The sequence below is a fragment of the Notamacropus eugenii genome, chromosome 2, assembly GCF_028372415.1.
Source record: "Notamacropus eugenii isolate mMacEug1 chromosome 2, mMacEug1.pri_v2, whole genome shotgun sequence".
NCBI lineage: Eukaryota > Metazoa > Chordata > Mammalia > Diprotodontia > Macropodidae > Notamacropus > Notamacropus eugenii.
This window is the reverse complement of record NC_092873.1, coordinates 5007920-5152098: the sequence shown is the minus strand read 5'-3', so window position 1 is coordinate 5152098 and position 144179 is coordinate 5007920. Positions and strand designations below refer to the sequence as shown.

General features: G+C 39.8%; 3 protein-coding genes, 1 long non-coding RNA gene and 2 pseudogenes across 6 annotated transcripts in view; 2 read left to right on the top strand and 4 right to left on the bottom strand.

Annotated features, from left to right (window-relative positions):
* The window catches only part of DTX4 (deltex E3 ubiquitin ligase 4), a 30827-nt gene extending 11558 nt beyond the window's left edge, over positions 1–19269 (bottom strand). For both annotated transcript variants that reach the window (XM_072638703.1, XM_072638704.1), the window contains exons 1-2: positions 19053–19269; positions 4064–4790 (exon numbers count right to left, since the gene is read on the bottom strand). In XM_072638703.1, the coding sequence (XP_072494804.1) occupies positions 4064–4790; positions 19053–19269 (944 nt within the window). The remainder of the gene's footprint in view (positions 1–4063; positions 4791–19052) is intronic.
* Positions 19270–20258: 989 nt separating this feature from the next.
* On the top strand, positions 20259–34543 carry LOC140523368 (uncharacterized). The gene is made up of 4 exons (XR_011973371.1): positions 20259–20676; positions 30831–31003; positions 31095–31206; positions 34355–34543. It is a non-coding gene; the product is annotated as an uncharacterized lncRNA (long non-coding RNA).
* A 13299-nt stretch (positions 34544–47842) lies between these two features.
* FAM111A (FAM111 trypsin like peptidase A) lies at positions 47843–54238 on the bottom strand. Its single transcript, XM_072638702.1, is given in 4 exon segments — positions 47843–48646; positions 48649–50575; positions 52481–52629; positions 53887–54238. Coding segments are annotated over 3 exon segments (2088 nt in total). The 5' UTR covers positions 52556–52629; positions 53887–54238; the 3' UTR covers positions 47843–48560.
* Positions 54239–69137: 14899 nt separating this feature from the next.
* Positions 69138–72092, bottom strand: LOC140522073 (glycine N-acyltransferase-like protein 1; annotated as a pseudogene).
* Positions 72093–72397: 305 nt separating this feature from the next.
* On the top strand, positions 72398–135453 carry LOC140522072 (glycine N-acyltransferase-like protein 2 pseudogene; annotated as a pseudogene).
* Positions 106435–123503, bottom strand: LOC140524282 (glycine N-acyltransferase-like protein 2). Of its 2 annotated transcripts, XM_072638701.1 has the most exons (7): positions 123397–123480; positions 122716–122764; positions 118254–118372; positions 116756–116863; positions 111671–111797; positions 108915–109095; positions 106435–107422 (listed from the first exon to the last, which is right to left on the bottom strand). In XM_072638701.1, the coding sequence occupies exons 3-7, from the start codon at positions 118329–118331 to the stop codon at positions 106996–106998; spliced, it is 921 nt and encodes a 306-aa protein (XP_072494802.1). In that variant the 5' UTR covers positions 118332–118372; positions 122716–122764; positions 123397–123480; the 3' UTR covers positions 106435–106995. The 2 variants fall into 2 exon arrangements, with proteins under 2 accessions (XP_072494802.1, XP_072494801.1); XM_072638700.1 differs by lacking the exon at positions 122716–122764 and having other exon boundaries at positions 123397–123503.
* Positions 135454–144179: the final 8726 nt, after the last annotated feature.

The following is a 144179-nucleotide window of genomic DNA, read 5'->3' as shown; positions in this document are numbered from 1 at the left end:
GACGCAGTGATGTCATTTTGGTCCTCTTCAAGGACCATCACCAATCACCTCCTCGTGTCTCAGCTTCCTCATCCTTAAAATAAGGGGGTTGACTTTAACAGCAACTAGGGTACCTTCCAGTTCTAAATTTAGGATCCCAAGGCAGAGAGAAAATGGATGTAGACACGGGGGTGTAATAAAAACAGGCAAAGTTTGCTCTAGAGTCAGGAGATCATGAAGGAAAAGAGAAACCAAGAGCAAGAATCATCCCCTAGTCACAGTTGGTTAGGGCAACTGATCTCAAAAGGGAGCCAGAGAAGACCCATGCAAGGTCTGACAGAGGTGATATCTGGCCCATGGGATTATGGGAAAGGGGAGAGGTACAGCATGGGACTCAGGAGACCCAGCTTGGGGTGAGATCAGAGCAAGGAGAAGGGCTCCCATATGCACAAAGGTAGGGAAGGAGTGGGGATTGACACTCTCCATAGCCTGGGTGACCCTGACTGGGCATTTCTTCTCTGGGCCCCAGTTTACCCATCTGCAAAATGCCAAGATTGGTTAGATCATTTTTACAATCCCTTTTAACTCTAAATCCTATTTAAAAAATCCACTGGCTCACTTCTGTTACTATATTACTCTGAGAATTTTCTCTTCACTTAGAATCAGAGATTTTAGACTCTTAAAAAACTGTTTTCCCAACAAGGGGGCAGGGATTTTGAAGACAATACCTGTTCATCCCCTCCCCCATGCTTCTTAAGTGTGTTCCACGATAATGTTCTCAGCGCTCACCATCAGGGGAAGATAGCACTGTACCTGTGTTCTCCCAAGCCCCTCCAAAAGAAAGCCCCCAACTCAGCTGATAGGTTGCAGTGATTTGGGTGACAAAAGCTACCTTTGTTCCCACAAACTGGACTGGCAGGTTTCCCTACTTGATTCAGGCAAACAGGAAACACCAGGAAAATACAGACATATAGCAGGCCCACAAGAGGAGGAGAGCCAGAAAACATGTATGTGCACTCACTTACATATGCCAGATGTGTCTTATGGATACATGTACAACCAAGGCTGGAGGTGGCTTCATGGGAAAAAGAGGACTAGACCAGTAGTGGGGGTTGGGAGGGAAGCAGGGGCTAACTTCTCCAGCATCTAACAGTGATCTTGGAAAAGTAATTTCCCCTTGCTGGGTAGGTCTTCATTTCCCCATACAAAAAATGAGGAGATTAGACTATGTAATTTCTAAATTCTCTCCCAGCTCTGACATTTTCTGTTCTAAGTCACTTGACCTGAGATCCTGTCCATTTCAAGCATTTGAGCACTTAATAAATGTCTGCTGGCTGCTGACTGTTAAAATCCCTTTAAGTGCTGTTATTCGATGTTCTGAGTTCCATGCCCACTCTGACATTCTTTGTCCTGTGCTTTAAGTTCTGTTCACTGCTAATGTCCCATGTTCCATGTTCTAAGATGCCCTCCAGCTCAGGAACTCTATGGCAGTACACTGATAAACACTCAGCATTCCCTAGAACCTAAGGACTCAACAACCCTCCCCTCAAGAATGGAACAGAAGGCCCCCCAAAGCTGTCTACACCTGTTGTTCATCTAAGACTAAAGAACTAGGAAAACCTAGAGACAAAGGCTGATATGAGAAAGTCAAGCCCTGGTGGAAGCCAGGGCGGTAATTATAACTGTCAGTTCTCCTCAGGACAAAGGTCCTATGCTGGGGTGTGGTTACCCCACCCTGAGTCAGTTTCTGTATACTGTATACAGGACCTATATCTCTCTTATCAAGCCCTCACCTTATATAAAACCAAAATGTGAAATCCTGAGCTCCCTAAGAGATCCAATCTGTGCCAAAGTCCACACTGGCCACACCTTCTACTGGGCCCAAGCTGTTCACATTAAGCCCATTCCTTTGAGCAGAGGCAGAAGCAGGCAGGGTGTTGCTATGAAGGCGCCATAATCCATCACAGCCGCCAGGCAACCTCACTTAGGCCAGCCTGCCCCTTCATGTCAGCCAATCAGAATACTCCTTAGCTGTTTGGCTTTCTCTAAATTAGGGGAGGGTGTCTCATATACCCAAAGTTGTTGATCTATATGACTGAGAAAATGAAAAGACTGGGATGGGGCGGGGGTGGGGAGATATCTCTGTAGAAACCATAGTGAGAAGCAGGGGTTTTCACGGAGATAAACACACCAGCCCAGGAATCCTAGAGCTGGACAATGGTCTGTCACTACGGTAACTGAGGCCTAGCTGGAGATAGAGAAATCACTAATCTAGAGAAGACACACAGAGGGACAGTTCCCGCCCTCCTGCATACATACCACTCCCCGCTTCTACTCTTTAGAAACCCCCTTGCTTGTCTCACTGAATAATTCACAGGGTCTTTTGTGCCCCCCAACCCCCCCCAAACCTTCTACATCCCATTCCTCCTGCCCATCCCCTCTTTTTTCCGTGGGAAAGTTGCTTGAAGAGGTCATGGGCAGAGGGGAGGGAGAAAAGGGGTGAGCTCTGACAGAAGGCCGATGGTAAGGCCAGACAAAAGGGGATAACACGCTAATTAAGTGGCCAAGAAAGGGTTGAGGGAAGATGAGTTTGGGGGTGGGGGGCAGATTGGAGGAAGAATGTAAAAGGAAAGGGTTAGGAGATATGGAAGGGTAGAGAGAGGCCTCTCTTGTCAAGGCAACAGTATAAAGGGAAAAAGAAATTACTTTCTATAGTCCTTTTGATTCACCACTGCCCACCCTGCCCACCCCTACTCCCTGCCTCCAATTCTTCTAAAGAAGAGGAGAGGGAGAGAATGAACAACTAATTCACCCATTAGGATTCAATGAGATTCAGGACTCCCCTCCCCCAGTTGATATCATTGGGGTTTGCTGGCATTTTCAAGGAGCGCTGGGAATAACCACTGACATCTGTGACTTGATGCCACCTTTAATGGCTGGTGATGAGCATGTAAGAGATAGGGCAGAAGGAATGACTCTGGCCTTCTGTCTCCCTAGGTATTTACCTCCCCAAGGAGCTTGGCCAGCTCAGAGGCTGTCCATCTTTACGAAGAAGGTTAAGGTCCCCTCCAGCTCTTATAGTTTAAGATTCCAAGATTCCACTTTAGGTAGTGCAATGTTCCCTGGAGCAGAAATCTAGCTGAGGGCAATTTCATCCTCAGGTTTCTCCTAGAGGGCAGGGACGATTTCATTTTTAGCTTTGGTTCCCCAGGGTTTGGAATACAGTAGGAAGGGAGGAAATTGAGTCTAGTATTGATAATAGGTACTCAGGGACCCAAAGTCACCCTAATCATTTGGGTTTACCAAAGACCAGAGACAGATCTGGGGGTTCCCAAAAGGAAAGAGGTTGGAGAGATCACAGACCTGAAGCTGAAGGGATACAATGGAGAGATGAGTCAAAGAATCAGGAGCAAGGAGTCAAAAGCAGATTATCCACCCCCACCAGAAAACACTCTTGGCTAAGACTACCTTATCTATACATTTAAATTTATGGTCACCAAATCAAGAAGAAATAACTTTCTAGGATTCAGAGCTTCAAGGAAGGGTGACCATCACCTACTCCAATCCCTTAAAGATGAAGAAAATGAGGCCCAAGGAAGTGAATTTCCTAGAGTCATGCCGATGTAAGTGTTCAACAAGGCAGGATTTGAACTCAGGTCCTCCTGATTCTAAGTGTAGTACCCTATTCACTATTCTGTGCTCCTTCACCAAGAGAGTTTGACTTGCCCAAAGTGCTACTGTGAATTACAATGGGGGCCCAGGTCCTTTGACAAATCCAAAGTTCCTCCCACCAAACTACTTGAGAGATATAGAACAGGACCTCAACTCAATTCCCCTTCAAGTTAATTTCTACACCAGTGAAAACTCCTAGGAAGAAAAGTCTGGACTCGGGAGGGATCCATCTCCCTCTGAGTGTGTGCTGTGTCAGTTGCTGACTAGACCACCATTATCTCAACCTGCCATTGTCCCACCCCAGCATTCTACAGGATGAGGAAAGATGGGGTGGAGAGCTCTAAAGTCCTTCAGGGACTCCCTTAAGCTTTCATCTGGGTTCCCTCAGCATGAAAGAAATAGAGACACCTACCCAGAAGCAATCAGTACTCTGGACTGGGCGATGGCGAGACGCTGCAAATTGGTGCGGTTCAGGGTAGCCAGCGCTACCCGCCCATTCTTGCTGGTGGCCCCTGGGGGGCTAGCTGGGGAGGCTGAGGAGGTCAGGGCCGGTGTGCTAGTTGCCTGCCTCCGGTTCACCTGTGAGGTCATTGTTTTCCCTGGACCCCGAATGGTGCCCATTCCATCCAGAGGCTTGGGCCCAGCACCTGGAGGTGGGGGCAACTTGGTCCCACTAGGGGCAGGCATATTTTTCCGAGCAGGCATGGGTGGTAGCAGCCCCATGCCACCATTGGCCCCAGCTGCTGCCTTGACGCTCATCACCAAGAGGCACTGTGGGCAGGAACATGGAGGGCCTGGGGGGGAGCTGGCCATACCCGGGCTGACTGGCCAGGACTGAGACTTAGGTAATGTGCCTGTGACCATGGGATAGATGAGGTCAAGACGGTGTCGGATATGACGTTTACGCTGAGTCTGCCTGTTGATCTGACTCATTGTGCCAAAGTCAATGACGTAGCAGAAGCCAATGGAGGTGAGGTCGATCCAGGGATGCTGTTTCTCGTAGGCGTGCTGGATGGTGATGCCCACCTCCATGTCATAAGGGGTCCAAGAGCCATTGTCATTCTCCCACTCCCAGACCACACCTTTCCCAGGTGCTGAGGCTGGGTCATAGTAGCTTCGACGGACAGGACGGAGAGTCCCTGCCAGAGAGTAGAGAGAGGAGTGTTAGACACCCATTCTGGAAACATCCTCTTCTTCCAGCATGGGGACCCTAAGCCATTTTGCCACTAGGTGACTTTGGGTAATTCCTTTCATTGCTCAGGCCCTCAGTTTCACTGTCATCACCATCAGTAACATGTATATAGCACCTACTATGTGCCAGGCACTGTGTTTTACAAAAATTATACCCCTTGATCCATTTTGCAGTTGAAGAAACCAGGGCAGATGGAGGTTAAATGACTTGCCCAAGGTCACACAGTAAGTGTCTGAGGCTGGATGTGAACTTAGGTTTTCCTGACTCCAGGTCTAGTGCTCCAACTACTGTGCTACCTAGCTGCCTCTCAAAAATAATAATAGCTAAAGTTAATGTCGGGTTTCATATACACTTATATACACTTTATATACATAACCTTATGTGATCCTCGCAACCTATGAAGCAGGCACTGTGATTAACCCCATTTTACGGAAAAGGAAACTGAGACACAGAAAAATTAAGTGACTTGCTGAGGGTCACATGGTTTAGTAAGGGATGGAGGCAGGTTTTGAACTCAGGTCTAGTGCCTTCCCTCCAAGGAGCTCTAAGCACACTGTAGATGCTATCTCTGAAACATTTAGCCTTGCTAGAACAGAAGGAGGAAAGGAGAAGACAGAGATTACTATAGGGTATTCTTCATGAGGAGAAATTAAGGGATGGGGAGGGAAAGAGAGCGATTGCCCTCAGGTTTTATTGTCCATCAGTGACAAGACCCCATTGTTACAGTTAAAGAATTTTGTCTTCTATCTCTGTGTTGGATGGGCAGTTAAAGAACTACGATCTCCATTTTACAGATGTGGCTCAGGGAGGTGATATACTTAAACCCCCTTCTGTTCTATGATTATGATCCCAGGATCTTACACTGAGCTACCCAAAGCCGCATAGCTAGCAATGCTGCCTCTCAGTCAGTATTCTTCACAGAGCCCAGGGAGCCCGGTCTTTCCAGGTTCCTACTCTGTTCTTGCTCTACTTCCATGACTTCCAACCTAGTCAAGTCCTTTCCCCAATCAGGGACCATTCCGCAAGGGAGCACCAAAAACAAAGCACAGAGGAAGGGGTCTGGGAAGAGGGAGGGCCTCAAGAATGCAGGAATCTTAGCATCTGTCAGCTTTATCACCACCCATCAATCTGATGGTAAAGACTCCCTCCCCAGGCCTCAAGCCCTCCCCAACCTTCTCTCAGAGGGGAGACACCATGACCACTATGACTCGGGACAGCCTCCATTCAAGAAGGAAAGAAAAGGAACAATGACTATTCAGGCCCCTGCCAGGGTCATACCCCCACCCCCCAGGCCCCACATCTCAGAGCCTCTTAATGACCCCAAACGACAACATTCAGAGCCACTGGGAGACACAGAACAATTCCTCATTGAGTAGTAAGACCTTTGGAGGAGGGAAGAAGAAAGAATGGAGGAGGAAGGGTGGGGGGAGGGAAACAATTATCCCTCACAATTTCCTTTCTAAAGAGTCCAGATGAAGACCCTGGCTGCTACTCAGAATCATGTTATGCATGGGGCCTTTCCCCCTATTTAGTATTTATTAAGGTCTAAAGAGAATTGGGTGACCATAAGGAGAGGGCTAGGATGGGGGAGGGAGTGCAGCTTCCCATCCCAGGAGGGCCCCAACTTTAATATGTAATGGCTGTTAAATGGTAAGACAATGGTAAGACAACAGAGGAATGGTAAGACACTTGACCTACACTGGATCCTAAGAGAAAAAGATCTAAGGTTGAAAGGGACCTCAGAGGCCATCTGATTCAACTCCCTCATTTTACAGATGAGGAAACTAAGGCCCAGGGTGGGGGGTGGGGTGTTGAAAAATAAGTATCTTGGGTAGAATTTGAACCCTGACCCTCTAATGTCAGGGTCTGTGTTCTTTCCATTGTACCAAGCAAGCTCTCTGAACCTCCATTTCCTCATCTGAGAAATGGGAATCATAGCTATCTGCCTACCTACCTTATAGTAAAGGAAATGTGTTGTAAACCTGACAGGTTGCAACATATGCAGGATCTTCCAAAAGTTTCTATATAGGTTTAAGATGTTAAAAGTTTAAGCTACAGTTAGCAATCATAACTGTGAAAAAAAATTAAAGAAACTTTCTCTGATAAAAGCCTCATTTCTCAAATGTTGAGAGAACTGAGTCAAATTTAGAAAAATAATAGCCATTCCTCAATTGATACATGGCAAAAGATATAAACAGTTATTGACAAATATTGGAGGGGATGTGGGAAAATTGAGACATTAATGTTTTGGTGGAGTTGTGAACCGATTCAAAGATTATGCAGACCAATTTGGAATTATGCCCAAAGGCTTATAAAACCATGCATACCCTTTGAGCTAGCAATACCACTACTAGGTCTGTATTCCAAAAGAGATGAAAAACAAAAAAGAAAAGGACTTAATACGTATAAAGATACTTATAAAAGTTCTTTTCTGGTGGCAAAGAATTGAAAATTGAGGGGATGCCCATCAAATGGGGAATGGTTGAACAAGCTGGGGTACGTGATTGTGATAGAATACTATTGTGCTACAAAAAATGATGAACAAGATGATCTCAGAAAAATCTGGAAAGAATTATATGAAGTAGTGCAAAGTGAAATGAACAGAACCAGAACACTCTACACTGTAATAGCAATATTATGAGACGATCAACTGTGAATGACTTATTCACTGTGATCCAAATACTGCGATCCAATACTGTGATCCAAAACAGTTCTGAGGAACTTATAATTAAAAATGCTATCCATCCCCAGAGAAAGAACTGATGGAGTCTGAATGCAGATGGAAGCATATTTTTTTGCTGTTTTTATTTTTCTTGGGTTTTTTTTAGTCTATGTTTTCTTTTACAACATGACTAATATGGAAATGTTTTGCATGACTACATATGTATATATTATCCCTCACAATTTCCAGAAGAAGTCGCTGGTTGCTACTCAGTCCCATGATATGTATGTATAGGGCCTTTCCTCCTATTTATCATTTATTAGGGCCTAACGAGAATTGGTGACCATAAGGAAAGAGGATGGGGGAGGGAGTACAGCTCCCCATCCCAGAGAGGATTGGGGTGCTCTATTCTCTCTACAAGCAAGCTTCAGTGATATTATCCATCCTATCTCCCACTGATGCCCTGGACTCTGAAAGAGGAAGTATAAAGAGGGCCAGATGTGGACTCAGAGGGCCCCAATTGCTTGCCTTCTCAATGAGGGATGTGGGGAGGGAGAGAATCCAGAACCAAAAATGTTGAAAATTAATGTTAAAAATTGTTTTTACATGTAATTGGGGAAAAATGCTAAATAAATAATTTTTAAAAAGTATAAAAAGTTAAATTACCAAAGCTTAAACCTGCACTGACTTTCAGGACATTTTCTGGATAGAAATTTGAATTAAAGGATGTGATAACCTATCATCCTAAGGCTCCATTCAAAGGCATTGTGACGACCTAGACAGAAATTCCCTCTCCTGGCCACTGTTCCCCAATATTTCTTGAGTTCTCCCATTCCAAGTGGGCTCTGTTAAAATGTCAGCTCTTTGAGGGCAAAGACTTTTATTTATTTGCTTACTTTTGTACTGTTGGGTTTTGTTTTTTTTCTTTCTTTTGTTACATTTTAAGTTCTGAAATGTCTCTCTCCCTCTCTCCCTCTCCATCCTGCCTTAGAGAAGGCCACCATTTGACATGATATATAAAGATATGTAAAACCATAATATACATGCTTCTATTTATCAGTTCTTTCTCTGAAAGTGGATAGCATCTTCCTTCATGGGTCCTTTATAATTGATCTGAGTATTTATAGTACTCAGAATCGCTTGGTTGTTCACAATTATTCTTTGAACAATATTACTGTTGTTGTATACAATGTTCTCTTGGTTCTGCTTGTTTCACTTTTCGTTATTTCACACAAGTCTTTTCATGTTTTTCTAAGATCAATAAGCTCATCATTTCTTACAGCACAGTAGTATTACATCATGATCATGTATCACAACTTTTTGAACTGTTCTCTAATTGATGGACATTTCCTCAATTCCCAGTTCTCTGCCACTACAAAGAAAGCTGCTATAAATATTTTTAAAACATATAGGTTCTTTTCCTTCTTTCCTGATTACCTTGGGAAACAGACCTAATAGTGATATTGCTGGATGAAAGGCAGTTTAATAGTTCTTTGGGCATAATTCTGGATTACTCTCCAAAATGGTTGAAACAGTTCACAGTTCCACCAACCATGTGTTAATGTCCCAGTTTTTCCATATCCCCTCCAATATTTGTCATTCTCCTTCTATCATTTTAGTCAATCTGATAGGTGTAAAATGATATCTCAAAGCTGTTTTAATTTGTAATTCTTTAATCAATAATGATTTAGGACATTTTTTCATATGACTATTTATATAATTTTGATTTCTTCATCAAAAAGCTGCTCTTCATATCCTTTGACCATTTTTCCATTGGGGAATGACTTATATTCTCACAAAATTGACAAACTTCTCTAAATACTTGAGACATGAGACCTTTATCCAAGAAACTGTCTAAAATCCACCCCCCTTCCCAATTTTCTGCTTTCCTTCTAATCTTGGCTACATTGGTTTTATTGGTACAAATTTTAATTTAATGTAATTAAAATTACTCATTTTACACTCATAATGCTCTCTGTCTCTTGCTTATTTATAAGTTCTTCTCCTATCCATAAGTCTTATAGGCAATGTGTTCCATGTTCTTCTAGTTTTCTTATCCCTCCATTTATATCTAGATATATATCCATTTTGGCTTTATCTTGGTAAATGATGTAAGATATCGGTCTATACCCAATTTCTGCCAGGCTGCTTTCCAGTTTTCTCCCAATTTTTTTTTTTTAACAAATAGTATATTCTTATTCAAAAAGCTTAAATCTTTACTTTTGTCAAACACAAATTTACTATAGTCACTTACTACTGTATTTTATATATTTACTTTGTTCCACTGATTTACCTTTCTGTTTCTTAAACAATACCAGATAGTTTTGATAATTACTGCTTTCTAATATAGTTTAAGATCTGCTATTGTTAAACTTCCCTTATTTTTTTCATTAATTCCTCTTATATTCTTGACCTTTTTTTCTTTCAAATGAATTTTATTATTATGTTTTCTAGCTCGATAAAATAGTTTTTTGGTAATTTAATTGGGATGGCATTGAATAAGTAGATAGAGACTTTTAAAATTTTGTCTCTGTCTCCCTAGCACAGAATCTGGCAAATAGCAGGCACTTAATAAACAATTGTCAATTTACTCTTCTGTAAAATGAGTGAAGTTAGACTTTGTTGGTGGTCAATCATGTTCGACTCTTTCTGACCCCATTTGGGATTTTCTTGGCAAGGATACTGGAGTGGTTGAGCCATTTCCTTCTCATTTTACAGATGAGGATGCTGAGGCAAACAGGGTTAAATGACTTGCCTAGGGCCACACAGCTAAAAAGTATCTGAGGCCGTATTTCAACTCAGGTCCTCTTGACTCCAGACCCAGGGCTCTATCCACTGTATCACCTTGCTGCCCCATGGTTAGATTAGATGACCCTAAAACATCTGAGTGACTATAAATCACTCTGAGGGCAGGGCCCACTTTATACCCCTTTGAACCTTCCTTGGTCATAAGCCCAAGGTCATTGGGCTTTCTTTCAAGAAAAAAATTTCTGGAGGGTTAAGTGGTCTTGTTGCCTGACCCAAATCCTCGACAGCAGGAACTGCTTCTGAACCAGAGAGGCTGGCAAATGATGCCTGTGGAGAGGGTTATATCTCATTCTCTGGATACTTATTGGAGAATTAGTGGTTTAGAAAGTATTCTTCTAAAATACAGCAACTCCAGAACCTGGTACTTGCCCCATAAGCCTCCAGGAACCCTTCTGATCATCTGTTTTCACTATGAAGGAAGGGGTCAGGCCTGCTCTGTCACCCCTCTTGGTGTTTGACCCAAATATCCACTCAAGGTCAAGTGCCTGGGTAGGTGCCTGCCTGGTAGGTGCCTAATAAATGTTGTTTGAATTGAATTGAATCAGAAGGCCTGGGTTCAAAACCTGCCTAAGCTGCTGATTATTTGATGATCATGAGGCAACTGGTAGTACAGGGAACAGAGCACTGGGCCTGAAGTCAGGAAGCCTTGACTTCAAATTCATTCTCAGATATTAAGTAGCTGTGGTCCTAGGAAAGTCACTTAACCTCTGTCTCAGTTTTTCTCAAATGTAGTACAGGGAATATCAGTGCCTACCTCACAGGGTTGTTGTCAGGCTCAAATGAGATACTATTTGTAAAAAATGTTTAGCATAGTCTGATATATAGTAGGTATTACATAAATGCTCATCTTCTCTACCCATAAACAACTCACTTCTCTGTGCTCAGTTTCTGTACCTGCAAAATGAAAGAATTAAATTAGATGACCTCTGAGGTCCATTATCACTTTAATTCCTATTTTTCTATACATATGAAGCTCTATGGGTCTCAGTTACCTCATCTATCAAATGGAGATATCTGTATCGCCTAACTTACATGGTTGTTGTGAAATTCAGATGAGATAAAGGGTGCACATAAATACTGTCCTCTTTTGGTTTCAGGTTATAGTGCAGGAAATTTCTGTCCAGCTTGAACCTGGGTTCCAAAAGGCTTTCAGCTTCATTTTTTTCTGTGACCCACAGGCTCTTCAGACACTTCATCTCTCTCTGGGCATCCCTGGTCCCACCCATCCCTGCCACCAGCACACACAGCAAGATACTTCATGGCATGGAGTTTTCTGAGGCAAAGAATATATTTGCTTCTAATATACCATGTACCCAGATAGGCTCCTGCCTTCACTTGATTTCCCTTATGGCCACATGAAGACGCAGGAGCCGGAACCAGATTGGCTTTCTGGGAGAAAAAGTGAACACAGATAAGTCACCCAATCATAGCTTAGAAGAGATTTTTGGACATCATTCTCCTTTCCAACCATTTCATCCTATAAAGGAGGTATCTGAAGCCTAAGGAAGAGAAATACTGTAGGTTTCTAGAGCTGGGGGGGCAGAGGGGGGCGGATTTAGAGACTATCTAATTCAACACTCATTTTAAGAGCAAAAATGGTCTCCAACGAAGAAGAAATGAATGAATTTCCCAAAGTCACACAGTGAGAGATCCCACATTTGAACCCAGGCCTTCTGATCTCAGGGACTAGGTTCTTTCTAACATACCATATTGTTTCACACAGGTCACACAGACATCAAGTGGTAGAGCTGGAATTTGAACCAAGGACTTCTAGGGGCTCTTTTATTCTTACACTGTGACCATAGTTCTGCTGGTAAGAGCAAGCTAGTACTAATAGTAAGGAGGCTAGTCGGTGAGGTAGTGGATAGAGCACCAGAGTGGGAATCAGTAAGATGTGAGTTTAAAATTCAGCTGTAGATACTTACTAGTTATGTTGCCCTGGGCAAGTCACATAACCTCTGCTTGCCTCTGTTATGTCATCCATAAAATGACAATAATATTATTACCTAATTCCTATGCTTGTTGTTGTGAAGATCAAATGAGACAAAATTTGCAAAGTGTTTAGCAAATTTTAAATTCCTATGCACATTTTAGCTATTATCATTATATTTCCCTGAAATTATATCCAATTTACTGTACATATATAACTTATGTGTACATAATTGCTTTCTCTCTTATTAGACTATGAGCCCCTCAAGAGCAGGGACTATTTTTGCCTTTCTTTGGAGCCCCAGTGTGTCTGGCATACAGTAGGTGCTTAATAAATGGTCAATTGATTTGACATTTATGTAACACCTTTAAATTTTGCAGATGATTTGAGGTACAGTGACTCATTTCACCCATACAGACATGACTGAAAAACAAAAAAGAATTATCATCCCCATTACTGAGAGTAAGTGTAATCATACCCACTTTACAGAGAGATCAAGAAGCATTTATCAAATCTGGGTTAAAATCCGTACTCCACTCTTTACTTCCTCATTGACTTTAGGCAAATCAACTCTGTAGGCCTGTTTTCTCATCTGTAAAATGAGGGGGATGGACCAAATGACCTCTGAGGTCCTTTATAGCATTATGTGACCTGTGATTCCATTGAGGAAACTCCTGCTACCAATGTAGATGGACACATCTATAGCCTGTGTGATGGAGCAGAACAGAGATGAGAAACATGTAAACCAAGTGGGCTCAACCAGATTAAAATGTAATTGGGGAATACTTAGCAAACTAACACAACAAAACACAGATAATGTTCATTTATGGTTTTCTAAGTCAATAAGAGCCCTTGGAGTTTGACATCACTGGGCTTAGACTTCAGAAGCTTAGGTACTTCCCAAGAGTCACACAGTCAATAGCAAATGTCAGAAGTGGGATCTGAACCCTGCTTCTGAGACCAGCTTTCCTTCTGTGTTAGGTTATACTACCTTTCATACACAAATGTGTATGTAAAATAGTTTACTTCTTTTGGACTGGCCTATTATTTCACTGGGGCAGGGAATTCTCAATGACAGCACTCCCTCCACCAGTGCTGATCTCTTCCTCTTAGGCACCTGACAGTCTTAGAGAAATCACCCAGATTAGGGGACTAGACCAGGGTCACACAGCCAGTATGTGTCAGAAGTGGGATTCACGTGCGGCTCTCCAAGATTCCAAAGTTATTTCCCTATGCACTACATCATGCTAGTTTTTCACACAAAACAAATATAAACTAATTTGGATAAGGAACAAAACCAAGTAGGGATAATTAGGAAAGGACTTGTGTGTGAGGTAGGTGGTACAAGGTAAGCTTTGAAGGAAAGTAGGGATGAAGAAATCAAAGCTCAAAGGTGAAGTCTTCTTTATAAGGACAGCTAGTGTCAGAGGCAGGACATGTACCTGAATCTTCTTGATTCCAACTCAGGCCTCTGTCTACTCTATCTCCTGCCCCATGCTGTCTCTTAAAAATCAATTTATAATAAGGTGGATAAAGACAATCCTAACTAAAAAGTACAAGAAAATACCTGTTCCCAATCTCTCTCTCCCTGCCTCTCCCCCCCGCCCCCTCCCCCAACCATTAGTTTCCTCTAATATTACATTTCCTATTCCGGAAAAAAATTTAGGTCTGGAGCAAAGTCAGGCTTCCTCCTTCGCTTCCACTGACTTGAGCATTTCTTCTGTTCTTATTCTATTGAGTTCCATCATCCCTGTTCTTTCTTTTTTTATTGAGAGCAGTGGGAAGGGGAAGGAATTCAATTTAAATCAACAAAAAGGAAGTATTTGCTACTTGAAAAGTTGCACACCGTGATTCAGCCACTCATAAAGTCAGTGGTATAAGAATTATCATTCAGGAAGCTAGGTGGGTAGAGTGACTCATCTTCCTGAGTTCATATCTGGCTTCACACACTACCTGTGTGACCCTAGGCAAGTCACTTAATCCTGCTGCCTCAGTTTCCTTATCTGGAAAATGAGTTGGAGAAGGAAATGGCAAACTATTCCAGTATCTTTGTCAAGAAAACCTCGAATGGGATCATGAAGAGTCAGACATGACTGAACAACAAAAAAGAATTATCATCCCCATTTTATAGATGAGTAAACTGAGGCTGGTAGTGTTAGAACCAAGACTCAGATCCTAGTGTATTCCAACTTCAGGTCTGCCACTCCTTCCACCAAACCCCAACTGCCTTTCTGCCTGAAGAGCAGAAAACATTGATCCAGAGAAAGTAAATCTAGGGTTACCAGGGCTGGTGGCAAAAAGAGAATCCTGTCTCACTTCTTTGCCCACCCCTGCCTCCCTTCACTCCAAGTCTTTCTGATTCTCTGGCCCAACATGCCAGGAGGGAATGGGTTTAGAATCTGAAATGATCTTGGAGACTGAGGTTGAGCTGAGGAGTCCAGAGGGGCCAGGGCACCCTCAGCCAGGCTCTCCCCAGTGACTGGTAGCAATGAGGTCCCAAATAGAGGGACCAGAAGGCACAAGAAGTAGGGAGAGGCAACTTCTAAGCTCTCAAACACAGGAAAGCCTCTGGAGAGGCACTAAAGCAATCAAACGAGGAAGAAAGATGGGGAAAGGATGGTTAGGGAAGGAAGGGAAGGGAGGCAGAGTCAACTGTGGTCAAGTTGCTCCCAGTTCTCTATTGTTTGGGCAGTTTTGCTTCAAGCTTGAAAGTCTAGCTGGTGGATGGGGAGGTAATGTCCTTATAAAGCTGCCAGAGTATATGGCCCAGGACCTAGTGTATCTATCATTCAGATTCATGGCTTTGTCAAGCCCTGGCACAGAAGAAAAAGCAGGTAGATTTAGTGTCAGAAAGACCTGGTTTAGAATCCTGCCTCTGGAAAGTATTATCTGTGTGACCTCGGCCACCTTACTTACTATTTTTGGGCCTCAGTTCACTTATCTGTAAAATGAGGGGATTTGACTAGATAAACTCTAAAGGGTCCATTCAAGTCTAAATCCTATGATCCTATATGACTCTAATACAAGGTGTTCTAGCCTGACGCACTGTTGTAAATCCTGCTCCTGGGGAGGTTGAAGCTGGTGGATGGATCTCCTGAGCTTGGGAGTTCAGTGCTGCAGTGCCTTCTAAATCATTTAGTTGGACCCCCTTAATTTTCAGATCAGAAAATCAAGGCCCAGGGAAGCTATATGCCTGGAAGCATAATGTCACAGAGACAATAAATATTCAGACCCACATCCTCAAACTCCAAATTGACTGCTGAACCACTCCTAGACTCAATTTCTTCGTCTGTCAAGTGATATTTAAAAAACAAAACACTTTCTCTAATATATCTCATCCCATAGGGTTATTGTGAGAATCATATGAGATAATGGATGTTGAAAGCACTTTGAAAATGACTAAAATAGGGTGTTACTTTTAGTTACATTGGCAATTTTTCTTCCTTTCTCTTCCATCACACCCTTGGATGGGAGCATTACCCCAAACTTACTGCAATGTGGGATATGAATCTCAGGCAGGTGATATTTAAACCTTCAAATGAAAATTGGATTTGGATTCTTCTTATAGAGTCCCAAGGAGCATGTGCTGCTCTCAGTTTGGTCTTCCTTGTTGCTTCTTCTATACAGTGTGCATATATATGAAAATATATACACATAGATATATGTATATACATGTGCCTATATATGTATGCAAGGCATATACATTGATATAATGCAATATACACACATGTATATATGTGCACATACACATATGTATATGCATCCATATCCACAACACATATGTGTATATATGCATGTATATTCCTTTTTTTTTTTGTGCTTACACATATCAACTGCTCCCCATGACTGGCATATGCTCCATCTTCACCCCTGGCTCTCAAAATCCCCATCTTCCTTCTAGGTTCAACTCAAGTGTGATCTATCCCATGTCCCCAGTCAGGAGTTCCCTCTAACAATGTAGGCTGGCCTGTCCTGATCTACCTAGTTGTCAACTATGGGTGGTCCCTCAGCTTTGTCCCTTGTCTTCTCCCTCTATACAGCCTCACTTGGGAATCTCATAGGTTTCTACAGATTCAATTATCACCTCTATGCTGATGATCCTCAGATCAGCTTATCCAGTCCTAACTAATCTCTAGGTTGATCTCCAATCTTGAATCTCCAATTGCCTGTCCTGTAAATACTTAAACTCAGCTTGTCCACAAATAAAATTATACTTCCCTCCCAAACCCTCCCCTCAGGCCCAAGCAAAGCGCATTCACACAGGTATAGGGACTCAGACCCTCTGATTTCATTGGCAGGGGGAATTCAAGATGGGCAAGCTCTCTCTATCAAAGCAGGTCAACACTTGCTCTGGAACTCAGTCTGAGAAAGTTGCCTAGGTTATTGAGAAGAGGGCCAGGCTCTGGAACCCAGGTTTTCCAAGCACCAAGAGCAACTCCCTTATCTGCATGACCTCTCCTTGCACAAAGTAGGCACTTAATACTGCTTGAATTGAATTGGATCACATGTCAAAAGATGCAAGGTAATGGAATGGAATGTCAGATCTCTAAGGGGTCTTAAAAGACAGCTGGTTCAACCTTATTATCCAACGGAGAAAATGGAGGTTTAGGAAGGAGAAATCAATTGTCTTAAACAACACATTAATCCTCTGACAGAGCCAGAGTTAAGGTTAGAAAGTGGGCTCTTTTGAACCTGTTGCCTGCCCATCATGCTTTGCTCCCTGGTGGAGGGAGGGGAGAATGTTGCTTAGTTCTGGATCGAAGGCCCGATCCAATGACCTGAGAATTTCTCAATCTCCTTCCTCCTTTGTCTTCTTCCACTGTCCCTTGAGGGAGCTAGGGTTCCTCCAAAGAAGACAAAATGAAGCACCTATTGAAAAGTGCTACACCCTAATTCACCAGAATTCTGCAGAGTAAAATTCCAGGAGTTATGGCTGGGAGTAGTGAGCCTCATCGCTCAGTGGAGCTACATGGGCTGAAGAGGCGGGTGTTATTTTGATATAAAAATCCTACACCTCCAAGTTTATTTTGAGCTGAACTGGAATTCCCTGTTAAATGTCTCCCCATCTGCCTCTCCTAGGCCTGACACCTCCCCCCCCAGATTCCTTCCAGTTTCTGCTTCTCTAAACACACACACACACACACACACACACACACACGCACAGAGAGAGAAAGAGAGAGAGAGAGAGAGAGAGAGAGAGAGAGAGAGAGAGAGAGAGAGAGAGAGAGAGGCACACACACCCCAACCCAGACATACACAATCTTTTGCCTCCCTGCCCCCCACAGCAAACTCTGTCCAAATTGCTAGGGCTGTGGGCCCTTCTTAATCCCTCTGGCTCAGTCCTTCCACATTCCTTCTCCTTATCCACTCCCCACCACTAGTTTCCCTCCCTGTCCCAAGAGCCTCCTTCTCCCACATCCCAGACACACAGACACAGATGCACAGACACACACACACAGTCTATCCCCTAAGGGAAAGGGGTCAGGATGCTAGTAATTTTGGAATCTACCCCAGAAACCTAAAATCCTTCCAGTGTGTGTCCTGTCTGCAGGGTGCTTGCCAACTAGAAAAACAAAATGAGGAAGAAAATTCCCTTCCCATGACAATCCTAATTAGCACACAGAATTTGGGGTCTTTCCAATGAGTACAAGCATGCCGTGAGCAGACAGCTGTTCCTTGGCCTTCTGGGACCCTCCTAATCATTCTCTCCACAGCACCAGCCCTCCCTTCCTCTCTCCAGCAGCTGGGCTCCCCAGTCTCCTAAATTGCACTGGGCTGCAACCTCAGGCAGAATTCTCCCACAGAAGGGGCTAAGGGAGGATTACCCCCTTAGTCCTCTAATTAATCAGCTAAATCTTGTGAATGATGCAGAGCCCCAAAGAGCCAGACTTGGGCAGAGCTCCTCAGTCCTGTCGGTCCCCATGTCCAGCAACGCAGCTTCCTCCTGACCTATAGGATAGCTCCGGGTTCTGCTCAGTCTGGGATTCTGCCACGGATTTGCCACAGAGTCTCCAAGTTGACAGACCCTCAAGTCCCACCTCCCACCCCTTCCCCAGGCTGAAGGTTTCCTCTCTACTTTCCCTCATCCAAGTGAATTTGTCATCTGAAGGATGTTCATTCCCTGAAAACAAACCCATTTTCTCTACTAAAAGAGGGAGAGTCAGACCTGAGAGATCAAGGGTCGTATTCCTGGGGGAGTGGAGAAGGGGCGATACCCAGGATCTTTCTCTGAAAGAATGTGCCCCCTGCTGCTGCTGCCAATTCCCAGTTGGCAGGGTGAATAAGCTTCACTAGCCTGGCATCCCTCCTCGGCCTTCCTCTTTCTCCTTTCTCCCCTGCGCCCTCCCCCCTCGCCCAGCCTCTTCCCCCACCTGCTCTGGGCTGCGCTTTGGCACTCTCCGGTGCTGACCCCCGGACCCTGGGCGCGGATTCCCGAGGCTTCTCGGGCATTCCGTCGTGCCTCCTCCAGCTAGGCCCCCTTCTCCCCGAGATGTCCCGGGGGAAGAACCTGAAGCTCCGAGGAATTCCATCTTCCCCTAAGTTTGTCCCAGACCCGGGAGCCGCTAGCAGAGAGGGCTGGTGGAGCCCGGGGTGGGGGGTGGGGGCAGGCTATGGGGCCGGGGCTGTCACGGCGCACGGAAGTGGTGTGCCAGCTGGGGGGCAGTCGGAGGGGGCAAGAGAGGGGAGGGACAGCACCAGCTAGGGGGGACAGGAGGGGCACCGCCAGCGGGGGGGCAGGAGGGGAGGGGCAGCACCAGTGGGGGGGCAGGAGCGGAGCTGAGAGCTGACAAGGGAAGGAGGGGGCTCACCCGTGTCCTGCCGGAACTGGTGCATGGACTGTAGGTCGATGATGTAGGGCGACAGCCGGCTGTCCACCTGGCCCAGCACCACGCTGCCGCTGCCGGCCCGGGGTCCCCCGGCCCGGATCACCGCTTCGATGTGGTGGCTCACGGCCGGGCTGTAGGGTCGCCAGCGGCCGTGCTCGTTCAGCCATTCCCAGACCACCACGGCCGAGGCTAGCAGCATGGCTGGCGATCTAGGGCCCTTGGCCGCCGCCGCCGCCGCCGCCTCCGCGCAGCCCCCCGGGAGCGCCTGGGCTGGGCCGCCCGCCTCAGCTCCTCGCCATGGGCCCCGGGCGCGTCCCGCATCCACCCGGGGCGCCGCAGCCAGCCGCCGAGCCCCGCCGCCCCGAGGGGGCCAGAGGCTTCATGCAGAGAACAGGAGCTCGGCGCCGCGGGCCCTGCCTGGCCCAGTCACCCGGGGCGCCGCTGCTGCAGGGCCGGCCGGCCGAGGCCGGATCGGGCGGGGGAGCTCCGGCCGCTGTCCGGCCCGCGGATCTGAGCGGGCTCGTGCGGGCACTGCGGCCGCCGCGCCGGGGCCCGGGCACCAGTTGCGCCTCCTCTGCGGATGCCCGGCCGCCGGGGATCTCGCAGAGCCGGCCTGCTCCCAAGTGCATGCTCCGGCGGCCGGGGCGGGGTGGGGGCTGGCCACCCCTCCCCCGTGGGTCCCCTCCTTCTGCCCGCCCTCCCCGCTCGGGTCCTCGCCCTCCCCCTCGCCCCCTCCCCTAGCCGCCTCCCTCTCCCTCCCCCTCCCTGTCGTTTCTCTCCCCCGGCCCCCTCCCTTTCCCCTCCCTTCCCCCAGCCGCAGTCGCGGTTCCGCCCCCTCCCCAGGGCCTGCGCTAGAATCCCCCTCCTTGGGCTCGGGTCCAAAGCCAGGGACACATACTGGGCGCCCCCACCCCACCCCGAGATGGCCGCCCTCTCCCCAACTTGGCATCCCCCCAGGAAAGCACCCACCCCCCGTAATACACCCTTTGCTTTCTTTCATTTCCTTGCTTTAAAAAAATATTTTTTTCATTTAAAAAAATACATTGACATAAACAAATGCACTGACAGTGTCAGCTGCACGGGCTGTGGGGAGTGCAGGGGCTCGGGCTCGCGAGCGCGCTCACAGACACAGGCACAAGCGCGCACGCCCCCTCCATCCTTCTCTTATTACCTCATGCCCGGCCCGAGACTGGTAGCCTGTCTGTCAAGATCGTCGAGGCCACGCCTCCCGCCCCCCAGCCCCCTCTTTCCCCCGGCTCCCACAACTCGCGTGGTTCCCTGGAGCCCAACCGCCACCTGCTGGCCCCTAAGGGAGCTAGCCAGAGAGGGCCGCACCTGGTGCCCCCTCGGCGCGAGTTTCCACACCTGGCCTGTGCTCCTACTGAGTTCTAGCATGCCAGGGATGGAAGGTACCCCTAATCACAGGAATAGCTTCTTCTTTATCCCTCCGGATATTACTGCCCCTTCTTCAAATTAACTTGTATGCGGATGATAGGTCTGGCCTCTGACAATACTGGCTGTGTGACTGGACGAGCCACGCACCCCTCTGTGCTCTCTTAGATTTTCAGCTGTTCGGAAGGTGCTAACCTGCGCTGATGTCCATCAGGTATTTATTAAACGCCTACTATGTGCCAGACCCTGTGGATACAGGTATAATGAAATGAAATTAGAAGCAATGAGCCTAATTCTTTCTAATGGAATCCATAAAACTAGCTATTGCACAAAAGGAAGTGTATAGACACTAAGCTACTTGGGATAGGGCAAGAGGCAGCAATTCTGAAGGGGGTCAGGCCAGAGTTGACAATAGAAGGGCTACAAGGGTCTGAAAAGCAGAGTCCCTGAGATGGGAGGGGTACAGGGGCCTTCCCTCTTTCAATAACAGCACCCTTCCAGTCACCAGCAGTACATGCTCTCTGAGTCCAGGGAGCATTCAAGCTCCTTTAGGCAGACTCTGGTAAGATCTCTGAAAGAGGAGTAACTTCTGGATATCCATGTGCTCTACTCCACTCCCCCACTTAGTCTTTGACAGTTGTTTGGATCACCCAGGGAGTTAGCTCCTGATCACATACCTAGTGTGTATCAAAGGCAAGATTTAAACCCAGGCCTTCCTGATTCCAATTCTATTTACCAGGCTACATTGTCTTTAAATGTGCAGACTGTAGCATAAATATTGGTCGAATTTAATTCAGTTGTATCTAGTTTCCTCATTTAATGCATGGGGAAACAGAGGCCAGAGAAGAGAAATAATTTCAACACAGCTGGTAAGTAGCACGGTGTAAAGCCAATCGTAGCAGCACACATGAGGACTGCTGCTGTGAATAATTTTAAGGGTCCTATTACATAGTATAATGAACTCTATTTATTCAGCAATAAACTATAAGCACACCACCCACAACTAGGTTACTGTAAGAACGTTCTTCTTAATAAATACATAGTGTCCAAGTAAAGTCCTCTCTCATCTTGACTCCAGGCTGATTGCCAAACCCCAGAGCTCCTCCTCCATGGGTTGACCACTCCCAGCTCTTGCCTGAGTTCACACACAGGCAGCTCTCTGCTCCTGCTCCTTGTCTCAGTTCACAGGGACTCTTCCACTCCAAACTCTTCTTGCTTCTGCCTGAAGCAGTCTCCAGGGACTCCCACCTGCAGCTTCTGTCTCTAGGAAAACAAAGCTTAACAGGACTATAATAATATTTATATACATTACCAGTGCCAACGAGACAGGGCTTCTGTCTGAGAAATTAACACAGATCAACAGACAGGGCTTCTGTCTGAGAAGTCAACACAGACCAACAGATAGGACTTCTGCTGAGAAATCAACACAGACCAACAGGAGTGCTGACATCACAGACATTCTTACACTTTTTTCTCAGCTTTGCTTCTCTCTCTACTCTCTCCTCTCCCTCCAAGCAATGCAATATACATACTGTTTCCAATCAAAGACTCTTGATTCAGTCAAAAGCACTTGGTTGGATGAAACTCAATCCAGAAAAAGAGCAAAAAATTCTACTTTGCTTGCTGTTACAAATAGCTGGGTCTTAAATCTAGGTCTTCTGATTCCAAAGTCACCATAAAACAAGGCAACAAGCATTTATTAAGCACTACTATGTTCCAGGCAGTATACTAAGCACCATGGACACAAATACAAGCATATACTGCTCTTTCTTTGTTGTTGAGTCATTTCAGTTGAGTTCAATTCTCCATGACCCCATGTGGGGTTTTCTTGGTAGAAATAATGGAGTGAGTTTGCTATTTCTTTCTCCAGCTCATTTTATAGATGAGAAAACTGAGCAAGCTGGGTTAAGTGACTTGTCCAGGGTCATACAACTACTAAATGTCTGAGGCTAGATTTGAACCCTGGAAATTGAGACCCTAGGCCAGTGCTCTGTCTATGTAGCGGACGGCCTGCATCCCTACACGGCTTGGTGATGTGGTGAAGAAAAGAAACACGGGAGGTGGGAAAAGATAGACCAATTCCATTTATTGATCTGAGGGTTAGGGTATACGTAGACAGAAACTGCAAGTCTAGGTGACATTCTGCTCCTCTCCTGTCCCAGTGATTTGGCCAGTCTTATTGTCTTTAAAGACTGTTAGCCTAGAGGGCATCTATTTTACATATCCCTTGTTTTCTGTAATTCTCTTGTTTGTCTCACAGAGACAGCAACATCTGGGGGGCATGGAGAGCCATTCCAGATGATAATGAACACGGTCTCAAAGAACAGTTTCCTAGAAGGTCTATCCTGATCTTGTCAACTGCACTGCACCCTGGCCCTCAATATATCTATCCACTGTACCATCTAGCTTCCTGTCCTTTCTTTAGGATATAAAATAAAGTGTAGGTTTGGTAGGCCAATGGTTCATAAGAATTCAGCTTAGAAGGGACCCCAGAGATGATCTACTGTAAACCTATCATTTTTCAGATAGGGAAACTGAAGTTCAGTCAGGGGGAATGTCTTGTCCATGATGTCTGGGCACCCTGGAGAACGAAATCTAACTTCTTGTTGTTCACTGGTATGGGTTACCAGTCAGTAGCCAATGGTCACGTAAATCAGAGACTTTGCCCAACAGATTTATTATATAGTAATGGTTAAAACTACAATAAAATGAGACCAACACTTTGATCATCTAAATGCCATACTCAAGAACCTCCCATGTCTCACTACTGCATCCAGGATAAGATATAAGTTTTTCAACCTGACACTTGAAGTCCCTCACTGCCTTTACAGGCTAATTTCACATCACTTTCGAGGTCTGGCCAGACTGGTTCATTTGGTGATCCCTGAACACTGCATGTCTTCTCCAAATTCCCAAACTTTGGTAAACTCTCTAGCTCACAAAGGAAACTTAGGGCTCATCTGCTCTAATCCCCTACTTTACGACTGAGGAGACAAGCCAAAATTGGGCCACATTCAATCAACAAGTTTGTCAAGCACTTAACTCTGGTCATATGAGTACAATGCATGACAGAAGCCACACTAGAAATGCAAATTCAGTAGAATGAGAATTTGAGCCCAGGTTCTCAGATTCCAAAGCCAGTACCCTTGCTATCCTCTGACAATGAGTAGTTAAATCATTGATTTCAAGATAGAAGGGACCTTAAGACTCATCTGGTCCATCTTCCCCATTTGGCAGACAAGTAAAGCCAACTGTCATACAAGTAGTAACATGATTTGAACTCAGCTTTGTGACTTCTCTTTCAACGCTAAGCACTATAACTCCCTGGGCTCACTGGCTTAAATAAGGACTATATAGGACAGCAGGAAGGCAGTAGAAAGAACTTTGGTTTGGGGTCAAGGAAACAAATGAATTCTGGGAATGGATTACGGTTTTGGCAACTAAGCACCTGTAGGATCTAGATAAAACCATGTGAACAGAATTCTTGACCTGGAGTCATGAAGACCTCAGTTCAAATCCAGGCTCAGCTACTTACTAACCCCTGGGGCAAGTCACTCTGCCTTCTAAAATGGGGATAATAATAGCACTTACTTCCCAGGGTTATTGTGAGGATAAAATGAGTTTATGTTTGTGAAGCATTATATAAATGCACTATACTATTATTGTTAGGCAAGTCACTCGATCTCTCAAAATCTGTTTGCTCATTTGTGAAATGGAGAGGTTGGACTATGATTTTTAAGGTCCCTTCCCTCTTTTAAAAATCCATATTCCTGTGACTAGTTGGGGTTATATGATCCTAGAAAGAGAGTTGACCTTTTTGGAGCATTGTGGTTAGATGCACCACTGCTTATCAGTTTGAACCTACTAGTCTTCCTGAACCTAGGACAACATGTTGTACTTTTTCACCATTAAGACATTCCCCAAGCAAGTCCAAGGGAGAAATTCTTTAGCACTTCTCAGAATCCTCTGTAATCATACAGAGAGGGCCAGTGTGTCTCTTCCCTTTCACTCATCCTCCCAATTCTCAGAATGTTCATGGTGCCACTTTTCACTTGTCCTGACAAAGTGTGGTATAGTAGGAGAAGCTGCAGACTTGAATCCTGGCCAAGGGGCTTCCTAGCTGGAAGTCACCTAAATTGGCTGAGCTTCAGTTTCCTCCTGTGTAAAACAGGGATAAGAATATTTACATTGCCTAATGTATAAGGTGGATGTCAAGAAAGTGATTTATGAACTTTGAGGTGTCACATGCCATTATTATCATCACCACCCAGATCATTCAGTACCAAAAGCATTTGATCCCTGGGTCTGAGGTGGTATAATGGATAGTGTGTTGGTGCTGCAGTCAATTGCCCTGAGTTCCCATAATTGCACACAAGTCATAACTTCTTAGAGCCTCAGTTTCCTTATTTATAAATGGGAATGACATACTACCCACCTCACTGGGTTGTCCTATGGAAAACCCCTTGCCAACCTTATGTGGGGTAGCATGTTGTATCCCTAGAAAACCCAGAGATGAGGAGGAAGGGATTGAAGTGGAAGACCAAGTCTCCATGCAGAGGTGTTTTGGAAGGAGTATTTTGATTTTTATTTTTCTCACTCCTTTTTCATTTGCAGATGAAACCAAAAGATCCCACAATTGAGAAGATAAGGTGGGAAGGGGATGGTCATACAGCCAGTCCTTGGTAGTTGGTTAAAAACATAGCTCCTACAATGATTCAGAGGGATTATAGTTTAGCAAGGAAAAATTAAGCAAGAATTAAGAGGATTTTTCTAACAAATTCAGATAGAAGGCCAGATCAGAGACCTTGAGGTAGAACATAAACTCCTGGAAGGCAGGGACAGTAACTCCAGGATTTACTATGCCTAGTACATAGTATAATCTTATTAATAAATAATGAAATAATAAATAATGAATTAACGAATGCTTATTCATTTGATTGTCCCTAGTGAACAAAAGGAAGGAGTTCAGAGACAGATTAAGTTACTAATGAGGCTTGCTGCTCTGTTTCAAAAGAATATGAACTCTGGAGGTAAAGACTTTCCTTCTAGAGAGCAAAAGCCACATGTACCGTAGTTATGCAACTAAAATTCTCATTGTGGGAAGAAAAGTAACTAAGGGCTTTCCTAAGTCTAGTTCGTGTGTGTGTGTGTGTGAAAAAACTGAATTTAAACCATTGGAATCTAAGTGAAAAGAGGGTATTCTATCTCTTTTAGGAAAGAGGTAGCCTCTCAATTCAAGTTGAAGCCAGAAGCTGTTTCAGAAAGAAAACACACAAACAAAGGCCCAGATACTTATTATCTGTGTGATCCTGGGCAAGTCATTTGCCTCAGTTTCCTCCTCTGTAAAATGATCTGGAGAAGGAAATGGCAAATCTTTACCGAGAAAATCCCAAATAGGCATGACTGAACAACAATTAATTGTTATCTCTATCATTGTTATTAAATTAAATTATGTCTTGAGAGACCCAGGACACTGAATGGATATTGTTAACAGAAGCATCTCTTTGCATATGCCTTATAGAATTTATACTGCAGGCATCAGTGGATTACCAACGCCATGCCAGGAAGCTGAAGATCACCTGTCAGGATAAGGTCACCTTCTGATGACAGTGAAGTCCTTACTTAAGCTAAACTGCCAAACATTAAAACTCTGCTTTAGAGAGTGCAACTCTAATGGGTTGGCCACATTATTCGAATGCAAAACGTTCATTTGCCAAAAAGACTGTTTTATGGAGAATTCACAAAGGGTGAGCGATCACATGGTGGTTGGAAGAAATGATACAAGGACACTCTCAAGGTCTCTCTCAAGAACTTTGAAATTGATTGTGTGACATGGGACACACTGGCACAGGACCATGATGTGCCCACATCAGAGAAGATACTGTGCTCTATGAGCAAACAGAATTGAAACAGTTCAAAGGAAACACAGGAGGCGCAAATTTAGAGTAGTCACCCCAAATGCTCACATGGACTATTTGTGCCTGATCTGTGGTACAGCATTCTGAGCTTGTATTGATCTGATCAGCCACAGTCAGACACACTGAAGCTTGACTTTATTATACTGATGTCACTTTGGTCCTCTGAGAACGAAACACAGCAGTCAACCAGAAGGCATTGATTTATCTCCAGATCTATCTGCTCTTTCCCCAAAAGAGCAAGTTGGAGATGTTGTGGATTCCAAACCAGTGAGGTTACCACTTTGTTCTCTGGATACCTTCCATCAATCTTGGGATAACCCAGAAAGAATTTGTTCTTTGTGAGAAAGAAGCAGATGGCACTTGAAGAAAGCCATCTTACTTAGGCACATGCGAGGACTTAAACCAGGGAGAATGCTTTTTTATTTCTGGCAGCATAGGACAACACTGCTGTTTCCCTGATTCAGAGTCTTAAAAAGTCATTTAAATGTCTCTTTGGATCTTTTGTAAACATAAAACCATCTCATAGATGGTTGTCTTACACCTTTGTCTTCTACTTGAACCATGCATGGTTAAAAGAAAAAAAAAAGAAAACAGCAAAACTGGTTCCCCCTCATTTGTTTCAATATTTTTATTGGTTAAAAAACAAGCAAATGAGGGTTGAACAAGATTTCCTATGAAGGTCCTTCTGACTTTAGATCTAGGATCCCTTTCCCATTTTTCTAACTGTACTATTAACTCAGTGCCTGTACTTTGAAGTAGTATTCGAATTAACTAGAGGAAAAAGTAAACATTACAAGTAAGAGCTTGTGAGCTATGATTTTGAGTGGATACAAACCTACAGAGTGCCTTGAACTTGGGGTAAATTTGCTGGGGGCCTCATGTGTGAGACAAAGTGCTCTATAAATAGGGGTTGCCTGTTATCCCAGCAGCTATATAGTGGAAAATTAGATTTGGGATCAGGAAGGTCTGAGTTAAGATCCTGCCTCAGACACCTAATAGCTGTGTGATCCTGGGCAAGTCATGTAACCTCTGCTTCATATTCCTCATTTGTAAAATGAGAATAATAATATCTATACTATAAGACAGTTGGAATAATCAAATGAGATATTTGTAAAGCACTTAGAACAGTGACTGGCACATAGTAGGTGCTTAATAAATGCTTGCCTCTTCCTCAAACTACCTTGTGTTTATTTAGCTTATACATATGGCAGGCAATCACATGGTGGTCAGAAGAAGCAATACAAGGACACTGTCAAGGTCTCTCTCAGGAACTTCGGAATTGATTGTGCAACATGGGAGACACTGGCACAGGACCTCTCAGCATGGCATGCCCATATCAGAAAGGGTGCTGTGCTCTATGAGCAAAGCAGAATTGAGACAACACAAAGTAATCGTAAGATGCACAAATTTGGAGTATCCATCCCAAATGTTCACGTGGACTGTCTGTGCCCAATCTGTGGTAGAGCATTTCGAGCTCAGACACACTGACTCAACATGCATAGGAAGCACTTTGAGAAACTAACCCAAGATTCTACCCCAATTAAAGCACATAAATTACTGGGTTGTCTGGGTAAGGAAAGGAAAGGAAAGGAGCAACCAACCAAAAAGCACTTTTCAAGTGCCATCATTTGTCAGGCAATGTGTTAGGTGGTGGGGACACACATACAAATCATCTTTAACCCCAAAGGAGTTTCTATTCTAATGGCGGACACAGCGAATACACCCATACCCACACACATACACACATGTGTGTATACATATATTGTTTATATATGTACATATTGTTAAGGATTATTAAGGGATCCCTGAGCTTGCATTTTTGTGTGGTCATATTTTCTAGAAACTCTGGAGGGTATGCAGGAGGCCTTGAATGTGTCAAGGACAAAACCTCCCCTCTCCCCACCAAAGCTGACATAATTTATTGTTTGCATCGCAAACTGGACTCCTTGTGTGTCCCTGGGAGCCAAAGCAGCTATCAGACAGTCTACACTAGGTTGAGGAATTGTTTATGGAACCCTTGTAGGTCAGCAGACCATCCTATCTTCATGGTCTGGTGGTTCCCAACAGGGGAAAAATGTGACTTTTGTCTTGGCCTTGCTTCTCCCCTTCAGGAGGGATTTTGTCCTCTTCTCACCTTTACTTCACCTTTCCACCTCCCATGCCACATCCCTTTAGGTGGTGATTTGTGTTTCTCCCCTTCCCTTTGTCCTGAGATCATAAATGTGCAAACTTTTGTTTGAATTGGGAACTCTTTTGATTCCACATGTGTGTTCATTTCTCTTATTATAAACCTAATTCTCAGGGAAGTTTTATGAAATTGTGATTGCCTGTTGACAATATATATAAATATGTATAACATAAGCATATAAGATATGTTAGTTGATTGACGGTTATGCTTCATTCTTGAAGAGGATCAAAATGACATCACCATGATAAAGTCAAGTTTCAGTGTGTCTTTCCTATGAACCTTGACCTACCTACCTCACAGGCCCAAGAAGACAAAATTCCTTTTAATACAAGAGCAAGGTGACCAGTTTTTATCATTCTAGATTCCTTTGAATTCTCTTTTTTATTGTGAATCTGAACACTAGCAAATGTGAGCATTTCCATATAAAGAACATCTTACTCATCCTCAAAATGAGGGTAATAAGAGAATTGTTGTGAGAATCACATAAGATAGCATAAGGAGCTTTGTAAACCTTAAAGAGTTATTTAAATGAGAGCTTTTATTATTGTTATTATCATCATTAATGCTCTTAAGTGTTTCAAAGTTATTTGCCTTCAAGTTATTGTAGTCACTGTATAAATTGTTCTCTTAGTTTTCACTCTCCATTAATGGAGAAGTTTTGAATTCTGTGGATAAGATCACTTACCTTGGTAGTGTACTTTCCAGGGATGTACACATTGATAATGAGGTTGACACACGCATTGCTAGAGGTAACTCTGTGTATGAAGCTGTGAACTTCTTACTTCGTAAAAGTATCTATTTTAATTTAATGCCTTAATACTAGAATTGCCCTTCCTGTCTTTGACCGTTACTGCACATCCTTCTGCTTTCTTTTATGTATTTTTAAAATGTTTGGTTGAGGTTCTTTTCTTTTTGTTTATTTCTGCATAGAAGCAACAGAATTATCAGATCATAGGCATAGGGCTGGAAGGGACCTTAGAGGACAGAGTCCAGCTCCCTCATATTACAAATGATAGAAATGAGACACAGAAAGTTTAAATTATTTGCCCAGCATCACACAGCTGGTGAACATTTGATGTAGGATTTGAACTCAGATTTCCCTAGTCAGGCAATACCAAAAGCACATTAAGTACATCTATAAATGCACCTCTACTTTATTACCTCACCACAGATGGTTTCTTCTAGGTAAAATTTTATTCTTAAAATATACTTTAATAAGATGATAATAACATCATGGCTTATTAACAAGCCCTAAATGCATTATAAAAATACTTACAACACTTTTTTGAGGGGAAGGCAGCTGATAAAGATCAATAACTTCTTTAGAACTTACCACCTTCCAGTGGTCTGGGGCAATGAGAGGGTCAATGATTTGCAAAGCCAGTATGTATCATGGAGGGGGACATGAATCTAGGTCTTCCATACTTCCTCTCAATGTTGGTATTACAATGTTAGGCCTTTTCAAGATTTCCTTTCTGAAGAGCGCAAAGCCATTCACTTGCTCTGTCTGTCTTTCATCCTTGTGAGGTAGGAAAGGAATATATTGTCTCCATTTTACTGATGGCAGAATTTGAGGTACAGAGAAGTGACTTTCTCAGGGTCAAATGCTAAGTATGCATCAGATGTGTGATCCAAAGTCAGATTCTTAACTAAGTAAAACATGCTACCCTTTACCCCAAAGGTTCTCAAACAAAGGTGGACCTCTGGGGTTCCCTAGATCCTTTCAAGTGGTCCATGAGGTCAAAATTATTTTTATAATACCATCCAGATGTTATTTTCCTATTCAAAAACCCCTCCCTTTTCCAACTACATATCTGTGTAAGACTGGAATTTCTTCACATACTTCAATGAAAAGCATAGACCAAATGCAGAAACAGACAGTAGAATCCATTTGTCTTCTCTTAAGCAAAAAATGAGACATTAATAAAAATATGTAAAACACTACCATTCTCCTTACTCTTGTTTTGTTTCAGAAAATATTCATTTTCATTAAAATATTATTTATGTTAACATGTAATGAGTTTGTTATGGTTATTTTAAAATGGATATTTTTAAAAAATTTATCAGTTTTAATGTCTAATGTGGTAAGATAGATATAACCCACATAAACAAAAACTTTTTGAGGTCTTCAACAATTTTTAAGAGTATATAGGGGCCCTGTGACTAAAAAGTTTGAAAGCTGCTACGCTCTACTACTTTAGTTGATTAGCATGTTTTGGAGTGGAGGGAGCGCCCTTCCTAATGTTGCTCTGATTTGAACAGTGCTGCGATCCCAATGCCTGGCCTTTGGCCAGAAGTTACTCAGACCTGACCATTAAGAGAGACTTGAGAAGGACGCCAGTCTTGTCTTATATATAATCAGCCCAACTTCATCAATTAGAACAATCGGTGGAGGAAGTGCTGCTCTAGAGGGGTGCTCACATAACTACTGCAAGGTTAGCAAACCCCAGCCCATCCTCTGCCCACGTGGGAAGCATTTACTTATTGAATTTGAAAACTCATATCTTTTTCTGTTATTTTTTTCAGTGGTCAATGTGTACTTTCTAGAAGTCAGAGCCATCAGAAGAAAGATGGGCAGATCAGCCAAAATGCTAATCCCGATGGGCTAGTAATGTCCTATGGTCTGGTTCTCGATTTTGTGAGTCCTGTAGGTCATAAGATTATCTGTGGTTCAGGGTCCTGATGCTCCCCCATTTCTTTGGGAATGGATAGCATTTTCCATAATAGATCCTTCAGAATACCTAAGTTATTCACAATTGATCATCATACAATATCCATACTATCAACATCATAGGACTGTTGGGAGGATCAAATGAGTACTTTGCAAATATTAAAGGGCTAGATCAACATTTATTATTTCCCATTTAAGATTGAATGGAGGGAACAAATATTTATTAAGAGCCTACTATGTGCCAGGCACTGTGCTAAGTGCTTTAGAAATATTGTCTAATTGGATTGTCCCAACCACCCTACCAGGTAGGTACTGTTAGTATCCTCATTTTACAGTTGAGAAGGCTGACATGGATAGAGGTAAAGTGACTTGCCAAGGTCACAGCCTGGACGTGTGTGAGGCTGGATTTGAACACAAGTCTTCCTGACTCAAGGCCCAGTGTACTATCCATTGTCTGCCTTTAAGATGGAAGTTGCAAAAGAGCTTTTACAGTGAAGGGGAATATGGGAGAGTTCAGAAGGGAGCTCTTAAACCTTATTCTTAGTGAAATTGACTCAAAGAGGGATAACATACATACTCAGTTGGGTATAGAAATCTATTTTACCCTACAGGAAAGTAGAAAGGAAAGGTGATAAGAGAAGGGAGGCACTGATAGAAGAGAGGACATATTGGGGGGAGGTAGTGGTCAGAAGCAAAACACTTTTGAGGATGGACAGAGTGAAAAGACAGAGTAGGATAAATGGGGAAATAGGATGGAGGGAAATGCAATTAGTTATCGTAACTGTAAAAAAATTCTTACAAGTTTCTCTGATAAAGACCTCATTTCTCAAATATGTAAAAGACTGAGTTAAATTTATGAAAAATGAGAGTCATTCTTCAACTGATTTAACTATTAGTTAAAGCCTATGATCAGACAATTTTCAGACAAAACAATCAAAACTTTGTAGTCATAAAAATGCTCCATATCAGTATTGATAAGAGAAATGAAAATTAAAACAACTCTGAAGTACCCCTCCTCCACACACACACACACACACACACACACACACACACAACTATCAAATTGATGAATATGACAGAAAAGGAAAATGATAAATGTTGGAGGGGTTGTAGGAAAATTGAGGCACTAACACACTGTTGGTTGAGTTGTATATTGATTCGACCATTTCGTAGAGTAATCTGGAACTATGCCCAAAGGGCTATAAAACTACACATACTCTTTGACTAAGCAACGCCACTATTAGGTCTATATCCTAAAGGAATAAAATGGAAGGAAAAAGACATATTTGTAAAAAAAATATTTATAGCAGCTCTTTTAATAGTGGCAAAGAATTGGAAATTGAGAGGATGCCCAATCAACTGGGAAATGGCTAAGCAGGTTGTGATATATGATAGTGATGGAATATTATTGTGCTAAAACAAGCAAGATGCTCTCAGAAAAACCTGGAAAGACTTACATGAACTGTTGAAAAGTGAAATGAGTAGAATCAGGCAAATATTGTGTATGGTAACATCAATACTGTGTGATGATCAATTGTCAATAAGTTAGCTATTCTCAGCAATGCAATGATCCAAGACAATTCTGAAGGACCTATTACGGAAAATGCTATCCATTCCCAGAGAAAGAACTATTGGAGTCTGAATGCAAATTGAAGTATACTTTTATTTTGAGTTATTTTTCTTTTTTGCCTGTGTTTTCTGTAACAATGGCTAATATGAAAATGTTTTGCATGACTGCACATATATAAGTTATATCAAATTTTGTCTTCTCAATGAGGGTGAGGAAGGGAAGAAGGGAAAGAATTAGACGTTAAAATTGTTTTTGCATGTAATTGAGGAAAAATACTAAAAAAACTAAATAAATATATATTTTTCAAAAGATAGGATTTCTGCTGCCAAGATGATGGCATGAAGAAGAACTCTCTAGCACCCTCCCAAATTCCCCTCCAAACAACCTTAAAAACTCTTCAGAAAAAATTTAGGAGCAAAGGAATTACATCAATCACACACCTACCATATTGGCTAATCTGACAAAATAGAAAATGGTAAATGTTGAAGGGGATGTGGGAAATCTAAGACACTAATACATTGCTAATGGAGTTGTGTGATTCAAACATTCTGATCAGCAAAACTGCATACCCTTTAATCCAGCAATACCTACTGTTAGGTCTGTATCTCAAAGAGATTTTTTTTAAAAAGAAGAAATAATCTATTTGTACAAGGATATACAAAGCAGCTCTTTTAGTGCTAACATTAGAATTAGAAATTGAGGGGATGCCTATCAATAGGGAATGGTTGAATAAGTTATATTATATAAATGTAATTGAATATTATTGTGCTATAAGAAGTGACAATCAGTAGGATGATTTCAGAAAAAAGCTGGTAAGACTTCCATGAACTGATACAAAGTGAAGTGAGCAGAACGAGGGTACATTGTTTGTGTACAGTAGCAGTAACATTTTACTATGAAGAACTGTGAATGACTTAGTTTTTTCAGAAGTACAATGATTCAGCACAATCCTAAAGAACTCATGATGAAAAATGTTATCTGCCTCCAGAGAAAGAACTGATGACTGAATACAGACCAAAGCCCATTATGTTTTTCCTTCCTTCCTTCCTTCCTTCCTTCCTTCCTTCCTTCCTTCCTTCCTTCCTTCCTTCCTTCCTTCCTTCCTTCCTTCCTCTTTTTCTTCTTCCTTGATTAAGTCTTCTTGCACAAAATGATTAGTAGGAAAATATTTTACGTGATTGCTCATGTGTAACATATCAGATTGCTTACTGTCTCAGGTATGTGGGAGGAGAGGGAAGGAAGGATATAATTTGGAACTCAAAACTTGAAAAATAAACAATGAACGTTAAAATTTGTTTTTACATGTAATTGAAGGGGGAATAAAATATTATTAGAGAGATAAAAGCTGAAAAATGATATTGAGCTCATGGGGAAGGAAAGGATGTTGAAAAGACAAAGAACAGAGTGGTCTGAGAAAGAGAGCAGCAGCCTAGAACAGGACTTGCTAACCTATGGTTTGTTAATTTGTTGTTTTTAAAACAAATCAATGTAACTGGTTTCCTTAGTAATCATGTATCTTATTTATTTAAAAATATGACTTAAAAGGGGTTTATAGACTTCACCGGACTACTGCCAATGGGATCAAGGATATAAAACATCTGAAGAACCCCCATCCAAGAGGGAATGGAAAACCACTGGATATTTCTGAGCAAAGAGATGACATGGTCAACCTGAAATTTAAAGAGATTATTTTGGCAGCTTTCAACATAATATGTGTGTAATAAATGCTTGTTGACTGGCTACCTCATTGTTGTTCACTCATTTCAGTCCTCCCTGATTCTCCGTGACCCCATTTGGAGTTTTCTTGGCAAAGATACTGAAATGGTTTGCCATGTCCTTCTCCTGCTCCTTTTACAGATGAGGAAACTGAGGCAAGCAGGATTAAGTGACTTGTTCAGGGTCACACAGCTAGTAAGTGTCTAAAGCTGAATTTGAACTCAGAAAGATGAGTCTTCTTGACTCTGGGCCTGGTATTCTATCTACTATACCACCAATTTGCCCTGTTTGAGTTTAACTCAATGCCCTTTAACGTCTGTCCTCTTATCCTTAGGGAAAGTAAGCTTTTTGAATTCAGGAACCATATCTTACATTTCCTTGTAAACGTGGAAGTAGATATTTTGGGGACCAGAGGCAGCTTGACCTACTGTACAGCCTGTTGGATTTGGAGTCAGGAAAAGTTGGATTCCAATCCTGCCTCTGACTGTCTGTGCACTGGGCAAGTCACTCAGCTTTCCTGAGCCTCTCTTTCTTCACCCAAGAAAAGATGAGAAATAGCTCATCTAGTACTTCACAAAGTTATTGGGTAGATCATGTGAGATCCCATGTATGTTAAAGTGTTTTGAAAACCTCAATCAGTGATTGTTATTTGAGAAATAATTGATGATCTCTTCCTATCATTGAAAAACCGTTCATTGTTATTGAAAAGGTCTTCTGGGGAAGAAAAGGAGACAGGAGGAAGGAGACAAAGAAAAGTGGCAGACATCTCTCTGGTGGAGGTATGACAGAAAGAAGGAATCAGAATAAGGCAAGCTCATTACTTCAATGCTACAGTTCATACCTTAGCTCAACTGCAGCCATGCAGGTTTCTTTACCACCCTCAAAACAACACAGCCACTTCTGTGAGGCTCATACAGACACAAACGCTGTGGCCACCACCGTGAAGTTCACACAGAACATCTGCATGGGAAGGGAACTCAGTGACCCTCTCTTCTAACCTGTACTGAACATCAATCCTTTCTACAAGTGGTCCCACAAGTGTGGCTGGCAGACCTTCAGTGACAGGGAAAAATCTGTGGCCAAGGGTGGGTCTTTCTGTGCTGGCATGGCTTTAGTCATCAGGAAGCAAGACTAAATTGACTTCTTCCTACTTCTGCTCTCTGGGGCCACGTAGAACAAATCAAAATGGCAGCCCTTTGAATAATTGAAGACCAGTATCATGTATGGCTCACATCTTCTCTTCTCTGGGCTCAACACTCCTGGTCCCTTCCACTAAACTTCATATGGCAGGGTCTCAATCAAGACCCTTCACCACATTGTTTATGCTTCTCTGGATACTTGTATTGTCCTTCCCAAAAGAGGTCACTCAGAATAGAATGTACCAGATATCTAAGTGGGAACAACATTCCCCCACCATACCTGTCTACCAACCTCCCACGAAAAGGTAGCATTTCTTTCAATTACTTAAAAACATGATTCTGAGCAGGGGGAGGGGTTCTATAAGACTTTACCAAACTGACTGCCCAAGGAGTCCAGGACACACTAAAAGTTAATAACTCCTGAACCTGATGGCCTATGAGTTGCCTTGCTGCTTCTCCTTCTGGGATCTCTTGCAATATCTCGCCTGTAGCAGTATTGTGGTGGGAGTACTTTCATAATATCCACAAGTGGGGACTGTTGTCATGACTTTCTTTTTGTAGAAAGCACTGTGCTGGACTTTAGGACTGCAAGCTGTATTTATTTGGCACCTTTTAACATTCCCCCCAATCCCACCCTCTTTATCACTCTCCAACCTCCAACCAATTCTGGAGCCATCATCACATAGACAAACTACCCATATGGCTCCACTCATCACAAGGTAGATGGTGCTATCTGGAAAGAGAGTGGCTTACCCTTCCTGGAAGGTCTTAAAGCAGAGGCTAGAAAAGGACTCACTGACTACATTGTAGGGAGGATTCTTGTCTAGGTATAGGTTGGACTAAGTGGCCTTGGAGATGCCTTCCAAGTCTGAAATTCTGCATCCCTGGGGCCCAGCATGACCTTCCACAAAGTGAAAGCCATGACAACAGTTTCCACTTATGGATATTGTGAAGTTGTTTCCATCACAATACTGCTATGGGACAGATGTTATAAGAGACCCCAGAAGGAACAGAGGAAAGATACTTCACAGGCCATCTGATTCAGGAGTTATTGACTTTTTGTGTGTCTTGGACCCTTTGGGCAATCAGTCTGGCAAAGTCTTACAGACCCCCTCCCCCTGCTCAGAATCATGTTTTTAAATAAAGAAATACTACTTTTCAGTGAGAAGTTAATAGAAAAATGGCAGTTTTTCCCCATCCAAGTTCATGGATCCCTGCTGGTACATGGACTCCAGGTTAAGAACCCCTGCTCTCTTGTCTAGCCATCTCATTTTGCCAAGGACAAATGAAGCCCAACAGAAGTTAAGTCAACTGCCCAAGATTAGTTAGATGACAGGCAAATAGCCCCTGACCTCAAGACCTGTACACAAATCACAATAATACAAAAGGTCAAAGTAAAATGCAGGGCTGGTTGTGTTTGTCCTTCATTTTCAAAGAGGACCATGACATCTAGAAAATGATGACATGACTTGCAGTTGACTTTGATTTGAGTGAGTGAGGGCTGTCTGAGGAAGAATCATTTTTACTTGCTAGGGTAAGGCCTCAGGGAAGAAGAGATATGTGAGTGCATCATTCCCTCCCCTGAAATTGTTTTTATTTGGCCTTTATTCTCTAAAAGAGGACCTCATGGTCCATCAGGAAGGTGATACCATGACTTGTAAGTGATTCTGGATCCAGATGGCTCTCTGAAGTGCATTTAAGGTTAAGGAAGGCTTCAGATGGGCAGGCAGAAAGGTAAGAATTTCAGGCCTCACAGGACAAATCCTACAGGACAGTGAGCAATGGACGAACCAGCAGGCAGCTGTGATGGGTCTCACCCCTTCTTTGGATCTGTGCTTCAGTCATCTCTACCAATTGCTTTTCTCTAGTTCCCTGAAGACTGTGCCTTTCCCACAACCCCCCTGAGGAGGAGGCAACAAAGCTATGATGATCCACATGTTGTAAAAGAAAAAGCCAAGACTTGCAGAGGTTACATGGTTAGGGGTCCACATTTGCCAACTCCAAACAGTGGTCAGTGGTTAGGAAGGCACTGAAAATATGGACAAAGGTAAAAACCATTCCCTGCCTTCAATGATCTGACAAGTCTATTCCATGCCCATGTCATACTGCTATCAGCCAAAGTAATTGTAAAATAAAATAAACCATCAGTTTGCTTGTTTGTTTTTCAAAACAATTGTTTTTTGTTGAGAAAATGTATTCCAGTGTTGAGGAATCTAATTTCATCACTCGCCGCAGGGATTGAAAACCATTTCTATCTTCTTAGATGAGTTTTTAGAATTGTTGTGGCTATACATTTTATCATCCTGTGGTCAAGCTGGTGGCATGAGCCTCTCTGAAATTTGCTACCTTAACCAGGCTTGTCCATTCTGAGGTACAAATCTGCTCACTTTACTCTGTATCAGTTCTTACAAGCATTCCCAGGTTTCTTTGAACCTACCCCTTTCATAATTTCTTAGGGCATAATAGTATTCCATTACAATTCTATGCCACAATTTGTTGAGTCATTTCCCAATGGATGATCCCCAGTTTTTTTTATTATAACATAAAAGCACTCCTATAAGTATTTCTGTACATATGAATCCTTTTGCTCATTCTTTAATCTCTTTGGGACATAGGTCTAGTAGTGGTTTCTCTGGGTCAAAAGATATGTACAGGTTATTGACCTTAAAGGCATAGTTTAGACTCCTTTACAGAATGAGTAGACCAGTTTGCAGCTCTACCAGCAGAGCCACAATTGGCCAAGCTTCCTATAGCCCATCCAAAATTTGTCAGTTTCCCTTTTTGTCATCTTTGACAATCTGCTGTGTGTTATGAGGAGCTTCAGAGTTGTTTTAATGGGCATTTCTCTAATAATTAAAAATTTGAAGCATTTTTTTATTCGTATGATCGAGAGCTTGAGTTTTTTCCTTTGAAAACTGTTCATGTTCTTTGACCTTTAACCTTCTGGGCAACAACTATCACTGTTATACATTTGAATAAGTTCTTTATATATCTTGGATATATAAGGAAATCTTGAAATCTTTTCAGACTAGTAAGACTATACACTTAGAGAAAAAAAAAGACCCTTGAAGATCATCTAATGTAGAGGTTCCCAAATTTATTTGGCCTATTTCTCCTTTTAAAACAACAATTATTCAGTGCCATCCTGGAAATCTACTTTCTTTAACCCATTAACATTTTTTTTTGAAATTTGCCTCATTCAAAAAATAGAAATTTTTTTTTTTAAAAAGACATCTTAAATTTAATAATTTATTGTAAATTTGTGTTTTTTTCCCTGCATGGGAATTTTGATGATGTAGCATTGTGTCATGTAACTGTTTACAGTATCATACTGTAAACAAGTCATTACTCACACATGTTCCTGCTGATGCATACTATACTTCTCAGCAATGAGCAATATGCTTGTCTGCCAACACTTGCTTGTCAAGACCTGTTGGTGGACTTGACCACTGACTGGTAATAACTTTAATTTTGTGTGTTTATTTGAAACATAATGTGATCATATAACTTTAACTCTATTACATAACAATTATTACTCCAACTTCATCAGTTTATCAATGAAAGATAGGGGAAGTGACTAGTTCAAAGTCACAAGGCAGAGCCAAGCCAAAGGCAACTGTCACACCTTGTACTATGCTGTGAATGGTCTAAAAAAAACGAGCATAAGGAGGCATCAGAAGACTTGAGGATGACATATTGGAGGACTCTGGGTAAGACAGATTTCTGCATAAATGTATGTTTTTAAATAAAACTTCGGTTGTTGGGGTGGGGGAGGGAGAAGGAACAAAAAGGTTGCTTTCCTACCATTGTATCTGAGAAAGTTCCCCCAAATCTTCATGATTACATAATAAAGTCAATATTGTTTACTTTCTGACCAGTTCAAAAAAAGAAACATTTTTTTTTAGAAGTCTCTTGAAATTTATATAATGGCCACAGGATGGCAGCATTCACATATACACATTATTTTTTTTTGTCCGTTCTTAAGAAGACCCATGACATTAGGGAGGTGATGCCATGACATGCAAGTGATTTGAATTTAAGTGAGGTAGGGCTGTGCAAAGTCACCAGCCTCACTCTCCTCCTGAGCCATCTGGGCCCAGTGGCAAGATATCAATCAAGAGGATTGGAGACGGCCTCTGGGAGTGAAGAAGATTTACAGAGGTTAGAAACTTAGCAACTATGGGATCCTGACCAAGCTATTTCTGCCGACCTCATTTTTCCTAACAGTAAAATGGGCATAGCACCTAACTTGCAGAGCTGTCCTGAAGTTCAACAGAAAGTTTTGCAAAGTGCTTAGCACAGTGCCAGACATATAGTAATTAAATGCTGTATAAATGCTAGCTACTACTATTAATTAGTCTCTACTCTCATTATTAAGGCCTGTTTTAGGGTTTAGTTGTCAGGTGTTCTTTGATTCTGTGAACTTTCAACTCCTTCCTTAGGAGATTTGCCTGGTGGGGAATGGAGAAAGAGGAAGAGGATGAAGGAGGGAAGGGAAGAAGAAGGGGTGGGGCTCTGGGGAAGGCTGGACCAAGTAGTGGCTACAATAGTAGCTGCAGAGAGAGTCAGACTGGAGTTCAAATCGCAGACAGCAGCAATCTGACCCCTATGAAGTCACTTAACTTCTTGGGGAAACATTATTCTCCTTTGTAAAATAGGAATAAAAATGGCACTAATCTCACAAGATTGGGGTGAAGCTCAAAACCCCAAAATATGGGTTAAAAGCTTTTTATTCTTATTCTCAGGTACCAGGTGAGAAGGAAGATGAAGAGAGGGAGAAAGAGAAGGAGGGTGGGAGGGGAGGACGAAGTGGGAGAGAAAGAAAAGGAGGAAGAGGGAGGGGGGAGGAAAAGAGGAAGCAAAAAAAAGAAAATGGGGAAAAGTCAGGGGAGAGAGAGAGAGAGACAGAGAGACAGAGAGAGACAGAGAGACAGAGAGAAAGAGAGACAGAGACAGAGACAGAGACAGAGACAGAGAGACAGAGAGACACAGACACAGAGAAACAGAGAGAGAAACACAGAGAGACAGACAGACAGAGACAGAGAGACACACAGAGAGAGACAGAGAGAGAGGCAGAGAGAGAGAGCCAGAAAGACAAAGAGACAGAGAGAGACACACACACACAGAGAATACATGAATCTAGGAGTCCTGGCTCCCAGCCCATCTGCTGTTTCTTCTGATTAGCCTGCAGGAGAAGAAAAGCAGGAAGTCTAATAATGGATGGATGATGGATTGCATGGTCTGCTTCTTTGTCTTCTCTTCCCTCCTTCTCTCCTCTTGTTGCAGATAGGTAGAAAACTTCAGGGGAAAAGAGCTAAGGTCCAGGTATACAAGCACTAATACCAGCTCAGTCATGGATTAGCTGTGTAACCCTGGGCAAGTGGTTTATTCTCCCTGAGTCTAGATTTCTTCAGCTATCAAATGGGGCAAGGGCCAGAAGGGGGTCTGGACAAGTGACTTAGATCCTCTGGACCTCAATCTCCTCTTCTGCATCTGATGTGATCCCACCTGTGAAGTCCCTTCCTGATCTGGATAGTTCATGCCCCTCCTTTTTCTTCTCTCCTCCTTTCCACCTATCCCCCCCATCTCTCTCTCTCTCTCTCTCTCTCTCTCTCTCTCTCTCTCTCTCTCTCTCTCTCTCTCTCTCTCTCTCTCTCTCTCTCCCTCTCTTTCTCTTGTCCCCATCCCTGCCCTTTCTGTGCCCCTTGGCCCCACTCCACACCTTTTCTTGGAGACTCACCAGCCCAGCCCACCACCCCCACAGCTTTCCTGGGTCACTGATGAGAAAAGGCCAGAAGAGATTCTGAGCAAGGATGGTTCTGCAGTCCACCAAGAGAAACAGAGCTATAGTCTGATTGGAAAGCTGATTGGCTAACTAGCTATCTCATCATAGGAGAGGCATGGCCAACCTTGTCTGGGACACACTGAATTAATCTATTCTAGTGATTCTTTGCTTATGTTATCATGCTGGATCTGGCCCAACTGGGGGGAGCCCTGACATTCTAACCCCTAGCTCTAGGATCTATACTCACTCTTTACCACAAGCCTGAGTTTCAGATTTTATTTGACTGGGAGAGTCCATGGTCTCATCTCCCTTAAGAGTAAGGCCATCACACAAACCTCCCTCCAATCCCAACGCTTTTGCCAGTGAGATTACATCAGATCCATGGAGGTCTAATTGAGGTGACTCCTAATAGTGTCCATTAGGCTTTATAAAGTCACTTCTCAAATTAGTTCAACTCAGGAAACATTTTGAAGCACCTGCCATAGCTAGAAAGGTGGGAGGTGGGGTATGAACAGTCTTCCTTGGAGCCATGAGGGACTGCCTTCCAGTACAGGTTCCTGGTGGCATGATCCTGAGGTGCCCTAGGCAACCCCAAGAGTATAAATTGAACAGCTCAATCAATGAATATCAACAAACATTTCGCTAAATATGATATGGGAGTAGGGTACAAAGGAGTTTCCATTTGTCTGGATCCCCAGCCTGACCCCCAGCCATCCTCTCTACCTTCCCCAAGGAAAGACAGCTGAACTATTGAATGTGTAAAGGAGAGTTAAGTGTCAACTGGACCAAACTGGCCTCTAACTTGTGGATGGCCAGATCTGAACGGAGCAGGCTAGAGACAGGAGAGTCAAGAATCAAAGAGGAGTTTCATTTCAAAGTGAGAGAAATGGTTAACAGCAAGGACACATGTGCCAGGGCCCCTCCAGTCTGGGGGAGATGAGGGAGAACCCATTCTATTGTGGCTGATCCTTGATTTCTACACTTGTGGCTAGACAAAGAGTCAAACAGTGTAGTGTAGCAACAACAACAAAGGGTGAGGCAAGGTTGTCTAGTGGCCAAAAGTCCCTTCATAGCAGGCTTCATATCTGGGTCTGGTGGTACTTATCTATGCTCAGGGACCTTCGGTTCCAGAAGGTGAACACAAAGTATTATTATAATACCAACATAACTGGAAAACAGGGTATCTCTTAATATCTTGACATTTATAAGAATGGAAAGGTAGAGACTGGGACCTTATTATATAGAAATTTAAATACAGTATAGGAGGATTTGTATTTGATTCTAGAGGGAATAGGGAGTCACTGGAGTTCATTGAATAAGATGGTGACCTTTGCTATAGGAGAGTTAATTTGGGAGCTTTGAAGGATTGAGGCAGAGAGATGTTTGAAGTAGAAAGGTTATTGGAATACTCTAGATGAGAGGTGGTATTCACAGTGTATCCCAGCACAATTCTGAATTGCAAAATACAACAAACTTTCCACATGGAAGACAGAACCAAAGCATTTATTCAGATACCAGAAAGCCAGATCCATCATAGCAACAAAAATCTATATGCAATAGCAATTCAGAGAACATCAGGCCCAAGCCTTCCCCATGTTAGGGTTTCCCACAAACTAGTTCCCTTAAACATATCATGAGCAGGTTCTCTTAAACAAAATTTCAAACAAGCTCTTTCACTAATACTAGCCAGCTGCCTGCTTGCTCTGACTGCTCTCATGACTAACTTCTTAGCTCTACTCTAGCTCTGTCTTTTCCTGTTCCACCCTTCCTGTTCCACCTATTCAGCAAACCACTCCCACCACAGGTTTCATGTGACTCAGACTTCCATGTGACCCAGGCAAATCACATATGAATGGGAAAGATCTTCTTATTTAAATTACTATTACACGTGGCCCTGGCATGAGTGAAAATAAGAGGAGAAGACATATTCAAGAGATGTTCTGGAGATAGGAATGAGAATATTTGGTGACTGAATAAATCTATGGAGTGAGACTGAAGAGTCAAAGAAGACACTAAGTTTGCAAGCATGAGTGTCTTCAAGAGTAATAAAGAAGTTCAGGAGTGGGGCCAATTGCGGGGGGTGGGGGGGATGGTGAGTTCTGTTTCGAACAATTTGAGTTGTCTGTGGAACATCAAGCTGGAGATGTCTAGCAGGCATGGATGTGGGACCAAAACTCAAGGGAGTAGGTTTCAGTGTATAAATGTGGGAGGCAGACACAAAGAACCAAAAGATAGGGCCCTTGGGAACCAATGAAGATGTCAACTGAGCAAGTGTAAAAAGAGAAGGCCCAGGATAGAGCCTTGGACAACACTCACATTTACTGGGCATGAAACAGATAGCAAATCAGCAAAGAAGACTGAGAAGGTGTAGTCAGACAAGTAGGTGGAGAACCAGAAAGGTTTGTCAACAGTGTCACCAGCTACCCAGAGGCTGAGAAGGAAGATGAAGAATTCATATATCTCCACCCCCTTATACAAATGTTTGCATCCTTCTCACATTTATCCTGGGGCACTTTGATGTCTCCTTTTCTCCTTTCACATCTTTTACCTTTTGGGATACTTTTTTGAGTATAAGTAGTGTATTTGTTCCAATAAATTTGAAACTCCTTGAGAACAGGGACTGTGTTGTGTTCACTGAGTAGGTGCTTAATAAGTATTGATTGTAGACTCACATGAATGGATATAGAATGAAGTAAGCAGAACCAAGAAAAAAATTCACACAATGATTACAGTAATGTACATGGAAAGAACAACAACCACACAAAAAATATAATGAATGAAAAAGATATTTCCTTCTATTCTCCTGCAGAGGTGGGAGTTTCATAGGTGTGGACCATTCTTTTTTGTATTTTTTGGCTTTCCCCCATCCCATTTAAAATACTCTGTAAAACAGTTTGGCTTCCTGGAATATTGGAAAAAATACAAGCAATGTAAAATAAAAATTGTTTAAAAAATATTGGATTGTTAACCACATCAGAAACTGTCCAAAGGTCAAAACTTGAGTCTCTAACTTCATATTATCCTTCAAGTGGGGAAACCTGAAGAAAGCAGGTCACCATACATAACTGTAATACAAATCAATCTTGCCCATTTTGGGAAATCTAGATTTCTTAGTCTGACACTCTAGAATGTGGTAGAGCAATAGCTACTGGAGTCCGTATCACATAGACTGAGCCCTGCCTCTTAGGCAGAACTTCCTCCACTTGGGTTAGGTTAGTTATTTTGTTTCTTTGTTGTGTTATGTGATACTTGGTTATAATAATTAAGTCATCTCAAAATTAGAGGACCATATTAATGGTCCTTAATGTTGGGTCCACACTAAGGACCATAACAATGGTCTTTAAGTCCATCTTTGGCATTAGGGAGCTTATTTTAGACAGACAGTTAAATATCATTCCCAATTGCTCCAAGCCCCAAGTTTGGGAAACTCCTAACATTCAGGTAGAGTTTGGGCATTTTACTCAGCTTGGCTTCTATATCTATCTCTAATAGGTCTCTGGCCTCTTAGTGGTTGAGGTAAATTTCAGCTTATTAGAAATTTTTGGGTAATGAAATAGAGAGTCATTATAAAGAGGTCTCATGGGTAGTCTAAAGGACCCCCTTTTCAGTTAAAAAGTGCTGAAACCATCCTTGAGGCTTGATTGGCTCAGGGGCGAAGGCTGGGAACAAGTGACTTCAGGACAGAAACCAGATGGAAGCTGCTAATATGGTTTCTGATTGGTACAGTGCCATGGTGAATAGAGAGATAGGGAAACTGCACAGCCAAATTCATGCTGTATCCTTACTTGAATACCTTTCCATGATATATAACAATATCTGTTCCTTTTGTTAACCTTTAGATGGTCTATGAGGGTGTCAGTTTATTTTGATCCTATGCTCAAGTACTGTAGCAACCTGTCTGACCTATGACTGAGAAGGTCCATGATACAGTTCCAAATTCCCTTTCCAGCCTCATCTTATATTTCTTATTACCCCATTCTACTTCTCCCCTCCCCCAATCCATCCCAGGCTTCCTCCCTGATTTAGGTTACAGGGGTCCTTTATTCTAAAAGTCATTGTGAGCTGACAGAAAGAGTATTTGACTTGGAATCAGGTTGACCTGGGAGTAAGACCTTCTTCTGACACTTACTAGATATGTGATCCTGGGTAAGTCTCAGTATCTCCAAGCTTGGTCTCCAGCTTTACCCTAACAGGAACTTCTAAAGCCACCTCTGAACCTCAGTAATTCGCAAGATTTGACACTAGCCACTGATGTCAGTGATGGAAACTAGGGGAGGTGCCTAATGGAAAGAACATCCAAATGATTCAGTGATGGGCAATTATCCAAGCTCCCACAGCTGGTAAGAGTCTGAGGCAGAATTCAAAATTGGCTCTTCCTGATTCCAAGTCCAGCAGTCCTCTATTACATCACAACGTGACAGCTCCCAATACTGAACTAGTGCTTTTTCTCTAGGCCTATGCGATTTTTTTTAAATCAAAAGAATTGATTAATTTCTCCTTCTCATTTTAATCCCTATATTTGGTGGTAAATGCTTCTTCAGTTGAATGCTTATGGGGTAAATCCTAGTCAACATGAGGAAAGGAAAAACTGCAGAATGAACAAATCCAAATGAGATGAATTTACAACCCACCTAGGTTTGGAGAGGGCTGCAGAAGGGGAAGGGTAAAATACAAATGATCAAGTCTGTATTAATTTAATGCAGTGGGCATGTGGTAATAGCTTCAAAAAAGGTTCTTAGCTCTCAACTTTTATACCAAAAGGGTCCCATCCCTGACACATATTTCTTTTCCTTGCTTCCCAGGTGTTTGAGGGAAATAAAAGGGAAATAATATGTCACCCTTTGTATTCATTCCCCTATCTACAATTTAGGATTTTTGAGGACAGGAACTCTTTTCTTTTCTGTTTTTGCAGCAATCCTCTGTTCTCAAGTGCTCCCAAGAATGAGTCTGGCTACAACTGTTCTTTAAGGTTCTTCTTGTTGTTTGTCCTTCCTTTTCTAAGAGGATCAATGATATCATGGAGTTGACTCCTGTGATTTGGATTGAAATGAGGCAGAGTTGCACAAAGTCATCAACCTCACTCTCTCTTCCAGAATCACCTAAGTTCAGCAAAAAGACATAAGTCAAGATGTCTTTTGGATGACCCAGGATGCAGTGGTTGAACTTGGAATCTTCAATGTCTGACCAAGCTCTAAGTGCTCCACGATACCTTCTTCAGCTGCCTTCATAGTATTGGAACAAATTGTTTTTATCTGCTCATGTCAGCATCCATATTGAGGAGGAAGGGGGACACACCAATGTGAGAGAAGTTTTATGTTTGTGCCCATTTCATGAGTTGATGGGGACAAAAAATAAATTGAGCACCTGCAGATCCCCAGAAGGCATTGAATCTCTCTGTCCCCTGGGTCCCTAAGCTAACCTTCTGATGACTATCCCAGACCATGTCATTTCTGCTTCTGGGGACATGGAGGCTAGTGGATTGAGTTTAGGAACTCTAAGCTGCCAATTGAATGACCAGATTAACTTGAGCACCAACATGGTAAGCCTTGGGGAGGGGAAGGGAATGGGTTGGAGAGGGATACCTGCCTGGCTGGCTAAGGAGGAGTAAGCCGTTTGAGCCTAATAAAATGGAAAAAAGTTAAAGCTTTGGGGCTGAGCAGTATTGGAGTCTTGCTAAAGAGTGGCTACCCCACCTCCAGTCTGGATAAGAGGAGTTCCAGTGTCAAAAGAAAAGAAAAACAAAACATTCCTGAAACTTTAATGCACAAAAAAGAGTCATGATTCATCCTCTAAGCAGGCTACCCTCCATGCCTGGAATGAACTCCTTTCCATGCATGTCTTTCAGAAAAAGATTTCTTGGCCCTTAAGACTCCTCTCAGAAGTTACCTCTTCAGAGATGCCTTTCCTGATATTTCTGGCTCCTCAAATTTTCCTAGAATGTTTTTGCCTCCCTCACATTCCACCTTGTATTATATGCATCTAGAAATACTGGGTGGCTAGGTGAAACAGTGGAGAGAATGCCTGGAACGAGGTATCTTGCCTCAGAGACTTTTCAGCTGTAAAACAGGGCTAATGATGGAAATAACCTCCCTTGGTGGTTGTGAGGATCCAATGAGATGATATTTCTAAAACACTCACCAAAATGCCTGGCACAAAGTAGATCCTATATAAATGTTAGTTATTAATATTATTATTACCAATAGTAGTAGTAGTAGTAGCAGCAGCAGCAGAAATAGTAGCAGTAGTAAGGGTAGTAGTCCATATCTTCTCCTTTTATCATCTGACAGAATCTAAGTTCCAGGAGTACCTAGGCTATGCCATTTTCCATCTTTGTATTTCCAGTTTCAAACAAGATTTCTTACTTATATGGAGGAAGCACTCAACAAGTGAATATTGAATTGTATGGTTTTTATTGTTTCATAATCTATTGACAAAGATGACTTTCCAGGTTAGGAGTGATAAAGAAGGTGAAGATACAGATGACAGGAAAAGTAATTGAACTAGGTAAAAACTAAGGGCAAGAGAAAGCCCACAGGGTACAAGGGTATCTCAGAGATATTTCAATAATTTAGGCCTTCAGAGGATCTGTGAACTTGATAATAGGGTACTCCCCTCCAGTGGTCTAGACCATAAGCCAACCACCCCTACTCATCCCCCACATATTTGGTCTCCATTATCCTATGGACACCACAGCAAGTCCATCTAATGGACTTTCTGCATTCATCAGCTTTTAACATCACCAGGGTACCTGAATAATCTGTAGGATGAAAGTCACTTAACTTTGTCACTTGCTGCCTCAGAACTGTAGAAGTAGAATGAGGTGGGGGGTGGAGTGGGACAGGAATTGACTTGAAATCAGGAAAACTTGGATATGCACACCAATCTTGGCAAGCATACTGCATCTACTAGGCTTGATTTTTAGATATCCACATCACAGGGTTGTGAGGCTCAGATGAGACGATATTTGTAAGGGGTTTTTACAAATGTTAAGGCACTGTGTACATGTCAGTTACTGATTCTCCGTGCAGGACTTATGCGAAAAATGTGTGGGCATGAGGATGGAAAGGTATGGAAGAGCTCTAACCAGCATTGGGGCTGAGAGTTCCTGGATTCAGTCTTGGAAAACCACTGACCTCTCCCCTGCAGATGTCAGTAAGCCCCAGAGGCATTTTCCCTGAAGATGAGGCGTGGTGGTGAATCACTAGCATTCACCATTTCTACATCCTGTTGGTATGGAAATAGTGAATTATACCAACTTTCATGATTCTGCTTCATATCATTGAGAATAGAATTGATTGAAAAGCCATACTCAATGACACTCTGTTTTTGATTCTGATAGTAGTATTTGTAGCCAGCAGCATGCATGGCAACCAGTTGACCAGATACATCGAGTACTGGGGAGCCAGAAGATCCATCAAAGAAAGAGCTGTCATAGGTGACAATATCCTGAGGCTTCTTCAGATCCATTTGATGGAAACTTTGTGCAGAGAATGCGTGGATACATGTACTTTTGGGATCGTTAATAACGCAGTTTGTGTCATTGCATTCTGGTTTCTGTCTCTCCTCAAGAACTGTCTGACGCTGCTTTTCCCGATCTGCTAGAGGGATCACAGTACAGATGTCAATCTTCTTCACCTCTCCTTCTGGGTGTCCAATAATAAAAACAGTGCCATTCCTGGGTAGTTCAGTGTTCTGATTCTGCTTAAATAAACCCTTTGGGACTTCATTTTCCTTCAGTTTTAAGACTACATAATCAAGAGATTTACTTGAAACTTCAAGCCAGGGTTCAATGCCAAATTTTTTGGAGGAATAGTTAGGATTTTCATCAGTGAACGTCACAAATGACTTTTCACTAATTTTCTGTGCACATTTTGGTTCATTCTCTATATTAATTATTTCAGTTATTACATGTTGACAAGTAAGAATGTACCTATCCCAGAAGACAAAGCAAGTACCTTGGGAAGAGCGTCCATTTATGGTCAAATGTATATACCCTATGGAGTCTGCTAGAGAAGCCAGTGTTTTGAAGGTTTTGGATGTCATGGCATCCTCAGTTACTTTGCCATATTTTTCCAGATGCAGATTAAATAGCTTATTGTCCTCTCCCCCAGCATTTGCTAGTTCCGTTTGAAAGAAATTTCTGATCAAGTTATTTTCCTCTGTGAAAATGTGGTATATTTTTAAGATATGCTGTTCAGTAAAACGGAACTTGCTTTCTTTTGGTATAGATCCTGAAGGAATTGGTTCTCTGGCTCCCTTTGCCATCTCTGGCTTCAAAAACTTGACAACATCACTGGTCGACTGTGCACCTTCCTGGGTGGTACCAAGATCCTCTATCTGTTCCTTTGAATTGGAATTTTGTGGCAAGGTCATTTTCTTAACCCTCTCTTTGTGTCCCTTTTGAGATATTTCTATTTTTGTTTTTTTAACAATCACATCAAATTTTTGATTCGCTGCTTTTTCCACTGGAGTATTTTTCACATATTCAATCCCCTCTTTAACTAGTGTCCAGTCATTTTGTGTCACCCAGGAAAGAAATCTGCTGTCATTGCTCAGGGCATCATATATAGTCTCTCCTTTAATGCCATAGACAGAAAGATAGTCCTTTTTGGCACCATAATTGAGTTTAGTGATTATTTTTTTCCCTCTCCCCTCTGCAGAAATGCAGAATGTGAAACACTCTTGGTCAATACTTTTGTATTGGTCAATACTTTTATCCGATTGTGGTTCATTATTCTGACGCCTTTCACTTTTGATAAAGGTAATATGAAGGTTGGTATCTTTCTTCAGACACTTCAGGGGCATGCCTAAGTTCACATATACTTTGGGAGTTTGACCTGTGGACACTTTCATCTCCTTCTCTGGTTGTTTCTTCAGCTCATTCTGGACAACCTCGTTCTTCATCAGAGTGGTATACACGCTGTCATTAGGTTTCCCATATACCTTATAATTACCTTCTGAATGCTTTTGCCTTTTGGTTATAGAAATGGTAAGTTCAATTTCTGTGTCATCTGCAGGATGTGCTATGACAACCTGCTCAGCATATTTACCAATCTCACTTGGCATTAAGATGCTTCCAGGACACTTGTTTTCAGGTGGCTGGAGATGAGGATGCTCCCCCTTTACCTTTTAAAAGAGAAAAAAGAGAGAAAGAAATGGAGCAGAAAGCACCATTGATTAGGGGCAGTGAAGAGGCTGAGTGGACAAAGCACTGGGCCTCAGGGGGGAAAATGTTAGCTCACTGCGGCTTGATGAATGGAACTCACATTAAAGAACAGGATTTCTACATTGCTGCTGGGTCCTAAGGACCCTAGGGTCTTCCCTTCTGACTTGCACCCAGCACTTCCTAGATATAGTCTCCTGCTACTAGAGTGTGAGTTCCCTGAGAGTACGCTTTATCTTGGATTTTGTGTTTGTGTCCCAGGCATTAGCTCAATGCAGAGCACATAGCACTTAAAACACCAACACATTCATTCATTCATTCATTCATTCATTCATTCATTCATTCATTCATTCATCTGGAAATGGGGATGACAGTAGCACTTAGCTCTCAGGGGTGTTTCAAAGATAAAATGAGATATTTGTGAAATGATTTGTAAAGCTTTAAGTACTATCTAAATGTTAATTATTATTTTTACTGTTACTATTAATATTATTATTATCATCCTGCTTTGGCACATAGTGGCTGTCTGACTTTGGGCACCTCTCTGGGCCCCTCACTTCTCTTAGGTTTTTCAGGTTCCTGTCAAATGGCAATAATAAGACATGGATTCTCCACTTTACAGGGTCACTGTAAGGAAATCCCTTTGTAAAATGTAGGGAACCCTAGAAATGTAAGTTACAGAAGTAATAATGATAGGAGACTGAGATCCTGATAATGCCAATCAAAGACCTGTTTTGTCTTCATCATAGTAAATGTATTTGGGTCCACAGAAGTAAATGGTAGTAAAAAAAATTATGAAGGGATAGAGCAAGGAATCATTCAAGGCATAAGGTCACGATCTGGGAATTTGCATAAGACCTCTCAGAGAGGAAAGTCTCTCCAAAAACAAATCAACAACTGTTGTTTAATTTATACTTTAACACAACTCCTTGGGGCACAGAGAGATTAAACAATCTGCCTACCAATATGGGCACATAGTTAGAACCAGCCTTTTAAACCAGGTCTTCCCAACTCATAGCTAGCACTTTCTGACACCAAACATCCTCTTATTGAATGATATGCAATTAAAAATTGTCAAGTGTTCATTGTGTGAGCTGAAGAAGATCAAAAATATTGGTAAAACTCAGGTCCTGACTTTATGTAGGATGATTTACAGGAGGAGTGCTCTGATGTGTGCTAGGTGATTCTAATATAAATAATTACAAGGCCACCAGAGAGCTGTAAAACAGCCTTGTGTGAAATCTGAGTGGAAAGGTCATTTCCTAGTGGAATAAGCAATTTCCTACTGAGGAAGGGAAAATTTGAATGGGAATTTCAAAGCTGATTGATGATTCAGCAGGTCAGGAGGGTGAGGGAAATCTTTTGGAATGACTTTGGAATGTGAAGCTGAAAGTAAAACACAGAGGGGTGTACACCCATTCATGGCAGAGAGTGTAGTCAGTTTTGATCAGACCATACCGTATAGGAAAAGGAGACTGGGAAGGTAGGCTAGTATCTGTATTTCACTGAACTTTACTGGTCAATGAAGAACTAGTAAAGATTTTTTACCAGAAGAGTGATGTAACCAGGTGGATGCCTATCAAAAAAATCAGTGACATAATTGAGAGCAGTGATGTATTGAAAGGATATTTTCCCCCAACTGCAACACATTCTACTCTCCAAGCCCTCAATTTAGCAGCTCAAAGAAAACATGAGGAGGAGAAAGGTGCGATATTCCAGATGTGTTATGGCATCCAAAATCAGCAACTGCTTTTCATTTGTTTTCTATCCTGGTTAATTCTATCTTCTGTCTCCATTTCTAGCACCTTACCTTCATCATCTGAGTGCTGGTTAGCTGGTCTACACAGGCTAATATCATACATACATACCCTCTTAGGCATTGATGTTTCCTGGTTATCATTTGAGATAGGCTGAAGTAACTTCTCATCTCCTTTAGATGCCATGGGGCTTCCTTTTCAATTCAAGGCTGTATTAATAATGAAACAGATGGCAAGAGCAAGGTCCCTTTCACAAGAACCTAAAGAAAAGGGGGATCAACACTCATGTCATCAACTGATTAGCCAATGTGACACAGTACCTGCTAGGCAGGAGCCATTGGAACTGAAAGAACAAAGGAAAGGAAGTGAGGTACTTGAGGTCTGAATTATTTGAATTTTGTCTCTGTTGTTTATGAGCTGGGTGGCCAGGGCCAAGTGAAGGCTGCTCTCTGGACCTGATTTTAATTGTAAAGTGACGTTGTTGGATCACGTGACCTATTTTCCAGCTCTAAATTCTATGCTCTGAAAGAATTTAAGTTGTGCAGGCATTCTTTAGATAACATGCCCCAACTCACTTCATTCTGCAAAGTTAGCATTATCACATAATGATTGAGCCTTGTTAGGCAGTTTCTCCTCCCCAAACCTGCATTACTGAACATTAGGATGAGTGCCAAAACAAGCCCCTCTTTCAAGGGGACCCTTCCATCCCCTAATTAGTGGTGAGTAGCTAGTTTAGGCAAGTTACTGGTTCACAGATTGTCCAGAGGTCATGGGATCATATCCGGAAAGCTGAAAGAAAAGTTAGACGTCATTCTATCCACTTGTTCTCAGTTTTCCCTAGGCCAGAGGAAGGGTCATTGAAGATCCTGCAGGTCAGGTGTACTTAACCTGGGGTCCCTGACTTTTAAAAAATTACATATTTAAAAGGAGTATAGGGACATACATTTATTTGTATGTATATAAAACTTTAAATATAATTTATTTCTCTTGTAAAGCTATGTATTTTCTTTTGTGCTTTGAAGCACATGATTCTGGGAAAGGGTCATGAGTTTCACCAGAATGCCCTCAAAGGGGTCCATGACTCCTCAGAAAAATGAAGAACCCTTGACCTAGCCCTAGGTGGAAACGAAGGCTAAACGTGTTAACGTGACCTGTTAACGTCACAGGTGGTTTGGAAGGTCCTCCTCCCTCCCCACCCTAGCATCTGGCTCCTAGCTGACCGCTTGTGATGTCGCAGCAGCCAGATCTCCCTCCCTGCTTCACCGAATCTCAGAACGCTGGCGCTGAAAGGGGAGGGAATCCTGGGGCTAGTAGGAAATCCCCGAGTCTGGAGGATGCTTGGAAGCAATTGATACGAACATCTCCTCTACAGCTTCCCCGACAACAAATGAGTCAACCAGCCTCCATCTGAAGGCTTTCAGCGAAGGTGGATTCATTACCGGCGCCTGGCACAGTGCCTGGAACCCAGTCTGGGCTTAATGAATAGTTATTAATTGATAGATTGATCGGTTGCTTACCTGATGCTCTCTCCACTGAGCCTTGAGCCTCGAAGAGAAGAGACCGCTGGGCGCCCTAGATGAAGTAGCTTGGGGATGCTGTCCGGGTCTCAGCTACTAAGGCTTTGAAAGGTTCAATCACAGCCTGAAGGCTTCGGGGGTATAAGCTCCGAGTGAGCGAGGCAAGGGAAGAAAAGAGAGAGGCCAGAGAGGGGACTCACCCAGTGAGTTACTGTAGACAAATTCACCAGTCCTTTCAGTTTCTAGCGTCGTCAATTCCGGCAAAGAGAAGAACCCTGCTCTGAAAAAGAAAATGAAACTGAGATGAAGGAGAAGCAGGAATTGAGTTTGAGAGGCAGAGAGATGAGAGGGAAGAGGAATGGCCCAATTCTCTCCTCCCCACAATAATGTCTTTGGGACCCTCTCCTTTCCCCACTCCCCCACACCTTTCCCCTTTGAAAAGTCCCTGTGCTTGCTAAGACCTTCCCTGGGCATGTTAATCCAGAAGACTTGGATTCAGTCAGCCTACTATGCTTACTAACCATAGACAAGTCAGAGGAATGTAGGTCTCCTAAGAACAAAAACAAAAACAAAAATGAAGCCATCAATGTACAATTCTATAGCAATGAAACCAAGCATTCAAAAAAGAAAGAATTATCTATGGAAATATAAAATATTGTAATTACCAGAAGACCAAATAGAGATCTTGAACAATTCAATCTCAGAAGAAAAAAAAAGAGATAATGAACTAGCTCTGAAGTATCTACCATGGGGGTAGGAAGGGTTTCTTTTTTTTATTTTAAATATTTTAAAATATTTATTTTAGTATATCATTTTATATTTATTTTAAATATTTATATTAAATATTTTTAAAATATTTTTTCCAATTACATGTAAAAACAAGCTTTCACCTTCATTTTTAAAAATTGGGAGTTCCAAATTCTCTCCTTCCCTCCCCTCTTACTACCTTTTTGAAAAGGCAAGCAATTTGATATAGAATGTCCTTGTGCAGACATGCAATATATTTTTCTTTGTTACTATTTTTGTGAAAAAAAAAAACAGACAAAAAAACCCCAAGAAAAATAATGAAAAAAGTATGTTTTGTTCTGCAGATTCCATCAGTTCTTTCACTGAAGATGGAAAGCACTTTTCATTATAAGTCCTTTGGAATTATTTTGATTCATTGTATTGCTGAGAATTGCAAAGTCATTTACAATAGGGAAGTGTTAAAGTAATAAAAGCTTAGGAGATAGTATAGGAGAAATTAGAAAAAAAAATTCTTGTAAACTTAAATAATTTTGCAGCTCAAAGTTTAAAAAGGAAACCCATTTCCTAAGCCTGAAGAAATTTCAGCTAGCCAATGTCTAAGACTGGAGCTTTGGGGTATCAATCTGTGAAAGTGGTTTTAATTTTAGTGTATAATAAAGGCACCAGTAAAAACCTGTACTTAGTGTTGGGCTAAGTTTATTTCAGGAAGGAATTTTTATTAGTAGTAGGCAGAATGAGAGAATTTTAGCCCATCTTCAGAAAAGAATGAAAGTGTGCCGTTCATTTACTGCATTTAAACCACCACCCTACCAGGGTGGAGCATGTCCTGAGAGGGACTCCAGAGTAAAGGTGAATCCCAAAGTGCTCTCTGAAAAAGGTAAAGCTTGTTTTGAAATTAGAAAGCAGCTGAAGGTAAATGAAATTTCATGACATTATTATAGTTTAAGTCAATTGTTTAGACAAATTAAAACAGTCAGACTTGTGTTGAAGTCAATTGGTTAGTGAAAATAAGTTCAAATTGTGTATATAAGGCTATAGTAAGTTAGGGAAAGAATCCCTGCAGATGGAATTAAATAAGAATATAAAAAGGGAGATAAAGGAATAAATTAAGTGCATACTCACCTAATACAGAGTGCTTAGATTAGAAAATATCAAATTAAATGTGTATATGGCTCATAAAGGTATAAAATGTTGAAATTTTGATAAGGAAGAGAACTTATGAATAATTTAAAAACAAAGATAAGTAAAAGTAAGCCAAATAAGTAAAAAATAATCAAGTAAGTAATAAGTAAAAACAATGGAACCTTGTGCAAAATGAAGTTTGGTTATTGCCATTCTTTTTTTAATGTTTATTTATTAATTTTTAGTTTTCAACATGCATTTCCATCAAAGTTTTAGTTCCAAATTTTCTCTCCATCTCTCCCCTCCCTCATTCCATAATATCTTGCATTCTGATTACTCCTTCCCTCAATATGCCCTCCCTTCTATCACACCCCTCCCTTCCCTTATCCACATCTTCTCTCTTTTCTTGTAGGGCAAGATAGATTTCTATGCCCCATTACCTGTATTTCTTATTTCCCAGTTGTACGCAAAAACACTTCTCAACATTCATTTCTAATACTTTGAACTCCAGCTTCTCTTCCTTCCTCCCTCCCTACCCATCTCCACTGAAAAAGGAAGCAATTCAATATAGGCTATATATGTGTAGTTTTGCAAAGGACTTCTGTAGTAGTCATGCTGTGTAAGACTAATTATATTTCCCTCTATCCTATCCTGCCCCCCGTTTATTCTGTTCTCTCTTTTGACCTTGTTCCTCTCCATCAGTGTTTACTTCTAATTACCCCCTTCTCCCATGTGCCCTCCCTTCTATCATCCCCCTCAGTCCACTTGTCTCCTTCTCCCCTACATTCCTGCAGTATGATATAGATTTTCATACTAAATTGAGTATGTTATTCCCTTCTTAAGCCAAATGTGAAGACAGTAAGCTTACTTTTCCCCTCTCACCTCCTCCTTTTTCTCTTTCATTGAATAAGCTTATTCTTGCCTCTTTTATGAGAGATAATTTGCCCCATCTCATTTCTCCCTTTCTCCTCCCAATATATTCCTCTCACCCCTTAATTTTATTTTTTTTAGGTATCATCCCTTCTTAATCAACTCACTTTGTGCTCTCTGTCTACACACACACACACACACACACACTCACACACTAATGTGTGAGTGTGTGTGTGTGTGTATAATCTCTCCAACAACCCAAATACTAGAAAAAGTCTCTAGAGATACAAATATTGTCTTTCCATGTAGGAATGTAAGCAGTTCAACTTTAGAAAGTTCTTTTTTTTTTCTTTTTCTTTTTTTTATTATTTTTTAATGTTTAACAATCACTGCCATACAATTGAGATTTTATCCCCCCCACACCTACCCCTCACTATCCCCCTCCCTCCCCATGACTGCATACAATTCTGTATAGGTTCTACATATACTTTCCTATTGAGTATATTTTCACTATAGTCATGCTATGTAGTCAGACTACAATAAATGAAAGAAATCATATAACAAATCTAAACATGATACACAAAAACATACACATACATAAACATGATCTGCTACATTTTGAGAATGACTTCCATATTTCTTTCTCTGAGTGTGGAAGGCATTTTGCCTTGAGAACCACCATTGGGATTTTTTTTTAAGAAGTTCTTGTGTTATTACGAAATTCCAAGTCTACCAGAAAAAATTCTCGCACACTGTGGTCGTAGCTGTGCACAAAGTTCTCCTGGTTCTGCTCCTTTCACTCAGCATCAGGTCATATAAGTCCTTCCAGGACTCTCTGAAGTCTTCTTGTTCATCATTTCTTAAGGCACAATAGTATTCCATTACATTCATATACCATAATTTATTCAGCCATTCCCCAATTGATGGACATCGCCTTGACTTCCAGTTTTTGGCAACTACAAAAAGTGCTGCTATAAATATTTTTGTACATGTGGGACCCTTTCCCATTTTTATGATCTCTTGGGGATACAGTCCTAGTAGCGATATTGCTGGGTCAAAGGGTATGCACATTTTTGTAGCCCTTTGGGCATAGTTCCAAATTGCTCTCTAGAATGGTTGGATGCGCTCGCAGCTCCACCAACAATGAATTAGTGTTCCAACTCTCCCACATCCTCTCCAGCATTTATCATTGTCTTGTTCTGTCATGTTTGCCAATCTTATAGGTGTGATGTGGTACCTCAGAGTTGTTTTGATTTGCATCTCTCTAATCAATAGTGATTTAGAGCATTTTTTCATATGATTATAGATATCTTTAATTTCTTCCTCTGAAAATTGCCTGTTCATATCCTTTGACCATTTATCAATTGGGGAATGACTTGTATGATTATACATTTGAGTCAGTTCTCTATATATTCTAGAAATGAGGCCTTTATCCCCGAGCTTAGCTGTAAAAATTCTTTCCCAATTTACTACATCCCCCCGGATTTTGGTTGCATTGGGTTTGGTTGTGCAAAAACTTCTCAGTTTAATGTAATCAAAGTTATCCATTTTGCATTTCATAATGCTTTCTATCTCTCCTTTAGTAAAAAATTCTTCCCTTCTCCATAGATCTGATAAATACACCATTCCTTGCTCCTCCAGTTTATTCATGGTATCAATCTTTATACCTAAATCATGTACCCATTTGGACTTTATTCTTATGTACGGTGTCAGGTATGGGTCTATGCCTAATTTCCGCCACACTGTTATCCAGTTTTCCCAGCAATTTTTGTCAAAGAGTGAGTTCTTATCCCAGAAGCTGGGGTGAGAAAGTTCTTTATGATTTCTCTTTCTTGGTTACTTTTTCAGGTTTCTTTTGATTCTTGTGTTTGAAAGTCAAATTTTCTTTTCAGGTATGGTCTTTTCATCAAGAATGTTTGAAAGCCCTCTATATCACTGAATGATCATTTTTTTCCCCTAAAGTATTTTACTCAGTTTTGCTGGATAGGTGATTCTTGGTTTTAATTCTAGTTTCTTTGACTTCTGAAATATCATATTCTAACCCCTTCGATTCCTTAATTTAGAAGCTGCCAGATCCTGTGTCATCCTCATTTCATTTCCTCAATATTTGAATTGTTTCTTTCTAGCTGCTTGCAATATTTTCTCCTTGACCTGGAACTCTGGAAATTGACTACAATATTCCTAGGAGTTTCTGTTTTGGGATCTCCTTCAGGAAGTGATTGGTGGACTCTTTCAATATTTATTTTGCCTTGTGGTTCTAGAATATCAGGGAAGTTTTCCTCGATAATTTCATGAAAGGTGATGCATAGCCTCTTTTTTTGATCATGGCTTTCAGGTAGTCCCATAATTTTTAAATGGTCTCTCCTGGATCTATTTTCCACGTCAGTTGTTTTTCCAACGAGATATTTCACATTATCTTCTATTTTTTTCATTCTTTTGGTTTTGTTTTGTGATTTCTTGGTTTCTCATAAAGTCATTAGCTTCCATCTGTTCCATTTTAATTTTTAAAGAACTCTTTTCTTCAGTGAGCTTTTGAACCTCTTTTTCCATTTGGCTAATTCTGCTCTTTAAAGCATTCTTCTCCTCATTGGCTTTCAGTGTCTCTTTTGTCATGTGAGTTACCCTATTTTTTAAGGTGTTAATTTCTTCAGCATTTTTTGGGTCTCCATTAGCAAGCTGTTAATTTGCTTTTCATTGTTTTCTTGCATCACTCTCTTCCCAGTTTTCCTCTGCCTCCCTTACTTGATTTTCAAAATCCTTTTTGAGCTTTTCCATGGCTTGACACCATTGCATATTTATTTTGGAGATTTTCCCTGCAGAAGCCTTGACTTTTAGGTCTTCCTCTGAAGACCTAAATTATTCCTCCTCATCTGAAAGGATGGAAGAAAATGCTTGCTCACCAAGAAAGTAATCTATTGTCTTATTCTTTTTCCCTCTTTTGGGCATTTTCCTAGTCAGTTACTTGACTTTTGAGTTCTTTGTCAGGGCTGCCACTCAGGGCTGAGGTTCAGATCAGCTGCTCAGTTCCCCCGAGGGCTCTGGGCAGAGCACTCCAAAAATGGAACTTGCAGCTGTTGGGGGTCCAGACCTCACTCCCCTCTCCTGGATGAAGGAGCTGTCCCACTGACCTTTGAAGCTATTTGTGGGTTGAGTTCCCAGCACCAGTTCCCAGATTCGAACTGGTGCTGCCAGTAGTACCCTGAGGTCTGTTCAGGGTCCTGTCCCTGCCACATCAGGCTGTGCTCCACTCTTCCTGGGCTGTGCTGCATGTGCTCCATGCTTCCTGGACTGCACTTTGTGGGCCCTGCCCACTAGTCATTGTAAATACAAATTTGTTGGGCAGAAAATATTGCAACTGTAGTAAATTAGAGAATATAATCAGTCCTTATATGTACAAAGGGAATAATAAATATTGAAACCTACCTCCCAGAGCTGTTGGGAGAAAGACATAGTTGTGAAGTGCATATCACAATGTCTGGCTTTGCCAACCTAAAAATGAAAATTCCCTGGCATAATGTTGCTCATGTTAGGGTATTAAGGTTTGAACTGGCTCTCACTACCTGACCTGGTAATTGTCATAAGCAAACTAGATTTATAAAGATCTCTTTTGTCAGAGATGTTTAGCAGAGAAGGGCATCTCTGCAAGTAAGCTGACCTGTGGAAGCAAATTCACTGGGAGCAGGTTTGATTGGGAGGTACCTGTCCCTCGTGGTTTTTGGTTAGTGAGATAATCACCTCAGACATTTTTTGAGCTCATGTTTAATGAAATAGAATATAATCAGTACCTTATAAGTGGTTCCCATTTCTCTCTTCCTTAATGTCACCTTTGTGTATAAGTAAGGGGACTTGTCCCTTTCTGGGTTTGCTTTGCTCGTGTAGAACTCCTCTCTGTTTTTCTAAATTGTAAGAATCCAAAGAAGGACTGGGGACCAAGGTGGGAGAATGTAAGAAATAATTCGTTTGGACTCCTACTCTATTCCAATCAATTTTAACCAATTTGATATGATTATATGGGGGAAATGATTATACGTTTCCCATATTAGGGTCTAGAGCTGTGAGCCACATGTTTTAAATTCCTTTGTTTAATATGGTGTTGTGATTTCATGGTGTGTTGTGGTGGCCCTATCTCAAAGAATTCAGAGTCAGACCACCTCTAATCTAAGTATGGGCATTTTTTGAGGATTGACACCTCTCAGAAGTAGACTAGTTTCCAAGAGGAATCAGCAACTTAGTAAGACAACACAAGCAAATTTATAGTGTAATGATGCTGATTACACAATAGAAATTATTAATATTGAAAAAACAGGAGGGATTTGTTAAAGGGTTAGGTAATGGAGGAGAAGTCCCTTCTATGAGTCAATGCTCAAGCATCCTGGTCATACTACTTTCTGATTGGCTAGCTAATATGGTTCTGTCTGATCAAGATGAATAGTTAGGTATTGTGGTCCTGGGTTGGGCTAAATGGATGATGTGATCGTGGTTGAATACAAGAACAGTCCTGTTCAAATATGTGAATTGAATTTAGAAGTCATGGCTCTATTGAGTCTGGGTGCCTGAGGCACGGTTAAAACCAAATTATGTGGTTAAATCAGAACATGCTTGCTGTTCAGTGGGGTTTATAAGGAAGTTAGATTGTTTGGGCAGGGGTCAGCTTTATTAGGATTCCATCAAGAAACTAACTAGAGAACCTCCACTCTTGTTTTTCCTTGTAATGGTGTGTGTGTAAATAGTGTGTAAAGTCCTCCAAATTATTTTTGTACCTCCAGACCTCACTCTCTTGTCCAAGAGCAAGTGACCATCTTATGACCACTTAGTCAATGGAAATATTCCTTGCTTCACCCAACTTGTGACCCTGCTGACATACTATTTTTGCTTATTTTAGCTTCCGCAGCCCATGTCAACCAATGGAATTATGTATTTTGTACAGTTGCTTTAGAATGTGTAGGTAACAAATATGATATCAAACTGTATAAACCAGGGTCCCAGAAGAAGGGGGAACCTCAGATTGTGAGGAAAATATGATGTCCAGTTCATTAGAGGGTATCATGGATCCTTTAATAAAGTGCCATTGGCTCAGAGGCCTACCTGTCTCTTTTATTGTAGATTGGACAATTTTAATTCCTACATATACTGAGGTGGAAGAGGGGCACATGAAGCTGAGAGCAGTTTTGTGCTTCTACCCACCTCATGAGTTGATAGAGACCAAAGTAAATTGAGCACCTGCAAATGCCCAGAAGGACAAAGTCTCTCTGTCCCCTGGGCCCCTAAACTAGCCTTCTGATGACTAGCCCAGACCTTGTCATCTCTGTTGGTGGGGACGTGGAGGCTAGTGGATTGAGTTTAGGAGTTTGAATGATCAAACCAACTTGAGCTCCAACATGATGAGCCTTTGGGAGGGAAAGGGAATGGGCTGGAATTGGATACCTTCCTGACTGTCTAAGGAGAGGCAAACTGTCTGAGGTCAAAAAACTGGAAAAAAGTTAAAGCTTTTGGGTTGGACAGTATTGAACAGTATAGATGCAGATTTCCTCTATCAAGGGATCCTTGGGATTTGTTTGTTGAAGAATTGACTCAAGAGTCAATGACCAGAAGAGGGAGACATTGATCCCATTATTATACTTTCACTATTCTCTGAAATAAAAGACTGGGTGGAAACAGATTATTTCCACTTCTTTCATCAACTGACCAATCAATTAACATTTATTAAATGCCTACTATGTACCAGACACTGTATTAAGCCCTGGGGATGCAAAAAAAGAGGCAGAAGACAATGCCTTATTTTTTTTGCCTTAGCTCTTAATATTTTAGTGGAAACAATTTATGTCATTGGTGACAGTAAACTGGGGTCATAATGTTTGGTTTAATAAATATTTGTTGAATTGGTTTCAGTTCAATACAATCTCAGACACCTACCAACTGTGTGATCCTGGGCAAGTCACTTAATCTCTATCTTCTTCAGTTTCCTCAACTGTAAAATGGGGATAATAAGAGCACCTAACTTCCAGGGTCATTGTGAGGATCCTGACACATAGTAGCCATTATATAAATGCTAACTGTTATTATTGTTATTAGTTGAATAATCTCAATTGGAAATGGTCTTTATTGATTTTTCTTATTAGCTCATATCCTAGGGTCATAGGTTTGTATGTGACAAGAAAGGATCTTACAGGCTACCTATGCCTGAAAGGGAGGTTGAAATTGTATATTTAAAAACCTTTTTTCATTGAGAAGTTTTATTTTGACATCACCTAACTTTACCTCTGTCTCCCTCCTCCTACTCCATCTTATGGAGTATCCCTTATGAATAAGAACTGAACCTTTGATTTCATTCAGATAGTGAAATCCTGGAGGGGAGAACTCCCTTTACCAGTGCAGGTCAACATCTTCTAAGACTTTTCTCTTAGGATGCTAGCAACATAACCTTTGTCAAATTATTACAGTGATAATAACAAAATAGTAGTAGTAGTAGTAGTAGTAGTAGTAGTAGTAGTCGTAGTAGTAGTAGTAGTAGGAGGAGGAGGAGGAGGAGGAGGAGGAGGAAGAGGAGGAGGAGGAAGAGGAGGAGGAGGAGGAGGAGGAGGAGGAGGAGGAGGAGGAGGAGGAGGAGTAATAGCAGTAGTGGTAGTAGCAGCAACAGCCACAGCAACAAGTTTGTCTATAATACTTTAAGACTTCTCTTGAACTGTCCAGTGTCAAGGTATAGGTCCAGTGTGTGTCAGAGGTGAAGCTTTCACCTGGGTCTTCCTGCTCCTAAGCTATTTCTCTATCCTTTACCTTATTGTCACCTATGACAACAAATTTAAAAAAGGAGAAAAGAAGTTCAGGAAAGCTAAGAATCATGTTGAAAAAAAATCTGATGTTCTATGTAGTGTTGCCCATTGATAGACCACCACCTCTGCTTAGAAGTGGGGCAAGATGTTTTCTCCCATGTCCTCTTTGGGATCAAGCTTGGTCATTACAGTTTCACAGCAATCACTTTTGTTTTGTTGGTATTTGTATTCTCATTTTTTTAGTCATTAGGACTAGGATTTCCTAGTCCTGCTTTCCGCAACTTTTATAGTCATTTGTAATGGGACAAGTTAGAGCCGACCCCTGTCCATCGCAGGACGCCACACTGAGAGCCTGCCTAAAATAACCCGGGGGCTTGTCAGTAGGGGTGGAACTAGATTGATTTCAGGAGGAAGGGTCTTGTCTTTGTTGGCAACGTGGCAGTTCTTTGTCCAGTTCCGGATGTCCAGTGGAGAAGACACCCATATAAGGAATAATGTTAGGTGATAGGTTCAATGTATAGGCTTAGGAATGTTCACGTAATTAAGACTATATATGCATGTGAGCTACCTGGAATAAACGGAGTTCTCACCACCTTGTCTCCCACCTCATTTCATTACTCACTAGATCAAGGCCTCTTGCGGGACAAGAGCCTTGTGTCGGGGTTTAGGGATTCCTGAAATGGTCTAGGGGACCCCAACAGTCAGTCAACAAGGGTTTACTAAGGATTTACTAGGTTCCAGGCACTACGCTAAAAGCTGAGGATATATCATTCCTTCTGTTAAGGAACTCATGTTCTAAAGGGGAGAAACATGTAAACAATCATGTGCTTACTCGATACAAAAAGAGTAGATTGAAGGCAATCTGAAGGGAGGACACTGGGAAAGGAGGGATGGTGGTAGAAGACCAGGAAAGTCTTATCAACTTGCATTTATTCACTCTGAACTCAAAGCAGCTACAATTACAAATAAAAAGAAAGACAGTGAGTGCCCTCAAAAAGCTCTCATTCATATGTGGAAAGACAAGGTGTAAAAGGGAGCTGAAAAGTGGTGACAAGAAGGGAACATACTCAAGGAGGGTTACAGTGGTGACATCCAAAGAAGAAAGCATGTCTGCTTTGGGCCCTTTGTCAAAGCAGAGGATTCTGGAGGAACTCACCAAATTGAAGAAGGAGATCATAAGAGTGGAGAAAGAAGGTCACTGAAGCATGGTGGCATGTTTTCCCACAATCCTCTGTGTTCATCAGATTTATCATTTCTGACGGTTCAACTGTCTTTCATTCATGACTTTCATTCAGCTCCATCAAATTCTATTACATTCACACATTGCTTTTTGTTTCACCATTCTCTGATCAATGGGCATATACTTTGTTTCTTATGTTTCACCAACACAAAAAATGCTGCTATCAATATTTTGGTGTTTATGGAATCTTTCTTTTTGTCTTTGGCCTTTTGAAGGGTGTGGGAGTCAGTATGCTGAGACAGTCCAGGTGATTCTATTTTAAAAACCTTGTTTTTCCTTGAATATGTGGCAGGCAACTGAGGCACATGCTCCCTAACCTAATCAAAATACTTCGGGAGACTCTAGGGTAGCACTAATCAAGTTGTTGCTGTTCAATCCTATTAGACTCTTCATGATTCCATCTGAGGTTTTCTTGGCAAAGATGCTGAAGTGGATTATGATTTCCTACTCTAACTCATTTGACAGATGAAGAAACTGAGGTAAACTAGGTTAAATGTCTTGCCCAAGGCCACACAGCTAAGTGTCCAAGGCTAGATTTGAACCCAGGAAGATGTGTCTTCCTCTCTCCAGGCCCAACCCTCTATCCCCTTCACAGCCTAGGTATCACTCATCTGGCCTCCTCATAATTGCATAATCCAATCAAAATACCTTTGCCCTTATATGAAAGACACTTACTCTGCTCTATAAAAAGTATATACCAGTGGAATCCTGATGACCTTTCCAATGCTTCTTGACCTTGGCATGAATACTCCTTTTAACTTTCACTTGCTGAGTTTGTTTCATTAAGTTGAGGGGAAGGTCTGAACAAGGATTTCTTTTAACAAGAGTGTATGCCTAGGAGTAGGAGGAGGGAGACAGAGGGAAACGTAGGTAATGTCAAAGTAAAGCTTATCAATGAAAAAGAGTTTTTAAATATACAATTGCTGTCTTCCTTTCAGGCACAGGTAGCCTTTAAGGTCCCTTCCTGTTACATACAATCTTTTGACCCTAAGCTATGAGCAAACAAGAAAAATGGATAAAGAAAATTTTCAATTGACCCTGGGCAAGTCAAGAAAAGTCTTTAAGTGTTATAGAAATATCTGGATTAAAAGTATGGACATTTTCATCACTCTTCTCTAAATTTCAAGTGCTACAACTATATGTTAAACATTTGTGGAGGATTTCCAAAGAATAAATGGACATTATAGAATTGTTTTTCAGTCATTTTTCAGTCATGTCTGATTCTTCAAGACCCCTTCTGAGATTTTCTTGTTAAGGATACTGGAGTGGTTTGCCATTTGTTTTTCTTGCTCGTTTTACAGATGAAGAACCAGAGGCCAACAGGGTTAAGTGATTTCCCCAAGGTCACACATCTAGTAAGTGTCTGATGCTAGATTTGAACTCAGAAAGATGAGTCTTCTTGATTTCAAGCCCAGCATTCTATCTCCTGCACCACCTAGATGACCTCCATTATGGAATAATTATTTGGAAAAACTGTCCTGAGGGAATTGAAAGAAATTCCCCAAGTTATGTCTCTAGCCCTAGCTCAGATGTTAATATCTGACTTTTGTCAAGTTACAATGATAACAACAAAATAGTAGTAGTAGTAGTAGTAGTAGTAGTGGTAGTAGTAGTAGTAGTAGTAGTAGTAGTAGTAGAAGAAGAAGAAGAAGAAGAAGAAGAAGAAGAAGAAGAAGAAGAAGAAGAAGAACTGAAATATTGCGGTTTAGGGGTGCTGGGACCCCAAAATAGCAACATGTGAGTCATGCCTGTATGAAATTGACCCAAGTCTTCTTTCAGCCAAAGAAAAAACAATATTTATTATAGATCCACCATATTGGCCAGACTATTAAAGAATCTCAGCATTGGCTAGAATCTTAAGGAATCTGAGGATTTATCCTGCTAATACAAGCAGGCCAGATTGAATCTGAGCACCTTCATGGAAGCAAGATTGATCTTACATACAGAAAGACTGTGGGAGACTTTTAGGAATGACCAAGTAGTCTGGGGTGACTAGAGGAGGGGTCTAGAGAGATCTTGATGGGAGTGGACAGTAGGCTGGGATGACTAAAGGTTAGATGCCAGGAACCAAGAGAATGGGGTTTAGATAGGATCAAGAGTGGGAAGCAGCCAGAGGGAATCCAGAGGTAACAGACAATTAAGGCCCGGGTTAGGTTAAGGGTAACAGAGAATTGGGAATCGTGATAATGAAAGGCCAGTTGAGAGCATTACTGGGATACCTCAGTTGAATGCCAGATCGAGTGGGAGGATTCAAAAAGAGTTCATGGGGTTTCCAGAGGCTGGACCCCGTCATTCAAACTCAAACTCTCAAACAAATGGGACCCAAATTCTTTTGGGGTAAGGTGCAAAGGTGTCGACATCTGAAACTGCTTCCTGCTGGTGAGGGGTGTAGAGCTGTCCTTGCTTCATTGGGTGCTATTTGCAGTCACCTGGAATTTGATGACTTGGACCTTGGAGGAGACAAACCTGATAAAGAGGTTAAGCAAACAAGGACCAAACAGGCACAAAAGGAGTATAGAGAAAAGACAATTTCCCTGGAGGGAATTAAAGATGCAGCAGCAGCAAGTCTATCTACAGTACTTTAAGGTTTGGTAGTGCTTTCAAATGACTCACTTGATTTGGACCTCAGTTTCCTCATTAACAACAATAGTTATACTTATTTTAGCAGTATTAAGAACCATCGTGATTTCTTTGGTTGGATACTAAACTCACCAACAGCCCTGTCTGTGCCTTAATTGACAGTACTCATGAAATTCTAGAGCTGGTGACTAGACATGCAGAGGGGTTGCCATTAGGCTGTAAATAGATGCTCCTGTCCCATCACGGGAAGCAAAAGAATGTCAGCCTCTGTTGCGGGCATTGAGGATCAGGGTAGAAATTGGATGTCTTGGAGGGCACAACATCTGGTGCCGTTTTTTCAGAGAACCTGTTGTCCATGAAAACCAACTCCTCACTGTCAACACCTGTGGTCTCAAAATGGGTGTGGCAACATCTGCCTCTTGCTTTCCCATCTAATCTGCTGAAGTGCTATCTGTCTCACCTATTATTTTATTTTGGCATGCATGACATAACAGAGTCATCATTAATTTACAGTGTGACCTTGGATAAATCACTTTGCTTCTCTTCATCTCAGTTGTCCATCTCTAAAATGGGTGTGAAGGTACTTGTCCTGTTACCTTTGTACGATTATTTTGAGGAAAGTGCATTGGAATACTTAACAGCAAAGTAGCACAGTGGAGGGAGTGCTTAGACTTAGAAAGACCTGAATTCAAATCCTGTCTCTGACACTTACTGACTGTGTGGCTCTGGGTAAGGAACTCAATTTCCTAATCTATAAAATGGGGATAACAACTGTACCTATGTCCTACATCACAAGGTTGTTGTGAGGATCAAAAAGATAACACATGTATAGTGCTTTGCAAACCTTAAAGTGTTATATAAATACTAATTATTATTATTATTTTTTCAAAGCATTTCTCTATGAGCTTTCATTCATCACTGTCAGTCACTGCCAGGATACTTGAATCCCTCAAGGATGGGTTTCTTTTCATCTGCCCAACTCCTGTATGTACCTTCTTTCCCTACACCTTTCCATCCTGTTTCTGTTCTGGAAATAATACTTAAATCATTGTTAGCATTGCTGCTAGGGAATGCCTGACAATCTACTTGCCTACAACTCCATTCATAATTTCTCTAATTGTCTAAACTGACACTCTTCTTTCCTTTATGTGTTGTATCCCTCTTTAAAACAGGCACATTAAAGCTGGAGCTATGGTCAAGCTCTGAGTTGGTCTAGATATTTTGGAAAGCAATTTGGAAACATGACCAAAAAGTCACCAAACCGTACAATCTATAATCCAGTGATAAAACTAACAGGTTTATACCATAAAACTATCAAAGAAAGAGCAAAAGAGCCCACGTGTACGAAAATATTTATAGCAGTACTTTTTGGGTTGGCAGAGACATGCAAACCAAGGTGCTGAAAATCGACTGGGTATTAGATGAGCAAATTATGATGTATAAATGAATGTGATGGAACATTATTGGCTCTTCAGAACTGATGAAATGGATGGCTCCAGAGAAACCTGGGAAGACCTAAATGAACTGATGTGCAGTGAGGTGAGTCAAACCTGAGCAATTTATACAATAACAACATTATCAACAAAAAAAATTCTGAGCAAGGCAGTGTCCAACCACAATTCTAGGAAACTGAAATTGGCATATGCTACCCACCTCCAACAGAAAGGTGACAGGCCCCAGATACAAAGTGACACACATTTACAGATAGAGCCAATGTAGTCATTTGTTTTGCTTGACCTTCCGTATTTGTTACAAGGGTTTTGTTTTACTTTTCTTTTTTTAAAATTAGGGGTAGAGTAAGAAGAGAGGAAGAATATGGTTATGATAACAAAAAGAAAAACGAAAGAGGGTCTTTGAAGAATCTTTGAAGAAAACGTATTAGGAGAGTAGAAGGAAGGGTAGGGTCCTAACAACAATCACAGAAAACCAGACAGCTTACAATATTGCATCTTGAATTTATTGTACATTTAAAAGTGAGACAAATTTTACACAGTACAGAGATATCTAAGGAAATTTTCTCGTGCAAGGAGTTAGTCTGAAGTATGGGGAGTATTTGAACTCCATTAAAACAGGCTCAGTTAATTGAGGGCAATTGTCCTGCATATTGGATGTTATCTCTAGTGCTAAAAGTAGGGGAGAGAGGCTGGGTTTGGAAGTACATTCTTATATTCTTTTCTAGATGTGGGTCTAGGGAAGGCAGAAACTGGTGGATGGCTTGAGCTCAGGAGTTCTGAAGTACAATAAAGCTAAAGCCAATCTGAACTACTTCTGACCTTTGAGCCCAGAAGCCACCAAGATGCTGAAGAAGGGACGAACTCACCCATATTGGAAATGGAGCAGGTCAAAGCTTCTGTGCATGCCATCAATGAGTGTGGGACCATGAGGGGCTGTTGCATTTCTAGCCTGGATGAGACAGAGACATCCTGGTCTCAAAATAAGGTATAATAAAATACAAGGGGATTGCACAACTCAAGACTGACACAACCTGAGTTAGAAATGGGGCAACCGCTGCAATCTAGGTGGGATGCTTTTCCACTGATGCCAATCACAAGGCATGGCACTGAAACCAAGTCACCTCACTGCTTTGTGAGAGTTCTGATTCATGTCTTCTACATGAAGATAAAAAGGAATCTTGTTATGTTGAAGATATTTCATATACACACTCATCATCTGCCCTAGTATGCCCCTGCCTTGACATTCTGGCAAACTACAGGCCATTCTCAGTTGACATGATACTTCCATCACACTCTAAGATATTGGATTTCTCTCAGGATTGGGCAGACAATATTCAGGAAACTTCTGGATACAGTTTTTGATGTATCTCAGGCTCTTCTCATTCTTTCCAAATTTCCAGCTGTTGTTCACCAACTCAGAATGGGAGACATCCAGGAAGGTAGGTTTGAGGTTAGTAACTTCACTACAAAAGAATATAATGAAGAACAAAGGAAAATATTACTTCTGTCGCCACTTATTTGTCAATGACATCACATATTTGCCCCACTTTCAGGCCTTCTCCATGCTAGTACCCTCTGACTCTCATGTCTACCTATCTTTTCTCTCCAGGTATATCATCTTCCATTGACTTCCTACCATTTCTTTTAGTTCCACTTTGAGTGATGTCTCCTTCATAAAGCCTTCTTTGATCGTAATATAGTCTAATGGAAAGTAGACTGACCTTGGATTAAAATCCTCTCTCACTGTTTGGTCAGGTGACACTTTGGGTCTTTTTTTCATATCCATAACTAAGGGGCCATACTAAATGACCCCTAACAGCTGTAGATCCAGGATCTCTCAATTGGAATTATCTTTTCCTTACCTGATCTCATTTTTATTTACTTTGTTGTTATTCACTTACCATATTTTAACCTAGTATATTCATTAGTGCAGAATCATTAGTCTTATTAACTTGTCAGGTTCCTGGAGGAAATAATCATTTCTCATTTATTTTTTCATGTCTAACAGAGTCCAGCATGATAAAACTATACAGTGTTTATTGAATACCTTGTCAAACTTTGTTTTCAACACAAGTCACAACTTTGACATTCCTCAAGAGTTGTGTTGAAAAAAATATCAGTGTTTGCTATGTGTCAGACATTGTCATTGGTGTGGGGATACAGAGGAAAACAATCCCTGACCTCATGAGTCTTAAGTAACCCCTCTGCCCACATGAGTTTCGCAGGCTTTGAGGGACAGCCTTTTGAATCTGTGTGCTATGAATGAAGAAGGAGATGTGACTTGGTTGACAGAACACTGACTCTACTGTCTAGCTGAATGAAGAGAGAAGGGATTTCTTCAGATAACTGGAAGACTTCAAGAGACAGTAGAAGGAAATGAATAACTGGAACCTGCAAAGCCTCAGACAATTTAGAAGAAGTTGTTTGTTCCTCCAGTATGTCTTCTGCAATCCTAGGTTGTACTAATACAGATTGCTTTTGATGAAATGTGAAATTATTCTATCTCCTGGCCTATGAACCAGGGCATTTTTATGTTTAGATAGTACACACACACACACACACACACACACACACACACACACACACACAGTAAATTGGCTAAGGCAATTTTGTGGGATTCTACTATTTGTCATGTTTCTAATGATGGCGCTATCCAAAATTAGTTGGACTGATCTAAGGCTGACTTTTGATGGTCCTATTCTTAGCCTACCTATATAGTTGGACTTGGCAAGGCTTGAGTTCCCATAGTCACCCAGGCCTACATCCATGCCACAAGGGGACATGAGATGAGGATCTTAGTGGATGATCATAGGTACTTAATTTCTTATAAATCTTCATTTCATGCCACAAACCCCAGATGATGAAATTTAACCCTTTCATTATCAACAATTCAGGATATAATATTAGAACAGGAGGCTATATATGTTCCTACCTCCTAAACTCTTCAGTGTTTTGGATAGTTGCTTCATGAGATCTTCTAAATATTCTCTTATTGGAAGACTTCAATTGCAGAATATCTTCGGTTGTATAGAGAACCCTCTTGGAGTAATCTATTTGTACTGCCTTTGAAACTGCAACACTTTGTATTTTTTCATTCAAACCCTGTTGGCAACCTGGGAAGAAAGGAAGTCAACAAAGTCCTTGCTCTAGTTGTTTCTGTATCTTCTGAGAGATTTCAGCTTAATTTAAATAGCATTGCATTTGTAATGAGACACTGTGGGTCAAAATTCCAACTCTATTATTTCCTTGCAAGTGATTATGGATAAATACTTTCCTCTTCTTGGGCCTCAGTATCTCCCTTGTAAAACAGGTTCAACTAAATGGTCTTTAACATTTTCATTACCCCTAAATCCATGATCCTATTAACCCCTCTGATTCTCTCTGGTTCTAAATCTTACTCAATAAGTCATGACACTGGGACATGCATATGTAAGGTTAATGGGTTATAAGATCTTCCCTGCCCATTAATAGGCCTCATGTGGAGCCCTGGTACAGAGCCAATTAGGCTCTAGGCCACAGGAATTCCCATGCTTTTCCAATTAAATGCTTATTTCCAAGTTTCTCAGCACTAATCCCATGAGGTACTGAGTCTTTGGTTGGAAACTGTATCTATTGTGTGACTTGGAGGGAAAGGTGTGGGTGGAGAGAGAAGCAAGCAGAGAAAGACACAGGCAGAGAGAAGAACTTGCCAAGGGGAAGTTGTTCACTGGGAGGCTTGATGGGAAGAAATGCTGGGGCTCCCTGGATTGGTAATGAGTACCTTACTAAATCTTGCCTTCTGGTGTCCTAATAGCAAAGTTTCAAATAAATATTTTGATTTTGTCTTTGAGAAAGAGAGTTTATTATATTTTGTGAACAAACCCTGGGAGTAAATATGCATATTCATAGCAGCTGGTATGAGTATGGCATTGGCATTACAACATATTAGGCACTCCTGCAGACTGGGGGAATCACAGGTGCTTCTACTTACCTGGTCCTCTCTTACACTATATGAGCAAAGATACAAAGTCCCTTTAGTTTAGATTATGCTTTCTCTCACATTTACTCCATCTTTACCTTTTGGCAATTTAACCATCCCCAGCAGGCCTTGACTCTTGTGCCATTTCTTTAAAGATAGTTTTTTTTCTACTTTCATATACTTCTCTCCTTCCCCAAGCTAGTAACATTTTCTGTTTGATTATTTGCACCTAGTATCAATATGTCCTTTCCAACTGCCCCTTGGCTTTGACCCTTTGATCAAATTGATCTGCAATGAAGATTCCTTTTTGCAGATAGACTTTGACAATGATACCCCACTTCCTTTAACCCATCCTGCACAGGAGATGACTGATGACATGGATCATTACACAAACACTTACCCCATCTTCACCAAAACTCCTGAGAGATTGCCAGAGATACTGGAATCCAATAAAGTCATCAACTGGGATCAGATGTTCAATATCCAAGGTAACTGCTTAGAAGCAAATGGAATTTGTAACATTTATCAACCAACAACTATAATAGATCTTTAATTGTAGATCATAAAACTTATTGGCAGTGTGGAAGAGAGGACATTAGACTTGAAGTCAAGAAGAGTTTACTTCAAACTCAACCTCAGACCTTTAGTAGGAAGATAGTGAACCTATCTCAGCCTCATTTTCCTCTTATGTGAAATGGGCATAATGAGCACACAGGGCTATTGTAGGACCAAATGAGACAACAGAGAAAACACTTTACAAACCTTAAACTTTGAAATAACTGCTAGCTATCATCAATATCACCATTTATCATCATCATCATTTATGTTAACATTGTATCTTGTTCTGGTCCCCCTGACTCATTATTGTTATATTTATTATCCTAGACAGGTATTTGACTAAAAACTAAGAATCATTTGTTACAGACAGTGTTTTCATCACTGCTTCTTATGGAAAAGTGGAAGAAGAAATAGGTCGATTTTAGAGGTGAGTAACTGGTTAAGAAAATAGTGTTTGAGAAAAGGACTCATTTTTCTGACCTATGATCAAACGATTCAAATATAGGATTGATGAGTTCTCGACCAGAATAGAATACTCTTAATAATGGTATATGTGTGTGCACATATGTCTGTATGCGTATTTATATAAATAAATGTGTATAAATACAGATAGATGCACATAGTTATGTATGAGTGTACATGCATACACACACACACATATAAAAAAGCATACCTGCATACATTCACATATGCCCAACATATTATAGACTATGTATTCACATGTGTACACATATATACCAACAATGCATGTGTATAGTGCATGTGTATTATATTATGTGTGCTGATGTGCATATGTGCGTATAAATTTGTATAGATGCACATGACAAATATATGTATTACATATACCCATATGTATGTACACACACAAAATTCTATGCATATATACAATACATATACATGTACACAATACAATACTTGGACTCTTGAGAATCAGATCAAGGAGTCTTCCCATGTCAAGATTCTTTTCATCATCTCCATGATCACTGTCCTTTAAATTAAGAAGACAAGGAGAGGCATAAAATGAGCCACATTTCCATCTGATATCATGGAAATAAACAGGTAAGGCAAAGGAGTAAGAGTGAAAAGGGGCACAAAAAGTATGAAGGGAACAAGGAATAAAAGCTGAGGATGCTGACGTTGAAAACCAAATCAACAGAAGGTCATTGAACAAAATGATGTATGACACAAAAATTTGTCTTCTAATACTAATATTCTTTTAGTGATTCTCTATGACTAAGAATTATAGAGCATTGCCAAAGAATCAAAATTGCACGTGATCCAAAGTATAATGGAGAGACACCTGCATACAAAATCATTTTGTAGCAGATTATCAATAATGTTTTTAGGCACAAGAGGAGGCATAATTCACATGAATGTGTATGGATATGCATATGTGTAATGCACAAATATGTGTGCATATGTGTATATGTATATACTGGGTGTATGTTCTGGAGCTGGGATGGGGAACTTTGTTGTGTTGGAAGGCCACGTTAATATTTATATGTAACCAAATAAAATAAAAATGTAAAATATGGACAAAAATGTATTAATAAAAATAAAAGGATTTGTTCTGTAATGTTTGGATTCATTCAAAATGCCACACTTAAAGACCTAGAAGGCCACGTGTGGCCTTAAGGCTGCAGGTTCCCCTTCTCTGTCCTAGATACATGATTTCAACATGATCCTACTCTCTCTTTCTCCCTTCATCTCTCACTCCCTCTCTCCCTGCTTCTCTTTCTCTCCCTCTCCCTCTCCATATCTATACCCTACACATCTGATTTCAAAAGGATAGGGACCTACTGATGAGGAAATTCTCTTTATCAATGCAGATTGGCAACTATTTTTTACAATTTTTAACTGTAAAGATATGCCTGAGGTCAAATAGTCAGTACATGTCAGAGATTCAAATAGTATTTGAACTGAGATGTCCTGAATCAAAGAATAATCCTCTCTGTATTATAATACATAGATTCTTTCTCATTTTTGTTGTTAGGTCATTTCAGTCCTGTCCAACTCTTTGTGATTGCATTTGGGGTTTTCTTGGCAGAGACACTGGAGTGGCTCACCACTTCTGTCTCCAGCTCATTTTACAGATCAGGAAACTGAGGCACAGAGGCTGAAGTGACTTGATCAGGGTCACACGACTAGTAAGTGTCTGAGGCCAGATTTGAACTCAGGAAGATGAGTCTTCCTGACTCCAGGTCCAGCACTCTATCCGCTGAGCCACTTAGCTGCCCTGCTTTCTCATTAAAAATATCTAATAAATGTTTGATCAGAATAAGGTGACTTGGACTTTTAGGGAAAAGATGGAATAATGTACAGAAAGCCCATATATTGCACTGACTCCCATGGAATGTTAAAGCATTTAGAGAAAGGCATTAGGATCCTAGAAGGGTCTTTTTTTAAAAGACATCTTTTCTAGGTGATTGATGGGACATCATACACAAGAATTGTCCAGGATAAGAAAATATGAATGGGCTATGATGGACACCGTTGGAGGGATGATTCGTGAAACTGAGATTATGTATTCCTTGATGAATCAAAGAAGCCTTGATGATTTAGCACTTCTAGGGTTTGGGACTTCCCTTGCTTGTGCAGGATTTAGTTAGACAAATATTTAGCAGTTAATGTAATGTAAGAATTGGGTCCAAAGCATTCCACCCTATTTTAGCATTGATATTTTAACTACCTGATATCATAAGTGTGAAAAGTCCTTCAAGCTGGAATAATATTTCTTGAGAATTGTGTTCAGATAGGCTGAGGAAATTTGCTACACTTCAGAAGTCATTACCAAGATAGTTAAAGCTGGATTGACTCAAAGAGGTGGGGATAAGCATAACTTGCCAGTGCATTTGTGAGGAGGAACCACTTGGGGGAAGGAAAAGCAGGGAGGTCTTTGCCTAACCTTGGCCAGGTCTCCTCCCTACCCCCACCCTTGAAGGGTCTGGAGGATATGTGGACTTTCCAGTTTCCTATAGAACTACTATCAGTTTCTCTAGATTAGTTGATGGCAGTGTCTGTATTGGGAACCAAGGACAGATATAATGTGGATTCACTGTTCCACAAGGAATATAGAAAAAAAAATACAAAACTTTTCTATGGCTATGGAGAAGTTGTGTACCCAACAAATGGAAATGAAGTCTTTGAAGAAATCTTGAAATATGTACTTTCAAAGCCTGAGCCTACTTTCCTTTGGACTCTGTATATACTTGTGGGAGGGGCAGATAGGTGGTGCAGTGGATAGAGCACCAGTGCAGGAGTCAGGAGGACCTGAGTTCAAATCTCACCTCAGACACTTGACACTCACTAACTATGTGACCTTGGGCAAGTCACTTAACCCCAATTGCCTCATCCTGGGTCATCTCCAGTCATCCTGATGAATATCTGGTCACTGGATTCAGATGGCTCTGAAGGAGAAGAGAGGTTGGTGACCTACAAAACCCTCCCTCACACCAAACAAAGTCAAGTGCAAGTCATGTCATCATTTTTCTGATGGCATGCTCTTCTTCAGCAACGGACAAACACACACACACATACTTGTGAGAGAATCTGTAACACTTTTCTTTTGGTGGGAGGAATGGTTGGTATCAATTGTTCTATAGCAACTTATAAATGCCTTTTAAAATATTGTATTTATGTATTCATTTTTAGATTTTGGAGTTCATTTCCATAAAATTTTGAGTTCCAATTTTTCCTGCACATTTCTCCCCACCCTCCACCCCACAATACCTTGCATTCTGATTACCCATTCCCTCAATGTACCCTCCCTTCTATTACACCCCACCCTTCCCTTATCTCCATATTCTCTCTTTTCTTTTAGGGCAAGATAAACTTCTGAACCCCATTACCTGTGTTTCTAATTTCCCAGTTACATTCAATAATAATTCTCAATATCTGTTTCTAATACTTTGAATTCCAACTTCTCTCCCTCCGTCCCCACCCATCCCCACTGAAAAGGCAAGCAATTCAATACGGGCTATATATGTGTCGTTTTGCAAAAGACTTCCATAATAATCATGTTGTGTAATACTAACTATATTGCCCTCTATCCTACCTGGTCCCCCCACTTTTTTCTATTCTCTCATTTGTCCTTGTCCCTTCCCAAAAGTGTTTGCTTCTAGTTACTCCTTTCTCCCATTTTCCCTCCCTTCTATCATCCCCCTCACCCCACTTGTTTGCTTCTCCCCTACTTCCCTGTAGTGTTAAGATAGATTTTCATACCAAATTTAGTGAGCATGATATTCCCTCCTTAAGCCATATGTGAAGAGGGTAAGCTTCATTTTTCCCCTCTCACCTTCTCCCTTTTCTCCTCCATTGAACAAGATTTTTCTTATTTCTTTTATGAGGTATAGCCTTCCCCATTCCATTTATCCCTTTCTCCTCCCAGTATTTTCCTCCCTTACCCCTTAATTTTTATTTTTTTTATGGATATTATCTCTTCTGATTCAACTCAATCTGTACTCTCAGTCTATGTTTGTGTGTGTGTTTGTGTGTGTGTGTGTGTGTGTGTAAAATTCTTCCACCTACTCAAATACTGAAAAAAGTCTCAAGAGTTACAAATACTGTCTTTTAGCAGGAATGTAAACAGTTTAGCTTTAGAAAGTCTTTTATGATTTCTCTTTTCTGTTTACCTTTTTATACTTCTCTTGATTCTTGCATTTGAAAGTCAAATTTTCTATTCAGTTGTGGTCTTTTCATCATGAATGCTTGAAAGTCCTCTATCTCATTGAATGGCCATTTATTCCCTTGAAGTATTATACTCAGTTTTGCTAGGTAGGTGATTCTTGGTTTTAATTCTAGTTCCCTTGACTTCTGAAATATCATATTCTAATCCCTTCAATCCCTTAATTTAGAAGCTGCCAGATCTTGTGTTATCCTATTTTTATTTCTACAATACTCAAATTCTTTCTTTCAAGCTGCTTGCAATATTTTCTCCTTGATCTGGATATTTGCTGTTTTTGGATCTCCTTCAGGAGGTGATTGGTGGATTCTTTCAATATTTATTTTGTCCTCTGGTTCTAGAATATCAGGGCAGTTTTCCTTGGTAATTTCATGGGAGATAATATCTAGGCTCTGTTTTTGATTATGGCTTTCAGGTAGTCCCACAATTTTTAAATTGTCTCTAATGGATCTATTTTTCAGGTCAGTTGTTTTTCCAATGAAATGTTTTAGTAAGGGCCTGGAATTTCCATGTTGGATGAAAATGTCACATCTCATCCTGTGATTATAGGAGAATAAGTTGTGTTTAGGATTGAAGAGGAGTAAGAGACTGAGCTGTGTTCCATTTGGGAAATTGCACAGCATGTTAAGTAGTGCTAAGCTGCTCCCTGATACATAAACTCATCTCTTTATTTGTTAATATATTTATGCAGCTTTAATGAGTCTCCTAGACTCCAGTTCATTGTCAACTACTACTGGAGATTACCACTTGAATGTCCCATCAACATGGGCCAAAAAAAACTGAACTTCTACCCTAATCCCACTCCCTTTCCAAACTTCACTATTTTTGTAAAGTGTCCTTGTCCTTAGTTTTATATTCTGGGTTATCTTTCTTTTTCCTCACCACTCACATCTAATCAATTGTAGATTCTACTCATTCTGCCCATATATTCTAACATTTCTCTGACCACATGCTGCTATCCTCATTCATCTACCATATGGACAACTGCAAACTTCTGGAGGATTAGAACTGTTTTATTTTTGTCTGTGTAGCAATACAGCCTAGCATAGTATCTGTTATGTAGTAGGGTTTTAAATAAATGTTTGTCAAATTGAAAAATAAATTCTTCTGATGAGTATATGGCTATAAATTGAGCATTATTAAAACTGTGGGTGAACCAAAGGACACTGGAGAGATCAACAATTGTTATAAATAAGCAAATAAGCAGCTGTATATTTCCAATGATGCCATAAATGCAAAAGGAAACCTCTAAGAAGTGGATGATTGGAAAAGGAGGTGTACATGTATGTATTGAAGGTCAGGAGATGGTGCAATGGATAGGGTTGGGCTATGAGTCAGGACTTCTGAGCTCATATCCTTCATCAGACACTTCCTGTGTGATCCTGAATAAGTCATATAACTCCTGTCTGCCTTATTTTCCTTAATTTAGAAACAAAAGTTATAACAGCATCTACTTTTGTACTATTTTTGTGAAGATCAGATGAGATAGCATGGGTAAAGTGCTTTGCCAAACTTCTATTAATGCTATCATTAGTATGAGTGAAGGAGGACAGGAGGAAAGCCCCAGTCCTTCAAATGCCTTGAAATGTTAAAAGATCTTTTAGCACTTCAAAGGAATTGTCCCCAGAGGTTTTATGAGATGACAGACACAAGAATTCAGGGGAAAAGGAGTCATGAGTGAATACATCCACACCATCAGAAGGGAGGAGGGCAGAGTGCTAGTGAGAGGAGATGAAAAGAGATGAGATGAAACAAAGAAAAGAGGAAAATGTTACTTGACAGAAAAGGAAACTGAGGCTCAGAGATATGCAGTGGATCTGCCTGACGTCATAGTACTCACTCTGGACTCATATTTCTCTACTTCCTGCTTGTTTGCTGAGTCTCTCATCTTAGCACAAAGGAATCATCAGGGGTGGCCACATCTCTTTTTGTCTCTGGCAGCTTCCATCCCCACTCACCTTCAGGGACTCTGAGATGTTTTTGGCCAGGGATCAGTGTAGAGTATGCAGCATCTGGGCTTCTCTCAACAGAAGTATTTTTGTGGTACTGCCCACTGCTTTGCCCTTCAAACCAAACACTAGGAATAAAAGGAGTTAAGGAATTTTTAAGAAGGTGAGAAAGTAGAAATAAAGTGAGTGAGGGGTGACACATGACCAGGAGCATGAATCTGAATTTATCAACTTCAGTCTGACTTGACTCAAAGGAAAAGTGACTAAATTAGATCCTCCCATATTCAGTTACTTGGGTACCCAGGGAAGGGAAATGCAGCTTTTCCGTGATTTCCCTTATGGAATGTGGGATGCCCTCTAGGATCATGGAAATCTGAGGGTTACCATAGGAGCAACATTTGACACTATGGAGAGTGAGGTCACCAGAGTGAGTGAGATCCAAGGTCATTTCCTCTCTAAGTAGTACACAAAACCCCAGGAGCAAAAACTGCCTGATAAGAAGTGATATTACCCAAAGGCACTCCGTATCACTATCGAGATGGTGGTTTTTGAGAGGGAGGAATAATGACATTAATCATATTAATACTTCACGTTTTACTGAAAGCTTTATCTAGAGGCACCTGTCTATATGGTTAGATGTCCCATGCCCATGTGAACATATACATCTTATATGGGCAACATCCACATTTCAGTGCTCCTTATTAAAGCCTTCCTATCTGGAAACCTGCTCACCTTTCTCCAAGGGAGATTATGATTCCAGCCTGAAGGTGAGCAAGAGAAGGGGCCAGGTTCATGAGGCTGGCCATTCTTTTCTCCACAGAGAGAGGGTGCTAGACTACTATTATATTCATCTGTAATTCATTCATCTCTAATATTTCTGGTCTATGAATGTGATTTTGGAGGTTCAGAAGCAACAAAGTTGATGGTCCCTATTCTTTAAAGGGGGAAGGTGACTCAATCAGACTTGACTCCTTCCCACTATTTAAACCAGATGTGGGGAACCTGCAGCCTGGAGGCCACATGTGGCCTTCTAGATCCCTGGGTGCAGCCTTTTGACTGAGTCCAAGTTTTACAGAACAAATCATAACCCCTGAAACTGTATAAAGCATATCTTCTCACCATTTAAGCTTGTAGGCTCCTTAAAATATTCCCAGTGTCTAATATGTGCTTAATAGTAAATACTTAATAAATGCTTTTCCATTTCTTTCAAGTCTACATATTAGATGTCTTATACATGCTTAAGGATGGCTGATTAACTTCATTACAACTGTTTCAAGTACCAAGGGAAGGTATTGTCAATTCCAGTTTTGAAAACTTTCTATTATTTATCTATTTTTCTTTTTAAATTTTATTTTAGTTTTGAGTTATGAGCTATTTTATTTTTAAGTTAAAACACACATTTCCATAACATAATATGATAAAAATAAAATATTGCACATGAAACTGAAAATCTATTATGTTCAACTTACTATTCTTTTTAAATATATAATAATGTTATCATGGAAATTTCTTTTTTGCAGAAAAATTTCCATTTTGCATAAGAGGAAAGCAAGACTTACTGAATCAAGCTTAGCCACAATCTGGCCAAGACAGCACTAGAGCCTGGGTCTTCTGACTCCAAGGCCAATGCCTTTTTCTATACTAGATACACAATTTCACCCATCCTCCCTCCCCGCCCTGAGAAATCTGGACTGCCAATGTGGGTGTGCCTCACAAAACGTTATTGATTTATTCCCCCAAATGGTTGATTTGATATGTGAAGGAATGAAAAAAACAGATGAATGACTGAAAAGGCATTTCATAAAAGCTTATTACATGAACACTAGGGACAAAATTACACAATTGACACTATTCCCTGATTTCAAGAATCTTATGTTTTAATCAGGAAGAAAATACATAGAGAAGAATAGCGGCCCAGGAAAGGAATTTTGGTCTGTGGAGTCAGGGCAATAATGAGTGGAGTCATAGGGCAGTTCATTAATGGTGATAAATTCACAGAACAAAAGGTAGAAAGTAGGATATAGAGAAGGATATGTGGTAGGGAGATAACTGTGAAACATATTTGGATGAGAAGGTTGGCCCAGATATGATGGACTCACCCATTAGGACAGCATGCACTTGGAGTTCCAAGTGGGTGGGAAGGTGCTTGCAATGAATTCTACCACAGAAGGTTTGGTTATAAGCAATTGTGAATAAGGATTAATAAAGAATTGCTCAGGTGAACTGTTATGATATTTCTCTGGCTGATGTCATGTAGGGAAAGTCTGTATAATGTGGCACAACTGATGTTATGAAATGTGATCAATGATCTGTGATCACAAATTAAGACAGACACTATAAGGTTCTGTATTTACCTTAAGGAAGACATCTTAACAATCATAGACCATTACCTTGGTGTTGTGAGTTGGGTTGTGGGCCTCAAAGGTAGCATGGCACTGTGCAAAGATCAGGGCTCCTGAAATCAGGTGATGTTGATTTAAATCCCACCCCTGGCACTAGCTTTGTGACTCTGAACAAGTTGTGTAACTTTTCGGGGATTGGGTTGATTGGATGACCTGTGAGGTGCCTTCCACATTTAAGACTGTGATCCTGGGATTCAGAGTTCAAATCTCAGCTCTATCCCTCTCTGTCAATTTGATCTTAGAAGAGAGACTTCATCTCTCTAGGTCTCAGATTTCTCAGCCATCAGATGAGGGAATTGGGATAAACAATTGCTTTGGTCCCTTTTGGTTCTGAACTTGTATGAGTTCATAAAATTGCTCATAAAATTCCTATTAGTTTCAAATACAGGTCATCTGCAAATAAAGACGTCAGGCCTAAAATGAGAGATCTCTGAAAGGGAGAATGATATATTTTCTTTTATATTTCCTCTCAGAGAGGCAGGAATAGACAGACTTGTCCAGTCTTGTGGCTGACCTTGGAATAGGAGGTTGGGGTTCATGTCTTGCCTCTGACATCTGCTGGCTTTGTGATACTGTGAAACCACTTATACTTTCAGCACCCCAGGAAAATCTATAAAACTGTAATTTATAGACCCAGTCTGCAGTGACAGAAGAATTCTACTACATATTCTTCACACTAATGAAATCACAGGTTTGGACAAAAAATACCCTTTATATATAGTTATACCATGAAAAGTAAATATGCAAAATTCATATATTTTTATACATATTAGACATTTATGTATGTATATAAATATATACATATATATGAATTTTATGAGCAATGCTCATATGAGTTCAGTACCAAGTAGAGCCAAAGGGATCATTTAGGGGTGGGGAACCTGTAGCCTCCAGACCACATGTGGCCCTCTAAGTCCTTAAGTGCGGCCCTTTGACTGAATCCAAACTTTGTAAGACAAATCCCCTTAATAAAAGGATTTGTTATATGGAACTTGGGCTCAGTCAAACGTCCTCAGCCAAGCACTTAGAAGGCCACATGTGGCCTTCAGGATGCGCTTTCCCCAGCCCTGGAGAACAATTCTCTAATTATATAGTTGGGCAATTAGAGATTAAATGTCTTGTCTAAGCTTAAATAACTAGTAAGCAGCAGAATTGGGATTTGAACTCAGATAGTCTGTGGTTTTAAATCATAGGATCACTGAGGTAGTGCTAGGATGGACTTCAGAGGTCATGTAAGTCCAACCTTCTTGTTTCACAGATATGAATGTTGAAACCCAGAGTTAAGTTCCTTTTCTAAGGTGAGATAGGTAGGAGGTGGTAGAATATATTAATAAATAAGTGAATGAAAGAATATATATATATACATATACATATGTACTACATCTATGTATTATATTAAATATATATATTTACCATATTGGGGGGAGTATTTGAGGTAAAGATTTTGTTAGAAGTGGGATTGATGTGCTGGAATTCAGGTTGATGATGGAATGAGAGCAGGTACTGAGAGTTCATTGAATAGTCACCAAAGGAGAATTATTTTTCCTTAACATATAAAGGACATCCTTTTTATATGTTACAGGATACAGGAGCATGAGATGAGATAGAAGAGGCTGTTTATCATTTTTTGGAAACATGACCAGCAGGGTATGGTGTGATGATCTGCTGGTGGTCTTGGTACTTCTACCTGGTCTGAAGGTAGAACCCAGACCCACAAGGTCGCCCATAAGTGTGCTTTTTTATGCCTTTAGGTGAACAGGAAGCTATGCCAACATATTCCAGAAAGCTGACTCAAGGGAGGCACAACTTAGGCCTTGCCCCATTCTTGGGTCAATCAGGTCCTGGATAAAAATTTGTCAACTTTTAGGGAAATATTAGCCCAGCTTTTGTTGTAGTGACTGGGAGAGAGAAGAGTAGGAAAAAGAGAAACCCTAACAGATACTGATTTTCTCACTGATGTTAAATTCATTTTTATTACTAAAACCACTTCCACAGTCCTCATCCCTTTCATTATTGTTCTTTTACTAAGGGAATAATTATAGACCACACTCACACCATATTAAAAAAAAAGATTTGGTGGAGAAATGACTGTCATCTATTTAGGCCAATATAGCTACTTTCTGATTTGCTATTTTTCAGAACAAGATCACTATTATGCTCTGTTAAAGAAAGGGAAACTCGGGGACAAAGATGGTTGATAGTTTACCTAAGATCACAGAGTTACTCCAATGATCCAAGATCAGACTTTACTCCTCTAATAATCCACCATATATACATGCGCTCTGTCCTTGTGGGGAATTACTTTTAAAAAATACAATAAAACTATTGAACTCACCTAGAAAATGTAGGAATTGCAGAACTAGGGGAGAACAGCTGCCTTCTTCCCAGTTGCTTAGGTTGGTTGGTTAGAGTCTGACCCTTGTTGGAGTTGACCTTTGGCCAGGGATAGTCTGAACCAATCTTTAACTAAATAAATAACTTTCTCTTTCCTATACTAAGTAAAGTTATTTTTATTAAATAAAAGTTGGGAGGTGGAGAGTAGCAAGCACATAATCTCTGATTCTAGTTATTTTCTTTAAAAGGTGCTCTTGTATATCTCAGGAAACCATGTACTCATTAATTTCTGAGGATCTCACTGGCTCTTTGGTTCCTCCTCTGGATTTTATCTGAAATTCCTTTATCCACATATACATAGGATGTCATACAGAGAGCAGTGATAGCCTTGGTATGATGCTTGCAATGCTATTTGACTTTAGACCAGTTAATTCCCCTCTTTAAGCCTCAGTGTCCTCATCTTTTAAATGGGGGAAAGATGGCATATTTTGTGTTAAAAAGTTGTTATGAGGAATCAATAAACTAACCAATCAATTAGTATTCATTAAATTCCTGCTATGTACTAGGCATTGTGCTAGAGAGTGGAATAAAAATAATATTAATAATCCTAGCCAGCACTCATATAGTACTTAAGACTTTTAAGGCATTTTACAAAAATATTATTTTACTTTTACAAGGACAAAGGATAATAACAAAGATCACTCATAATAATAGTAACTTCTTTTTGTGTCATTTTAGTAATGAACCCTCTTCATGACTCTACTGGGGGTTCTCTTGGCTAAGATATTGGTGTGGTTTGGCATTTCCTTCTCCAGCTCTTTTTATAGATGGGTAACTGAAGCAAACACGTTTAAGTGACTTGCCCTGGGCCACACAGTTAGTAAATATCTGCATCTAGATTTGAACTCAGGTCTTCCTGACTCCAGAGCTGGTGCTCTAACTACTGTGCCACCTAGCTGCCCTATAATTATAATAATAATAAAATAGTGATAATAATAATAATAACTAACACGGATATACATTTTAAGGTTTTCAAAGTATTGCATATATATCAAATTCCTACTCTCAAGGAGTTTACACCGTAATGAGTGAAACGAGTACATACAAGAATTCATGTGGCATAAAAGTTAGTAAGTACAAATATCTACAAATGATTCATTCCAAAGTAACATGGGAAGGAAGATCCGAGCAGTTGAGAGAATCAGAACAAAGTTTCATGCAGAAGATGGTGCCTGAGCTGTATCTTAAAGGAAGCAAAGGAGTCTATGAAATGGAGGTAAGTAGTGAGTATAATCAGGCATAATGAGAAATGATTGACAACTGGTTCTCTGGGAATATGTATATATATATGTATATATATGACACACTTTTAAGTGAAATAAGGTTTACTAAAGTTTTCTCCATCATTTTTTAAGGCTAAACAGCCAATAAAACAATAAATCAAGCCCTGATTGGTAATGTTGCCAATTTCCAAGGTGTAAATGCTGTCTTCCACTGAAAATTTAATGATTGGACCTTGTGAATAGGTAGGAGCCAATTCCAGCACATTCTTTACAGCCCTGGAGAATGGCCTGAAGAGGACCCAGAATTGGAAGGTGGAGTATCAGAGGGCAGAAACAGAGAGGAAATCACTTTAGAGATGTCACCAAGTATGAAAGGGGGAGCTAGTATCTAGTGAGATTGAAAAGATAGATTGTAATCAGATTTCATGGGGCAGGTAGGTGGTGCAGTGGATAGAGGGTCAGGCCAGGAGTTAGAAAATACACCTTCCTGAGTTCAAATCCAGCCTCACACCTATTAGTTTTGTGACCTTCAGCATGCCCCTGTTTACCTCAGTTCCCTCATCTGTCAAATGAGTTGGAGAAGGAAATGACAAACCACTCAAGTATCTCTGCCAAGAGAAGCTAATCAGACACAAGCAAAAAACAATAGTATAACGGGTTCCATAGGGCTTGAAAATGTAAACAGAAGAGTTTATAATTTATCCTAGAGGCAATAGGAAATCATTGGAGTTGACTAAGGGAGTCACATGATCAGATTTATTGTTATGGAAAATTGCTTTGGCAGCTGTATGTTGGGTGGACTGGAATGGACAAAGACTTGAGTCAAGGAGACTATTCAGGGGTCATTACAATGATCTAGGAGATGAGGGTCTGACTTGAAGTGATTGCTTTGTGAGTGGAGAAAAGAAGTTGGAAGCAGGGGATTCTAGGTAGCTGTAAACAGCTAGATTTGCCAAATGATCAGTTTTATGGGGTGAGGGAGAATGATTATTTCCTTTAACCCATGACTGCGTGCACAACCTCTCCAAATAAGAATAGGCAAAAAACACGTGTAAGGCGACCTTTATCTTCACAATTCCTGTTTAGCATTGTTTTATTTAAGCTTTGGGATTTCGTTGTGTGTGTGTGTGTGTGTGTGTATGTGTGATATGTATGTGTTTTGAGTTTTACTTATATGTTGTATGTTGCATGTATATGTTATGTGTGGTTATATATGTGTCATGTGTGCTTGTATGCATTGTATTGTGGAATGTGAAAGTTGTGGGTCTGTGTTGTGTTTGTATGTCTGTGTATGTGTGTTTTTTGAAAACGCAATAGACCAATAGGACCCATGGCAGGAATGATTTTCTGCTTTCTCAAGTAGAGATTTGGCTGCTGGGGTGTTTTTTTGAAAGTTTCTCATTTAAACTGAATGAATCATTGAAATAAGAAAGATCTCAAACTCATTCTCCTTTTCTCATAAAACTCAGAGTAGTGATAAAATGACAACACAATTGTTATCATTCCCACAGCATAAGTATAGCCTTATAAGACTGATGCAATTGATGGAGAAATGCTTACTCTCCTGATCCACAATGTCCCTTCATTTCACTTCCAAATCCCTTCCAGTAGGTTTTCAGAAAGATTCTTCTAGAAATCAAAGAGTAATGGGATAATAGAAATAAAAGTGGTCTCAGAATATCTGCCCTTAGAGGAAAATGTTTATTTGTTTTCAAGAACATGTGAACTATCAGGACCTTTAAAATCTAGAACATTAAGTTTGTCCTTGGGCCTTCTATGGCCTGCTGTATCTGTCCTTTAAGTGAAGAAGAAAAATAAAGTTGATGGGAAAATCAGGGGACCTTACTAATCAACAAAGCTAATCTTAGTTTTTCTTTTTGTATTTTTTCGTTTGCTTTAATATATTATTTATTTATTTTTCAGTTCTTAACATTCACTTCCACAAGAATTTGAATTCAAAATTTGCCCATCTCTCTCCACCCTCCACCCCAGGACAGCATCCACCCCATCTACCCTTTCCTTGTGTCTGTCTTCCCTTCTATTACCCACCCTTCTTCCATCCCCTTTCCCCTCTATTTTCCTGTAGGGCAAAATAGATTTCTATACTCCATTGCCTATATAGCTTAATTTCCATTTGCATACTAAAACAGTTTTTAACATTCATTATTAAAGATTTGAGTTCCATATTCTCTCCCTCCCTCCCTATCCACTCTCATTGAGAAAACAACAATTCAGTATAGGTCATACATGTGTAACAATGCAAAGCACTTCCATAATAGTTATGTTGTAGAAGTCTAACCACATTTCCCTCTGTCCTATCCTGCCCTTCATTTATTCCATTCTCTTCCTTGATCTGTCCTCCCACAATAGTGTTTGCTTCTGATTATCCCTTTCCCCAATTTTTGTCCACTCTATTATCTTCCCTCTCCTATTCCCTTACATCTTGCCTTCCTGCAGGGTAAAATAGATTTCCATATCCAATTGAATGTGTGTTATTCTCTCCTTAAAACAAATTCCATGAGAGTAATATTCATTATTTCCTTTCATTTCCTCCATTATAAAAGCTCTTTCTTCCCTCTTTTATGTGAGATGATTTCCTACATTCTACCTCTCTCTCTCTCTTACTCTTAGTACATTCCACTCTGAAATAAATTTTATTTTTTAGTTATTCTTCCTTCATATTCAGCTCACCCTGTGCCCTTTGTCTATGTATATATCTATACATACACACATACACCCATGTAAATATACAAAATGTCACGTATATAACACGTACATGTATCCATACACACCTACATATGACTTACCTTAACTACCCTAATACTGAAAAAGGTCTTATGAGTTATAAATAACATCATTCCATGCAGGAATATAAACAGTTCAACTAGGATGACTAACTTAATGTATCTCTTTAATGTTTACCTTTTCATGTTTCTCTTGATTCTTGTATTTGAAAGTCAAATTTTCTATTCACACCTGATTTTTTCAACAAGAATTCTTGGAAGTCCTCTATTACATTGAAATTCCATTTTTTGACCCTGAAGAATTATACTCAGTTTTGCTGGGTGGGTGATTCTTAGTTTTAACCCTATCTCTTTTGACCTCTGGAATATTATATTCCAGTCCCTTTGATCCTTTAATGTAGAAGCTGCTAAATCCTGTGATATCCTGATTGTATTTCCACAATACTGGAATTATTTCTTTCTGGTTGCTTGTAATATTTTCCCCTTGACCTGGTAACTCTGGAATTTGACTACAATATTCCTACGGGTTTCCCTTTTTGCATCTCTTTCAGGAGTTGATTGGTGGATTCTTTCCATTTCTATTTTATTCTCTGGTTCTAGAATATCAGGGCAGTTTTCTTGATACTATCTTGGAAGATGATATCTAGGCTCTTTTTTGATCATTGTTTTCAGGTAGATCAATAATTTTTAAATTACCTCTCCTGGATCTATTTTCCAAGTCAGTTGTTTTTCCAATGAGATATTTCACATTGTCTTCTATTTTTTTCATTCTTTTGGTTTTGTTTTGTAATTTCTTGGTTTCTCATAAAGTCATTAGCTCCCATCTGCTTCATTTTAATTTTGAAGAGCTATTTTCTTCAGTGAACTTTTGAACCTTCTTTCCATTTGACCAATTCTGCTTTTTAAAGCATTCTTCTCCTCATTGATTTTTTTTGAACCTCTTTTACCATTTGGGTTACTCTATTTTTAAAGGTGTTATTTTCTTCAGCATTTTTTTGGTCTCCTTTAGCAAGGACTCACTTTTCATGATTTTCTTGCTTTGCTCTCACTTCTCTTCGCAATTTTTCCTCCACCTCTCTTATTTGATTTTCACAATCCTTTTTGACCTCTTCCATGGACTGAATCCATTGCATACATTTTAGAGGTTTTTGACGTAGAAGCCTTGACTTTTATGTCTTCCTCTGATACTATGCTTTGTTCTTGCTAATCTGAAAGTAACTTTCTATAGTCTCATTTTTCCCCCTTTTTGGGAATTTTCCCAGCCAGTTACTTGACTTTTGAGTCCTTTGTCAAGTGGATGGCATATTCTAGGGACCTAAAAGTTCTCAATTCCTCCAAGGTAGCACAATCAAGGGAAAGGAGTTTACTCCTCTCTTGGCTTGTGCTCTGGCTTGTGAGCAATCACAAATACTCTTTTCTGCCCAGGATCTGTGCATAGAATTTCCCCTCCCCAGCCATCACCAGCTCCACCACAGCAGCACTCCTCCTCACCCCAGGACTGTCACTCAGAATTGAAACCCAGATCAGCTTCTTCATTCCCCCAGGGTCATTAGGCCTAAGTCTCCAAAAGTGGACTCTGCTGTCTCAGTTACTGCTGCCGTCCTGGGGCTGGGGCTAGAGCCAGACCACACTCCTGTCTCACCCTGATGAAAGAGCTTTCTTACTGATCTTTGAAGTTGTCTTTGGCATTTGTGGGTTGAGAAATCTGGGAACTGCAGCTGCTACCCACGATTCCACTCCCTGAAGGCTGCTCTAGTCCTATCCATGCAGTGTCGTGTGGTCCAGGATGGACTGCACTCCCAGAGTGATAGACTGTTCCTGTAGGCCTTCCAGGCTGTCTTAGGCTGGAAATCTGTGTCGTTTTGTGACTTCTGCTAATCTAGAATTTGTCTAGAGTCATATTTTACCAGTATTTTATGGGCTCTGGGGGGAGAGCTAGAGCAAGTCCATCTTTCTACTGTGCCATCTTGGCTCTGCTTCAAAATTTCCCTAACCCTAGTTTTTCAAGTGATCACATTCTGTCCCATCTCCTCCAGCATATTTTCCCCCTCTGTCATCCTTATTCTTTCACTTATTTTCAGTCTCTCCTTAATGGCTCATTTTCTACTGCCTGCAAACATGCCCAAGTCTCCCCTATACTGAAAAGATAAAAAGCTTAACTTGATATTTCCATCCCTGCTAACTATTATTCTATATTGACTTCTGCCCTTTGTGCATAAACTTGAAAAAGCATCTACAGTAAGTCCCTTCACTTTCTCTTCTTTCAATCTCTTCTTAATCCCTTACAATCTGGTTTCTAGTTTTATCATTCCACCAAAGCTGCTCTCTCCAAAGTTACCAGTGATCTCTTAGTTGCTAAATTCAATGGCCCAGACCCTTCAAATTGAATGTCCAGTCAATAAATTACAATCAATATGTCCAAGAGAGACCTCATTTTCTTCTTATACCCTCCATCCATCCTTATTACTATAGAGAGCAAGACCATTTTCCTAATCCTGCAGACTTGTGACCTAGAGATCATCTTGAATTCCTCAATATCTTGACCCACTTCTTCCCCAGCCCCCCCTTCCAAACACACATCATATCCAATCAATTGCCAAGGCCTGTTGATTTCTCCTTCGCAAAATCTCTCAAATAAATCCCCTTCTCTTCTTTGAAACTGCCACCACTCTGGTCTAAGTCCTTATCACCTCACACTTGGACTATTAAAATAGCTTATTAGTGGTTCTGTTTGTCTTAAGTCTCTTCCCACTCTAATTGATCCTTCATTTTAGCCACCAATGTGATTTTCCTAAATCCCAGGTCCGACCATATCACTTTCCTACTCAATAAACTCCACTGGCTCCTTGTTATCTCCAGGATCAAATACAAAAACCTCTGTTTGGCATTCAAAGCCCTTCATAATTTAGCCCCCTCTTACTTTTCCAGTTTTTGTACATATACTTTTTGATCCATGACACTGGATTTGCTATTTCACAGAAAAACCTCTTCATTTCTCAGCTCTGGGAACTTTTCCCTTCTTGCCTCCATGCTCAGAATTCTCTCTTTCTTTATCTCTGCCTACTACATTCCCTGCCTTCCTTTGAATCTCAGCTAAAATCTCATCTTGTTTGGGAAACCTTTTTGAACCCCTCTTAGTTCTAGTGTCTTCCCTCTGTTAATTATTTCTTTCATATAGATTGTTTGCATATACATATGTTGTCTCTTCCTATTAGAGTCTGAGCCCCTGAAGTCAGAGACTGTTTTTTTGCCTCTTTTTATATCCCCAGTATTTACCACAGTGCTTGGATCATGTTAGACACTTAATAAATGTTTATCGGTTGATTGAATGTGTGACTTTAGGGGGACTTTAGAATAAAGAACAGAAAAGATAGTCAGAACAGAAAGGGGTCTTACAATGTGAGAGGCATTAAATGCCTACTCACAGGGTAGATAGGACACAGTCAGGAATATTCTTAGATTTGTGATACTAGGAATTCACTTGCCCTGTCTATGTATCAGTTTTCTCATCTGTAAAATGAAGGAGTTGCATTTAAGTGCCTCTAAGGTCCCTACTAGCTACAAATCTATGGCCCTATGAACATAGAATATCAAAATTTAGAGGTACTTTAAACATCTTTCTGAGTTAAAATTCAGCCTCAGACATTAACTGTGACAAGTCACTTAACCCTGCTTGCCTCAGTTTCCTCATCTGTAAAATGAACTGGAGAAGGAAATGGCAAACCACTCTAGTATTTTTAACAAGAAAATTCCAAATAGCATGATGAAGAGTTGGAAATGATTGAAACAAATGAGCAACAAAAGAGCTTGAAGGAACTGTAGAATACAGAATTTTAAAGTTCAGTGGGGCCTTTGATATTGTTTAGTCCAACTTCCTGATTTTTATACTCAGTCTTGATAATACTGGTGAATAACTACTGTGATTCCGCAGTCACTTATCACCAGTATCATCAGTAACCCTGCAGTTATGTCCGGAGTCACATTAGTTCCTTTTCAGAATGAAATGCAAATAGTATATTTTGTTCCAGAAGAATGATTGACTTTGAAACTCACGGGCAGGGATGTTAGCATAAATACATGTGAGGTGCTTTTTAGACAATTATTTCTGTTGAAATTGGAGAAGTGCCATAAAAAACATATCCTTCAAGACAAGGAAAAAGTTTATGATTTTGTAATTAAATCAATCAGAATAGTATGCAGAGGTCAAGCATTAAAGAAATATTTTTGCTTCTGGCTTTTAGAATCCTTGGTTTCCTTTAATACACACATCAAATGCCACCTTCGTTGGTACCCCCTCCAACCAGCTGCTAGAATTTTTCTCTCTAAAACTACCTTCCATCTATTCTGAATCTTGTATAAAAAAGTGCATATTATCTGTCCCACTAGAATATAAGCTCTTAGAGAGCAGGAACTGTTTTTTCCCCCATTCATTGTATCTTCACAGCTTAGCACAGTGCCTAGAAAATAGTAAGTACCTACAAAATGTTTATTGACTGGTGGATTGATCACCAATTAAAGCCTAATATGATAGTTTTCCATGGTTTCTAATTAAAGAGATGTATTGAGTCTCTATGCCAAAAAGATTATAAAAGAGGGAAAATGACCTCCATGTGCAAAAATATTTATAGCAGCCCTTCTTGTGGTAGCAAAATATTGGAAACTGAGGGGATGCCCACTAACTGGAGAATGGCTGAGCAAGCTGTGGTATATGAATGTCATGAAATACTATTATGCAAGCAGGAAGGATAAACAGGCAGATTTCAGAGATGTGTCACCTGTTATCACAGGAGAGGAAGCCTTGAAATCTGACCATAATGCCATTTCCTTCATCCCCCATCTCACGAACATAACATCATATTTTCTATACAATATCACCAAAGATCATTTTTTTTTGTATTAGAGCACATCCTTCAAGTTGGTCATTGGTTTATATAAATGCCAAGGCACTGGCTTTTGAGATATAATTCTTCACCAGCAGTGTATACAAATGTAGCCACAACTGGGAAGGTTCAGATTCTAAGAATTCATGATGATAGATATTTTAAGAAAAACTCCAGAGGCTGTGCATGTACATATGGGACAATAAATGGTTTATGGAGATTTCTAGGAAGAAGAAAGAAGATAGAGGAGAATGAGAGGTGGCAGACTGACTATCATCTTCAGGAAGTTTGATGGGGCCTGCTAATCTCACCCAGAGGAACTGGGAGAAGTGATAACAGCAGAAACATCGCCAATGCTGTGAAGGTATATAGCCCTGCTATATCCACTTGGGTGGCTGCCTCAGAGAGGTTGTCCCTTTCTGTCTGCTCTCTCTCCCTCTCCTTCCCCACCAAAGAGAAGGCATTAATTATCTACTTCCTCTTGACATGTGAGTAGGAAACCTCTCTTACTCCTTGCAGTAAAAAGTTCCAGCTCTTGTGTTTCAATATTTAGCTCATTTTCTTCCTCAGTGATTGTTCTTGTATGTTCTCTACACATGTGTGTAAATGTATTTGGGTGCTGGCCAATGAGAACAGCTTTTGTGAGTATGCATAATGAGTTTGACTGATGTCATCCTCATGTGGACTTTGGAGCATGCACCGTCATTCTCTAACAGGTTCTGTCCTGTTTACCATTTGGCAAAGCCTCTCTACAGAGCTGGAATTGGAATGCTTTCAGAAGGTGCTAGTTAACCTGAGCTTGTCCTTTTTGTGATCTGAATTTTTCCTTCCTTCTTGTGTTCCAGTGAGAGAAGAGATCAAAAGCTGCAAGAGAAGAGAACTTTGGTCCTTCCTGTATGTCTTGTGAATATGGGAAGCATCAGTTCTTTGTCTCTGTATCTGTTCTTTTGTTATAAATGTTAAAATTGAGGGAGGAGGGTGACGTTGTGAGTTTTGAAGGGTCAGGAGAACATACCACAGGGAGGTCTGGAGTGAAATTCATGCCAGTAGGAGCAATATACTGAAACTTAATAGATAATCTAGTATCAAAGTTTTGAGGAAAAAGAGGCAGTATGTATCACATGCCAGGTTAGCTCATCCAAGAGCTAGGTTATCCTTGGATGTCAACTTGGTTGGTCCAATGCTTGCTTGAAACCAAATTAGGTTTGGTTCCAGTCTCCTCAGCAAACAAAGTGGTTTATGGAAGAATGTGCTCCAGGTATAATGGGTGAAATGTTCCCACTCTTTGTTTGTTTTTGAAGCAAATATCTCTTTGTAAAATCCATTAGATGTTACTTGGTTAATTAGCAGCAGCCAACAGTTAGAGAAATTCATGAGAATGGGAACCTCAACTGATAGCATTAGAGAAAGACACCCCATTCTCTTCAGGGATGTCCCCTGAACCTTGAGGAGCAGGTAACTTCAATCACTACATATGAAACTGATTTGATGCATTAAAATTTCTTACTGCAGATAGATAATCGTACAAAGCATCTAGCAAAGTAGAGAGAGAGAGTCTTTTCAGAAACCGAGGGTTCACCAACTGCTCCTTTAGGGAGATGGTCCCTGTGGCTATAACAGATCGGAGAAAAATAAGCTGTTTCAAAACACCACCTACAAATTTTATTTTATTTTCAGTTCCATATTTTCTCACTCTCTTTCTCCCCTCTCCCACTTATTGAGAAATCAAGAAACTCAAAATTCATTGCACAGAGAGAACGAAAAAAAACACCAAAATGTGTAGTTCTCTGACTTAAAGGAAAGAGATAAGTAGTAAAAGAGAACAATATGTTTCTAGTGCTCTTTTAAGGGTAATTGTGACTAAAAAGAAGTTGATTTGAGAGTGAAAAAAAAGAGGATTTTTCCACCAAGAGAGCAATGAGGAACAGAAGAAAAGAATAGAAAACCCCCTTCAAGAGTTGTAAAATATTCCTATATGGACCCGACATCATGTCTTACAGCCTAGAATTGTGAGTTATAAGCATTTTCCCCATTCTGAGCTTCTCTGTCAGGTTTCTGTGTGCAATTATTCTCCCCATCAAATACTGAGTGCATTGGTAGGAGAATGTAACGCAGGTTTATGTGTGGACTGTGATGTCATCAATGAGCATTTATTAAGGGCCTATTATACACCAGGCACTATGTAAAGCTCTGAATGTATTGATTAGTCTTGCATTTAATTTATATTGAATGCCTGTAATGTATTTATTGTCACTTTTATATTTTTGTTAACCAAATTGATACGTTTAAGATCTAATGGTATTCATTTCAGTGATTGGTTTTATGTAAATGGAAACCTACCAGTTGGGGTTAGAGAACTATTGTGGTGAATAGGTAAATATGTTCCTCTACAATAAAGTTATCCTCAGGAGCCTGGGAGAGTCTAAGTGTAGCTACATTATTGTGATCCTTCTCTAGGAACACAGAACTCCCAATGTGACATCATATGGGAGTGAGTGAGCCAGAGCAGAAAGTGAGCAGGTGACTCCCCACTTTGTGCAAGGGGATCAGAGTCAGGATCACTTTAAGGAATGGAACAAACCTTTTCAATTATACTCTCAATATGTAAGATGATTTTTGCTGCATTTATATCCTCTTATTGTTAGAAATTCCCTGAAAATTCTTGTACTTTATGGTCCTTCCTATGTGCCTCCATCCGTTTTCCACTCTAACACAATTGTCTGTGTTTTTCCTCTAGTAGGATTCAGACTATCAATTGTCCCCTCGATCCTGCCTGAAAAGATCCATAATAAAGAGAGCCTTGATCTTTGACAGTTTTTGTAGCAAAGTATAAGCAGTGCCTCTAACATTTTTGGTCGAAAAAATGCATACATAGAGCTTTCCAGAAGATTGGTGTTAACAAGATGATAGAAGCTTGTTGCCTCCTTTTTTTTAAGGTGAGGTTCAGTACCTGAGGGTCAGCAAAATAATATGACTTACCCAAGACTACACATCCAGTAAATGGTGAAACCAGATTTGGAGTTGGTTTCTTCAAATGCTAAATTCAGAGCTCCTCTTTCTATACCAGACACAAGACATTCCCCATCTCTTTCTCACAGGGACTTTCCAACCTCCAGAGCAACAATATTTATTATTATTGCTACAAAGACTCACATTTTAGAATGTTTTCAGGTTTGGACAATTTAGCTGTTTCTGTTTCCATTTTACAAATGTGAAAACTGAAGCTCAGAGCTTAATGATTTCCCTAAAGTCATATAAGCAAAATTCTTGTGTTTCTCATTAATGAATTCTGCTGAAATTTTGAAAATGTTTGCCTCCTGTTATGTTACCATTTACAGATTTTAATTCCTTGACAATAATAAGGTCCACAGATTGGGTGCAATTCCTATGGGATTTGGTTATGACATATTAATGACTTGGGTAGTTCACTATTTCATGTCATAAACTTGTACTGCTTTGATCATCACAATATTTGGGAAACATGTTAGATAATCTGGTATCATAAATTTAAAACAAATAATTGATGCATATTTTGATTAGTCAAGTCACTTTATTATTTAGCACAGGTCCAAATATCAGCTCTGCCACTTACCACTTACCTACATGATTTGGGACAATTTACTTAACCTCTTTGAGCCTCAGTTTCCTCATCTGTAAAGTAAGAGGATTAAACTAGATCTAAGGTCATGTCCAGCTCTAAGGTCCTATGAGTCTTCCTTCTGAATCACATTGGTTCAAGTACAGACCACAGTGGAAAAGTCCTAAAAGGAGATCTATATCATGTCATCAAGATGTGGAAAGAATCAGCACAAGATGCCTCACAGACCAGCTCTTCACAGAGTTCTTTATCTTTTTTTGTGTCATGGATACCCTTTGGAAGTCTGACAAAGGCTGAGAACTCTTTTCTGGAATCATGGTTTTTAAAACATAGAATAAAATACATAGGGCTACCAAGGAAATCAGTCATGTCAATAAAGAGCCATCAAAATATTTTTTAAAAAAGTTTGTAGACCCTCAGGTTAAGCCAAGTCACTACTAGGCACTATACTTAACCAAAAATAGGCCAAAATTATTGTAATAAGTTACAAATCTGTACGGAGTGATCAAGCACTAATGAACAGGAACTGCAATATTACTTTCCCAGGAAGGTGTAGGCTGAGGGAGATGACAGAGGAAGAAGGAGATCAAGTTCAAGTTTTACTTTGTTTGCTTTGGACTGAGTTTGGTATTACTTGGTGGAGGATGTCACGCAAGGAAGTAAACACTTCTCTAGGATATGCAAAGTCTAAAACACTTAGACATGATATACTTGAAAATTGTTTTATCTGACCTCTCCAAGTTTTCTTTCTTTTTGGTGGATAGGAAGTTGGACTCTAAAGTACTGACAAAAAATGATTGGAAATCCAAGAAATATATCCACAAAGGAGGAGAGAAATTAAACAGTTACACAAAAAAATATGTAGAATACTTAGACTTAAAAGGGACTTTAGAGGATACCTTTCATCCCCAACCATTTTTCAGATGAGGACAGTGAGGGTCAGAAATGTTAGATAATTTGACTAAGGTCACACAGGAAGAAAAAGTTAGAATAGGGATTGGATTCCAGGTCTTCTGGTCCTGAAATTGGACAATGATCTGCTCTACTGATGCTTGGTTAAAGTGCTTGGTTAAAGTTGCTTGGTTAAAGTGCTTGGTTAAAATTGCCTTCTGACATCTGTCTACAACAAGCATTTATGAAATGCCTACTATGTGACTTGTGCTGTCCTAGGTACTCAGGATGCAAATACAAAGAAAGAGACCACCCCCAAACACATAGGAGTAATGACAATATATTTTATACCAATTTGCATTCTCTATCTAGTCATTTATCACAGATATTTGGCCATACGTCCTTTCTTCACCTGGAATAGCACTCTAAGTAAACCAAGGTACTCTGGTTTGTTCTTTGGTGGAGTTAATCTACTCAACTTGGGAACCCACTATGGGACTGAGCTTTCCTGATTGCTGAATTAAAAATCACTTGGAACAGACCATGCTTCATCCTTCATCCAGATATCTACCTGAGACCTCTTGCCCTGTAGATAAACCCAGCTTTCCACCTCAAGTTCCAGGAACCTTAATTACATTAATAGTGTCAGAAATTATGCAAATATATGACTCCATTCAGCTTCTCTGAGACTCTGTAGACCAAAACTCACTTCACTGAATGTAAGTTCCTTGAGGTATAAGATTGTATCAGTTTTGTATTTATATCACCAATGCTTAATATAGTGCTTGGAACACAGGTACCTGATAAATGATAAATTCAAATCCAATTTTAGACATTTACTGTGTGCCCCTGGGCAAGTCACTTAACCATCTTTATCTTGGCTTCTTCAACTATAAAAAGAGGACGGTGTTAACACCTATTTCCTTAGCTTGTTATGGAATGAGATTTGTAAGGTGCTCAGCACAATTCCTCTCATATAGTTGACACTTAATATATACTTGCCTTCTTCCCTTACCCAAATGCCACTGTACAGTTGCCCACTTGGCATATATAAGGTCAGACTTGTAATGGGCTCAGACTTTGGTAATGACTCAGTCTTGGCATGTATGCACTATAGTTTATTCTTTTTTTAAAGGTCACCATTAGGCACCACATTTGGGCACTGATAAATGAAGCCGGTGGACACCAGAAATTTTGACTCCTGAATGCTATGCATGATAAGCCTTCTCAGCATAGAATAGGTGAGTAGGTGACCCGGGGGAAGTGAATTCAGAAATGAAGCACCAGGTTGATGAGCAATTCTATAAGGTCCACATTGTAAGGTCCAAACACAGGGTGATGGGGAAAATTGTGTGACTGATGAACCATTTGAAGGTGGTGTATATGAGGCTCTTGACATCTAGGTTCCAGAGGCAGATGTCGTAAACAGTCTCATTGTCCACCATGCCAGTCTAAGTGCTGAATGTGGTGAGGGTGGTCAGATTATACGGTTCTATTCCAGCTCTACAACATGTGGGACTAGGTGGATGGTGAACTCCAGCTTGAACTTCTCCCATAGTCAACAGGAAGCCTCTCCACAAGTAAGGAGATAAAGTCTGAGCCTGTACCATGCCTGAAGTTATGAAATATCAGTAAGCCCTGGTTCAACAGTTTTTGAAAATAAAAAATCAGTGATTTTCCCCTAACAGTATGATGATCCTAGGTAGAGTTATTAGAAGCATCCTACTTTCTTTTCTGGAATTCCTATTTTAAATATTTGTGGTTAAAAGTAGTGAAGTGGATAAAGCACTGAGCTCAGTCAGGAAGATCTGTCCTCAGATATTTACTAGTTGTTTATCCTGGGCAAGTCACTTAACCCTGTTTGCCTCAGTTTCTTCATCTGTCAAATGAGCTAGAGAATGAAATGGCAAACCACTCCAGTATCTTTGCCAAGAAAACCCCAAGTGGGGTTCATGAAGAGTCAGACATGACCGCAAATAACTGAAAAACATTAGCCTCTAATCACCTGCTGGCTGACTTGCAGTCATAAGCACTAATTCTACAGCAAGTGAATAAGCTATGTAGGTTTAGACACATCTACTGTCTCCTACATTGCTCTTTTATTCTGAAACTGTTAGTAAATAAAAGCCATGTATCCCAGAAGACAAGATTCTGTCCTTCTTTCCATCAATCTCTCAGTCACCCAGGTTCATAATCTCAGTGCTGTTCTTGATTCCTCATTCTCACTCACTCCCACATAGCCATTTGGTCACTAAACCTTGTTATTTCTCTCTCCTATCTCTGCCCTTCTCTTCACTAACACAGACACAGCTCTAGTTCAGATCCTTGTCACCTTGGTTAGTTCAACAGCCTGAGCTCCTTGCCTCAAGTCTCTCCCCATTCCAGTTCATCCTCCTCCAATCTCTATGATGGTAGGTAGAGGATAAAGTGCTATGTCTAGAGTCAAAAAAAGGAAAAGGAAAGTAACAACAAAGAACCTACTATGTGCTTGGCTAAGCACTTTACAACCATTATTTCATTTGATCTTCACTATAAGGGTAAATATTAGTATTCCTACTTTACAGTTGAGGAAACTGAAGCAGATAAAGGTTAGGTGATTTGCCCAAAGCTACATAACTAAGAAGTGTCTGAAGCTGGATTTGAACTCAGGCTCAGTGACATATCCATTGTACCACTTACTTATATCAGGAAGACTTTGGTTCAAATCCAACCTCAGATCCTTTATAAGTGTATGATACTGGACAAGTTAGCTTCAATATCCTCATCTGTTAAATAGGGGTGAAGCAGTATGTTTATAAAGCATTTACAAATCTCAAAGTGCTATAAAAGCTAACTTATTAAGTTGATTATTAGGTTGATTTTCCTAAAATGTAAGTCTGACCATATTACTTTCTTATGCAATAAATACCAATGATTTTATTTTAACACTGGAGCTGTCTTCTCTCCCAGGATGTCTTAGAAGATGCAGAAGCTTAAACTGAAAAAAAGAATGCCATTTGAAAGGATCTTAGAACTTTTCTGAAGAAATCAAAAGCTAGAAGTAAATTGTGCATTGATTACCTGGCTATTCCCCTTTTCTGAGAAGACTTAATATGATATGAGCCAAATCTAAACTTTGAGTAATTATCTCTATCAGTCACACGTGGGGACCTAAAGAACTAGAATGTGAGACAAAAAGATGCTAGCCCTTTTCTTTAAGGGCCAAGTTCCCCTAGTACTTGACCATCTCTATAGGCTTTGATTCAGAACTGAGAGAAAACCATTAGTGGATGAGAAAGGGGGAGAGAGTGAGTACTCAACCCTAACTCAGCCCAGCAAGAATTTGATTTTTGTTACACTAAGAAAATGGAAGAATTGACTTAATATTGAATATTTCCTGTCAGAGTCTTTGAAAGACTACAGAGAACCACACAACTACCACAGGATAGAAAAGGGAGATTATTTCTATTTTTAAAAAAGATTAAAGTGTATTTCAGTTTCTAGAAAGATTCTAGAATATCATATAAAAGGGATGATTACTGAACATTGGGAAAGGGGATCCGTTATCACAAAGAGCCATTGGGGCTTCATGGAAAATAAGTCATATGAGATAGTAAGCTGAACACTACTGGAGTAATGGGTAATTTAGATTGTTTTGTGAAACATTTGGCACAATCACTTAATGTCTTCTTATGAATAAAATGGAGAACTGTTACCTAGACGAGAGTACAGTTAGATGGATTTGGAGCTAGATTGGTCAGACCCAATGGTCAGACCCAAAGAACAGTTGTAAATTGTTCAGTAGTATAACAGAATGTCAAAAGTAGAAAGAATTTTATAAAAATTTCATGTTCAAAAGCCTTATTTGTCACAGCAGAAAATGTCCTTTTTGGAAATCTTATAGTGAGGAAGGAATTGTATGAAGATTAGAACTCTTGTCTTCTTATTCTGAATCCAAGTCAACTAGGAAGGAAGACTTTCGTTTTTGACCTGTGACCTTTTTTATTTTAAAAGAATGATGTGAATAAAAACATAGATTTAATCTACTTAATCAATTTCTTTAGCATAAAATGGTTTATATAAGTGGTGTCAGACACAAAGAGAAACAGTGGCCATATATAGTGTATATAGGGACCCCTGTTGTTTGTACAATGACTTTGCTTTAAAATGTAAGGTTATCTATGTTTTATTACATCTTAATAATTTTTTTGGTTAAATTTTTACCAGTTACCTTTTAATCTGATTTAGGTTGTACTTGGAAGTATTATGGCAGTAGGAGACCTGCTGGCAAGTGTGTTTGATAACTTTAGTCTAGACAATAGGATTTATGAAGAACATCTGTGGTTCTTTAAATGGACTGTAACCTCAAAAAGAGGCAACCCTGGTGCATCAGGTTAAAGAAAAGCATCAGGTTCCAAATCAGAGAGGTTCCTCTGGTCAGAACACATTTGAGGCATTTTGTTTAGTTCTGAGCAACACATTTCAGGAAGCACATTAATGAGTTAGGAAGGGTCCACTGGGAAATGACCAGAAAGAATTGATGATAAAACCCCAGAATGAGCTGAACTAATTGAAAATGTTTAGCCCTGGAAATCGAAGGCTAAAGAGAGCCATGATTGTAGTCCTCAAATAATGGGAAGGATATCATGTTGAAGCATAATATGTGTTCCTCTGTTTCAAAAGAGCATAGGTAGAACTAGGAATAATGGACTTAAGTTTCAAAGTGGCAGATTTAGGCTTGACATAAGGAAAACCTTCCTCACAACTGATCTGTGCAAAGGAGGGATAGGTTGTCTTGGGAGGCAGGATATTTCTCATTAGAGTTGACAAGCAAAGGTTGGATGATCAGTTACTGGATCTGTTTTAGAAAGGATCCATGCAATATCATGAAATGAATATTAGATGAAGAGATAAAATATTCTCTTTCAATGAGAAGCATTAACATATTTTATTTTTCCACATGTGTAAAAGTAACTGATCAATGATTAAATGTTGATTGTGATTTGTTATTGAAATACAACCAAAGTTATTTATCATTTAAATTTCAATGTCACATGAATATCTCTTCTATGCTTACCAGAAAACATTAGTTGATGGAATTAGTAATAAAGGGTTGTACAGGTAAGGCTTTGAAATGACTTGCAGTGCTATTAAAACAATAGATTGTGGTTATGAAAAAAGAATAAAGTCAGTTTTATAAAAAAACAAAGTATTATAAAGTACCTAAGCAAGGATGAATTACACAATGAAATAAAAAAGATTATACATTGCAATAGAAACATAAAATGATCAATTAAAGGGAGCGGATAAATATTTATTACAAAAGATTTGAGATGAATTAATTACTCTCCTTGAGTACTGAATTTTATTGTGAGTGTCCTGGGAGCTAAGGTGAAAATGAGCACAACTTTGATGATAGGGTTAGGTTTCATAATTTCCTTAAACACCAAACCCCAAGTTTACATAGAGAAAGGCAAATTTCCTCCTGTAACTTAAGTATAAGAATTCTCTGTACATGTGTTTTCTATAAGGGTAGTTGTGTGGCACAAAATGAAATCTTTTATACTATGACTGTTCAAATGATAGAGAAATATTTTTTCAAATGTTGAAATAGGGTGGTATAGTGAAGCAAACCCCTCAAACCCAACCCTTATTGTTAGAAGATTAGATTTGAATTGTGGCTTTTAATTTCTTAATTTATGAGTTTTGGATAAGTCATTTCCTCTCTTTGGGCACATTTCCTCAGCAAAATAAGGGGACTGGGCTAGATTGTACCTCTAGAATCTTAAGTTCCTAACTCCAAAAAAATCAGCCTAAGTTTTCAGCATAGTGAAAGCATTTCTATAGGTAACTAAGACATAGTTATACATGATATGTGGTCTAGGGACATTTTATTTTTAAATGCTCTAATTTACCCAAGTATAAAAATGTTGACAATGGAGAGGAAGATGTAGGTTGGCTCTCCCCCCAGTATCATCTGTCTTGAACAAACTTGTAATCACTCACAGGTGCATTTTCTGACAGAAATTCCAAGGACTACCATTCTCTTACCAGTGCAAGGAGAATCTTAATTCTTTAGGTACAAAACCATCAAAATGCAAAGTTGATGTCCTGTCCTAAATATATCAGAGTCTGACTTATCTTATTGTTTGTATAGGGGGCTGATGTACTCTCACACGGAGACAATCTACAAAATTGTCACAGTCTGTTACATCAATGCACTACTTTTTGTTTCACCATTCCCTGATCATTGGGCTTATACTTTGTTTCTTGTGTTTCACCACTACAAAAATGCTGCTGTCAATATTTTGGCATTTATGGAAGCTTTCTTTTTGTCTTTGGCCTTTTGAGGGGTGTGGGAGTCAGTACACCAAGAGCCCTGTATGTACCTTAATTGACAGTACTCATGAAATTCTAGAGCTGGTGTCTAGACATGCAGAGGGGTTGCCATTAGGCTGTAAATAGATTTTCCTGTCCTATCATGGGAAGCAATAGAATGCCAGCCTCTGTTGCAGGCCTTGAGGATCAAGGTAGAAATTGGATGCCTTAGATGGCACAACATCTGGTGCTGCTTTTTCAGAGAACCTATTGTCCATGAAAAACAATTTCTCATTGTCAACATATATGGTCTCAAAATGGGTGTGGCAACATCTGCCTCTTGCTTTCCCATCTGATCTGCTGAAGTGCTGTCTTTCTCACCTATTATTTTATTTTGGCATTCATGACATAACAGAGTCACCATTCATTTACGGCATGACCTTGGATAAATCACTTTGCTTCTCTCCATCTCAGTTGCCCATCTCTAAGATGGGTGTGAAGGTACTCATCCTATTACCTTTATGGGATTATTTTGGAGAAAGTGCATTGGAATGCTTAACTACTTCTATAGTTCTATTCTAGACCACAAAAGGGGGGAGAGAGGTAGACAGAGAGAGACAGAGACGGAGAGAAAGAGAGAGAGGGAGAGAAAGGTGAAGAGAGAGGGGAGGGAGAGAGACATACAGAAAAAGAGAGAGAGTGACCAAGACAGTGAAAAGAGAGAGAAAGAGAGAGGGAAGTGTGAAGAGAGGGGAGAGAGAAATGAAAAGAGAGAGAGAGCGAGCAGCTAGGTAGCACAGTGGAGGGAGTGCTTAGACTTAGAAAGACCTGAATTCAAATCCTGTCTCTGACACTTAATGACTGTGTGGCTCTAAGTAAGGAACCTAATGTCTCTTAACCTCAATATCGTAATCTATAAAATGGGGAAAACAACTGTACCTATGCCATACATCAGAAGGTTGTTGTGAGGATCAAAAGATAACACATGTATAGTGCTTTGCAAACCTTAAAGTGTTATAAAAATACTAATTATTGTTATTATTTTTCCAAAGGATTTCTCTATAAACTTTTGTTAGTCACTGTCAGTCACTGCCAGGACACTTGAATCCATCAAGGATGGGTTCTTTGTCATCTGCCCAACTCCTGTATGTACTTTCTTTCCCTACACCTTTCCTTCCTATTCCTGTTCTGGAAATAATACTTAAATCATTGTTAACATTGCTGCTAGGGAATGCCTGACAATCTATTGCCCCTAAGACTCCACTCACAATTTCTCTAATTGTCTAAACTGACACTCTTCTTTCCTTTATGTGTTGTGTCCTTCTTTAAAGAGAGAAACATTAAAGCTGGGGCTATGGTAAAGCTCTGAGTTAGTCTAGATATTTTGGAAAGCAAATTGGAAACATGACCAAAAAGTTACCAAACTGTAGAACTTTTAATCCAGGGGATAATATTAATAAGTTTATACCCTAAAGCTATCAAAGAAAGAGAAAAAGAACCCATGTGTACAAAAATATTTCTAGCAGCTCTTTTTGAGTTGGAAGAAAAATGCAAACCAAGGTGCTGACAACGTATTGGGGATTAGATGAGCAAATTTTGATGTATAAATGAATGTGATGGAATATTATTGGGTCTTCAGAACTGATGGAATGGATGGCTCCAGAGAAATCTGGGAAGACTTAAATGAACTGATGTGCAGTGAGGTGAGCCAAACCAGAACAATTTATACAATAACAGCATTATCAACAAAAAACAACATTGAAAAAACTCTGAGCAATGCAGTACAAAACCACAATTCTAGAAAACTGAAATTGACATATGCTACCCACCTCTAATAGAAAGGTGATAGATCCCAGATACAAAGTGACACACATTTACAGATAGAGTCAATCTAGTCATTTGTTTTGCTTGACCTTGCATATTTGTTACAAGGATTTTGTTTTTCTTTTCTTTTTATGATTAGGAGTAGAGTAAGAAGAGAGGAAGAATATGGTTAGGATGTGTGTGTTTGTCTTTCATCGCTGAAGAAGACCATGCCATCAGAGAAATGATGACATGACTTGCACTTGACTTTGTTTTGAGTGAGGGAGGGCTGTGCCAGTCATCAGCCTCACTTCTTCTCCAGAGCCATCTGAATCCAGTGGCCAGATATTCATCAGAATAGCTGAAGATGATCACAGAAAAGACAGCTTTGAGTATTACATCTTGAATTTATTGTACATTTAAAAATGAGACAAGTTTTGCACAATAGAGAGACAGGTAAGGATATTTTCTCTTGCAAGGAATTAGTTTGAAGTATGAGTAGTATTTGAACTCCATAAAAATAGGTTCAGTTAATTGAGGTCAATTGTCCTGCATATTCAAAGACTGACTCCATTGGATATTATCTCCAGTGAGTATGCTAAAGGTGGGGTAGAGAGGCTGGACTTGGAAGTACATTCTTGTATTCTTTACTAGTTGTGGGTCTGGGGAAGGCTGAAACTAGTGGATGGCTTGAGCTCAGGAGTTCTGAAGTACAGTAACGCCAAAGACAATCTGAACTACTTCTGACCTTTGAGCCCAGGAGCCACCAAGATGCTAAAGAAGGGACGAACTCACCCATATTGGAAATGGAGCAGGTCAAGGCTTCTGTTCATACCTTCAATGGATGTGGGACCACGAGGGGCTGTTGAACTTCTAGTCTGGGTGAGACAGAGACATCCTGGTCTCAAAATAAGTGGACTGTATAACTCAAGACTGACACAACCTGAGTTAGAAATGGGGCAATTGCTGCAATCTAGGTGGGATGCTTTTCCACTGATGCCAATCACAAGGCATGGCATTGAAACCAAGGCGCCTCACTGCTTTGTGAGAGTTCTCATTCATGTCTTCTACATGAAGATAAAAAGGAATCTTGTTTTGTTGAAGATATTTCATGTATGCATTCATCATCTGCCCTAGTTTGCCCCTGCCTTGATGTTCTGGCAAAGTACAGGCCATCCTCAATTCACATGATACTTCCATCACACTCCAGGATATGGGATTCCCCTCAGGACTGAGCAGGCAATATCCAGGAAGCTTCTGGATACAGTTTTTGATATAGCTCAGGCTCTTCTCATTCTTTCCAAATTTCCAGTTGTTGTTCACCAACTCTGAATGGGAGACATCCAGGAAGGTAGGTTTGAGGTTAGCGACTTCACTACAAAAGAATATAATGAAGAACAAAGGAAAATGTTACTTCCATTGCCACTTATTTGTCAATGACATCACATATTTGTCTCACTTTTGGGCCTTCTCCATGTTAGTACCCTCTGACTCTCATGTCCACCTCTCTCCTTTCCAAGGATATCATCTTCCATTGACTTCCTACCATTCCTTTAAGTCCCAATTTGAGTGACGTCTCCTTCATAAAGCCTTTTCTGATCCCAATGTGGTCTAGTGGAAAGTAGACTGACTTTGGATTAAAATCCTAACTCTCTCACTTACTGTTTGGTCAAGCGACACTTTGGGTCTTTTTTTTCATGTACAAAACTAAGGGACCCTTAAGGTTCAGACATTACACTTGTAGATCCAGGATCTCTCAGTTGGGATTATCTTTTACTTACCTGATTTCATTTTTCTTTGCTTTGTTGTTATTCACTTACCATATTTTATCCTTGTGTATTCATTAGAGCAGAATCATTAATCTTATTAACTTGTAAGTTTCCTGAAGGAAACAACAATTTCTTGTTTATTTTTTCATGTCTAACAGAGTCCAGCATGATAACACTACACAGTGTTTATTGAATGCCTTGTCAAACTTCCTTTTCAACACAAGTCATAACTTTGACATTCCTCAAGAGTTGTGTTGAAAAAAAATCAGTGTCTACTATGTGTCAGACATTGTCATTGGTGTGGGGTACAGACAAAAACAATCCATGACCTCATGAGGCTTAAGTAACTCCTCTGCCCACATGAGTTTGGCAGGCTCTGAGGGATAGCCTATTGAATCTGTGTGCTATAAATGAAAAAGGAGATGTGACTCCTGATTGCCTGAGAGAACACTGAGTATACCGTGTAGCTGAATGAAGACAAAAGGGATTTCTTTAGATAACTGGAAGACTTCAAGAGACAGTAGAAGAAAATGAATAACTGGAGCCTGAAAAGCCTCAGACAATTTAGAAGAAGTTGTTTGTTCCTCCAGTATGTCTCCTGCAATCCTAGATTGTACTAATACAGATTGCTTTTGATGAAATGTGAAATCATTCTCTCTCTTGGCCTGTGGACCAGGGCATTTTTATGTTTAGATAGTACACACACACACACACACACACACACACACACACACACACACACACACACACACACAGAGTAAATTGGCTGAGGCAATTTTGTGGGATTCAACTATTTGCCTTTTCTACTACTGAACCTATTCAAAATTAGTTGAACTGATCTGAGGCTAACTTTTGCTGGTCCTATTCTTAGCTTACCTAGATGTTTGGACTTGGCAAGACTTGAGTTCCCATAGTCACTCAGGCCTACATCCATGCCATAGGGGGACATGAGATTAGGATCTTAATGGATGATCAGAGGTACTTAATTTCTTATAAATCTTCATTTCATGCCACAAACCCCAGATGATGAAATTTAACTCTTTGATTAACAACAATCCAGGATATAATATTAGAACAGGAGGCTATATATGTGCCTACCTCCTAAACTCTTCAGTGTTTTGGATAGTTGCTTCATGAGATCTTCTAAATATTCTCTTATTGGAAGACTTCAATTGCAGAATATCTTCGGTTGTATAGAGAACCCTCTTGGAGTAATCTATTTGTACTGCCTTTGAAACTGCAACACTTTGTATTTTTTCATTCAAACCCTGTTGGCAACCTGGGAAGAAAGGAAGTCAACAAAGTCCTTGCTCTAGTTGTTTCTGTATCTTCTGAGAGATTTCAGCTTAATTTAAATAGCATTGCATTTGTAATGAGACACTGTGGGTCAAAATTCCAACTCTATTATTTTCTTGCAAGTGATTATGGATAAATACTTTCCTCTCCTTGGGCCTCAGTATATCTCCCTTGTAAAACAGGTTCAACTAAATGATCTTTAACATCTTCATTACCCCTAAATCCATGATCCTATTAACTCCTCTAATTCTCTCTGGTTCTAAATCTTACTCAAAAAGTCAGGACACTGGGACACACATATGTAAGTTTAACAGGATATAAGCTCTTCCCTGCCCATTAATAGACCTCATATGAAGACCTGTTGCAGAGCCAATTAGGCTGTGGGCCACAAGAATTCCCATTCTTTTCCAATTAAGTGCTGATTTCCAAGTTTCTCAGCACCTATCCCATTAGGTACTGAGTTTTTGGTTGGAAATGGTATGTATTGTATGGCTTAGAGGGAAAGGTGTGGGTGGAGAGAGAAGCAGGCAGAGAAAGGCACAGGCAGAGAGAAGAACTTGCCTAGGGGAAGTTGCTCACTGGGAGGCTTGATGGAAAGAAATGCTGGAGCTCCCTGGATTGGTAATGAGTACCTTACTAAATCTTGCCTTCTGGTGTCCTAATAGCAATGTTTCAAATAAATATTTTGGTTTTGTCTTGGAGGAGGAGAATTTATTATATTTTGTGAACAAACCCTGGGAATAAGTAGGCATATTCATAGCAACTGCTATGATTATCACATTGGCATTCCAACACATTAGACACTCCTGCAGACTGGGGGAATCACAGGTGCTTCTCCTTGTCTGGTCCTCTCTTACTCTAGATGAGCAAAGATACAAAGCCCCTTTAGCTTAGATTATGCTTTCTCTCGCATTTACTCCATCTTTACTTCTTGGCAATTTAACCGTCTCCAGCAGGCCTTGCTTCTTGTGCCATTTCTTTAATGATGTTTTTTCCTCTACTTTCACATTCGTTTCTCCTTCCCCAAGTCAGTAACATTTTCTGTTTCCTTATTTGCACCTAGTATCAGTATGTTTATTGATTGATAAGTGAGTTTCTGATGGAGCCACTATTTTCCAGAAATGCTCAGGCCAGCCACCTTCCCTGAATTTTCTCTTCTAGTACTATCCTTGACTCTCTACAGTGCATGGTACCCTACATATAGTAAGTGCTTAATAAGTACTTTCTGACTTGCTCATATTTCTAATAGATATTTACCTGTACCCTTCTTGTGCAGTTAGAATTTTAAACTAAAAGAATGTTTTCTTTGGGAGGGGACCTTCGAAAGAGTCTATGCAATCCAGTTACATCATTTTGAAAAAGGAGGAAATTAATACCCAGATCAGTGACTTGTCTAAATTTACACGGATAATTTGAGTGTCAAAATCAGAACTTGAACTTGATCAGAGAAGTAAGAAGAAAACTAGGGGAGATGAGTTTCATGGAAGCCAAGGAAAGAGAATAGTTAAGAGTAGTCAACTAAGATCTGTAAATGCCAATAGTATACAGACTTGAAACAAGACAACAAATTTAGTCATGGAAAGATCATTGGTAGCTTTGGTGACAGTGGTTTCATTTGAATGATTGGGTCAGAAGACAGAGTGCAAGTGGTTGAAAAATGGGAGGTAGGGAAATGGAAGAAATTAAAGTAGATGACTCTATGAGTTTGGCTATGAAAGGGATGAGATATAGGACAATGGACAGAGGAAGTTCAGACTTCCTCAAAATATTTTTATGGGCAGGAGAGACTTGTGCAAATTTGTGAATGTTGAAAAGAAATAGAATCTGAGGAAGGAATGAAGAGTGGAAAAGATGGATGGGGCAAATTCTGAGAGAAGAATAAAAAAGAAGACATCAAGTGCACAAATAAAAGAGTTAATTTCAGGGAAAAGAACTATCTCTTCCTTGGAGACTGAAATAAAAGATGAGAGATGAGGAGATGAAGAAAACAATGTTGAGGAACAAAGGAGGGGAGAAGAGAAAGTTCATAGTTGATATGAAAAAAATATTAGCAACAATCATGAAATCTTAGAGATCATCTACACCATGGCCTTCATTTTCAATGATACCAAAGTCTAGAAATAAGGAATGGCATTTGGGCTTATACACGGAGGCACTAACAATGTCATTAGTAGGGTCCAGGAAACACATCATTCTATCTCCCCTTCAAGTCCCACCTTTCAAGGATGTTACAATATAGTTGAATTTGCATTAAACATGTAATAAAGAAATTTTTGTTTGAATCTCAGCTTTTCCACTTCCAGATGTGTGACCTAGGGGAAACCATTTTATGTCTTTAGTGAGAGGGGTCCTAGTCTCAAAATAGACATAATAATATCTGTACTCCGCAACTCACTAGTATCTTAATTTTTGCTTCTGCTTCTTGTCCCTCTATCTTGTGTCTTTGCAAGATTGCATGGTCCATTCTCATCTTTATATACTAAATGCTTACAATGGTCGTTTTCACATAGTTGTTGGTTGATAAATATTACAAATTCCATTTGCTTCTAAGCAGTTACCTTGGATATTGAACATCTGATCCCAGTTGATGACTTTATTGGATTCCAGTATCTCTGGCAATCTCTCAGGAGTTTTGGTGAAGATGTGATAAGTGTTTGTGTAATGATCCATATCATCAGTCATCTCCTGTGCAGGATGGGTTAAAGGAAGTGGGATATCCGTGTCAAAGTCTGTCTTCAAAAAGGAACCTACATTGCAGATCAATTTGATGAAAGGGTCAAAGCCAAGGGACAGTTGGAAAGGACTTGAGTTTAGAAACCTCAAGAGGTGGAGGCTTAAATTGGGTGAGTAACTTCTCTAATGATAGATCATGATCCTTCCATATTTTAATAGATGATATTCCTGAGTTAATGTGATTGAAAATAATCATCTTGCAATGGTCAGCATTCTAATGATGGGCTGATCCTCAGGTACCACCACAGGGTTCATACTTGGGGCCTTTCTACCTTGGTAGAACTTCTCAGAGCTTGGACTTCTCAAGAACATCTTCAAGAACTCTGGCTCATCTTGATACCACCAAGAAATATCAGAATAAGATCTTTAATTGTAGATTATAAAACTTATTGGCAGTGCGGAACCTCAGACTGTTACTGAGCTCGGTGACTCAGGGCAAGATGTGGAACCTATTGCAGCCTCATTTTCCTCATGTGTAAAATGGGCATAATGAGCACACAGGGCTGTTGTAGGATCAAATGAGACAAGAGAGAGAACACTTTACAAACCTTAAACTTTCAAATAAGTGCTAGCTATCATCATCATCACCATTTATCATCATCATTTATGTTAACATTGTATCTTGTTCTGGTCCCCCTGACTCATTATTGCTATATTTAGTGTCCTAGACAGGTATTTGACTAAAAACTAAGAATCATCTGTTACAGACAGTGTTTTCATCACTGCTCCTTATGGAAAAGTGGAAGAAGAAATAGGTCTATTTTAGAAGTGAAAAAATGGTTAAGGAAATAGTGTCTGAGAAAAAGACTCATATTTCTGACCTATTGATGAAAAGACTCAAATATAAGATTGGTGGACTCTCAACCAGGATAGAATACACTTAATAATGGTGTGTGTGTACATATATCTGTATGTGTATTTATATAAATAAATGTGTATAAATACATATAGATACACATAAACACGTATGAGTATACATGCACACACATGCATACATATAAAATTCTATCTGCGTACATGCATATATGCCCAACATATTATAGACTGTGTTTATGTATTCACATGTATACACAGATGTACCAGTAATGCGTGTATATAGTGCATGTATATTATATTATGTGTGCAGATGTGCACATGTGCATATAAATTTGTATAGATACATATGACAAAGCTATGTATGTGCATATATCCATATGTGTATACACACACAAAATTCTATGCATGTATATGTATATATACAATGCATATTCATGTACACAATGCAATACCCGTGTGTATATTCACTTGGAATCTTGAGAATCAGATCAAGGAGTCTTCCCATCTCAAGATTCTTTTCATCATCTCCATGATCACTGTTCTTTACATTAAAAAGACAGGGAGAGGCATAAAATTAGCCACATTTAACTGATATCATGAAATGAGCAGGTAAGGCATAGGAGTAATAGTGAAAAGGGGCACAAAAGTATGAAGGGAACAAGGAATAAAAGCTGAGGATGCTGATGTTGAAAACCAAATCAACAGAAGGTCATTGAACAGAACGATGTATGACATAAAACTTTTCTTCCAATACTAATATTCTTTTAGTGATTCTCTATGACTAAGGATTATAGAACATTGCCAAAGAATCAAAATTGAACGTGACCCAAAGTATAGTGGAGAGACACCTGGATACAAAATCATTTTGTAGCAGACTATCAATAATGTATTTAGGCACCAGAGGAGGCATAATTCAAATGGATGTGTATGGATATGGATATATGTAATGCACAAATATGCATGTATATGTGTATTTGTATGTATTGTGATTATATGGATCAGGGGTAGGGAACTTTCTCATGCTGGATGGTCACATTAATATTTATATGTTATCAAATAAAATAAAAATATAAAAGATGGACAAAAATGTATTAATAAAAATAAAAGGATTTGTTCTGTAAAATTTGGGTTCATTCAAAATGCCACACTTAAAGACCTAGAAGGCCATATGTGGACTTAAAGTTGCAGGTTCCCTACCCCTGTCCTAGGCCTATGATTTCAACATGATCTTCCTCTCTCTTTCTCCCTTCATCGCTCTCGCCTTCTCTCCCTGATTCCCTCTCTCTCTCTCCCTCTCCATAACCATTCCCTAGACCTCTGATTTCAAAGGGATAGGGAACTAGTGATGAAGAAATTCACTTTATCAGTGCAGATTGGAAACTATTTTACAATTTTTCGCTTTAATGATATGCCTGAGGTCTGATAGTCAGTACATGTCAGAACCCAGATTTCCTGAATCTAAGAAAAATCCTCTATGCATTTTATTAGATATATTCATTTTCATTTTTGTTGTTCAGCCATTTCAGCTCATGTTCAACTCTTTGTTACCCCCTTTGGAATTTTCTTGGCAGAGATACTGGAGTGGTTCACCACTTCTGCTCCAGCTCATTTTACAGATCAGGAAACTGAGGCACAGAAGCTGAAGTGACTTGCCCAGGGTCACACTGCTAGTAAGAGTGAGGCCAGATTTGAATTCAGGAAGATGAGTCTTCCTGACTCCCGGCCCAGCACTCTATCCGCTGAGAAACTTAGCTGCCCTGCTTTCTCATTAAAAATATTTAATAAATGTTTGATCAGAATAAGGTGATTTGAACTTGTGGGGAAAAGATGGAATAATGTATAGAAAGCCCATATATTGCACTGACTCCCACGGAGTGTTAAGGCATTTAGAGAAAAGTATTAGTATCTTAGGAGGGTTTTTTTTTAAAGGCATCTTTTCTAGATGATTGATGGGACATCATACACAAGAATTGCCCAGGATGAGAAAATATAGATGGGCTGTGATAGACACAGTTGGAGGGAGGATTCGTGAAGCTGAGATTATGTATCCCTTAAAGAATCAAAGAAGCCTTGATGATTTAGCACTTCCAGGGTTTGGGACTTCCCTTGCTTGTACAGAATTTAGTTAGGCAAATATTTAGCAGTTAATGCAACGTAAGAGTTGGGTCTAAAGCACAACACCCTTTTTTAGCATCGATACTTTAACCTGATATCATAAGTGTGAAAGGTCCTTCAAGTTGGAATAATTTTTCTTGAGAATTATGTTCAAATAGGCTGAGGAAATTTGCTACACTTCAGAAGTCATTACCAAGCTAGTTAAAGCTGGATTGACTCAAAGAGGTGGGGACAAGCATGACTTGCCAGCACACCTGCGAGGAGGAACCACTTGGGGGAAGGAGAAGCAGGGAGGTCTTTGCCTAACCTTGTCCAGGACTCCTCCCTACCCCAACCCAATGGCCAAAAATTCTTGCCAGTCTTGAATGGTCTGGAGAATATGTGGACTTTCCAGTTTCCTATAGAACTACTATCAGTTTCTCTAGATTATCTGATGGCAGTGTCTGCATTGGGAATCAAGAACAGATATGATGTGGCTTCACTGTTACAAAAGGAACATAGCAAAAAAAAAAAAGACAAAACTTTTCTATGGCTATGGACAAGTTGTGTACCCAATAAATGGAAGTGAAGTCTGGGCTACAGTCTGTGCAATTGTCCATCTGTTTATCTTTTTAAAAGGTGTGATTGGAATTAGGACAGTTCAGTCAGTAAACTACTCTTCTGATGCCTTGTCATGATATGGAGGTAACCCTATTTCCTCAAAAGTTATGCTAGAAAAGCGTTGCCCAATCCAAGTGGATAGAGATTAGCAAATTGACACTGGTCAGGTATTTAAAAAGAGTAAATCCTTCCTCCAAGTATATTCCTTTATTCCAGAAAATGCTAGATAGTCAATGCTTGGAAAACTGGATGAAGTAGTAAAATATGGAATCAGAGGATTCAACTTTAACTGCTGGTTTTCCCATTTGCTATCTGCATGATCTTGTTTGTTACTCCCTCTCTGTTGGTCTCAGTTTCCCCATTTGCAAAATGAAAGGAGTAGGTTAGATGATTTCTGAGGTTCCTTGCAGCTCTAAATTCTTTAATGTTCTTGAGAGAACATGAAGATGACTGTAAAATATGTTTAAAACAGTGCTATTGATTTTGTTTTTAAGCAAAAAGATTTTCACAGTCAAACGCTGTTTCGAGGATACTATTTCAGCATTATTTCTGAGATAGTAACACTGAGGTAGAATAATTAAAAACAAAACCAAAAATGGAGAAAAGCTTAGTAAATTACTAGAAAAGAGTGTAGCAAGAAAGCAAGAGATCTGAATGAATACCCTGTTGGGGTTGGGGTTCGTCTTCTTTCTCAGAAGACCATGACATCAGGAAGGTAAATTGAATTTAAGTGAAGGAGAGCTGTGCGAATTCACCAGTCTCACTTTCTCGTCTACAGCCATCTGGGTCCAGTGGGAAAATATAGATCGCGACAACTGAAGATGGCCCAGTGATGACCTAGTGAAAGTACCTTTAAGGAGGAAGGCCTACTGGCACATTTACAGGAAATTCTCAGATACAGGAGAAATACCCAACCAGCGACACTGTCATCAACTAATACCAAGAATTTCAGAGGTGCTTTAATGGTACCCCTCATCTTTCTATACCTTCTAGAGAAGATATGGTGAGTTTTAGGTTGGAGAAGTGTTGTCTATTTCCCTGCTCTCTTCATCAAATAGCCCCACTCCAGCGCCTTAACTTCTGTAGATTATCTTCCATACCAGGAATGATCTGTTCTCTCACCTCTACTTCTTACAATCTTTTAAAAATTTCTTTCAAAATTTAGTTCAAGCTGCCATCTTCTGCAAGATCTTTCCTGATCTCCCCCAATTAATAGTGATCTCTCTTCATATCTTGCCTTCATTTTGAATATATTTGATAATGATGAATGTTGTCTGTCTCAGTAGAAGTCAGGAGCTCTTTTCATTTCTGTAGTTGTGTTCACAACGCTTAGCATGTAATAATTGGATAATAAATGCTTATTAATTGCTTGGTCCTACCTCTCTCTGAGGTCGGGTAATGACGGTCTGATAATCTGGCCAGGAGTCCACTAGAACTTCCAAGTTGAAAGGGTTTCCCCTATTTATGTGGAAAATGGAGCCATACACCTGTAGTAAGAAGACAGAGGCAGGTGAAGTTGGAGAAGCTTCATCATCTCCTCAAAGTTGTCAGGCATGGAAGTAAAATGGAAGTTGGACCTGGGAATGAGGAAGATGATAGCGCTACTCCAACGTCAATTGTGACTTCAATGACAAATGGAGACGTAGATGCTTACGTTTATTTATATTTGACTAATATCTCAGAAAATAATATTTTTCCTTTTCTCTGTACCATCTTATCACTTTCCAACATTCCTCCCTTCTCTTCCTGCTTCCCATGATTCTGTAGTCTACCATAGATTTCTTAGTAAGAGCCTGGAATTTCTATGTTGGATGAAAATGTCTCATCTCATCCTGTGATTATAGGAGAATATTAATAATTACAATAGCTTCTATTTCTATAACTCTTCAATCTTCAGTTAACCCCAAAAGGCTTATTTCTTGATAAGTTGTGCTTAGGATTGAAGAGGAGTAAGAGACTGAGCTGTGTTGCATTTGGGAAATTGCACGGCATGTTAAGTGGTGCTAGGCCGCTCCCTGCTACATAAACTCATCTCTTTATTTGTTAATATATTTATGTAGCTTTAATGTGTCTCCTGGTCTCCAGTTCATTGTCAACTACTGGAGATTACCACTTGAATATCTCATCAACATGGGCCAAGCAAGCAGAACTTCCACCCTAATCCCATGCCCTTTCCAAACTTCACTACTTTTGTAAGCCTCCTTGTCCTCAATTTTATAATCTGAGTTATCTTTCCTCTTCTTCCCCACCCACATCCAATCAACTATAGATTCTACTCATTCCTCCCAGAGATTCTATGCATTTCTCCACTCACATGCTGCTATCCTCTTTTATCTACCATATGGACAAGTGCAAACTTCTGGAGGATTAGAATTGTTTTATTTTTGTCTGTGTAGCTGTGTAGCAATACAGTCTAGCATAGTATCTGTTATGTAGTCGGGTTTTATTTAAATTGTCGAATTGAAAAATAAATTCTTCCAATGATAGTATATGGCTATAAATTGAGCATTATAAAAACTGTGGGTGAACTGAAGGACACTGGAGAGATCGACAATTGTTATAAATAAGCAAATAAGCAGCAGTGTATTTCCAATGTTGCCATACATGTGAAAGGAAACCTCTAAGAAATAGAAGAAAAAGGTGGTGGGTCACATATGTATTGAAGGCCATGAGATGGTGCAATAGATAGGGTTGAGCTATGAGTCAGGAATTCTGAACTCACATACTTCATCAGACACTTACTAACTATGTGATCCTGGATAAGCCATATACCTCCTGTCTGCCTCATTTTCCTTAATTTAAAAACAAAAATTATAGAAGCATCTACTTTTATAGTATTCTTGTGAAGATCAGATGCCAGGTTCCATCCCCACTCACCTTCAGGGACTCTGGGATGCTTTTGGCCAGGGATCGGTGTAGAGTCTGCAGCATCTGGGCTTCTCTCAACAGAAGCATTTTTGTGGTACTGCTCACCTCTTTGCCCTTTAAACCAAACACTGCGAACAAAAGGAATTAAGTAATTTTTCAAGAAAGTGAGAAAGTAGAAACAAGGTGAGTGATGGATGACACATGACCAAGAACATGAAGCTGACCTTTATCAACTTCAGTCTGATTTGACTCAAAGGCAAAGGGACTAAATTAGATCCTCCCATATTCAGTTATTTGGGTACCAGGGAAGGGAAATGCAGCTTTTCTGTGATTTCCTTTAGGGAATACAGGATGCCCTCTAGGATCATGGAAGTCTGAGGGTTACTATAGGACTAACCTTTGACACTCTGGAGGGTGAGGTTCCTCTCTAAGTAGTACACAAAACCCCAGGAGCAAACATTGCCTGATGAGAAGTGATATTTCCCAAAAGCACTCTGTATCACCATCGAGATGGTGGTTTTTGCGAGGGAGGAGTAATGATCTTAAGCATATTAATACTTCACATTTATTGAACATTTTATCTAGGGGCACCTATCTATATGTTTAGATGTCCCATGCTCATGTGAACATATATATCTTATAGGGGCAACATCCACATTTCACTGCTCCTTATTAAAGCCTTTTGATAGGTGTATCTGGAAACTTTTTCACTTTTCTCCTAGGGAAATTGTGATTCCAGCCTGAAGGTAAGCAAGAGAAGGGGCCAGGTTCATGAGACTGGCCATTCTTTCCTCCACAGAGAGTGGGTCCTAGGCTACTATTATGTTCATCTGTCCTCTAATATTTCTGGTCTATGAATGTGATTCTGGAGGTTCAAATGCGACAAAGTTGATGGTCCCTATTCTTTAAAGGGGGAAGGTGACTCAATCAGACTTGACTCCTTCCCACTATTTAACCCAGATGTGAGGAACCTGCAGCATGGAGGCCACATGTGGCCTTTAGGTCCCTGGGTGCAGCCTTTTGACTGAGTCCAAGTTTTACAGAACAAATCATAACCCCTGAAACCATATAAAGCATATCTTCTCACCATTTAAGCTTGTAGGCTCCTTAAAATACTCCCAGTGTCTAATATGTGCTTAATAGTAAATAATAAATGTTTCTCCATTTCTTTTGAGTCTCCATATTAGATATCTTATATATGCTTAAGGATGATTGATTGAAGTTCATTACAGCTGTGTCAAGTACCCAGGGGAGGTATTGTCAATTCAAGTTTTGAAAACTTTCTATCATTTATTTATTTAAATTCTATTTTATTTTTGAGTTACCAGTTATTTTATTTTAAAGTTAAAACAAACATTTCCATAACATAATATGATGAAAATAAGATTGCATATGAAACTGCAAGTCTATTGTTTACAACTTACTATTCCTTTTAAATATATAATAATGTTATCATGGAAATTTCTTTTTTGCAGAAAAATTTCCATTTTGCATAAGGGGAATGCAAGACTTACTGAATCAAGCTTAGCCACTACCTGGCCAAGCCAGCACTAGAGCCTGGGTCTTCTGACTCCAAGGCCAATGCCCTTTTCTATACTAGATACACAATTTTACCCATCCTCCCTCCCCACCCTGGCAGATATGGACTACCATTGTGGGTGTGCCTCACTAAAGGTTATTGATTATTCCCCCAAATGGTTGATTTGATTTGTGAAGGAATGAAAAAAAACAAGTGAATGAATGAAAAGGCATTTCATAAATGCTCACTACATGAACACTAGGGCAAAACTGCACAAGTGATACTATTTCCTGATTTCAAGAATCCTATGTTCTAATCAGGAAGAAAATACATAGAGAAGAATGGTAGCCCAGGAAAGGAATTTTGGTCTGTGGAGTCATGGCAATGAGTGGAGTCATAGGGCAGTTCATTAATGGTGATATTGATTTGGTTACAATTCCCAGAACAAAAGGTAGAAAGTAGAATATAGAGAAGGATATGTGGTAGGGAGATAACTGTGAAACATATTTGGATGAGAAGGTTGGCCCAGATATGATGGACTCACCCATTAGGACAGCATGCACTTGGAGTTCCAAGTGGGTGGGAAGGTGCTTGCAATGAATTCTAACACAGAAGATTTGGTTATAAGAAATTGTGAATAAGGATTAATAAAGAATTGCTCAGGTGAACTGTTATGATATTTCTCTGGCTGATGTCATGTAGGGAAAGTCTGTATGATGTGGCACAACTGATGTTGTCATGAAATATGATCAATGATCTGTGATCACAAATTAAGACAGACACTATAAGGTTCTGTATTTACCTTAAGGAAGACATCTTAACAATCATAGACCATTACCTTGGTGTTGTGAGTTGGGTTGTGGGCCTCAAAGGTAGCATGGCACTGTGCAAAGATCAGGGCTCCTGAAATCAGGTGATGTTGATTTAAATCCCACCCCTGGCACTAGCTTTGTGACTCTGAACAAGTTGTGTAACTTTTCGGGGATTGGGTTGATTGGATGACCTGTGAGGTGCCTTCCACATTTAAGACTGTGATCCTGGGATTCAGAGTTCAAATCTCAGCTCTATCCCTCTCTGTCAATTTGATCTTAGAAGAGAGACTTCATCTCTCTAGGTCTCAGATTTCTCAGCCATCAGATGAGGGAATTGGGATAAACAATTGCTTTGGTCCCTTTTGGTTCTGAACTTGTATGAGTTCATAAAATTGCTCATAAAATTCCTATTAGTTTCAAATACAGGTCATCTGCAAATAAAGACGTCAGGCCTAAAATGAGAGATCTCTGAAAGGGAGAATGATATATTTTCTTTTATATTTCCTCTCAGAGAGGCAGGAATAGACAGACTTGTCCAGTCTTGTGGCTGACCTTGGAATAGGAGGTTGGGGTTCATGTCTTGCCTCTGACATCTGCTGCCTTTGTGATATTGTGAAACCACTTATACTTTCAGCACCCCAGGAAAATCTATAAAACTGTAATTTATAGACCCAGTCTGCAGTGACAGAAGAATTCTACTACATATTCTTCACACCAATGAAATCACAGGTCTGGACAAAAAACACGCTTTATGTATAGTTACACCCTGAAAAATAATTATGCAAAATTTATATATATATGTACATATATATCTGTATTTATGTGTGTATATAAACGCACACACACACACACGCACACACACACACACATATATATATGAATTTTATGAGCAATGCTTATATAAGTTCAGAACCAAGTGGAGCCAAAGGGATCATCAAGGAGTGGGGAACCTGTAGCCTCCAGACCACATGTGGCCCTCTAAGTCCTTAAGTGCAGCCCTTTGACTGAATGCAAACTTTGTAAGACAAATCCCCTTAATAAAAGGATTTGTTATATGGAACTTGGGCTCAGTCAAAAGTTCTCACACAAAGACTTAGAAGAACCACATGCAGGTTCCCCAGACCTGGAGACCAATCCTCTCATTTTATAGTTGAGGAATCAGAGATTAAATGCCTTGTCTAAGCTTACATAACTAGTAAGCAACAGAATTGGGATTTGAACTCAGGTAGTCTGTGGTTTTAAACCGTAGGATCACTGAGGTAGTGCTGGGATGGACTTCAGAGGTCATATAAGTCCAACCCTCTTGTTTCACAGATAAAAAAGTTGAAACCCAGAGTTAATTTCCTTTTCTGAGGTGAAATAGGTAAGAGATGGTAGAATATATTACTAAATAAATATATGTTCTGCATCTATATATTATATTAAATATTATTTTTATTTACTATTTGGGGGGGAGTATTTGAGGTAAAGATTTTGTTAGAAGTGGGATTGATGTGCTGGAATTCAGGTTGATGACGGAATGAGAGCAGGTACTGAGAGTTCATTGAATAGCTACCAAAGTAGAATTATTTATCCTTAACATATAAAGGACATTCTTTTTATATATTACAGGATGCAGGAGAATTTAGATGAGGTAGAAGGGGCTCTTTATATCACTGTCTGGAAACATGGCCAGCAGAGCATGGTGTGGTGATCTGCTGGTGGTCTTGGTACTTCTGTCTGGTCTGAAGGCAGCACCCAGACCCACAAGGCTGCTCATAAGTGGGTTTTTTTCTGTCTTTAAGTGAACAGGAAGCTATGCCAATATATTCCAGAAAGCTGCCTCAAGGGAGGTACAGCTTAGGCTCTGCCCCATTCTTGGGTCAATCAGGTTCTGGAGAAAGATTTGTCAACTGTTAGGGAAATATTAACCCAGCTTGTGCTGTAGTGATTAGGAGAGAGAAGAGTGGGAAAAAGAGAAACCCTAATAGATACTGAGTGGGATAGGTTTAGTGAAGACTTCTCAGATTGTAATTCTTCTCCTAGGGGTGAGGTAAGGCCTAAAGGTTCAAGGTTACAATATTTTTAGAATAAAATAGTTCCATATAAGGATATAAAACTGTGTAGTGTATTAGGGTCGCAATGATTGGACAAAACTCACATAATTCCTCGATGTCTTCATTTCCAAAAGGATTGGTTAAATTTCATGTCTAGAATGTAAGATCATATTCTCAGCTAATGAGGATAATGGTCAGTGGGGGGAGGAGGGACTTGTGTTAGGGTCTATATATATCACTGCCCTTTTCTTTGTCTTCGGCTTTCCTATTCCTACAGGTTAGCCCCACTTCTCGAGAATCGAATAAATCTCTTTTCTGTCATCACTTTGAGAGGCCTCTGAGTAATTGATTTATGTAAGGACCTGAGCCATCCCACACAATACTGATTTTCTCATTGATGTTAAATTCATCTTTAATCACTACCACCATTTTTCATGGTCCTCATCTCTTTCATTATTGTTCTTTTACTAAGGGAACAATTACAGAACACACGTATGTCGTATTAAAAAAAAAAAAAGATTTGGTGGAGAAATGACTGTCATCTATTTAGGCCAATATAGCTACTTTCTGATTTGTTACTTTTCAGAACAAGAGCACTACTAATGTTCTGTTAAAGAAAGGGAAACTCGGGGATAAAGATGGTTGATGATTTGCCTAAGATCACAGAGTTACTCCAATGATCTAAGATCAGACTTTACTCCCCTAATAATCTACCATATATACATGAGCTCTGTCCTTGTGAGGAATTACTTTAAAAAAAAATACAATAAAACTATTGAACTCACCTAGAAAATGTAGGAATTCCAGAACTAGGGGAGAACAGCTGCCTTCTACCCAGTTGCTTAGGTTGGTTGGTTACAGTCTGACCCTTGTTGGAGTTGACCTTTGGCCAGGGAGAGTTTGATTCAATCTTTAACTAAATAAATAACTTTCTCTTTCCTATACTAAATAAGGTTGTTTTTATTAAATAGAGGTTGGGAGGTGGAGAGTAGGAAGCACATAATCTCTGATTCTAGTTATTTTCTTTAAAAGTTGCTTTTGTATGTCTCAGGAAAACATGTACTCATTAATTTCTGAGGATCTCACTGGCTCTTTGGTTCCTCCTCTGGGTTTTATCTGAAATCCTTTTATCCATATATATGTAGGATGTCATATAGAGAGCAGTGATAGAAAACCTGAGTGTCACCTTGGTATAACATTTGCAATGCTATTATGCTTAGGCCAGTTAATTCCCCTCTGTAAGCCTCAGTGTCCTCATCTTTTAAATGGGGGAAAGATGGCATATTTTGTTTTAAAAAGTTGTTATGAGGAATCAATAAACTAACCAATCAACTAGTATTCATTAAATTCCTGCTATGTACTAGGCATTGTGCTAGAGAGTGGAATAAAAATAATATTAATAATACTAGCCAGCACTTATATAGTACTTAAGACTTTTAGGGCATTTTACTAAAGTTCAAGGACAAATGATAATATCAAAAATCACTCGTAATAATGGTATCCTCTTGCTGTGTCATTTTAGTCATGAAGTTTTCTTGCCTAAGATATTGACATGGTTTGGCATTTTCTTCTCTAGATCTTTTTATAGATAGGGAACTGAGGTACAGAGTTAAGACACTTGCCCAGGGTCACACAGCTAGTAAATATCTGAAGCCAGATTTGAACTCAGGTCTTCCTGAGTCCAGAGGTGGTGCTCTAACCACTGTGCCACCTAACTGCCCTACAATAATAATAATAATTAACACGGACATACATTTTGAGGTTTCCAAAGTATTGCATACATATCAAATCCCTACTCTCAAGGAGTTTACACTCTAATGAGAGAAACAGGTACATAGAGGAATACATATGGCATAAAAGTTACTAAGTACAAATATCTACAAATGGTTAATTCCAAAGTAACATGGGAAGGAAGATCCGAGCAGTTGAGAAAATCAGGAAAATGCTTCATGCAGAAGATGGTGCCTGAGCTGTATCTTAAAGGAAGCAAAGGAGTCTATGAAATGGAGGTAAGTAGAGAGTATAATCAGGTACATGATGAGAAATGTTTGACAACTAGTCCTCTGGGAAAAATATATATATGACACACTTTTAAGCTAAATCTGCTTCATTAAAGCTTTTTCCATCATTTTTTAAAGCTAAACCACCAATAAAACAATAAATCAAGCCCTGGTTGGTAATGTTGCCAATTACCAAAGTATAAATGCTCTCTTCCACTGAAAATTCAATGACTGGACCTTGTGAATGAGTAGGAGCAGACTCCAGCACATTCTTTACAGCCCTGAAGAATTGTCTGAAAAGACCCAGAATTGGAAGATGGAGTATCAGATGGCAGGAACAAAGAGGAAGTCACTTTAGAGATGCCACTGAGTATGAAAGCTAGTATCTAATGAGATTATAAAGACAGATTGGAATCAGATTCCATGGGGCAGGTAGGTGGTACAGAGAATACAGGGCCATGCCAGGAGTAAGAAGATACATCTTCCTGAATTCAAATCTAGCCTCACACACCTATTAGTTTTGTGACCCTCCACAAGTCACTTAACCCTGTTTACCTCAGTTCCCTCATCTGTCAAATGAGTTGGAGAAGGAAATGGCAATCCACTCAATTATCTCTGCCAAGAAAAGCTAGTCAGACACAAGTGAAAAACAATAGTACCGCAGGTTCCATAGGGTTTGAAAATGTAAACAGAAGAGTTTATAGTTTATCCTAGAGGCAATAGGAAATCACTGGAGTTGACTGAGGAAGGGAGTCACATGGTCAGATCTATTGTTATGGAAAATTACTTTGGCAGCTGTATGTTGGGTGGACTGGAATGGACAAAGACTTGAGTCAGGAAGACTATTAAGGGGTCATTACAATGAGCTAGGTGATGAGGGTCTGACTTGAAGTGATTGCTTTGCGAGTGGAGAAAAGAGGTTGGAAGCAGGGGATTCTAGGTAGCTATATACAGCTAGATTTGCCAAATGATCAGTTTTATGGGGTGAGGGAGAATGAGTATTTTCTTCAACCCATGACTGCTGCACATAATCTCTCCAAATAAGAATAGGCAAAAAACATGTGTAGGGTGGCCTTTATCTTCACAATTCCTATTTAACATTGTTTTGTTTATGCTTTGGGGTTTCATTGTGTATGTGTGTGATATGTATGTGTTGTGAGTTTTACATATGTGTTGTGTGTTGCATGTATATGTTATGTGTGGTTGTGTGTGATTGTATGTATTGTATTGTGGAGTGTGAGTCTTGTGGGTCTGTGTTGTATTTGTATGTCTGTGTACGTGTGTTTATGAAAACACAGTAGACCAAAAGAGCCCATGGCACCAGTGAGTTTCTGCTTTCTCAAGTAGAGATTTGACTGCTAGGGTGTTTTTCGAAAGTTTCTCATTTTAACTGAAGAAATCATTGAACTAAAAAAGATCTCAAACTCATTCTCCTTTTCACATAAAACTCAGAGTAGTGATAAAATGACAACATAGTTGTTGTCATTCCCACAGCATAACTATAGCCCTATAAGACTGATGCAATTGATGGAGAAATGCTTACTATTCTAATCCACAATGTCCCCTGATTTTTCTTCCAAATTCCTCCCAATAGGGTTTAAGAAAGACTTTTCTAGAGATCAAAGAATAATGAGGTGACAAAGATGAAAGTGGTCTCAGAATATTTGGCCTTAGAGCAAAATATTTATTTGTTTTCAAGAATGTGTGAACTATCAAGGCTTTTCTGGTCCCCTCTTCAACCAGCTGCTAGAATTTTTCTCCCTAAAACTATCTTCCATCTATTCTAAATCTTGTATGTAAAAAAGTACATGTTATTTCTCCCAATAGAATATAAGCTCTTAGGGAGCAGGAACTTCCCCCCCCCCATCCATTGTATCTTCAGAGTTTAGCACAGTGCCTAGAAAATAGTAAGTACCTATAAAATGTTTATTGACTGGTGAATTGTTCGTAAAATAAAGTCCAGCATGATAGTTTCCCAGGGTTTGTAATTAAAGAGATGTATTGGGTCTCAATGCCAAAGAGATCATAAAAGAGGCAAAAGGACCTACATGTGCAAAAATATTTATAGCAGCCCTTTTCGTGGCAGCAAAATATTGCAAACTGAGGGTATGCCCACCAACTGAGGAATGGCTGAGCAAGCTGTGGTATATGAATGTCATGAAATACTATTTCATGTGTTTTCAGATTTCAGAGATGTGTCTCCTGTTATCACAGGAGAAGATGCCTTGAATCTTGCAATAATGCCATTTCCTTCACCCCACATCTCAAGAACATAACATCATATTTTCTACACAATAACACCAAGGACCATTTTTTTGTATTAGAGCACATCCTTCAGGTTGGTCATTGGCTTATATAAATGCCAATGCACTGACTTTTGAAGCATACCTCTTCAACAGCAGAGTAAACAAATGTAGCAACAGTTGGCAAGGCTCAGAGTCTAAGAATTCATGATGATAAGATATTTTAAGAAAAACTCCAGAGGCTGTGCATGTATATATGGGACAATAAATGGTTTATGGAGATTTCTGGGAAGAAGAAAGAAGATAGAGGAGAATGAGAGGTGTCGGACTGACTCTCATCTTGAGGAAGTTTAATGGGGCATGTAAGTCCTGCTAATCTCACCCAGAGGAACTGAGAGAAGTGATAATAGCAGAAACATCGCCAATGCTGTGAATGCATATAGCCCTGCTACATCCACTTGGGTGTAACAGTGCCTCAGAGAGGTTATCCCTTTCTGTCTGCTCTCTCTCCCTTTCCTCCCCCAACAAGGACAAGGCATTAAATATCTGCTCCCTCTTGATACCTGAGTAGGAAACCTCTCTTACTCCTTGCAGTAAAAAGTTCCAGCTCTCGTTTTTCAATATTTAGCTCATTTTTTCCCTCAGTGATTGTTCTTGTTTGCTGTCTACACATTTGTGTAAATGTATTTGGATGCTGGCCAATGAGAACAGCTTTTGTGAGTATGCATAATGAGTTTGACTGATGCCATCCTCATGTGGACTTTGGAGCATGCACCGTTATTATCTAACAGGTTCTGTTCTGTTTACCATTTGGCAAAGCCTCTCTACAGAGCTGGAATTGGAATGCTTTCAGAAGGTGCTAGTCAACCTGAGCTTGTCCTTTTTGTGATCTGAATCTTTGCTTCCTTCTTGTGTTCCAGTGAGAGAAGAGATAAAAAGCTGCAAGAGAAGAGAACTTTGGTCCTTCCTGTATGTCTTGTGAATATGGGAAGCATCAGTTTTTTGTCTCTGTATTTATTCTTTTTTTATAAATGTTAAAATTGAGAGAGGAGGGTGACGTTGTGAGTTTTGAAGGGTCAGGAGAACACACCACAGTGAGGTCTGAGTGAAATTCATGCCAGTAGAAGCAATATACTGAGATTTAATAGATAATCTAGTATCAAAGCTTTGAGGAAAAAGAGGCAGTATGTATCACATGCCAGCTTAGCTCTTCCAATAGCTAGGCTATCCTTGGATGTCAACTTGGTCGGTCCAATGCTAGCTAGAAACCAAATTAGGTTTGGTTCCAGTCTCCTCAGAAAACAAAGTGGTTTATGGAAGAATGTGCTCCAGGTATAATGGGTGAAATGTTCCTACTCTTGGTATGTTTTTGAAGCAAATATCCCTTTGCAAAATCCATTAGATGTTAATTGGTTAATCACCAGCAGCCAACAGTTAGAGAAACAAACCAGAATGGTGACCTAAGCTGACAGCATTAGAGGAAGACATCCCATTCCCTTCAGAGATGCCCTTAGAACTTTGAGGAGTAGGTAAATTCAATCACTACATATGAAACTGATTTCATGCATTAAAATTTCTTGCCGTAGATGGATAATTGTACAAAGCATTTGAAGTAGAGAGAGAGAGTCTTTTCACAAACTGAGGGTTCACCAACTGCTCCTTTGGGGAGACAGTCCCTGTGGCTATAACAGAATGGAGAAAAATAAGCTGTTTCAAAACACCAACTACAAATTTTATTTTATTTTCAGTTCCACATTTTCTCTCTCTCTCCCCTCTTCCACTTATTGAGAAATCAAGAAACCCAAAATTCATTGCATATATTTGTAATAAAAAAAATTCCTCTATTAGTCAATAAAAAAAGAAATAAAGAAAAGAAAATATGCTTCAATCTGCCTATCAGTTCTCTATGTGGAGGAGGTTAGCATATTTGTTCATGAGTCCTTTGTAGTTGTGTTTGATTATTGTGTTGATCAGAATGACTAAGTCTTTCAAAGCTGAACATCTCTACAATGTTGTTATGGTATGAATTTTCCTTGTGCTCAATTCACTTTGCATTATTTCAGTCTTCCCAATATTTCACCTTCATTTCTTACAGTACAATAGTATTCAATCACGTTACTATGCCATGATTTGTTCAGCCATTCCCCAATTGATGGGGAAAAGTTTCCAAAACTTTGCTACCACAAAAAGAGCTGCTATAATGTTTTTGTACACACAGGTTCTTTTTCTCTTTCATTCAGGAATCTCTAATTTGAACCATTGAAATGAATATAGAATCTGGCTATAGAGATCCAGAATGGGCAGAAAATGACAATAGGACAAGTGGGTAAAGACTGAACACCTGATTATCTGGATAATGGCTGAAACTCATGGGAAGACAACTATATTGCCCTCTAATTCCACTCTTACAGAGAGAGAGGGAGAGAGAGAGAGAGAGAGAGAGAGAGAGAGAGAGAGAGAGAGAGAGAGAGAGAGAGAGAGAGAGAGAGACAGAGAGACAGAGAGACAGAGACAGAGACAGAGACAGAGAGAGAGAGAGAGACAGAGAGAGACAGAGAGAGAAACAGAGAGACAGAGATAGAGACAGACAGAGAGAGACAGAGACAGAGAGAGACAGAGAGACAGAGACGGGGGGGGGTGAGAAAGAAACAAAACAAAACACAACTTGCAGTTCTCTGGCTTAAAGGAATGTGATACCCAGTAAAAGAGAATAATATCTTCTTAGTGCTTTTTTAAAGAGTAATTGTGACTTGAAGTGTTTGATTTGAGAGTGAAAAAGAGAGGATTTGTCCAACAAGAGAGCAGTGTGGACCAGAAGAAATGAGCAAAAAAATCCCTTGATGTGGTGTAGATGTTCCTACATGGACTGATGGCATCATGTCTTGCAGCCTAGAATTGTGAGTTACAAGCATTTTCCCCATTCTGAACTTCTCTGTCAGGTTTCTGTGTGTAATTATTCTCCCCATCAAATACTGAGTACATTGGTAGGAGAGTGTAGCCCAGTTTTATGTGTGGACTGTGATGTCAATCAATCAACATTTATTAAGTGCCTACTATATATCAGGCACTGTGCAAAGCTCTGAATGTATTGATTATTCTTGCATTTAATTTATACTGAGTGCCTCTGATGTATTTATTGTCACTTTTATATTTTTATTAATCAAATTGTTATGTTTAAGATCTAATGCTATCCTTGTCAGTGACTGGTTTTATGTAAATGGAAGCCTACCAGTGGGGGCTTGAGAACTATTGTGGTGAATAGGTAAATATATTCCTCTACAGTAGTTATCCCCAGAAGCCTGGGAGAGTCTAAGTGTAGCTACATTATTGTGATCTTTCTCTAGGAACACAGAACTCCCAATGTGACATCATATGGGAGTGAGTGAGCCAGAATAGAGAGTGAGCAGGTGACTCCTCACTTTGTGCAAGGGGATCACAGAGTTGGGATCACTCTAAGGAATGGCACAAACCTTTTCAATTATACTCTCAATATGTAAGATGATTTTTGCTGTCTTTATATGCTCATACTGTTAGAAATACCCTGAAAATTTTTGTACTTTCTGGTCTTTCCTGTGTGCCCCCTTACGTTTTCCTCTAGTTTTTCCTCTAGTAGGATTCAGACTATCAATTGTCCCCTTGATCCTGCCTGAAAAGATCCATAATAAAGAGTGCATTGATCTTTGACAGTTCTGGTAGCAAAGTGTAAGCAGTGCCTATAACATTTTTGGTGGAAAAAATACATACATAGAGCTTTCCAGAAGATTGGTGTTAACAAGATGATAGAGGCTTGTTGCCTCCTTTTTTTTAAGGTGAGGTTCAGTACCTGAGAGTCAGCAAAATAATATGACTTACCCAAGACTACACATCCAGTAAATGGTGAAACCAGGTTTGGAGTTTGTTTCTTCAAATGCTAAATTCAGAGCTCCTCTTGCTATACCAGACAGAAGACACTCCCCATCTCTTTCTCACAGGGACTTTAGGACCTCTGGACCAAGAATATTTATTATCATTACTACAAAGATTCACAGTTTTAAAGTGTTTTAATGTTTGGAAAATGTAGTTGTTTATGTTTCCATTTTACAAATGTGATAACTGAAGCTCAGAGGTTAACGACTTCCCCAAAGTCATACAAGTAAAATTCTTGTGTTTTTCATTAACGAGTTCAGCTGAAACTTTGGAAGTGTTTGCTTCCTGTTATGTTACCATTTGCAGCTTTTAATTCCTTGACAATAATAATGTGCACAGATTGGGTGTAATTCCTATGGATTTGGTTATGACATATTAATGACTTGAGTAGTTCAGTATTTCATTTCATAAGCTTGTACTACTTTGATCATCACAGTATTTGGAAAATATGTTAGATAATATGCTATCACTAACTTAAAACAAATAATTGATGCATATTTTGATTAGCCAAGCCACTTCAGTATTTAGCAAGGGCCCAAATCTCAGCTCTGCCCCTTACCACTTACCTGCATGACTTAGGACAATTCACTTAATCTCTTTGAGTCTGAGTTTCCTTATCTGTAAAGTAAGAGGATTAAACTAGATTGTCTCTAAGGTCATTTCCAGCTCTAAGGTCCTTTGAGTCTTACTTCTGCATCACATTGGTCCAAGTATAGACCACAGTGGAATAGAGACCACAGCCCTAAAAGGAGATCTCTATCATGTCACCAAGATGTGGAAACAATTAACACAATATGCCTCACAGACCAGCTCTTCACAGAGTTCTTTATCTTTTCTTGTGTCATGGATATTCTTTGGAAGTCTGACAAAGCCTGAGAACTCTTTTCTGAAATCATGGTTTTAAAAGCATAGAATAAAATACATAGGGCTACCAAGGAAATCAGTCATGTCAATAAAGAGCCATCAAAATATTTTTTTAAAAGTTTGTTGACCCTCAGGTTAAGCCAAGTCACTACCAGGCACCATACTTAACCAAAAAGAGGCTGAAATTATTGCAATAAGTTATAAATCTGTATGAAGTGATCAGGCACTAATGAACAGGAACTGCAATATTGCTTTCCCAGGAAGGTGTATCCTGGGGGAGATGACAGAGGAAGAGGAGATCAAGTTCAAGTTTTACTTTGTTTACTTTGGACTGAGTTTTGTATTACCTGTTGCAGAATGTCATACAAGGAAGTAGACACTTCTCTTAGATATGCAAAGTCTAAAATACTCAGACATGATATTTGTCAGAGCAGAAAATGTCCTTTTGGGAAATCTTATAGTGAGGAAGGAACTGTATGAAGATTAGAACTCTTGTCTTCTTATTCTGAATCCATGCCAACTAGGAAAGAAAACTTTGTTTTTGACCTGGGACCTTTTTTATTTTAAGAGTGATGTGAATAAAAACATAGATTTAATCTACTTAATCAACTGCATTAGTGTAAAATGGTCTAAGTAAGTGGTGTCAGACTCAAATAAAAATGGTAGCCACTAAAGCATATATAAGGACCACTGCGGTCTATACATTGACTTCATTTTAAAATGTAAGGTTATCTATAATTTTTTGGTTAAATTTTCCCAGTTACATTTTAATCTGATTTAGGTTGTACTTGGAAGTGTTATGGCAATAGGAGACCTGCTGGCAGTGTGTTTGATAACTTTATTCTAGACATTAGGATTTGTGAAGAACATCTGTGGTTCTTTAAATGAACTGTAACCTCAAAAAGAGGCAACCCTGGTGCATCAGGTTAAAGAAAAGCATCAGGTTCCAAATCAGAGAGGTTCCTCTGGTCAGAACACATTTGAAGCTTTTTGTTTAGTTCTGAGCAACACATTTCAGGAAGCACATTAATGAGTTAGGAAGGGTCCACTGGGAAATGACCAGAAAGAATTGATGATAAAACCCCAGAATGAGGTGAACTAATTGAAAATGTTTAGCCCTGGAAATCGAAGGCTAAAGAAAGCCATGATTGTAGTCCTCAAATAATGGGAAGGATATCATGTTGAAGCATAATATGTGTTCCTCTGTTTCAAAAGAGTGTACATAGAACTAGGAATAATGGACTTAAGTTTCAAAGTGGCAGATTTAGGCTTGACATAAGGAAAACCTTCCTCACAACTGATCTGTGCAAAGGAGGGATAGGTTGTCTTGGGAGGCAGGATATTTCTCATTAGAGTTGACAAGCAAAGGTTGGATGATCAGTTACTGGATCTGTTTTAGAAATGATCCTTGCAATATCATGAAATGAATATTAGATGAAGAAATAAAAAACAATTCTCTTTCAATGAGAAGCATTAACATATTTTTCTTTTCCAAATATGTAAAGGTAACTGATCAATGATTAAATGTTAATTGTGATTTGTTATTGAAATACAACCAAAGTTATTTATCATTTACTTTTCAATGTCACATGAATATCTCTTCTATGCTTACCAGAAAACATTAGTTGATGGAATTAGTAATAAAGGGTTGTACAGGTAAGGCTTTGAAGTGGGTCATAGTAGTATTAAAGTGTTATATTATGATTATGAAAAGAGAATAAAGTCAGTTTCATACACAATGAAATAAAAAAGATTTTACAGGACAGTAGAAACACAACATACTCAATTAAAAGGAGCAGAGAAATATTTATTACAAAAGACTTGAGCTGAATTAATTACTGTCCTTGAGTACTGAATTTTATTGTGAATGTCCTGGCAGCTAAGGTGAAAATGAGAGCAACTTTGATGATAGGGTTCAGGTTCATAATTTACTCAAAGACCAAACTTCAAGTTTACATAGGGAAAGACAAACTTCCTCCTACAACTTAATTATAAGAATTAATTGTATATGTGTTTTATATAAGGGTGGTTGTGTGGCACAGAATGGAATCTATTCTACTATGACTGTTCAAATGACAGAGAAATATTTTTTCAAATGTTGAAATAGGATGGTATAGTGAAGTAAGTCTACCAAATCAAACCCTTATTATGAGAAGACTTAGCTCTGAATTGTGGCTTTTAATTTCTTAATTTAGGTGCTTTGGATAAGTCATTTCTTCTCTTTGGACCCATTTCCTCAGCAAAATAAGGGAACTGGACTAGATTTTAACTTAGAATCTAACTTTCCTAAATCCAAAATAAATTAGCATAGGTTTTCAGCATAGTGAAAGCATTTCTATAGTTAACTAAGACATGGTTATATATGATATACGGTGCAGGGACATTTCATTTTTAAATGCTCTAATTTATCCAAGTAAAAAATGTTGACAATGGAGAATAAGATGAAATTACTTTAATGCCTGCAGAATGACTTATACATGTTTTCTTGAAGGAGAACTGTAGGAGCTAGGTGCTATTATTACTGAGGAAACTGAGGTAGCCACAGGTTAAGTGACTTGTCCAGGCTTACATAGCTAGTAATGGACCGAGGACATATTTGAACTTAGGTCTTCCTGACTCCAGGCCAAGTGCTCTATCCACAGAGACACACACAGGAAAACATGCTCCAGAATAAAACATGGTAAATGTATAAAAAGACAGATATTATGGTATATTAGATAGAGAGATGGTCTCCAAGTCAGGATGAACTGGGTTCATATCCTGCCTCTCACAGATCATAGCTCTGTGACTTTAGGCAAATTATTTAACCTCTCAGTGTCCCAAGCTCAGAACCAAAGGGTTGGTTCTACGACGTGAAACTTCTTTTAACACCCATGGCTGTCCACAAATCTCTGTGGCATTGCAGTGATTCTGGGTTCTTGAACCCTATGCCAAGAAAGATCAAGTTGTGCAAGAGCTCCCAAACTAGAGATGTTTTGAATATGGGTTTAAGAAACAGACTAAACATCATTCTTTTGAAGACCCATATAGCTAAGCATGAACAAGTTCATACCCAGTGTGTTCACTATCAAGTGATGATTTGGGGGTGGGGAGAGAGATGAGAACAGTAACTCATGAAGAGCATTCACCATGTTGTGAACTTCCTTGGTTGAGACAGCATTCATTGATTAAATTAAAAGTCTTTTGAAATATTGAAGTTCAGCTATGAAAAGAGTAATTTGTTCATTTGTCCAATCAGTACTGAGATATGTATAATGCAGTGAGCTAGGTTTATTGAAGATAGAAAAGTAAAAATGAGATTGCTTTCAACCTAATTAGAATGACAATCTACAAATTCAAATTTAAAAACAAGTTGCTGAGAAGTTAGAGAAAGATTAATTCCATGGAGCACCAAAAGAGGTTTTCTGAAGGACTTGCCATTTGAAATGGCATTTGAAGAATGGGTAGGCTATTAACAGATGGAGACAGTAGTGAAGGGAAGTTTAGAAGTGGTTTTGACAGAGATGGCAACTTAAGGAAAATGTGGAGTAAAGGCCTCCAACAGGAAGGTGCAAGACCTTTTTTGGAAACAAACAAGAGATCAAGCAGTGTTTTCCTTTGCAGTGCAGATAACAACTTCAGACTTTGCCTGTTGGATGTTTCCCATGCTGAACTTATGAATAACACCTGAAAATTTGGGCAGAATGAGAGGAACTTGAGATTTATTAGACACTGCCTCCAAAACTTCCTTGGATACTGTATGTTGGGTCCAGAAGGGAATCCTATCTCTTGGATTGTAATGGAACAAACCAGTGAATTGAGAATGAGCTATACCCTGCCCGAGTATTGAGGCAGGGGCGTTGCAAGTAATTGATGAGTGTTTTTCTGCAATATCTTCAGAAGTATAATATGCCATTTTGTATCCATTGTAGTGGAGCTGAATGAGCCAGCCAACAAAGGATCAAAGTCATTTGGTTTCCTGATTGTGGTTGGCATGAATGGAAATGTCTGCCAGTTGAACTTCTTTAATGGCAGCTTTTCTAACCCAACTGCACTAATTCATAAACTCATTCTCAACTCTTGGAGTGGCCATTGGAGACATCATCCATCATATTGGAATAGTAAAGAAAGCATTGGTTAAATCAATAACTGCATCCCAAGTCACATCATATTTCTGGATCTTTTCTATTAAGGTAATGGCATCTGGAACAGCAGCATACAAGGGAGGAGTGACTTTATTCAATTGTCTATAATCCATCGTCTTCCTCCATGTCTCATATGACTTTTGCAATGGCCAGACAGGATTATTCTCCTTTCATGTAGCATCTGAAGAACTAGTCATTAGAGAATCATGGATGGCCACTTTCTTACAACTCTCCCTTGTTCATTTCAAAAAAAGAAGATTTTTTTTTCAAAAAAGGTTTTCTTTGGACGTAGAATATTTCTCATTACAATTGTCAAGCGAAAGTTGGGTGATCAGTTACTAGAACTGATTGAAAAAGAATTCTTGTTTAGCTATGCAATGAACTAGATGATGTCTCTGCACCTTTGCAAAGCTGAAATTCTGTTAGTGTGGTCTTACTCAACTATTGATGGAAGAAGTCTTGAACTAACTTGATGGTGGAGTGTGAACCACTAGAGGAAAATTGAAAAATTATGCCCAATAAAAAAATCTCTTACAAATTACTGGGTATATTGGTGCTTGTTGCAATACCATGTAATGAAGATTAGAGATGAGGCAACTGATAAACAGGTCTAAGGGACTTGCAGGGTCACAGAGCTAGTAAGTACCTGAAGCCATAATTGAACTCAGAACAATGAGTCTCCCTGACTTCAGGTCTGGTGCTCCATCCACTGTAGCACTTAGTTGTCCCTAAATGGGATGATGGGCACAAATAGTATTTACTGGAGACAATAAAGCATAAAGTGATGTTACAATGCCAATGAGTCAAACTCTTTAATCATAAGTGACTTGCCTTTTGTTACTTGCAAAGAAATATGATATTCTTATCCCAGGGTTGATATAGAAGTGGTTTAAAAGACCGTCAAGCTTAGCATTTTGACTTTTTGGATAGCCCTTGAGGGAATGTGGCTATGGGAATGCAGCAAGCTAGCCAGCTGCCTCCACCTGACGCTGATTCCACACTGCCAATGTAAACCTTTGTGGAAGGATAGAATATAAGAGTAAGAAGGAGCTTTGCCAATTAAGTAGTCCAAGTTGCTTATTTTACAACTTTGGGAACTGGAAGCCAGGGAGGGTGAAGTGACTTGCCTAGGATCACATATCTTATTAGAAACAAGTGAGACTTGAACCCAGGCCTTTCTGATTCTAAGGCTAGAATTTTCCCAGTAATCTTCATCTATTGATATCTACTGAGGAAATAAATTGTTGATCTCCACATAGTTGTTAGTTGACCCTGATGGATGATGTCTCCCATAAGGCATCGCCAAGAGCTGAGTATAGAGTTTAGGAATTATGTTACTTGGATCAGAAAAGTGGCAGTTAAAGAATTTCATCTGGCATATATGCATGCCAACCACAATCAAGAACATGGAAATCACAAGACTTGAATAATGTGTGGGAATTCACATTCTTCTCCTCCACTTGGGAATAAAATGGCATACCATTCTTCTGCAAATATTGTATAAAAGCACTTATCACCTGCTTTGCAAATCCCCTGACTCTATACTCAGGCAGGGTAGTTTGTTCCATTGTAATCCAAGAGATGGGACTCCCTTGTGAATTTATCGCACAGTATCCCGGGAAATTTTGGAGACAGCATCTGATAAATCTCAAGTTCCTCTCATTCTGCCAAATTTCCAGGTGTTACTTACAAGTTCAGCATGGAAAACATCCAACAGGAAAAGTTTGAAGTTGCTATTTGTACAGTAAAGAAAAATATTGCTTGATCTCTTGTTTATTTTCCAAAGAGGTCTTGTACCTTCTCATTTTAAGTTCTTTGCTCCTCATGTTTCCCAAGTTGTAATCTGCCTACAATCCACCTCTAACCTCCACCTCACTATTGGCTCCATCTGTTGATAGCCTAACTATCCTTCAAAGTCCATTTCAAGTGAGACCTAATTCAGAAAGCCTCTATTGGTCCATGCATTTGGAGCTATTCTTTCCTTAACTTTTCTTAGCAACTTGTTCTTTGAATTTATAGTTTTCTTCTTGTGTACATACCTCATTGCCATCCCACGACTGTCAATTTTATTAGGATGAAGCCAGTCTCATCTTTTACCCTCTATAGCACCTAGCGTTACAAATGGCTCAGTGTTAGTTGAACAAATGGTCAAAATTCTTTATTCCATACTGACCTTCAGTATTTTAACTAACTTTTAGCTTTATTAGCAGGTGCTGACACAACCAAAGAAGGCCACAACATGGTGTATGTTATTCATGAGTTACTCTTTTCCCTCTCCCCTACCCCAAATTATCACTTCATGGTGAAACCACCTGACACGAAGCTTCTTCATGTTTAGCTACATGGATCTTCCAAAGAGAGATGTTTCATCTATTTCTTATACCCATAGTCAAAGGATCTCCACTTTTGAGAGCTCTTCCTCAGCTTGCTCTTTCTTGATATAGCCTTCAAGAACCCAGCTCCACTGAAATGTCACAGAGGTGAATGACTATGGGGAACAATGGGTGTTCATTTGCTGTGCATCTCTCTTTTATATCACAAGTCTCTTTTCATAGAACTAATGCTTCACTTATCAATAATTTTTGATACTTTTTGAACTGGTCATTGGACAGTGAGAGGTTAAGTGATTAGCCTAAGGTCACAGATCTACTATTTGTCTGAGGGCAGGATGTGAACCTAGTTCATCCTGACTTGGAGATAATCTCTCTATCCACTACACCCTAATACCTGTCTTTCTCCATGTCTATCATGTTTCATCCTGAAGCATGTTTTACTGTGTGTGGCTCAGTGGCTAGAGCACTGGACCTGGAGTCAGGAAGTCCTGAGATCAAATCTGGCCTCAGTCACTTACTGGCTATCTAAGCCTCTGAAAGTCACTTAACATGTGTCTATCTCAGTTTCCTCAGCAATAATAGTGCCTAGCTCCTAGAGTCGTTGTGAGGATTAACTGAAATAACATGTGTATGTCACTTTGTAAACATTAACAAGATCATTAAGTCCTAGCTTTTATTTGTACTCTCATGCGGCATCTGAGTCATTAGAGAATCATGGCTGGCCCCTTGCTGGCAGCTCTTCTTTGTTCATTACAAGAATCACAACTTTGGCTTTTTGCATTTTTCCTCTTTTCTCTACTCACATGGGCCTGGTGAAAATTTTCCTCACCTCTCACCTTTGGATACTACAGTAGATACTTATTTGGTCCCACTGGCTCAATTGTCCGCTCACTGTCCTCCACTTGTCCACACAACCACCAAAGTGATTTTTGTAAAATATAAACCTGACCGAAGGACTCCCCAACTCAATAAACTCCAGTGTCTCCTCAGTCTTCCTAGGGACAAATACAAACTCCTTTCTTTGTCATTTAATACCATGTTACAACCTAGTTGCAACCTTCTCCTTCACCTTAATGACACACTCCCCTTTATCATGAACACTACAGTTCAGACTTCTTACCTGTCCTCTTCCATGTTACTACATTTCCTATCTCTCTGTGTTTTTGTATATGTGGTCCCCCATGTCATGAATACACTCCATGGTCACCACCACCACCACCACCACCACCACCACCACCACCACCACCACCACCACCACTACTACTACTACTACTACTACTACTACTACTACTACTACTACTACTACTACTACTTCTCCTCTTCCTCCTCCTCAGACATTGTTAAATGGCATATCTCCTTTTAATGAATACATGGTGTAGAATTCTAAAATATCCTAATTTCCTTACAAAGGATCCTGAGTAGCCACATACACATACAGTATAACAAAATATATTTACCTTTGTTTCTTACAACCCTTAGTTCCCTTAAAAATTCAAAGAACGACTTTCTACATAAAGCCTTCCCTGATTTCCCTTCATTTCACCCTCATAGTATTTTTTTCATTTCCAGCTAACTTTCCCATGTCTGTTTTGTTTTGTATTATATAGAAGGTGTGAGAGTTAATACACACATGTGATACGTGACTGTATGTAATCTCCACTTTAGAGCGTAAGCTTCTTGAGCAAAGGCGCTGGTTCACTTTGTGTTTACAGATTCAGCTCTTAGAACAGAACTAGCCACATAGTAGGGGCTTGCTGAATGCTAGTTGGTTGTTGATTATTGACTGACAATTTCCTACCTTCTGAACTTCACAGTTTCTGAACTGGTTGCTTCGTGTGACCTTGTATTGCTTGTGTTGGACATATTAGATTTCAGAGCCTCATCTGTTATGTAGAGAAAAGTCTTGGGGTAATCCACCTGTACAGACTTGGGAGCCTCAGTATCTCTCATCTTTTCATTTAAACCCTTTCGTCAACCTGGAGATTGATTAGCTGATTAGAGAATCAAAGGATTATTGGCTTAAAGCTAAAAAAGTGAATCCCTCATTTTACACAGGTAGAAACTGAGGCACAGAGGGGTTGACTGAATTGCTTAGAGTCACCCATCCAGTGTCGGAGGAAGGATTCAAATTCAAGTCTTCATGACTCCAAGTCTAACTACTACGTATATACTACTACATACTACCTATGTCAGAGAGCTCCCATAATATCTCAGAGATTTAAGTTTGAAAGAGATTTCAAAGTTTATAGTTTTACAGATAAGGATACTGAGGATGAGAGAAATTAAATGACTTAGCTAATGTCTGAGGCAGGATTTATGCCTAGATCTGTGTGACTTCAATCCTAATACCCTATCCACTAGAAGTACTGCCTCTTTTAATTTGAAGTAAGAGAGGTAAGTGAAAGACACCATAATCAATCAAAAAAACCCAAATCTGAAGATGAACTTCTATGATATTTTAATTATTTTACAAATCTGAGGCAATGCTATGGTCTCTTGGGTGGCAGAAGGAAGGCTTCTGTCTCTAGTAATAGAAATCTTGGCCTTAATGGCCCTTTTCTAATATTTTACTACTCATTAGACCTACCTGTTTCTGAAACCTGGTAATGACAATCTGATAGTCTGACCAGGAGTCTACCAGCACCTCCAGACTGAAGGAATTTTCACTCTCAGTGTGAAAAATGGAGCCATATATTAAAGGAGAAGACAAAAGCAAATGAGTCTAGAAGTGTAAGACAACAACCTGAAGTGCAAAAGGGATATGGAGATAAAGGAAAGGGTAGACCCTCCCAGCATGAACTGTTCTAGGAGTGCCATCTAGTGCCATAATACTAACCCCAAAGTTGCTCTAATCCCCAAAGGATGCTGTCAGCATCCTAGAAAGTGAGATTTGTCCTGTCCTCTCTTCCTTTTCAGTCTCTGCCTTCCCATCTCACCCTTTCCCATCCTGTTCATATTCCTTTATTAAGGAAATATAGGGAGAGATGAATAATCTCACCCTGGAGATGCCTCTACCCATGAGGCCTTTCCTCCTATTGGTGAGTTCCTGAGCAGAACCAGCATTTCAAGAAGTTCTCAAGCCATCTTTTGTCCCCAGCACTGATTCTCCAGTCTTTTCTAGCTCATGTTCATGTGGGTACAACCTTCTCTCATCAAGTGTGTTTCAGGTATTGCTTTCTCTCATTTCAATATAAACTCCTCAAAAATTAGGCTATATATTTTTTTTCCTTTTATATATGAATTCCCAGCACAGTTCCTGGCATGTAGCTAGAACTTATTAAAGGTTCACTCTCTCTATATCTCTCTGTTTGTTTTTCTATCTGTCTCTGTGTCTCTTTGTGCATTTGCCTCTCTTTTCCCTCAAGATTTACAGACTAGGAGAAAAAGAGCAAGGATTTTATGAGACAGACACTCTGAGGCACTTTCCAAATTAAGAAATGGAGGTTCAGAATATTGTACTAAACATATCACAGTCCAGTGCAATTCCTTTTGAGTGATCTCCCATCTCTTCCTCCAGCTTTGATGCTGACCTTATCCCCTGCCAGTCAAAATCACAGTGAAACTTCACTTCTCCTTTTGTTTCCCATGAATATCTTCCAGCCTCACCTTCATGACTTCTGAGATGCTTCTGCTCAGGGACCGGTGCAGTGTCTGCAGCATCTTCGCCTCATGGAATTGAATCATCTTATATGAACCCCTTCCTTTCCTTCTAAGGAAAAAAAAACAACATGGAGAAAACAAGAATTAAAGGGTCTTATGATCAAGGAGGTGAAGCAGAAGACAAAATCAACTTTATGAGTAAAAGAAGAAGGAAAAATGGGTAGGTAGCAGTAGTTCTCAAAGATATCTAGGAGTTTTCAGGTGCCTTTATCTCAGTATGTCAATATTGTGATGGGGTAGCCCAAAACAATAATGAAACTTTAACTACATTAAGACAAACAAATTCCTCCCGGTAATGGCAGAGGGGTGGGGGTGGGTGAACATACCACTGTCCTCTGTCCTTACCAGACCTCATCGGAGGTATTACATTCAGCTCAGATTTGGGTCAGATCTGAGAGAGCTGATAAGCTAATGAATATCCAGATTAGGGCTGCCAGGATGGTGAAGAGCCTTGAGTATATGTTACATTTGGATTAATTGAAGGAACTGGAGAAGACAGTGGGGAGGGGTGTAGCTGTCTTCAGGCATTTGAAGGATTTTTCATGTGGAGGAGGTATAAGGATTTTTCTGTTTGACTCCAGAGATAATGTGTGAGTCATGTATGGAAGCTACAGAGAGGTAAATTTAGGCCTGACATCAGAAAAATGTACAAACTATTCAAAGGATACAAAATGGGAAGCCATACCTTTAGAAGTGATGGGCTTCTCTTTGGATACCTTTACACACAGTCTAGGTGACCACTTGTCAGGTGTATTAAAGTAAAGGGATGAAGAAACATCCTCCCATGACACATGGTTTCTCCATAAGAATGTGAAGAAAAAGAAGCTATTTCCACACTTGCTGCCTTTTTTAGCATTTCAATCATCAGGACTCCCTGTAGTATTTTGTCTGAAGAAGATTTTACTTCTCCCAAAAACACACATACATCTCCCCACACTGGGTTGGCTGAAGGAACCTCCATTTTATCCTTTCATTTACTTCCTGTCACCTCTGTTTTTGGGATGTGACTAAAGATCTTGCTGAGGGATTCTCACTTGACCAGCCACACCTCAGTACTATTATTGGCTCATGCTAACCTCAGAGGTTATTAACTTGTGTGAAGGGAATTAAGATTTTTACATTAATTGATGTGATATGTGTAATGAACATACTAATAATAAGAATTCTCAGGAAACTGTGGTCTTGGGAGACAGAGCTCTCAGTGCAGCTTGAAATGATCAATCAACCCTTGACAACATTCTCAGTCTTGTGCCTGTGAACTTTAAGTGAAGCAAGTCACAGATTGTAGAACTTGTTATCAGAGAACTCTGATTCTGTGTTCTAAGGGAGGTGGTCAGGACTCCTAAGACTTGACTCTAGAGTTTTTGTTTTTTTCACTGTTCTCCACTCAAAGGTTTCTCATGGGAAACCACTAAAGCTCTGAGAAAGATTGTGTGTAATCCACCTTCCCCCACTCCCTTTTCTATTTGTTATTTAAGTATGTAACCTGTACTTTTACTTCATCCTGGAGAGTGTTCACCACTCTGAAACTGAAGAATCCAACCACTACCTGATTATTGTCACTCCTTTCTTTAGGCCTTCAGCTCCAAGCATTCTCAGGTTAGAGACTGGCTCAGTAAAATCCTCTTAATACTTGTGATCTGTGAGTTTATTTTTTTAAAATACATCTTAGTACTCTATTTTAATATAACTGTTTCTTTTGTAATCTTGTGTTTGTTTTTATTTCATGTGTTCAAAAATACGTTTCAGAGAAAGATTCTATAGATTTCACCAGATGGCCAAAGGGATCCTTGACACAAAAGTTTGACACCACATGGATTAGAATGAAACTAACTGTCTAGTTAGACATATGCCCAACTGCTGCCTTAATTATAATTCTTTGCATTAACAGTAGTCACTACTACTTCCTCATTTACTCTCTCTCTCTCTCTCTTTCTCTGCTTGTAAATAAAGACATACAATAGCCATCAAGATCAGTCTCATATTTATCTAGAGAAAGCTGACTTTAAAGCAATTCAGAAATATATCAAATGAGAAGATTAAAATAAACTAGGTTTAAGCATGTTATTTCAGTCAAAAAGGGAGACAGGAGGTGGGGATTACCTCAGCTGCCTGTTCATGGTCAAGAAAATATCCATGATCTTACATTCTAGTGAATGTTGTCCTGTTGCATCCCACTTGTGGATAAAAACATTCATATTCCTGGTAGACCATGAGTGCGCTCAATTCCTTCTCCTTCCCATTTGTCTTCTGATCATCTCTGCAGCTGTCATTTGCTTCCTCTATATCTCTCACAGATTTGGGAACTTGACTCTCCAACTCTTAGTCCACAATAACTCTGTCACTTCCTAGGTTGAAAAGACTACAAAGCACATGACCCAATTTTGCTGCAGAACTTTGTCCCTGCCTGTGGAAAGCCCAGTTTCTGAAGGCCTGTC

What these genes read in the sequence shown, in the direction of transcription:
- LOC140524282 (XM_072638700.1), bottom strand. Translation starts at nt 118,331, where the DNA reads ATGCTTCTGTTGAGAGAAGCCCAGATGCTGCAGACTCTACACCGATCC. An exon ending in GCATCCCAGAGTCCCTGAAG is followed by an intron (nt 116,864 to 118,253) that starts GTGAGTGGGGAT and finishes TTCTTACTACAG; the next exon opens with GTGTATGGCTCCATTTTCCA. An exon ending in TCAGATGTTCAATATCCAAG is followed by an intron (nt 109,096 to 111,670) that starts GTAACTGCTTAG and finishes CTTTCTTCCCAG; the next exon opens with GTTGCCAACAGGGTTTGAAT.